The following is a 144,179-nucleotide window of genomic DNA, read 5'->3' on the forward strand; positions in this document are numbered from 1 at the left end:
TCTAACTTTCTCAACTGTGTGCACACCAGCCACTAACCTAGAAATCTCATGCAAGTTGGATAACTTTTGATATATGTATATATATATTTTTTTTTTCTTTTTTACACATGTGTGTCAAGACATCAATAAAAGAGCTCATGGTACTTCCCTTGCAGTTTCTAACCTCAGTTGAAGCAGCAATTCAAAGAGAAAAGCCATCAAAATGTTTTTTTTAGTTTAAGGAAAAAACACTCCTAAACAATCAAATTATCCGTAATGATGATTTATACACTCTAAAATCTTCTTTAAGGTCATTTGAAGGTTGGTCATCTTAGAGAAGTATGTAATCTCCACTTAAGATCAAATCATTCCATTTAAACTAAATCAAAGTGAGGATTGGTGGTGGGGATAATTAGAACTTCCTAATCCTTTGTGGTGCTCTGGCCAGAAATGAAGGCAGCCCTACTCTAATAGTTTACTGCATGTAGCATAAAAGAGTTGACATTCTTTCACTCTATTCCTTCCATCCCACCTAGTCCAAATATCAACACAGCATTTACAACTCCCACAATGATTTCTAATATTTAACCTATTTCATTTTCATTTTCTGTGTGGTCTAAGTGAAGCAGTGTGAGCATGTGAAAGAACACTGAGCTGACAGGGACTTTATTTCACAGACTCAAGGGGTTTTTAAAGCTGAAATATATCTGAAGGATTAGGGTTTTTTCCCCTAGCCTTACTGTGTAGCCTTAGGAAGGTAATTTTACTCCCCTGAGCTTTAATTGCCTCTACCACAATACCAGTATGATTACACAACCACATGATAGCTTTTAAGAGAGGAGAACTCTTTATCATACTTGGTTATAGAATTATAGCCTCTAGCAGAGCACCTTATATGCAGCAGTCCATTAGAAAATATTTTGTTTTTAGAAATACTTCTGACTTCTTCAAAAGATTTTTGTAAGGATTGAGTACTAGATGTGAAAGTGTTTTAAATATTAAGAATTACAGAATTGATATTTTGACTCACAATTAAGAATAACTAATATTAATTTGGCTTTTTAAATACTTTCACATACGTTTTCTCCATTGGTCTGGATAACAACCTTATGAAGTGGATGTTCTTATTTTATTTCATAGATAAATAAATTGGGGGTCAGTGGCTCACTTGCTAGTGAGGAATTGAGCAGAGACACTAATGCAGGATTTCTGGAATTGCCTCAAATTTGCTTTTCAATTGTTAACTACTTAGGTGAATTTTATACTAAAACAAACACGTATGTAATATATGGCCCAAAATATAAAGCCATCTAGTTTTAAAGGTAGTATGCAGTTTCATTGTTCCCCTTGTTTTACCCACACATGATTTTTGAAAGTCACTGTTAAAGACACAGCGTTATTAAACATGTAACTCATGCTTTTGTGGGACCAGAATTCCAAACTGACAGGGAAATCAAAATTGTTCAAGGGTAAATTTTCAACAGTAAAAGGCAAAGAAAATATTTCTTGCTCTACCATGTAAACAACATGATTCATTGTAACTTTCTCAAAACTTATATGCAAGAGATTTTCAAATTGTTTTCAAATTGAGTATACTGATATCTGACACTGAATTTAGAGGGAAGACTACATCGATTTCACATAAACTAAAAATTTACATTTTATTATTATTACTTATTTTAATGGCCAAGGGCTTTTACATAATGGCCTCTGAAGTAGTATCTTTTAATTTCATAGTGTGTGCACTGCCATCCTTTACTTATCATCTTGGGACAAGCAATACTAAGTAACATTTTTCTGAAGTCAAGGACAAAACACACATGCTTGATTGTGAATGATTCTGAAAGACCATTGTTTGATTCAGTGTTGTTTTATTTCTCTTGAGCCTGGTAGGCATATCATGCCTCTTGGAGAAAAAGCATTTCTTCTCTCCAGCAAGGTTATTCTTTACGATGAGCATTAAAAGATAGCTTTAAGCCATCCACAATTATGACCTTGACTAGGAAAATGTAAGTTAATAAGGCTTCAACAAATTATGGTCTTTTTGGTCGATTTGCCTAGTGAACTGTTAATTGTAAAACTGAAAGACATTATGTTCAGCTTTCTCTATCACATCTTTTGTGTTTTAACAGTGACACTTCATTGAGTGCAATTAACAAAGCCTAGGAGATTTATTAACACACTTCTTCATGGCCAATGATCCATTCCACTTAAGACATAACACTGTAAAATGCACATTATCTCCTTTTGGCACTTATAATAATGCTTCATGAACTAGGAAGGCATATGTTAAAGCAGATAAAATAGCATTATTAGCTGACAAATCTTACAATTTATTAGACATTTAATTTATCAGCTTAAAAGACACTTAAAACAGCTGTGCATTTAATGTCTTTTTAATGTATCCAGTAAAACTTGCATAATTGCCTGTAGTGCAATTTATTTTGAGCTATGTTGCAAAATGCCTGCATTTACTGTTTACATCTTCTTTAATTTTTCCTGCAAGGCTCATCACATTTCTGCCTGAGACTTAACAACCAGGGACAATAATCAGACAAAAAGCCTCCTCAAACAAATGGTTCCCCATGAATGAACTATTCAAAAGTGCATGCTGCTTGTGACCCAAGGAGTTTTAGCATTTTATCTCCACCCCAAGAATAAAGGCTGGGTTTCCAAATAAATAAATACAACACAAGAATAAAACCAGGGTGACTCAAATCAGTAGGGTGTAGTTGAAGGTTGATTCAAGCCTTCACTTTACAATCAGAGAGCAGCAGTCTTTCTAAGTATTTGAATTTGGAACCCATTCAGAACTAAATGTCTGTGTGTGAACCAACAAGGCTTTCAGAGTACATTAGCAAAGTTGTTTCATTTTATAATTAAGGTAACAGTCCCCTGCTGATCAACTGGTACATACCCAAGTACTGCACTAGTGGAACAGGGCCACAGGAGAAAAGTGTGAAAGATAGACATATTTCATGGCTCTGACATGTTATTTGGTTCGGTTTGTTTATTGCTCTTTGATTTAATGAAACCTTTGTAAAGCTTGCTTTTTTCTTCTATAGAATCTTTCACAGTAATGATGAGGCTAGTTAATATTAAAGCCAAAGTCAAACAGTGCAAGTTGTCCCTAATGAAACAACTTATGATTTGATCTTTCGTCTTTAGGAGAGTTTTCAGTAGCCTACTAAGAGAGAGAGTTGACTTATTCTAACATTTAAAAGTTTCTCCCTTTTCCTCATGTGATGTGAGCATGCCCACAGCTGTAATGTAAAGGCATGTGCTCAATTGTTTAGATAATGAGCTGTTCCTAATTTCAACTTTTCCCTTCTACTGACTTAAAGATTTCTTATAATTTGAGAACTTAACTGAAGTCTTTTAAGCTGCTTTCAGAACTTGAAATTACAACCAAAAGAGAGAGAGAGAGAAATATGTGTCAGCAAGCATGCAAACACACACCATTAAAATAACTTGCAGAATTATAAACTTGTATGGATGAAGAAAAGTACTTCTTCCATGGATTGGCCAAATTCTTAGGTAGTAGGTTTAATGAGATCTGTACTTTGTATCTAGTTCTTATTTATTCAATATTGAGGCCAATATAAATTAAGCAGGTAGACAGAAAAGATAAATTTCATACATTTTGCCTTTTATTTTTTAATTTGTTTTCCACTGATGTGTGTTTTTCTCTAGGAACTTGTGTCTGCATGCTGTAAAGAAATATTTATATTCTCAAAGCTTGTTGAAAGAGGAAGGTAGTGATGGCTAAGAGAAGGGGTTACACTAGGATCCACAAGTCAATGTTGTTTTCAAGATAGACTTTCTGTGGACTTACAAGTATGAAATAATTTGCTCTGTTAAATTTCTTACCTAATTGAGATATAACTTCATTTGAGGCTCAGAAAGTTAGTTGTATGGACACTAACTTTATAATTTAGCCAGACAGAATAATCAAAGTGGTTGTTTAACTTTATTTACACTTGCATTTTTTTTAAACTGGACTGATTGTTATAGAAATTGCAGCCTTTGATGTGTATACACTTAAGTTTTGAATCTTACTTCACATCCTCACAATAGCCCTATGGGATAGATATTATAATTGCCAATGTATAAATGAGAAGAAATTCCGAATCAAAGGATGACTTGTCATATAAATCTCAAAGCTGAGGTAAAAGCTCACAACTGCCCCCTAATCCAGTTTCTTCTTATATCATTGTTGCCTTAGACTGGCCCCATAGAACCCATAGAAATAAAACTACCTAGACTGAAGTTCAGGCTGAAGGTAAAACCAAAAGAAAAGTACAGAATAATTACCTCTACAAAAGATCTCTAGTCCCATTACTTAAGAAAACTGGGTTGTACATTCAGCTATATATCTTCTAAAATATGTATTTACTTAGTCATTTTGAGAAAAATTAAATACTCCGTTGCATTCCTGAAGCTGCTCTCTAAGAACATTTTGAAATATTTGAGCAGGTTTTGGCCAAGAAAAAAAAAATCTGCATCATCCTTAGGATAGAATCATTTATGACTTTAGTGAATATTTTCCCAACATTAATAGGAATTGAACAAAATACCCCACTCACAGCAAAATGTTCTCTCATTTGTAATTTCTAACAGGGAATTGTACTTATCTACTTGTCAGATTAAAGTTTTCAAAAAGCATTGAACTACTGAGTTCCGAGTAGTCTCACACTGTTGCCTGCATTGTAGGTGTGTGAATGTACTTGTTCTATAACGTATGTATCTTAGTGACAGCATGAGCATGTGTGTGCATGTGTGTGCACATTCAAATGAGTGCATGCTCAAAATCAGGAAATAAAGAATAATGCATTGTCATTAACAACAATATTTATGCCCCTTACCTACCTGCACAGAAATAAGCCACTTATCTGCTTCATTTTTAATTAATTATAAACATTTAATAGCACATCCTTCACATGAGCAATAGTCTATTAATGATAGTTGCTTTATCATCTGATTAGTCCTGTATTGTGGACAATTTTACTGCTATAGTGGAAATGATAGGGCCATCATTATTTTCCCCATTGTGGTCTAATTCCAATTTGGTTTAGATATTTTCCTTTGGGGAAATCAATCTGCTAATTAGTGACTCTAATAAAGATCCTTTAATAAAGGGTCTAAAGTTTTACAGAAATGAACTAGTTCACATCATATTGGTACTAAAAACCTTTCATTTACTGAGTTTAAAAACTAATGTTTTTCAAAGTGTTTCAATTATATACTAATAATTTCTATGTCTTGAACATGGAAACCAAACACAGTTATGAACCGAGATCATGGATGGGCCTAGAGAATATTATACTTAGTGAAGTAAGTCAGACAGAGGAAGACAAATACTATATGATATCACTTATATGTGGAATCCAAAAAAATAATATGAATTTATATATAAAACAAATAGACTCACATATAAAAACAAACTTATGGTTATCAAAGGGGTGAAGGAGTTGGGGGAGGGGCAAATTAGGAGTATGGGGTTAATGGATACAAACTACTATATATAAAATAGGTAAGCAACAGTATTTACTGTATAACACAAGGATTTATATTCACCATCTTGTAACCTATAATGGAATATAATCAGAAAAAAATAATTGAGTCACTATGCTGTACACCTGAAACTAACACAATATTGTGAATCAACTATACTTCAATTAAAAAAAAAGATCTCACATGAAATCAAAGTAATATATTATTGCTTCCTTGTATTTTGAGTAAAATAATTTATTTTTCCTCCATAAAAATGATAAGCTCCACAAATACATTTGAGTTCCTTTAGGTGCCATGTGTCCAGGGGAAAATCATATTCCTCCCCTGTTTTATGTTGCATGAATTTAAAAGGAGAACATCTGCTAAGAGTTAAAGTTCTTGGGAATCAGGTTTTCTCATAATAGTGAAATCATCATTGAGCCTTGAAAGAAGATAGGGCTGACTTGTCAAGGGACCTGGATTCTAGCCCGTTTGGCCTTGAAATAGGAATATTACCTTAGGAAAAAATGACTTAACTTTTCTATAAACTTATTTAGCAATCAAAAATGTGAGAACCAAAAGAAAGGATTTGAAAAATTTAAAAATAAAAAGAATAAAGATGTTTACATGAATAACTTAAATTGCCTAAATTACTTCAGTGCAATTTTAACTTTAAAATTATTTTAACACATATAATTTTATCAACTCATCATGCCCAAATTATTATTGCCTCTTTTTATTAACAAGGCTATCTCTGTTTATTTATGGTCAAATTACATAAATATAAAATATTGTTTTCTCCAAATTTTAGGCAATGATTTTAGACCCTAGACCCACATATATTATAGATGCATTCTGAGCATGGTGTTTGGGATTTCATAGATGATTTTTATATTTCAACATTTCTTTATAAAAAATAAGATAATAAACCATGAAGAATGTGACTGTTTTAATTCTTTTCTATGGCTGAGTAATATTCCATTGTGTGTGTGTGTGTGTGTGTGTGTGTGTGTGTGTATTCCATTGTATATATTCACATATTCTTTATCTATTCATCTGCTGGTGGACAATTTAGGTGAACAATGTAGGTTTCTTCTACATCTTGGCTATTGTAAATAATGCTGCTATGAAAATTGGGGTGCATATATATTTTCAAATTAATGTTTTATTTTTCTTCAGATATATACCCAGGAGTGGAATTGCTGGGTCATATGATAGTTTTACTTTTAATTTTTGGAAGAACTCTCATAACGTTTTCCATAGTGGCTGCACCATTTTACATTCCCACCAACAGTATACTATGCTTCTGTTTTTTTCACATCCTCACCAAAACTTGTTATTTGTCTTTTTGTTAGTAGCCATTCTGACAGTTATGAGGTGTTATCTCATTATGGGTTTGATTTGCATTTCTCTGATTATTAGCAATGTGGAATATCTTTTCATGTACCTGTTGGCTTTCTGTATATCTTTATTTGAAAAATGGCTATTGTGGTCTTCTGTTTATTTTCTAAAAAAATTTTATTGGAGTATACTTGATTTACAATGTTGTGTTACTTTCAGTTGTACATATACATATATCCACTCTTTTTAGATTATGTTCCCATATAGGTAATTACAGAGTATTGAGTAGATTTCCCTGTGCTTATATAGTAGGCCATTATTAGTTATCTATTTTATGTATAGTAGTGTGTATATGTCAATCCCAATCTCCCAATTTATCACCCCAACTTTTCCCACTGATAGCCATAAGTTTGTTTTCTACATCTGTGACTGTATTACTATTTTGTAAATAAGTTCATTTTACCATTCTCTAGATTCCGCATATAAGTGATATCATATGATATTTGTCTTTCTCTGTCTGACTTACTTCACTCAGTATGACAATCTCTAGGTCCATCTATGTTGCTGCAAATGGCATTTAATTGGGTTGTCTTTTTTTGTGATATTGAGTTGTATGAGTTATCTATATATTTTGGATATTACCCCCTTATCAGTCATATATTTGAAAATACTTTCTCCCATTCAGTAGGGTGCCTTTTTGTTTTGGTGATCGTTACTTTTGCTATTCATAAGCTTTTAAATTTAATTAGGTCCCATTTGTTTACTTTTGTTTCTTTTGTCTTAGTAGACATATCAAAAAAATATTGCTACAATTTATGTCAAAGTGTGTCCTGCTTATGTTTTCTTCTAGGAGTTTTATGGTTTCCAGCCTTATATTTAAGTCTCTAACCCATTTTGAGTTTATTTTTTTATACAGCAGGAAAATGTCCTAATTTTATTCTTTTACAATATATGTAGCTCTTCAGCTTTCCCAGGAGCACTTGTTGAGGAGACTTCTTTTCTCTATTGTATACTTTTGCCTCCGTAATCAAACATAACTGTGTGGGTTTATTTCTGGGCTCTGTTTCATTGATTTATGTGTCTGTTTTTGCTCCAGTACAAAAAAAATAACATCTTTATTGGAGTATAATTGCTTTAAAACAGTGTGTTAGTTTCTGCTTTATAACAAAGTGAATCAGCTATACATATACATATATCCCCATATCCCCTCCCTCTTGGGTCTCCCTCCCATCCTCCCTATTCTGTTGCTTTCTACTACACTCTGAAGTCAGGGAGTATGATAACTCAAGCTGTGTTTTTCTTTTTCTCAAGATTGCTTTGGAAATTCTTGGTCCTTTGTGGTTTCATATAAATTTTATGATTATTTTTTCCAGTTCTGTGAAAAGTGGCATGGATATTTTGATAGGGATTGCATTAAATCTGTAGGTTATTTGAGTAGTATTGATATTTTAACAATATTCATTCTTGCAATTTATGAACATGAGATATGTCTCCATTTCTTTGTATCATCTTTAATTTCTTTCATCAATGTTTTATAGTTTAGAATATAGGTCCTTGACCTCCTTGGTTGAGTTAATTCCTCAGTATTTTATTTTATATTTTTTATACAATTTTAAGCAAGATTGTTTTCTTGCTTTCTCTTTTTGATAGTTCATTATTAGTGTATAGCAAAGCAACACATATCTATATATTAGCCTTTTATCCTGAAACTTTATTGAATTCATTTATTAGTTCCAATAGTTTTTGATGGCAACTTTAGGGTTTTCTATATATAGTATCACATCATTTGTAAATAGTTACAGGTATAATTATTCCTTTCCAATTTGGACATCTTTTATTTCTTCTTGTCTGATTGCTATGGCTAGAACTGCCAATATTATTTTGAATAAAAGTGGCAAGAATGGTTATCCTTGTCTTGTTCCCAATCTTAGAGAAAATGTTTTCAGCTTTCCACTGTTGAGTATGCTGGCTGTGGGTTTGTCATATATGACCTTTATCATGTTGAGCTATGTTCCCTCTATATCTATGTTGTTGAGAGATTTTATCATGAAAGGCTATTAATTTTGTCAAAAGATTTTCCTGCATCTAATGAGGTGGTCAGGTGATTTTTATCCTTCTTTTCATTAATGTGCTATATCACATTGATTGATTTGCAGATACTGAATCATCCTTGGATTTGTGGAATAAATCACACTTGATCAGAGTGCATGATATTTTTTTATATATTGTCAAATTCAGTTTGTTAATATTTTGTTGAGGATATTTATATCTGTATACATCAAATACATTAGCCTGTACTTTTTTATTTTTTGTAGTGTCTTGTTTTGGTTTCATGGTAATGGTGGCCTCATAGAATAAATTTGGGAGTGTTCCCTCCTCTTCAAATTTTTGATAGAATTTCCCTGTGAAGTTACCCAGTACTGGATTGTTTGTTTGCTGGGAGTTTTTTTTTTTTTTTTTTTTGCATTACGCAGGCCTCTCACTGTTGTGGCCTCTCCCATTGCGGAGCACAGGCTCCGGACGCGCAGGCTCAGCAGCCATGGCTCACGGGCCCAGCTGCTCCATGGCATGCAGGATCCTTCCAGACCGGGGCATGAACTCATGTCCCCTGAATCGGCAGGTGGACTCTCAACCACTGTGCCACCAAGGAAGACCTGTTATTTTTTTTTTATTTTTTACTTTTTTACAAATTCAATTTCACTACAGGTGATTATTCTGTTTATATTTTTAATTTTTTCTTGATTAAATATTGGAAGGTTGTGTGTTTCTAGAAATTTATTCATTTCTTCTAGGCTTCCAATTCATTGGAATATAACTGTTTGTAGTATTATGACTTTTTGCATCTCTGGGATATCAGTTGTAATTTCTCCTCTTTCATTTGTTATTTTGCTTATTTGGGTCCTCTCTCTTTTTCTCTTAATGAACCTGGTTAAAGGTTATCAATTTTATTTTTCTTTTTAAAAAAAAACCAGTTCTTCTTATCATGGATCTTTTCTATCATTTTTACTATTTACTTTATTATCTCTTCTCTGTTGTATATAATTCCTTTCCTTCTGGCGACTTTAGACTTTGTTCTTCCTTTTCCAAATCCTTTAGATGGTAAGTTAAGTTGTTTACTTGAGATTTTTCTTGTTTCTTGAGGTAAGCATATATTGCTCTATACTTCCCTCTTAGAACTGATTTTTCTGTGTCCCTCAGATTTGGAAATTTTGTTTTTATTTACATTTTTCTAGAGGTATTTTCTGATTTCCTCTTTGATTTCTTCATTGACCCACTGATTTTTCAGTAACATCTTGTCTTGCCTCCACATGTTTGTGTTTTTCCCATTTTTCTTCCTGTAATTGATTTTTAGTTTCATATGGTTGTGGTCAGAAAAAATTGCTTGATATAATTTATATCCTGTTAAACTTGTTGAAACTTCTTTTATGGCCTACTATGTGACCTATCCTGGAAAACGTCTTATGTGCACTTGAAAAGAATATATATTCTTCTGGTTTTGGATGGAATGTCCTCTAGTTAGTTACATACAACTGGTCTAATGTGTCATTTAAGACTACTGTTTTTGCTCATTCATTTTCTCTCTGAATGATCTGGCAGTTGATGTGAGTGGGGTGTTAGGGTCCCTGACTATTTTTTATTAATTTCATTTTCTTTCTTTTATGTCTGTGAGTATTTGATTTATATATTTATGTGATATATTAGGTGCGTATATGTTTATGAGTGTTATATCCTCTTTTTGTATTGATCCCTTTATCATTATAAAATGAGTTTGTTTGCCTTTTATTACATACTTTGCTTTAAATTCTACTTTTTCTGATATGATTATTGCTACTGCAGCTTTTTTTGTCATTTCTGTTTGCATGAAGTGTCATTTTCCATAACTTCACCTCTAGTCTATGTGTGTCTTTGTCTCTAAAGTGAATGTTTTGTAAGCAGCATATCAATGGGTCTTTTTTTTTTCCAATCAGGCAGCTTATGTCATTTGATTGGAGCATTTAGTCCATTGACATTTTAAGTTATTATTTATAGATCTGTACTTATTGCCATTCTGTTATTTCTTTTCTGATTGTTTTTGTGGTTCTTCTTTGCTCTTCATCTTTTACTTTGATCTATAACTATATCTATTTTTTTAAAAAAGAAAACTGATATTCATTTAAGTTAAAACATTCTAAAAGATGTACATTTTTACTCCTCTTGTTCACATTTTGTGCTTTAGATGTCACATTTAATATCTTCATGTTTATATCTTAACTATTTATTGTAACAACAGTTGATTTTACAATTTTTGTCTTTTAATCTGGGTACTAGCTTATTTAAGTGTTTTATCCATAGGCTTTACTACTATATATATATATATATATATATATATATATATATATGACTTTACTAGTGAGATTTTTCTTTTCCTATAAGTTCTTAGTTTTTGTGGTAGCCTTTTGTTTTCCGCTTAGTGAAGACTGTTAAGCATTTCTTTTTGAGTTGTTTTAGTATTAATGAACTCTTTTAGATTTTGCTTGTCTGAAAAGTTTTCTTTATCTCTCCTTCAATTCTGGATAATAATCTTGCCATGTAGAGTATGCTAAGTTCTAGGTTTTTCCTCTTTCAGCACTTTTAATATACCATGCCACTGCCTTCTGCACAGTTTCTGCAGGAAAATCAGTTGATAGCCTTAAGGCAGTTCCTTTATATGTGACTCTTTGTTATTCTCTTTTTGATTTTAGAATTATCTCTTTTACTTTTGTCATTTTAATTATGATATGTCTTGGTGTCAGTCTCTTTGGGTTGGGACTCTCTGTGCTTCCTGTACCTGGATATCTGTTTCCTTCTTCAGGTTTGGAAAACTTTCAGCCATAACTTCATCAAATAAATTTTTGACCTTTTTCTCTTTCTCTTTTCCTCCTGGTACCCATATAATGTGATTGTTAGTAAGCTTGATGTTGTCCTATAAGTCCCATAAACTGTCCTTATTTTTTAATAATTTCTCTTTCTTTTTGCTGTTCTGATTAAGTGATTTCCATTATTCTATCTTTCAGATCACTTATGAATTCTTCTCTATTACCTAGTCTGCTGTTAATTCCTTCTAATGTGTTCATCATTTCAGTTATTGTATTCTTCAGGCTGTTTTTTTTTTTATTTTTTAAGTGTATTATCTTGTTCCTTGTTAAAGTTTTCACTGTGTTCATCTAATATTTTCCCTAATTCATTTAAGATTCTTATTACTAATGCTGTGGACTCTTTATCTAGTAAACTATTTACCTTTGTTTCATTAGTTGTTTTCTCCAGGTTTTTTATTGCTCTTTCATTTGAAACAAATGTATTTGTCTTCTCATTTTGCTTAACTTTCTCTGTATTTATTAAATTTAGTGAAACAGTTACTTATCCCCATCTTGAAGGCATGTCCTTGTTCTGGAGCATCCCTATACAGTCTGCATGTGACCAGTGGCTTTTGTGGGAAAGCTGGTTCTGAAGTAAGCAGGAGTCACATTTTCCCCTATGGTGTGCTGGCAAGTATTGCCTTTGTGGGAGGTGTGACTAAAGATGGAAGGGCTAGAGCCAGAGCCAGATGTGAGCTGGGGCTTCTCCACTGCTCAGTGGCCAACACCATCCTATTTGGGGTTTGATCAGGTATCCAGTTGCTAGGTCTAAGCTGTTTCTGTTCCCTCTAATTTTGTTCTCCCCACTCCCAGTATTGGCTCTTTTGCCTAAGAGGGAAGCTGTGCTGGAGCAATGGGGGCTGGAGCAGGCTCTTGGCATGAGCTGCGGCTGGGGCACATGCTGGGGCTATACTGGTTCCAGTCAGATGTCCAGACCACTCGCCACATGCCACTGCTGTGTAATGGCTGTCTTCTCTTCATTCAGATTCTGTACTGGGTCAGTCACCCACAACTGTACACTCTCCCCAGCAACATCAGCCTTTCTGCTAGTGTGGAACTTTGCCACAGAGTAAGAGTGGCAAGAAGTGGCACTAGGTGTGGGCTAGGGCACATACTGTGGTGGTCACGAGAAGCAGACCAGAGTCCCAGGCAGTTTCAATCTGCTTCCTCTGCCTTGTTTTGGTAGTAAGAAAGTATGTGCACGTTCTTCATGAGCAGAGTCTAGGTTTTTTACAACCCTGCTATTAGACCCAACCATTTTCACACCAGCTAAGGGAACTAGCATTCCTGGTATCAGTCCCCATGGCTGGTGTGCTCAACATGTTTGAACTGCTCATTACCCAGGGAGGATCTCCAAGATCATGTAATCCCCCTCCTCTTTTGTATCCCCTCCAAGGGGTGCAGGTCCCAGTCTGCTTGCTTCTCTTCCCTTCCTACACGACTCTTATTGAATCTGTCTTCTTATAGCCTTGGTTGTATAGAGTCTTTCTGCAAAAAAAAACAAAGTCTTCCTACCAGTCTCCAGTTTGTTTTCAGTGAGAATTGTTCCATATGAGATGTATGCTTTATGTGTTTCTGGGGGCAGGTGAGTGCCACATTCTCCTAAGCTGCCATCTTGATCTACTACTAAAGTGTTTTCAGTTAAGGTATGTGCATTGTTTTTTTTAGACATAATAGTATCGCATACTTAATAGCCTACAGTATAGTGTAAACATAATTTCTGTATGCACTGAGAAATAAAATAAAAAATAATGTGACTCATATCTTTGCAATATTTGCTTTATTGCAGTGGTCTGGAACTAAACCCACAATATCTCTGAGGTATACCTGTACTTGGCTACTTCAAATGCTTAAAGAAAGCCCTTAAGACTAACTGAACACTGCTATCCTTCCTTTGTTCTTAGAAACTCAAGCAGTTAGCAGAGCCTTTCAGAGAGCAGCAATCACTGAATTCTCAAAGTTCCTCAGTATTTGGTCTCCTGTTCACTTCAGGATTATAATTATTGAGTATTTGGAATATCCTTATAAACTAGTTATTATGAGACAGGCACACTCAATGAAAATAAAACAACAGTTATTGTGCACTGGTCTAACCAATTTACATGGATGATCTAATTTATTCTAAGAAAATCCAATGAACTAAATATAATGGGGTAAGGTGGGAGGGAGCTCAAAGAGGGAGGAGGTATATGTATACATATAGCTGATTCACTTGTTTGTACAACAGAAACTAACAAACACAACATTGTAAAGCAGCTATACCCTAATAAAAATAATAAATAAATAAATATAATCATCAACTCCATTTATAATTGATGGTGAATCTTAGAGAGTTTAAGTGATTTTACTAAGGTTATGTAACTACTATAACAAAGCCAGAGTATGAAACAGAATCTGTCAGATATAGAAACCTATGTTCTTAAACACTATGATATACTGCAACACAGTTTTCCTTTCTATTCTTGCCAGATTTAGCAAATAAAAATAAAGAATGTCCTGTATTTTATCTGTCAACCTAACTTAGCTAATAGGTTAATGTTACAATACTTGTTTTTTGGGCCCACATGAAAGAGAACTTTTTGAAAATTAGGTCATTTTTGAGTTTGAGAATTGGGAATTAACATCTCATCCAGAATCCTTGATGGACAGTGGAAGAATAATGAAGCTCATGCAAAGTAGTTTGAGAATAGATAATGCTTGAAACTTTTGTTCCATCATTTTAATTTTCCACATTCTTCAAACAGTCAACTTCAGCCAGAAAAGGCATTTTCCTTTCTTTTTTGCAGATTATTGAGTAAAATCTAGAGACTATGAAGGTATCACATGATAAACAACGTTTCATTTTCTACTAAGTGCATATGGCTACTGTACCACATAGTATCTGGGTTATTATGTTTTCTCTTTCCAATAGCATAGGGTATTGAATCAGACCATTATGAGTGTAACATTCATTTTCATCATAGGTAACAAACATAAACTGAATGTCAACAATATACTAGGTATGAATTAGAATAGATAAAATATTAAGAGACTCCCAGTGCCTAGCAGGACATAATGGATATGGCCACTGGTCATAGTGTGATTTAACATACTTACTCATCTCAGGAAACCAAGAAGTCATGGCAATCCACAGATTCTTAACTTCTAGGAAGGAGAAAGGGGGAACATTTGAAAGACCAGAAACCAGGTTCTCATCTTGGTGAACAGTTATTTTTCAGAGGACTAAGTGACCAAATATCAATAAACTAAAGCAAGGTACAAGGCATACTATTTTTACTGAACTTGGCTAGAGATAGATATATGTCCTCCCACTGTAAGGTCTAGCAGATAACAGAGGTTAAATTCAACAAGAAAAACAATCTCTCCCTTCCAGTGCTATAATATCTTTGGTGTCAATCTCTTACAATTGAGAACTAATATGGGACACAGGGGCTTCCCTGGTGTGCAGTGGTTGAGAGTCCGCCTGCCGATGCAGGGGACACGGGTTCATGCCCCGGTACAGGAAGATCCCACATGGCATGGAGTGGCTGGGCCCGTGAGCCATGGCTACTGAGCCTGCGTGTCCGGAGCCTGTGCTCCACAATGGGAGAGGCCACAACAGTGAGAGGCCCACATATCACACACACACAAATACACACACACACACACACACACACACACACACACACATATATATATATATATATATATATATATATATATTTATATAGGACACAGAAGTATTTAGTGACCTTAGAGAGCTATCATACCCAATGACAAGTTAGTCCCCAGCGAGGTTCATTAAATAGACCTGAAATTAGTTGTGCATATCCCCTTATATTATAGGTAGATTACCATTATTTTGTTATAAAGAATACTATTCATTAACATCACATATTCAGTGAACACTTAGGTAAGAGTAAGAGCAGATAGGATGAATAATGAGAGTGGAATACTCTAAAAAATGGGAATTTAAGATTTGACCTACAGTCTTAATACCATAGGCAAAATTATAATTTAGAGTAGAGCTTTTCCATTTCTGATACTTCCTATAATTTGCCTTCTAGGTGCCTAGAACACTCATATTTTAAGGATATCCTGGTCAGAGCTCTGCCTCTATCTTCCATGTTCCATAATTACCCTGTAGTCCTTCAACCTTGTCCTCAGATTTTTAAAACTTTAATGAAAATAAAAATTACAATGAGGTATCACCTCACAATGGTCAGCATGGCCATCATAAACGTCTACAAATAATAAATGCTGGAGAGTATGTGATGAAAATGGAACCCTCCTACACTGTTGGTGGGAATGTAAATTGGTACAGTCACTGTGGAGAACAGTATAGAGGTTCCTTAAAAAGCTAATAAGGGAGCCACCATATGATCCTGCAATCCCACTCTTGGGTGTATATTCAGAGAAAACCGTAATTTGAAAAGATACATGCACCCTAATGTTCATTGCAGCACTATTTACAATTGTCAAGACATGGAAGCACCCTGGATGTCCATTGACAGATGAATGGATAAAGAAGATGTAATATATATATATATATATATATAATGGAATACTACTCAGCCATAAAAGGAATGAAATAACACCATTTGCAGCAATATGGATGGAGCTAGAGATTATCATGGTAAGTGAAGTAAGCTGGACAGAGAGACAAATATCATGATATTGTTTATTTGTTAAATCTAAAAATAATGATAGAAATGAACTTATATACAAAACAGAAATAAACCCGCAGACACAGAAAACAAACTTTTGCTTACCAAAGGGGAAATGGGGGAGAGGGATAAATTAACAGTTTAGGATTCAAATATACACACCACTATATATAAAATAGATAACCATCAAGGGCCTACTGTATAGTAGAGAGAACTTTACTCAATGTTTTATAATAGGGCTTCCATGGTGGTGCAGTGGTTGAGAGTCTGCCTGACAATGCAGGGGACACGGGTTCATGCCCCGGTCCGGGAAGATCCCACATGTTGTGGAGCGGCTGGGTCCGTGATCCATGGCTGCTGAGTCTGCACATCTGGAGCCTGTGCTCCGCAACGAGAGAGGCCACGACAGTGAGAGGCCCACATACTGCAGGGAGAAAAAAATTATAATAGCCTATAAGGGATAATAATGTGAAATATATATAAACTTTAGAATATTATATATATATAAATATATACATATTTCAGATTATATATATATATATATATATATATATATATATATATATATATATCTGAATCACTTTGCTGTACACCTGAAAGTAAACAACATTGTAAATCAACTATAATTCAATTAAAAAATAAAAAGAACTTTCATTTGTTCAATGCTTGTAGCAGAGCTAATTTTTAGGAAGAAAGCATTTGACATGAAAGTACAAGCAACTGATAACATTTTACAGTATAAGATTAACTTTCTAGAGGTATCTGAATTTTTAATTAATGGTTGTTTTTAACACCAAGAATTGAATCCTTAATGGAAACATTTAAATAAGGACACTGTGTAATCAGGAACAGAGATTTTTTTCACAGTCCTCCTCATATCACAAAAACACACAAGTCTATGAGGATCCATGATCATAATTACTCTTTTTTTTTGCAGTTAAACAAACTTCAATTGAGCACCTCATATATATATATATATATATATATATATATATATATATATATATATACTCTTGTTTATCATAATTACATGTTTTAAGTCCTTTTAAGTTCAGCAGCCAATAAAACATTTTTAAGCAAATAGTGGATGTAAAAATCAAGGGCATAGATTTCATGACTTATGTTTATCTGCTCACTGATAGACCAGGTAATGTCTATACCAGTGGTTCCCAAATGCCAGTTCTCATCTAAATACTAGAAAACGTGTCATAGTGAAATAAGAAAAAAAATATGAAAAAGGCGCAAATAACATAGTGTTTCTAAATGGATATTTTGTCCATCTTACACTTATTTGCTGTTAAAATAAACATCCTTATGTCAACTCACAGTACAAGTAGATAGCATTAAATATGTAATTTTAGGCAGAATGAAAATTTAGCAGTCTTGAAGGCTTGTGTTGGTCAAATAATCTTTTATTGAGTCTGAGCAGTCTGTGAAATCTCTAAATCTGAGAACTACCCTTCTCAACAACTCTAAAGCAATTCATCCACTCTGAAAATTTCATAAGTGGTGGCAGGGGGTGGAAATAGGATGTTGAGTGTTAGACAGTGGAAGGAGAAATTTGTCTAGCTACCAAAATGGCCAACTGACTGAACTTTTGCCACAGAAAATGACTGGCTGTTACAATCACTGACATTTCCCTAACGTGTCTGTCTTTGGACTTTAGCACTGAAAAACAGATGCAGTTCTCATCCATACCTTGCATCATGCATCATAAAAGTACATTTTCTCCTTGAGAAGAAAAAAGTCTATCAAAACATAAGGTATAGGGGAGAAGGAAAAGAACTGTAGGGAGAAGGGGAAAACAGAAATCCCCTTTATCTCTGTTCAAAGAGGATTGAAAGAAAAGTCCATTTGGCTTTGACTAAACTGAAATACCTTTTCCTATGTGCTCAGAATTCAGACACTTTAAAATAACCAGTAATTTCTATTGGGACTTCTTTACTAGTCTAGTAAATTGCACTTGTCATTGACTCACAGCTTCCTCTGAATTAGGAGTTGAGGGATGTGCTGGTGAGACTGATCACTGCAGCATCACTCACCCTTCTTAGCAAATTCACCTTTGGGCAGCTTTCCAGCAGGCATAGAATGGGATGGAGGAGTGGTAGGAAGAAACATGTTGAAGATATAGCCAGCAGAGATGGTACAAGCCAGATGTCTGTTGTGAATGTCTTGCTAAGCCCACCCACACAACTGTTTATTTTTGGCAGCAAATCTGGCATTTGACTTCTTATAGATTGGTGCCAAACACCTGCCTGCAGCCAATTCAGACAGTTAGGCACAGAGGCAGAATAACCAGCCACCCAATGAAAGTGTGTTTTCAGGGATGACAGGAAGTAATCAATGACAGAAGAATATACACATACGTGTGTGCACATGCATACTCATCCTTTTACAGCCAAGTTCCTTTGCCAGAGTACTTTCACTTCCCACTGATATATTAGCCTTTAACTGCAAATCCCTTATTGGAGAGAGAACACATTTATACTAAGATGTAAAAGACTAATAGCAGAACCCTTCCCCAGGATTATTTTTTGCTAGTCAAAAGCTGCTGAGACACTAAAAAGGGAGAGGTTTAAGTCTCAGAAGGAAAAAAGGTAAAGAAGGTGTACTAAAGTTGTAGTAGGCACCCTTCAGCTATTTTGCCAAGGGTCAAGCTTAATGATTAAAATACAATTTAGTAGTATCTGGAAGGAGAAAGAATCTGGCCAATAAACATGGAATATTATGAGACATAAAAATGAGATATATTCAATCTATTGTTAGCAATCTTATAATCTAAAATAATAATGATATTCACTTTATCTTTTTACCATCTGGTAGAAAAATAATTCAAGGCAGGAAAAGCAATTATAATCCAAACTCATGTTTTATCATACTTCATATTTGGGAAAGTTTTTTAATATATATTTTCTAATTTAAAATGATTGGTAATGTCTCACTCTCAAAAAGTGAGTGGAATTTTATTTTAAAATGACAAAATCAAATTAATCTTTTGTCTGAGAATGTTTCTAAACCAAGCAGCTTATACAGTGTCCTTTCTTTTAAAATTCTTGCATACATTCTGAACTCTTGTCTATAGTTTTAACCTACAATCATAGATGATGAACCTCTTACTAAACTCGCTTGAAGCTAATATCAGTTTATCCCCAAGCATCAGACGCCAGATGTTTTTGGTAAGAAGAAAATTAATGGCCTAAATAATGAATCAATTGAGGATCAGTGGCCATAATCCATCTGCTCTTTAAGCCAAGGCCCTGAGTCAGGCTGGCTTCTGGCTACACAGAATATTAATCAGTTGAAGAGTTAAACAGAGCACTCAAAGCCATTGTTTTGAGATGCCTCCGGGCACCCCCAAACCACTCCTTCTATAGGCTAGTCTTTGTACAGGAAATGAATAGGCAAACAAAAAGCAGGAGACTGAGAGAGAGCTGTATAGGATGAGTAATTTGGATTGACTTCCCCTTGTGTGCCCAAGGAGAGAATGACTAAATACGGACAGTGAGAGTCCATGCCAAGCCTCCTCTATTTGGATGAAATAATATTCCCTAAACACATAATCTGTTTTGATGACAGTGCAATTATCTATTTATTGAGTTTCACCCATTTGCCATTGCTGTCTTTACTCCTTTAACATTCCCTCCCAGTCTACACACTGATATTGTGGTTTAATGTAAGGAATCAGTTTATATCAAACAAAGTTTTTGCATATATATAAATTTTCTGAGGGCTTGAGGCTTCAGCCTATGACTTCTTGTTTTTTATTTCCATTTTTTTCTGGATACCTGAAAAGCAAATTATAAGGGAGGCAATGAATGGCCTAATCAGGCACTGCCTCAAATGATGGTACATGACTTGATTCATTCCTTTTTAAAGCCCTAAATTAACTTATATCATAGGCTTTAAAGGGAAAACAAAAAGTGTCTTTGATACTTCTTTTTAATCTTTTGGAAAGATATATGATTGAAAGAAGATAGCTGATAGATACATAGATAGATGGATAGATAGATACATAGATGATAGATATTAGTATAGAACAGAATCCAAATAAATTTATCTTAACCTCTGTCTCCTCAGTTCTTTCAAAATTTCTCAGAAACATTTGGAATGGTGGTGTGGAGCATACTAGAAAAAAATATTTGGCAACTAGCGCATACTTTTACCTATTCCTGTTTTTGCCCTTCAACTATATAGGTAGCAAATATAGAGGAAAATTTAAAAATTCCAACCAAGATTGCTAGAGAAGGCCAAAATTCCAGATAATAAAAATTAATATAAACAATTTTGTTTTTGTAAAGCCATTGGCCAGAGGCATGGATAAAAAATTAGTGATTGGGTGCACTGCCTAGTCACCATGACAAAAACATGCCAAACAGTAAGCTGGGTCTCCTGACTATGAGGATAGCTATATAGATTAATTTGTGTATATTGCATCATGTCCTAAAGTGGAAATGGTGCCCCTAGACACATGAGTAGAAGTCACTGGTAACATGAGTTCCACTTTGTAAATTACAACTAATCATAAGGAGGCTCATGCTTTGTCAGGTCTGTGGTCAACTTACCTCAAGTCAGCAAGAGTTTATTGAGCTTCCTTTTTATCCACAACATGTAGCACTCTGCACTGGTTGAAAGGGATTATTTTAAATAGGACCAGCCTTGCATAGGGATCAAACAGTAGCCATTTATGCCTATGAGATGTGATTTTTGAGGGGTCTCAAAAAACAACTGCATAACTCATTGCCTCATCATTTTAGACCTTAATTGCCTACACATTCCTATTTTCCACTGGGAAGGATCCTACCCAGTAAACAATAACTCCTCATTATCAAATAGTCCTTTGATAAGAATTAATTGAGAGGCAGCAGGAAGTAAGAGGAACATGGATTAGGGAAAAGGAAGGAAAGCTCTGTAGGAAATGAAGAGATGTTTATTTATTTTTTAACATCTTTATTGCAGTACAATTGCTTTACAAAGCTGTGTTAGTTTCTGCTTTATAACAAAGTGAATCAGCTATACATATACATATATCCCCATATCTTCTCCATTTAACACCTCCCTCCTATCTCCCTATCAAACCCATTTAGGTGGTCACAAAGCACCGAGGTGATCTCCCTGTGCTATGCGGCTGCTGCCCACTAGCTATCTATTTTACATTTGGTAGTATATGTAAGCCCATGCCACTCTCTCACTTCGTCCCAGCTTACACTTCCCACTACCTGTGTCCTCAAGTCCATTCTCCACGTCAGCGTATTCAACCCTGTCAAGCCCCTAGTTTCTTAAGAACTTTTTTTTTTAGATTCCATATATATGTGTTAGCATATGGTGTTTGCTTTTCTCTTTCTGACTTACTTCACTCTGTATGACAGACTCTAGGTCCATCCACCTCACTACAAATAACTTAATTTTGTTTCATCTATTGAGTGGATCATATGGTTATTCTCATTCCATTTGTTATTATGGTGTATCATGTTGATTGATTTGCGTATATTGAAGAATCCTTGCATTCCTGGAATAAACCCCACTTGATCATGGTGTATGAGCCTTTTAATGTGCTGTTGGATTTTGTTCGCTAGTATTTTGTTGAGGAGTTTTGCATCTATGTTCATCAGTGATATTGGCCTGTAGTTTTCTTTCCTTGTGACATGTTTGTCTGGTTTTGGTATCAGGTGATGGTGGCCTTGTAGAATGAGTTTGGGAGTGTTCCTCCCTCTGATATATTTTGGAAGAGTTTGAGAAGGACAGGTGTTATCTCTTCTCTAAATGTTTGATAGAATTCGCCTGTGAAACCATCTGGTCCTGGGCTTTTGTTTGTTGGAAGATTTTTAATCACAGTTTCAATTTCAGTGCTTGTGATTGGTCTGTTCATATTTTCTATTTCTTTTTGGTTCAGCCTCAGCAGGCTGTGCATTTCCAAGAATGTGTCCATTTGTTCCAGGTGGTCCATTTTATTGGCATATAGTTGCTTGTAGTAAAATCTCATGATCATTTGTATTTCTTCAGTGTCTTTTGTTACATCTCCTATTTCATTTCTAATCCTATTGATTTGTGTATTCTCCCTTTTTTTCTTGATGAGTCTGGCTAATGGTTTATCAATTTTGTTTATCTTCTCAAAGAACCAGCTTTTAGTTTTATTGATCTTTGCTATCATTTCCTTCATTTCTTTGCATTTATTTCTGATATGATCCTTATGATTTCTTTCCTTCTGCTAACTTTGGGGTTATTTTGTTCTTTCTCTAATTGCTTTAGGTGCAAGATTACTTTGTTTATTTGAGATGTTTCCTGTTTCTTAAGGTCAGATTGTATTGCTATAAACTTCCCTCTTAGAACTGCTTTTGTTGCATCTCATAGGTTTTGGGTCATCCTGTCTCCATTGTCATTTGTTTCTAGGTATTTTTTTAATTTGCTCTTTGATTTCTTCAGTGATCACTTCATTATTAAGTAGTGTATTGTTTAACCTCCATGTTTTTTGTATGTTTTACATATCTTTTCCTGTAATTGATATCTAGTCTCATAGCATTTTGGTCGGAAAAGATACTTGATACAATTTCAATTTTCTTAAATTTACCAAGGTTTGATTTGTGACCCAAGATATGATCTATCCTGGAGAATATCCCATGAGCACTTGAGAAGAATGCATATTCTGTTGTTTTTGGATGGAATGTCCTAAAATTATCAGTGAAGTCCATCTTGTTTAATGTATCATTTAAAGCTTGTGTTTCCTTATTTATATTCATTTTGGATTATCTGTCCATTGGTGAAAGTGGGGTGTTAAAATCCCCTACGATGATTTTGTTACTGTCCATTTCCCCTTTTTATGGATGTTAGTATTTCCCTTTTGTATTGAGTGTTCCTGTGTTGGGTGCATAAATATTTACAGTTGTTATATCTTCTTCTTGGATTCATCCCTTGATCATTATGTAGTGTCCTTCTTTGTGTCTTCTAATAGTCTTTATTTTAAAGTCTATTTTGTCTGATATGAGAATTGTTACTCCAGCTTTCTTCTGATTTCGATTTTCATTGAATATCTTTTTCCATCTCTTCACTGTCAGTCTGTATGTGTCCCTACGTCTGAAGTGGGTCTCTTGTAGACAGCATATATATGGGTCTTCTTTCTGTGTCCATTCAGGCAGTCTGTGTGTTTTGGTGGGAGCATTTAATCCATTTGCATTTAAAGCAATTATGGATATGTATGTTCCTATTCCCATTTTCTTTATAGTTTTGGGTTTGTTTTTGTAGGTCTTTTCCTTCTCTTCTGTTTCTTCCCTAAATAACTTCCTTTAGCATTTGTTTTAAAGCTGTTTGGGTGGTGCTGAACTCTCTCAGCTTTTGCTTGTCTGTAAAGGTTTTAATTTCTCCATCAAATCTGAATGAGATGCTTGCTGGGCAGAGTAATCTTTGTTTTAGGTTTTTCTCCATCATCATTTTAAATATGTTCTACCTTCCCTTCTGGCTTGCAGAGTTTCTGCTGAAAGATCAGCTCTCAACATTATGGGGATTCCCTTGTGTGTTATTTTTTTGTTTTTTCCATTGCTGCTTTTAATATGTTTTCTTAGTATTTAATTTGTGATAGTTTGATTAATATGTGTCTTGGCATTTTTCCACTTGGATTTATCTTGAATGAGATTCTCTTTGCTTATTGGACTTACTGACTATTTCCTTTCCCATATTAGTGAAGTTTTCAAATATAATCTCTTCAAATAGTTTCTCAGTTCCTTTATTTTTCTCTTCTTCTTCTGATACCCCTATGATTCAAATGTTGATACGTTTATTGTTGTCCCAGAGGTCTTTGAAACTGTTCTCAATTCTTTTCATTCTTTTTTCTTTATTCTGCCCTTGTGTAGTTATTTCCACTATTTTATCTTCCAGGTCTCTTATCCATTCTTTTGCCTCAGTTATCCTTCTACTAGTCCCTTCTAGAGAAGACTCCATACAATCCAGCTTCTCTCATTGTAGATTTGATCTGCATTTGTCTAATGATTAATAATGCTGAGCATTCTTTCATGTGTTTGTTGGCAATCTGTATATCTTCTTTTGAGAAATGTCTATTTATTTCTTTGGTCATTTTTGGATTAGGTTGTTTGTTTTTCTGAAAATGAGCTGCATGTGTTGCTTGTATATTTTCTAGATTAATCCTTTGTCAGTTGCTTCATTGGCAAATATGTTCTCCCATTCTGAGGGATGTCTTTTTGTCTTGTTTATGGTTTCCTTTGCTGTGCAAAAGGTTTTAAGTATCAGTTGGTCCCATTTGTTTATTTTTGTTTATATTTCCTTTTCGGTAGAAGGTGGGCCAAATGGATGTTGCTGTTATTTATGTCATAGAGTGTTCTGCCTATGTTTTCCTCTAAGATTTTGATGGTGTCTGGCCTTACATTTAGGTCTTTAATCCATTTTGAGTTCATTTTTGTGTATGGTGTTAGGGAGTGTTCTAATTTGATTCTTTTACCTGTAGCTGTCTAGTTTTCGCAGCACCACTTATTGAACAGGCTGTCTTTTCACCACCATATATTCCTGCCTCCTTTATCAAAGATAAAGTGACCATATGTGCATGGGATTATCTCTGGGGTTTCTATCCAGTTTCATTGCTCTATATTTCTGTTTTTGTGCCAGGATCTTACTGTCTTGATTACTGTATCTTTGTAGTATAGTCTGAACTCAGGGATCCTGATTCCTCCAGCTCCATTTTTCTTTCTCAAGATTGCTTTGGCTATTCGGGTCTTTTATGTTTCCATACAAATTGTGAAATTTTTTGTTCTAGTTTGGTGGAAAATGCCAGTGGTTAATTGATAGGGATTGCATTGAGTCAGTACGTTGCTTTGGGTAGAACAGTGATTTTCACAATGTTGATACTTCCAATCGAAGAACATGGTGTATCTCTCCATCTATTTTTATCCTTTCCAGTTTCTTTCATTAGTGTCTTACAAATTTCTGCATACAGGCCTTTTGTATCTTTAGGTAGGTTTCTTCCTAGATATTTTATTTTTTTATTGCAATGTTAAATGGGAGTATTTTCTTAATTTCACTTTCAGATTTTTCATCTTTAATGTATAGTAATGCAAAAGATTTTTGTGCATTAATTTTGTATCCTGCTACTTTACCAAATTCATTGATCAGCTCTAGTATTTTTCTGGTAGCATCTTTAGGATTATCTATGTGTAGTATCATGTCATCTGCAAACAGTGACAGCTTTACTTCTTCTTTTCCAATTTGGATTCCTTTTATTTCCTTTTCTTCTCTGATTGCTGTGGTTAAAACTTCCAAAACTATGTTGAATAATAGTGGTGACAGTGGGCAACCTTGTCTTGTCCTTGATCTTACTGGAAATGGTTTCATTTTTTCACCATTGACAATGATGTTGGCTGTGGGCTTGTCATATATGGCCTTTATTATGCTGTGGAAAGTTCTCTCTATGCCTATTCTCTGGAGTGTTTTTATCATAAATTCATGTTGAATTTTTTTGAAACCTTTCTCTGGATCCATTGAGATGAGCATATGGTTTTTCTCCTTCAGTTTTTTTATATGGTGTATCACTTTGATTGGTTTACGTACATTGAAGAACCCCTCCATTCCTGGGATAAACCTAACTTGATCATGGTGTACGATCCTTTAAATGTGCTGTTGGATTCCATTTGTTAGTATTTTGTTGAGGAATTTTGCATCTATGTTCATCAGTTATATTGGCTTGTAGTTTTCTTTGTGGCAACTTTGTCTGGTTTTGGTATCAGGGTGATAGTGGCCTCATAGAATGAATTTGGGAGTTTTCCTCCCTCTGCTCTTTTTCGAAGAGTTTGAGAAGGATAGGTGTTACCTCTTCTCTAAATGTTTGATAGTTTTCACCTACGAAGCCATCTGTTTCTGGGCTTTTGTTTATTGGAGGATTTTTAATCAGAGTTTCAATTTCAGTGCTTGTCTTTGGTCTGCTTATATTTTCTATTTCTTCCTGGTTCAGTTTCAGAAGGTTGTGCATTTCTAAGTATTTGTCTCTTTCTTCCAGGTTTTCCATTTTATTGGCATATAGTTGCTTGTAGTAATCTCTCAGGATCCTTTGCATTTCTGCCATGTCATTTGTTACTTCTTCTTCATTTCTAATTCTATTGATTTCAGTCTTCTCCCTTTTTTTCTTGATGAGTCTGGCTAATGGTTTATCAATTTTTTTTGTCTTCTCAAGGAACCAGCTTTTTGTTTTATTGATCTTTGTTATCATTTTCTTAATTTCTTTTTCATTTATTACTGATCTAATCGTTATGATTTGTTTCCTTCTGCCAACTTTCGGGTATTTTTGCTTTTCTTTCTCTAATTGCTTTAGGTGTATGGTTAGGTTTTACGTATGAGTTGTTTCATGTTCCTTATCGTAGGATTGTATTGCTATAAACTTCCCTCTTAAAACTGCTTTTGCTGCATCCCATATGTTTTTGTGGTTGTGTTTTTTTTTTTATTTCAAGGTATATTTTGTTTTCTTGTTTGATTTCTTCAGTGACCTCTTTGTTACTAACTAGTGTGTTGTTTAGCCTCCTTGAGTTTTATTACTTACAGATTTTTTCCTGTAATTTATATCTTGTTTCATAGTGTTGTGGTCAGAAAAGATACTTGATACAATTTCAATTTTCTTAAATTTACCAAGGCTTGATTTCTAATCCAAGATATGATCTATCCTGGAGAATGTTCCATGAGCACTTCAGAAGAATGAGTATTCTGTTCTTTTAGGAGGGAATGTCCTATAAATATCAATTAAGTCCATGTTGTTTAATGTATCATTTAAACCTTGTGTTTCCTTATTTATATTCATTTTGGATTATCTGTCCATTGGTGAAAGTGGGGTATTAAAGTCCCCTACTATGATTTTGTTACTGTCCATTTCCCCTTTTATGGCTGTTAATATTTGCCTTTTGTATTTAGATCCTCCTATGTTGGTGCATAACTATTTTCAGTTGTTATATCTTCTTCTTGGATTGACCCTTGATCACTATGTAGTGTCGTTATTTGTGTCTTCTAATAGTCTTTGTTGTAAAGTCTATTTTTTCTGATATGAGAACTGCTACTCCAGCTTTCTTTTGATTTCCTTTTGCACGGAATATCTTTTTCCATCCCCACACTTTCAGTCTGTTTCTTTTCCTAGGAATGAAGTGAGTCTGTTGTAGACAGCATATATACGGGTCTTGTTTTTGTATCCATTCAGCCAGTCTGTGTCTTTTGGTTGGAACATTTAATCCATTTTCATTTAAGGTAATTATCAATATGTATGTTCCTATTATCATTTTCTGTATTGTTTTGGGTTTATTATTGTAGGTCTTTTGTTTCTCTTGTGTTTCCTGCCTAGGGTAGTTCCTTTAGCATTTGTGGTAAAGCTGGCTTGGTTGTTCTGGATTCTCTTAGCTTTTGCTTGTCTCTAAAGCTTTTAATTTCTCCATCAAATCTGAATGAGATCCTTGCTATGTGGATTACTCTATATTGTAGGTTTTTCTCCTTCATCATTTTAAATATGTCCTACCACTCCCTTCTGTCTTTCAGAGTTTCTGCTGAAGGCTCAGCTGTTAACCTTATGGGGATTCCCTTTTGTGTTATTTGTTGTTTTTCCCTTGATGCTTTTAATATTTGTTTTTTGTATTTAATTTTTGATAGTTTGATTAATATATGTCTTACCGGGTTTCTCCTTGAATTTATCTTGTATGGGACTCTCTATGCTTCCTGGACTCGATTACTTATTTCATTTCCCATATTAAGGATGTTTTCATCTATAATCTCTTCAGATATTTTCTCCTTCCTTTTCCTTTTCTCTTCTTCTTTTGGGACCCCTATTATTTGAATGTTGGTGCATTTAATGTTGTCCCAGAGCTCTCTGAGAGTGTCCTCAATTCTTTTCATTCCTTTTTCTTTATTCTGCTCTGCAGTAGTTATTTCCACTATTTTATCTTCCAGTTCACTTATCCGTTCTTCTGCCTCAGTTATTCTGCTATTGATCCCTTCTAGAGAATATTAAATTCCATTGATTGTGTTGTTTATCACTCTTTGTTTTTCACTTTAATTTTTCTAAGTCCTTGTTAAACGTTTCTTTTTTTTTTCTCCATTTCATTTCCAAGATTTTCTGTAATGTTTTCTTTCATAATTTTGAATTCTTTTCCAGGTAGGCTGTCTATTTCCTCTTCATTTGTAAGGCCTGGTAGGTTTTTGCCTTGCTCCTTCATCTTCTGTGCGTTTCCTCTCTCTTCTCATTTTGCTTAACTTACTGTGTTTGGGGTCTCCTCTTTGCAGGCTGCAAGTTTGTAGCTTCTGTTGTTTTTGGTGTTTGTTCTCAGTGGTTAAGGTTGGATAAGTGGGTTGTGTATGCTTCTTTGTGGAGGTGACTAGTGCCTGTGTTCTGGTGGATGAGGCTGTATCTTGTCTTTCTGGTGGGAAGTTCCATGTCTGGTGGTGTGTTTTGGGGTGTCTGCGGCCTTATTATGATTTTAGGCAGCCTCTGTGCTAATGGATGTTGTTGTGTTCCTGACTTGCTAGTTGTTTGCAAAGCATGTCCTGCACTGTAGCTTTCTTCTCGTTGAGTGGAGCTGGGTCTTGGCATTGAGCTGATTTCTGGGAGTTTTTCACCATTTGATATTACATCGAGCTGGAAGTCTCTTGTGGACCAGTGTCCTGAACTTTGCTCTCCCACCTCCGTGGCAGAGCCCTGACACCTGGCTTGAGAACCAAGAGCCTGTCCTCCAAACGGCTCAGGATAAAAGGGAGAAAAAATAAAGAAGGAATGAAAGAAGAAGATAAAATAATATAAAATAAAGTAAAATAAAATAAAAAATGTTCTTAAAATAAAAAGTAATTATTAAGACAAAAAATATTTAAGTAATTTAAAAAAAAACAGACAGACAGAACCTTAAGACAAATGGTAAAAGGAAGGCTATACAGACAAAGTCACATACAGAAGCATACACATACACACTCACAAAAAGAGAAAAAGGGAAAAAAAATATATATATATATCTTTGCTCCCAAAGTCCACCTCCTCAATTTTGGATGATTTGTTGTCTATTCAGGTATTCCACAGATGCAGGGTACCTCAGGTTTATTGTGGCAATTTAATCCACTCTTCCTGAGGCTGCTGAGAGACATTTCCCTTTCTCTTCTTTGTTCACACATGTCCCAGGGTTCAGGATTGGATTTGGACCCACTTCTGTGTGTAGGTTGTCTGAGGGCACCTGTTCTTTGCTCAGACAGGACGTGGTTAAAGGAGCAGCTGATTCAGGTTCTCTGGCTCACTCAGGCCAGGGAAAGGGGTGGGGTATGGATGTGTGGCAAGCCTGCAGCAGCAGAGGCCAGTGTGACGTTGCAACAGCCTGAGGCACTCTGTGTGTTCTCCTGGGTTAGTTGTCCCTTAATCATGGGACCCTGGCAGTGGAGGGCTGCACAGGCTCCCGTGACGGGAGCTGTGGATAGTGACCTGTGCTTTCACACAGGCTTTTTGGTGGCTTCAGCAGCACCCTTAGCGTCTTATGCCCATCTCTGCAGTCTGTGCTGATAGCCGTGGCTCACGCCCATCTCTGGAGCTCCTTTAAGTGGTGCTCTTAATCCCCTCTCCTCGTGCACCAGGAAACAAAGGGGTAATAAAAAGTCTCTTGTCTCTCTGCCAGCACCACTTTCTGAAGAACCTGTCTTTTCTCCATTGTATATTCTTCCTTCGTATTTCTTTCTCAATATTGCTTTGACTATTCGGTGTCTTTTGTGTTTCCATACAAATTGTGAATTTTTTTGTCTACTTCTGTGAACAATGCCATTGGTAGTTTGATAGGGATTGCAGTGAATTTGTATATTGCTTTGGGTAGTATAGTCATTTTCACAATGTTGATTCTTCTAATCCAAGAATATGGTATATGTCTCCATATTTTTTTATCACCTTTAATTACTTTCATCAGTGTCTTATAGTTTTCTGCATACAGGTCTTTTTTCTCCTTAGGTAGGTTTATTCCTAGGTATTTTGTTCTTTTTGTGGCAACCATAAATGAGAGTGTTTCCTTAATTTCTCTTTCAGATTTTTCATCATTAGTGTATAGGAATGCAAGAGATTTCTGTGCATTAATGTTTTATCCTGCTACTTTACCAGATTCATTGTTTACCACTAGTAGATTCCTGGTATCATCTTTAGGATTCTCTGTGTATAGTATATTGTCATCTGTAAACAATGACTGCTTTAATTCTTCTTTTCCAATTTGAATTCATATTATTTTTCTTCTCTGACTGTTGTGTCTAAAACTTCCAAAACTATGTTGAATAATAGTGGTGAGAGTGGGCAACCTTGTCTTGTTCCTGATCTTAGTGGAAGTGCTTTCACTTTTTCATCATTGAGAACGATGTTACCTGTGGATTTGTCATATATGGCTTTTAATAAGTTGCCATATGTTCACTCTATGCATATTTTCTGGAGAGTTTTTATCATAAATATGTGTTGAATTTTCTCAAAAGCTTTTTCTGTATCTATTGAGATGATCATATGGTTTTTCACCTTCTTTTTAATATGGTATATCACATTGATTTGCATATACTAAACAATCCTTGCATTCCTGGGATAAACCCCTCTTGATCATGGTGTATGATCTTTTAAGTGTGCTGTTGGATTGTGTTTGCTAGTATTTCTTTGAGTATTTTTACATGTATGTTCATCTGTGTTATTCGCTTGTAGTTTTCCTTCTTTGTGACATCTTTGTGTGGTTTCAGTATCAGGGTGATGGTGGCTTCATATAATGTGTTTACAAGTGTTCCTCCATCTGCTATATTTTGGAAGAGTTTCTGAAGGATAGACGTTAGCTCTTTTCAAAATGTTTGATAGATTTCACCTGTGAATCCATCTGGTACTGGGCTTTTGCCTGTTGGAGGATTTTTAATCACAGTCTCAATTTCAGTGCTTGTGATTGCTCTGTTTATATTTTATATTTCTTCCTGGTTCAGTAATAGAAGGTTGTGTTTTTCTAAGCATTTGTCCATTTCTTCCAGGTAGTCCATTTTACTGGCATATATTTGCTTGTAGTAATCTCTCATCATAGTTTGTATTTCTGTAGGGTCAGTTTCTATCTCTTTTTTTCATTTCTAATTCTATTGATTTAAGTCTTCTCCCTTATTTTCTTGATGAGTCTGGCAAATGGATTATCAATTTTGTTTCTCTTCTCAGAAAGCCAGCTTTTACTTTTATTGATCTTTGCTATCGTTTCCTTCATTTCTCTTTCATTTTTTTTCTGCTCTGATCTTTATGATTTCTTTCCTTCTGCTAACTTTGGGGGTTTTTGTTCTTCTTTCTCTAATTGCTCTAGTTGTAAGGTTAGATTGTTTATTTGAGTTGTTTCTTGTTCCTTGAGGTAGGATTGTATTGCTATAAACTTCCCTCTTAGAACTGATTTGATGCATCCCATAGGTTTCTCGATTGTCATGTTCCATTGTCATTTGTTTCTTGGTATTTTTTGATTTCCTCTTTGATTTTTTCAGTGATCTCTTGGTTATTCAGTAGTGTATTCTTTAGCTTCCATGTGTTTGTATTTTTTATAGATATTTTCCTATAATTGATATCTGGTCTCATAGTGCTGTGGTCAGAAATGATACTTGATGTGATTTCAATTTTTGTAAATTTACCAAGACTTCATTTGTGAACCAAGATATGATCTATCCTGCAGTATGTTCCATGAGCACTTGAGAAGAAAGTGTATTCTGTTGGTTTTGGATGGAATGTACTACAAATATCAGTTAAGTCCATCTTGTTTAATGTATCATTTAAAGATTGTGCTTCCTTACTTATTTTCATTTAGGATGATCTGTCCTTTGTTGCAAGTGGGGTGTTAAAGTTCCCTACTATGATTGTGTTATTGTTAATTTCCCTTTTATGGCTGTTAACATTTGCCTTATGTATTGAGGTGCTCCTAAGTTGAGTGCATAAATAATTACAATTGTAATATCTTCTTCTTGGATTGATCCCTTGATCATTATGTAGTACCCTTCTTTGTCTCTTGTAATAGTTTTTTTTTAAAGTATTTTGTTTGATATGAGAATTGCTACTCCAGCTTTGATTTGATTTCCATTTGCATGGAATATTTTTTCCATTCCCTGCTTTCAATCTGTATGTGTCCCTAGGTCTGAAATGGGTTTCCTGTAGGAAGCATATATATGGGTCTTGTTTTTGTATCCATTCAGCCATTCTGTGTCTCTTGGTTGGAGCATTTAATCCATTTACATGTAAGGTAATTATCAATATGTATGTTCCTATTACCATTTTCTTCATTGTTTTGGTTTATTATTGTAGGTCATTTCCTTCTCTTGTGTTTCCTGCCTATGGAAGTTCCTTGAGCATTTGTTGTAAAGCTGGTTGGTGGTGTTGAACTCTCTTAGCTTTTGCTTGTCTGTAATGGTTATAATTTCTCTGTTGAATTGGAATGAGATCCTTGCTGGATACAGTAATCTTGGTTGTAGCTTTTTCCCTTTCATCAGTTTAAATATGTCCTGCAACTCCCTTCTGGCTTGCAGAGTTTCAGCTGAAAAATCAGCTGTTAACCTTATGGGGATTCCCTTGTATGTTATTTTTTGCTTTTCCCTTGTTGCTTTTAATATGTTTTCTTTGTATTTAATTTTTGATAGTTTTAGTAATATGTGTCTTGGTGTGTTTCTCCTTGGATTTATCCTGTATGGGACTCTCTGCTCTTCCTGGGCTTGACTGACTACTTCCCTTTCCTTATTAGGGAAGGTTTCAACTATAATCTCTTCAAATATTTTCTCAGCCCATTTCTTTTTCTCTTCTTCTTCTAGGACCTGTATAATTCAAATGTTGGTGCATTTCACATTGTCCCAGAATTCTCTTTGTCTGTCCTCAATTCTTTTAATTATTTTTCTTTTTTCTGCTCTGCAGTAGTTATTTCCATTACTTTATCTTCCAGGTCACTTTACAGTTCTTCTGCCTCTGTTATTCTGCTATTGATTCCTTCTAGAGAATATTTAATTTCACTTATTCTGTTGTTTAACATTGTTTGTTTTCACTTTAGTTATTCTAGGTCATTGTTAAATGTTTCTTGTATTTTCTCCATTCTATTTCCAAGATTTTGGATCATCTTTATTCTCATTACACTGAAGGCTTTTTCAGGCAAACTGCCTCTTTCCCCTTCATTTGTTTGGTGTTGTGGGTTTTTACTTCCCTCCTTCATCTGCTTTATGTTTCTGTCTTTTCATTTTGCTTAATTTACTGTGTTTGTGGTCTCCTTTTCACGGTCTGCAAGTTTGTACTTCCCATTGTTTTTGGTGTCTGCTCCAGCGCCTGAGGTTGGTTCAGTGGGTTGTGTATGCTTCCTGCTCGAGGGAAGTAGTGCCTGTGGTCTGGTGGATAAGGCTAGATCTTGTCTTTCTGTTGAGCAGGACCACGTCCAGTGTTGTTTTTGGGGTATGTGACCTTGTTTTAGTTTTAAGTAGCCTCTCTGCTAATGGGTGGTGTTGTGTTCCTGTCTTGCTTGTTGCTTGGCATAGTGTGTCCAACACTGTAGCTTGCTGGTAATTGTGTGGAGTTTGGTCTTACCTTTAAGATGGAGATCTTTGGGAGAGCTCTTGCCCTTTGATATTACATGGGGCCAGGAGGTCTCTGGTGGACCAAAGTCCTGAACTCAGCTCTCCCACCTCAAAGGCAAAGGCCTGACACTCGGCTGGAACACCAAGACCCTGTCACCCACACGGCTCAGAAGAAAAGGGAAAAACAAAGGAAAGAAATAAAGAAAGAAAAGTTAAATAAAATAAAATAAACTTTTTAAAATAAAAAATAATTATTAAAAATTAAAAAGTAACAAAAAAAGAAGAGAACAACAAAATCAAAAACAAATCCATCAATGATAACAAGTGCTGAAAACTGTACAAAAAAAAGGACAGACAGAGCCTTATGACAAATGGTAAAAATAAAGCTATACAGACAAAATCACAGAAAGAAGTGTACACATACACACTAACAAAATGAGAAAAAGAAATATATATATATATATATATAGCAAACAAAAGGAGTTAGAGAGCAACCAAATAAATAAACAAATATTCTAATAATATTAAACTCCAAATACTAAACTAAGATAACATTAAACCAGGAACAAATTAGATACATGAAGCAAACTCCAAGTCTACAGTTGCTCCCACAGTCCAACCACCTCAATTTTGGGGTGATTCATTGTTTCTTCAGGTATTCCACAGATGCAGGGTACATCAGGTTTATTTTGGAGATTTAATCTGCTGCTCCTGAGGCTGCTGGGAGAGATTTCCCTTTCTCTTCTTTGTTCTCACAGCTCCTGGGGTTTAGCTTTGAATTTGGCTCCACCTCTGCATGTTGGTCACCTAAGGGTGTTTGTTCTTCGCTCAGACAGAACGTGGTTAAAATAGAAGCTGATCAGGAGGCTCTGGCTTCCTCAAGCCCAGTGAAAGGAGAGGTATGGAATGCAGGGCCAGCCTGTGGCAGCAGAGGCCAGCGTGATGTTGCATCAGCCTGGGGCAGGTCGTGTGTTCTCCTGGGAAGTTGTCCCTGGATCTTGGGACCCTGGCAGTGGCGGGCTGCACAGGCTCCCAGGAGGGGAGATGTGGATAGTGAGCTGTGCTTGCACACAGGCTCCTTGGTGACTGCAGCAGCACCCTTTGCATTTCATGCCCATCTCTGGTGTCCATGCTTATATCCATGGATGGTGCCCATCTCTGGAGCTCATTTAGGTAGCGCCCTGAGTCTCTTCTCCTCATGCACCCCAAAACTATGGCCTCTTACCTCTTTTTGGCAGGTCTGGACATTTTCCTGGATTCCCTCCCACCTAGCTGTGGCACACTAGCCCCCTTCAGGCTGTTTTCATGCAACCAACCCCAGTCGTCTCCCTGGGATCAGAATTCTGAAGCCAGTGCCTCAGCTCTGAGCCCCCACCTATCCCAGTGGATGAGCAGAGAAACATCTCTGGCTGGTGAGCATTTGTTGGCACTGACCCTCTGTGTGAGAATCTCTCCCCTTTCCTCTCTGCACCCCTATTGCTGCTCTCTCCTCTGTGGCTTTGAAGCTTTCCCCCCACCCACCCCCTATCTCTGCCAGTGAAGGGGTTTCCTAATGTGTGGAAAATTTTCCTCCTTCACAGCTCCATCCCAGAGTTGCAGGTCCAGCCATATTCTTTTGTCTTTGTTTTTTCTTGTTTATTTTCCCCTACTAAATTATGTGGGGAGTTTCTTGCCTTTTGTGAAGTCTGACGTCTTCTTCCAGACTTCAGTAGTTGGACTGTGGGAGTTGCTCTACATATAGACGTATTTCTGATGTATTTGTGGGGAGAAAGGTGATCTCCACGGCTTACTCCTCTGCCATCTTGAAGTTCTCTTCCATGAAGAGATATTTAAATCAAAGGCTATAAACCTCAAAATAACAAAAGCAAATTTTACTTCTTCATCTAGCACTGCTCTAAGAAACCACTGTATCTCTCACCTGTACATCCTATCTTCTGCTAAACTCACAGAAATAGGGTCATAGTGAGAATACCCAGTCTGACCCTTGGTTGGAGCACTGTTGATAAATCAGCAGTCTCCAGGCATAGAAGAAATGAGTGTCCCTTGATACCACCTGGGTTCTAGCCATTGCCTAAAGATTGCCTGGCTCCCAGGTGAAAGTGGCCAGTTTTCCTCAACACAACATACTGCATGCTTGTGTACACAAACATGGCCATACACACACAAAAAAAACACATCTCATACATAAAAGTCATCAAAAATTTCTGGTTCTTGATCAGGATTTTTTTTTGATTGCCACAGTAAGTTTAATGAACATCCATCATCTTATACAGATACAAAATAAAAGAAAAAAAGCTATTTTTTCCTTGGGATGAGAACTCTTATGACTTTCTCTCTTAACTTTCTTTTTTTTAAGTAAAATTTTATTGAAGGGTAACATATATGTAGAATACCATACCAATCACAAGTATATAACACAATGAATTTTTGCAAAGTGAGTAACTGTATATAACCATGACACAGATAAAAACTAAAGCATTACCAGCACCTCAGGGACACCAGAGGTCCCCCCAACCATGGTAACTAGAGAATACCTTTGCCTGTTCTGAACTTTATATAAAAGGAGTGGGTATGGGGCATAAAAGGAAATCTACAATTGAATAAAATAAGAGCAATTACTTGAAGAAGAAGATGATGGTAATGTGCCATGAATTAAGGGGTATGATTAACTCAACTCTCTCTACCTGAGGTTTCCAAAAACCTACAAAACAAGCTTCCAGAAAATTAAGACTCTGGTGAGCCTAATTTACCAAGTCCAGACATGTGCGAATTCCAGCGGTAGATACAATTCAGGGTAAAACTGCTTCCAGCCCCACAAGCTCCAAAGAGAACCAAGTCCCAGTTAGAACTAAAAATACCTCTGGCTAGGTGTTAGACTCCCAGTTCTTATAAGCTGGATTTTCTCCTCACCCCTCAAGTTTCTTCACCTGCTAAATAGGTTTACTTGTCCCATATAACACACAAGGATTTGAGGAGGAAGCTCAAAATATGGTGAGGTATATGAAAACAACTTGTAAGTTATTATTAAAATACAAGCCATCATAATGATTATTTTATGTTTTTATGTTTTTTTAATTAGTTTCTGCTTTATAACAAAGAGAAGCAGTTATACATATATATTTGTTCCCATATCCCTTCCTTCTTGCCTCTCCCACCATCCAACCCTCCCTATCCCACTTCTCCAGGCAGTCACAAAGCACTGAGCTGATCTCCCTGTGCTACACGGCTGCTTCCCACTATCTATCTACGTACGTTTGGTAGTGTATATATCTCCATGCCTCTCTCTCGCTTTGTCAGAGCTTACCCTTCCTCCTTCACATATCCTCAAGTCCATTCTCAAGTAGGTCTGTGTCTTTATTCCTGTTTTACCCCTAGGATCTTCATGAGTTTTTGTTTGTTTTTTTGTTTGTTTGTTTCTTAAATTCCTTATATATGTGTTAGCATACAATATTTGTCTTCCTCTTTGTGACTTACTTCAGTCTGTATAACAGACTCTAGGTCTATCCACCTCATTACAAATAGCTCAATTTCGTTTCTTTTTTATGGATGAGTAATATTCCATTGTATATATGTGCCACATCTTCTTTATCCATTCATCCGATGATGGACACTTAGGTTGTTTCCATCCCTGTGCTATTGAGAATAGAGCTGCAATGAACATTTTGGTACATGTCTCTTTTTGAATTATGGTTTTCTCAGGGTATATGCCTAGTAGTGGGATTGCTGGGTCATATGGTAGTTCTATTTTTAGTTTTTTAAGGAACCTCCATACTGTTCTCCCTAGTGGCTGTACAAATTTACATTCCCACCAGCAGTGCAAGAGTGTTCCCTTTTCTCCACAGGCTCTCCAGCATTTATTTTTTCTAGATTTTTGATGATGGCCATTCTGACTGGTGTGAGATGATATCTCATTGTAGTTTTGATTTGCATGTCTCTAATGATTAATGATGTTGAGCATTCTTTCATGTGTTTGTTGGCAGTCTGTATATCTTCTTTGGAGAAATGTCTATGTAGGTCTTCTGCTCATTTTTGGATTGGGTTGTTTGTTTTTTTTCTATTGAGTTGCATGTGCTGCTTATAAATTTTGGAGATTAATCCTTTGTCACTTGCTTCATTTGCAAATATTTTCTCCCATTCTGAGGGTTGTCTTTTGGTCTTCTTTATGGTTTCCTTTGCTGTGCAAAAGCTTTTAAGTTTCATTAGGTCCCAATTGTTTATTTTTCTTTTTATTTCCATTTCTCTAGGAGGTGGGTCCAAAAGGATCTTGCTGTAATTTATGTCATAGAGTGTTCTGCCTATGTTTTCCTCTAAGAGTTTCATAGTTTCTGGCTTTACATTTAGGTCTTTAATCCATTTTTGAGCTTATTTTTATGTATGGTGTTAGAGAGTGATCTAATCTCATTATTTTACATGTCCCTATCCAGTTTTCCCAGCACCACTTATTGAAGAGGCTGTCCTTTCTCCACTGTACATTCCTGCCTCCTTTATCAAAGATAAGGTGACCATATGAGCTTCGGTTTATATCTGGGCTTTCTGTCCTGTTCCATTGATCTATCTTTCTGTTTTTGTGCCAGTACCACACTGTCTTGGTTACTGTAGCTTTGTTGTATAGTCTGAAGTCAGGGAGCTTGATTCCTCCAGCTCTGGTTTTCGTTCTCAAAGTTGTTTTGGCTATTCAGCGTCTTTTGTTTTTCCAAAGAAATTTTGAAATTTTTTTTCTAGTTCTGTGAAAATTGCCAGTGGTAGTTTGATAGGGATTGCATTGAATCTGTAGATCACTTTGGGTAGTAGAATCATTTTCACAATATTAATTCTTCCAATCCAGGAACATGATATATCTCTCCATCTATTTGTCTCATCTTTAATTTCTTTCATCAGTGTCATATAATTGTCTGCATACAGGTCTTTTGTCTCCTTAGGTAGGTTTATTCCTAGACATTTTATTATTTTTGCTGCAATGGTAAATGGGAGTGTTTCCTTAATTTCACTTTCAGATTATTCATCATTAGTGTATAGGAATGCCAGAGGTTTCTGTGCATTAATTTTGTATCCTGCTACTTTACCAAATTCATTGATTAGCTCTAGTAGTTTTCCATTAGCATCTTTAGGATTCTCTATGTATAGTATCATGTTATCTGAAAACAGTGACAACTTTACTTCTTCTTTTCCCATTTGGATTCCTTTTATTTCCTTTTCTTCTCTGATTGCTGTAGCTAAAACTTCCAAAACTATGTTGAATAAGAGTGGTGAGAGTGGGCATCCTTGTCTTGTTGCAGATCTTAGTGGAAATGGTTTCAATTTTTCACCATTGAGGACGATGTTGGCTGTGGATTTGTCATACATGGCCTTTATTATGTTGAGGAAAGTTCACTCTATGCCTGCTTTCTGCAGGGTTTTTATCATAAATTGGTGTTGAATTTTGTCAGAAGTTTTCTTTGCATCTATTGAGATGATCCTATGTTTTATCTACTTCAATTTCTTAATATGGTGTATGATGTTGATTGATTTCATACATTGAAGAATCCTTGCATTCCTGGAATAAACCCCACTTGATCATGATGTATGATCCTTTTAATGTGCAGTTGGATTTTGTTAGCTAGTATTTTGTTGAGAATTTTTGCATCTATGTTCATCAGTGCTATTGGCCTGTAGTTTTCTTTCTTTGTGACATGTTTTTCTGGTTTTGGTGTCAGGTGATGGGGGCCTCGTAGAATTAGCTTGGGAGTGTTCCTCTGTCTGCTATATTTTGGAAGAGTTTGAGAAGGATAGGTGTTAGCTCTTCTCTAAATATTTGATAGAATTCGCCTGTGAAGTCACCTGGTCCTGGGCTTTTGTTTGATGGGAGATTTTTAATCACAGTTTCAATTTCAGTGCTTGTGTTTGGTCTGTTCATATTTTCTGTTTCTTCGTGATTCAGTCTTGGCACGTTGTGCATTTCTGAGAATTTGTCCATTTCTTCTAGGATTTCTATTTTATTGGCATAGAGTTTCTTGTAGTAATCTCTCATGATCTTTTGTATTTCTGCAGTGTCAGTTGTTACTTCTCCTTTTTCATTACTAATTCTATAGATTTGAGTCTCCTCCCTTTTTTCTTGATGAGTCTGGCTAATGGTTTATCAATTTTGTGTATCTTCTCAAAGAACCAGGTTTTAGTTTTCTTGATATTTGCTATCGTTTCTTCTTTTCCTTTTCTTTTATTTCTGATCTGATCTTTATGATTTATTTCATTCTGCTAACTTTGGGGTGTTCTTGTTCTTCTTTCTCTAATTGCTTTAGGTGCAAGGTTAGGTTGTTTATTCGAGATGTTTCCTGTTTCTTATAGTGGGATTGTATTGCTATAAACTTCCCTCTTAGAACTGCTTTTGCTGCAGCCCATAGATTTTGGGTCGTCGTGTCTCCATTGTCATTTGTTTCTAGGTATTTTTAATTTCCTCTTTGATTTCTTCAGTGATCACTTCATTATTAAGTAGTGTATTGTTTAGCTTCCATGTGTTTGCATTTTGTAGAGATCTTTCCCTGTAATTGATATCTAGTCTCATAGCATTGTGGTTGGAAAAGATACTTGATACAATTTTAATTTTCTTAAATTTACCAGTGTTTCGTTTGTGACCCAAGATATGATCTATCCTGGAGAATGTTCCATGAGCACTTGAGAAAAATGTGTATTCTGTTGTTTTGGATGGAATGTCCTATAAATATCAATTAATTCCATCTTGTTTAATGTATCATTTAAAGCTTGTGTTTCCTTATTTATTGTCCTTTTGGATAAGCCATCCATTAGTGGAGGTGGGGTGTTGAAATCCCCTACTATGAGTGTGTTACTGTCGCTTTCCCCTTTCATGGCTGTTAGTATTTGCCTTATGCATTGAGGTGCTCCTATGTTGGGTGCACAAATATTTACAATTGTTATGTATCCTTCTTGGATTGATCCCTTGATCATTATGTAGTGTCCTTCTTTGTCTCTTCTAATCATCTGTATTTTAAAGTCTATTGTGTCTGATATGAGAATTGCTACTCCAGCTTTCTTTTGATTTCCATTTGCATGGAATATCTATTTCCTTCCCCTTACTTTCAATATATATGTGTCAGTAGGTCTGAAGTGGGTCTCTTGTTGACAGCATATATATGGGTCTTGTTTCTGTATCCATTCAGCCAATCTGTGTCTTTTGGTGGGAGCATTTAGTCCATTTACATGTATGGTAATTATTGATATGTATGTTCCTATTCCCATTTTCTTAATTATTTTGGGTTCGTTATTGTAGGTCTTTTCCTTCTGTTGTGGTTCTTGCCTAGAGAAGTTCCTTTAGCATTTGTTTTAAAGTTGGCTTGGTGCTGGTGAACTCTCTCAGCTCTTGCTTCTCTTTTAAGGTTTTAATTTCTCTGTCAAATGTGAATGAGATCCTTGCTGGGTAGAGTAAACCTGGTTGCAGGTTTTTCTCCTTCATCACTTTAAATATGTCCTGCCACTCCCTTCTGGCTTGTAGAATATCTGCTGAAGGATCAGCTGTTAACCTGATGGGGATTCCCTTGTGTGTTATTTGTTGTTTTTCCCTTGCTGCTTTTAAAATGTTTTCTTTGTGTTTATTTTTTGACAGTTTGATTAATATGTGTCCTGGCGTATTTCTCCTTAGATTTATTTTGTATGGGACTCTCTGTGCCTCCTGGACTTGATTAATTATTTCCTTTCCCATATTAGGGAAATGTTCAACTATAATCTCTTCAAATATTTTCTCAGTCCCTTTCTTTTTCTCTTCTTCTTCTGGAACCCCTATAATTCGAATGGTGGTGTGTTTAATGTTGTCCCAGAGGTCTCTGAGACTGTCCTCAGTTCTTTCCATTCTTTTTTCTTTATTCTGATTTGAAGCATTTATTTCCACTATTTTATCTCCCAGGTCACTTATCCGTTCCTCTGCCTCAGTTATTCTGCTATTGATCCCATCTAGAGTATTTCTAATTTCATTTATTGTGTTTTTAATCGATGCTTGATTCATCTTTTTTTCTTCTAGGTCCTTGTTAAGTGTTTCTTGCATTTTGTCTAGTCTATTTCCAAGATGTGGATCATGTTTACTATCATTATTCTGAATTATTCTTCAGGTAGACTGCCTATTTCCTCTTCATTTGTTAGGTCTGGTGGGTTTTTATCTTGCACCTTCACCTGCTGTGTGTTTTTCTGTCTTCTCATTTTGCTTACCTTACTGTTTTGGGGGCGTCCTTTTTGTAGTCTTCAGGTTCATTGTTCCCATTGTTTTTTGTGTCTGTCCCTAGTGGCTAAGGTTGTTTCAGTGGGTTGTGTAGGCTTCCTGTTGGAGGGGACTGGTGCCTGTGTTCTGGTGGATGAGTTTCGATCTTGTCTTTCTGGTGGACAGGTCCACGTCTGGTGGTGCGTTTTGGGGTGTCTGTGGCAATATTATGTTTTTAGGCAGCCTCTCTGTTAATGGGTGGGGTTGTGTTTCTGTCTTGCTAGTTGCTTGGCATAGGGTGTCCAGCAGTGTAGCTTGCTGGTCGTTGAGTGAAACTGGGTGCTGGTATTGAGATGGAGATCTCTGGGAGATTTTCCCCATTTGATATTATGTGGTGCTGGGAGGTGTCTTGTGGACCAGTGTCCTCAAATTTGCTCTCCCACCTGAGAGGTACAGCACTGACTCCTGGCTGCAGCCCCTAGAGCCCTTCATCCACCCAGCTCAGAATAAAAGGGAGAAAAATTAGTGAGAAATAATTAGTAGAGGTAGCAAGAAAGAAAGAAAGAAAGTAAGAAAGAATGAAAGAAGGAAAGAAAGAAAAAAAGGAGGGAGGAAGGAAGGAGGGAAGGTAGGAAAAAGAGAGAGAAGGTAAAGTAAAATAGAATAAAGTAAGATAAAATAAAGTTATTAAAATAAAAAAAATAATTATTAAAAAAAAGGGACGGATAGAACCCTGGGACAAATGGTGGAAACAAAGCTGTACAGACAAAAATCTCACACAGAAGCATACACATACACACTCACAAAAAGAGGAAAAGGGGGAAAATTCGTAAATCTTGCTCTCCAAGTCCACCTCCTCAATTTGGGATGATTCTTTGTCTATTCATGTATTCCACAGATGCAGGGTAAATCAATTTGACTGTGGAGCTTTAATCCGCTGCTTCTGAGGCTGCTGGGATAGATTTCCCTTTCTCTTCTTTGTTCTCAGAGCTCCCGTGTCTCAGCTTTGGATTTGTCCCTGCCTTTGCGTGTAGGTCGCCAGAGGGCGTCTGTTCTTTGCTCAGACAGGACGGAGTTAAAAGAGCTGCTGCTTAGGGCACTCTGGCTCACTCAGGCCATGGGATGGGAGGGGTACAGAGTGCAGGGTGAGCCTGCGGCAGCAGAGACTGGCATGACATTGCTCCAGCCTGAGGCACGCCGTGTGTTCTCCCAGGGAAACCGTCACTGGATCCCCGGAACCCAGCAGTGGCTGGCTGCACAGGCTTCCTGTAAGGGGGGCGTGGACAGTGACCTGCGCTTGCACGCAGGCCTCTTGTCGGTGGCAGCAGCAGCCCCAGTTTCCCACGCACATCTCTGGGGTCCGTGTTTTTATCCGTGGCTCGCGCCCGTCTCTGGAGCTCCTTTAAGCAGCACTCTTAATCCCCTCCCCTCATGCACCAGGAAACAAAGAGGGAAGAAGAAGTCTCTTGCCTCTTTGGCAGGTCCAGACATTTCCCAGGACTCCCTCCTGGCTAGCTGTGGCACACTAACCCCCTGCAGGCTGTGTTCACACCGCCAACCCCAGTCCTCTCCCTGCGCTCCGAGCAAAGCCCAAGCCTCAGCTCCCAGCCCCGCCCACCCCAGCGGGTGAGCATACAAGCCTCTCGGGCTGGTGCGTACTGGTCGGCACTGATCCTCTGTGCGGGAATCTCTCCGCTTTGCCCTACCCAGGTACGTGGGGAGTTTCTTGCCTTTTGGGAAATCTGAGCTCTTCTGCCAGCGTTCAGTAGGTGTTCTGTAGGAGTTGTTCCACGTGTAGATGTATTTCTGGTGTATCTGTGGGGAGGAAGGTGATCTCCGTGTCTTAATCTTCTGCCATCTTCCCCAGAAGTCTCTGTGGATTTATTTTTGCGTTGTAAATTGGTTTGTGATCCGGTAAATCAGTCATGAAATTGTAAGTTGTCATCCTCTGGTTTCCTCCTCATCACCATGAGAAACAAGCTGCTGAAAGCAGATCTCATCTGATTTTCTCAATCACTTTGACTTGACAGCTCTTATTTGGAAATCACATTTTCTTTTAGGAGTTGTCTGTATTTTGGTAAACCTTAACAATGTTGAGTGATCTGGTTATTAAAATACAGAATGTGAGTTTAACCAGGGATCCATTTTAAAATTAAACAATTCAGTTAAAATGGCATCTTTTGGGTCAAATTTGTGATTTGTTCCTACTTTTGATTGGGTGTATACTTTTATCAACCTATTTTTGCTTTATACAAATAAACAACTGAGTATAAATGTATGATAAAAGAATGTGGGGCCTCCCTGGTGGCGCAGTGGTTGAGAGTCCGCCTGCCGATGCAGGGGACACGAGTTCGTGCCCCGATCCCGGAGGATCCCACATGCCGCGGAGCGGCTGGGCCCGCGAGCCATGGCCGCGGAGCCTGTGTGTCCGGAGCCTGTGCTCCGCAACGGGAGAGGCCACAGCAGTGAGAGGCCCGCATACAGAAAAAAAAAAAAAAAAAAAAAAAAAAAAAAAAAAAAAAAAGAATGTGAAAAAATTTCCAATACTAGTGACTCGTTTTGATATTCGTACAAAAAAATTATTTCCCACTCAATTTTACTTATTTGAAATTTAATGGAAGCTCAAAATAATATTCCAGAAGATAAAGTACTATTTTTTTCTTTCTACCAATTAAAAAACTGAAATGATACTATCAATAGAGAAAAAGATAGGCTCAATTGCATTAGGGATAAAAATTCAAACAGTTCTTACAGAAGTCCATTTTCAAGGATTATGTAATTAGATTATCCCCCTTTCATTCACACCCCCTACTCCAGGCACCTCTGAATATCAGTTCACCTTCTGTAATATTTCTATGGGTCTAACCAGCCTAGGGAATGAAAAGGAAACAAAAAGTTGCTTATAGACATGAATTAACTATTTCAGACCTTGAGACCACCAAGAGGGCACTTAGAGTCCTTTGTATTTTACTCTTCTCTCCTCTTCAAAAGACCAGTTTTTTATCACAAAATAATCTTGTTCTTTTTCTCAGATATTTCAACCATTACCATTGTTTCCTTGTGAGTTGTTTATTATTAAGCAGAACGTAATGAAGTGAGGATTTCTATATTTACTTCCTTCTGAGGAGTCCTAATCACTTGCCCCTCCTTTCAGTGAATATCCCTGTGAGAGATGTATGGTTACACTCAGTCCACTGACAGAGGAAGGGAGGCACAGAGAAGTGTCTAGTGATAGGCCTAAGAATACAGCCCTAAGCTCCTAATCCCTTAGCCTGGGTTTTTTTGTTAAACTACATTGGCCAGTGACAGAATTTCTGGAATTTGTTTTCCTTTTCTTTAATTGTAAACTTTCTTGCTAAGAATGAAACTCATCAGCAGCCCTATGCATCTATGGATACATTGAATTTTATTTGTCATCAAGTGACAATACTTCCCTAGTCTTTCAAGGTTAACTACTTCAGCAATGATTTTGTTTCAATCTTCTCTGTGTCCAGCCAGCAGCCCCCTCCTTCCCTGCTCCAGTTGCACCCTACAACAGGACTAAACACTGAAACTGGTTGATTTTTTTTTCTCAGTGTTTGCACACTGACAGCAGTATTGTAATTCTGCTTCTTCACATTGCAATAGACTCCTAAGTAGCCTCTTTGGTCTAGACTTCCACCTATTTTAATGCAGCACTACAAACATGGCCAGAAATTTTATCTTGCTAAGGCATCGTTTTGATCATATCCTTTAGTTAAAGACAGTAAATCTCTCCTCTTTACTTAAAAGATAAAATCTGAATTTCTCATCTGGTATTTATGGCGTACTTTTAGAACACAGAGCCTCCACCACAATCACTCACCACATATAACTATTACAGATATTTGTAAAATCATTTAACATTTTTGGTTCCTAAAGATCAGAGACTATGCTGTTTTCAACTTTAGACTTCACATAGCACCTAATATAGTGATGTGTACATCAGAAATGTACAAGAAATATTTTAGAATGAATATATGAAAAAATACCTAAAGTTTTTCACTTCAACTTATTACCTGTCTCACTATTCTCAAAACTGTAAATCAGAATGGTAAATTTTAAAAGTTTCAAGTGGTGCCTATATAAAACAAGAAAATAAGTATATGGTAATACCAGACACACAATTTTTAAAAATGACTTGTGCTCATTCTACTAATGTATTGTAGAAAATGTAGGAAATTCAGATAAGTACCAAGTACAAAGAAAGTACATAAAGTTACTCAATGTTAAGATTTTGGTGTCTAACCTTCTAACCTTTTTTTTTTTTTCTTCTACTGGTAGGCAGAAGCTCTGAGATGAAAAAGATCATAAATCTCTCTTCTGTTCTAAGTGGAATTAATTATCTCTTTCTATGGATTTTCTGTTTGGTTACGATTTTTAGTAGAGTGAAGTGTTTTTGAGTTTGCAACTAGAAATATAATGAATATATTCTTGTATTCTTACATATAAATCAGTCTACTACTTTTCCTGTCACTGAAATAAATTAGATCTTCAGAGGAGAAAGGAAAGAAAGTTGTATTTCCCCATACTATTTCTGGTACAGAAAATATTTAAATATTTCAATCCCCCACAGGAAAGCAGAAAACAATCTCAAATTTCATGCAAAGATTGATATTGGCAAGTTTCTCAGGGATGCTTCAAATGGACACTATCATTTGTATTTTCTTGTTATTCCGTTTTAAAAAGAAGGAAGTTAAATTTTCCATGTGGGTAAAGAATGACAACTCTTACTGAAGTAAAAGAAACAGAATTTATTGTTTCAAATATTTCTTTAGTGCTACTTTATCTGAGCATTCCTCTGTTACTTGGTCTCCTTAAGTTAAAAAAAAAAGTCAATGCAACATTGTATTTTCCCAAGCAAGAAAGAATGCTTTCCCTCCTCAGTCACTCTCCCTGCATACTTGTCAGACAACTGCAGTACATGGAAAAGACAATGGGCTTGGAAATAAGTTGTCCCTCTGCCTCTGGCTATATGTAGAAATTCCATTTCTTCCTTTTTCCTGTTTCAGATGTATAATAAGCTTTCTTCTCCTTAATAAAAAAGTTAGCATCAAATTACCTCATTTAATAAATATACTCATATTTGTCTCAGACTGAACTTCACATAGTATTAAGTTCCCTTGAACCTATAAATAATAATTTTCTTGGCTAAATGAGCAGCAGTTCAGATCAATGACACAGCTGTAATTAAAAGGTTTTTGCTGCCACAGGTAAATGAAAGGAACACTATAGTTTATAATATTAAAATATCTCCTACTACTAAATTATAGGTTTGTCTTAAGTAAGGAGGTACTCATTGTCCATATTGACAACTGTTAAAATACACTTTTTGTCAAAGAATTTGAATCACATGTATGACATAAAAAGCAAGCATTTATTCACTGCAGTGGTATGAAGGCTCTTTGTAAATAGTGTGTGTATTGGGTAGGTCTCTCCTTTCAGATTTCAAAGCTGTTATTTTCCAGTTGACTAACAAGGAAAGCAATATTACTGTAAAAAGATAAATGGAGAGAAAAGTTCTATGTTACAGTTCAACTACAAGAGGCTAATTCTTTTCATGCACAAGAAAATTGTTGCATTGAATATTATTTTTATATAGTCTTTCCCCTTTTAACATGACCTGGGACTTGGACAATGTCTCGTTGTATTGAGATATAAGTAAGTTTTTAATACAATTTCTTTTAAATACCCCCATGCTCTATGAAGCCTTCCTATAAAATCTCACATTATATCAACAATTAAGAAATAAATTTACCTCTCCTCAACTACCACCCCTCCCTGAATTTTTTGGTAAAACATTACAAATTTAAACCTATGGTTAAGTCAAGATTTGTATTTAAATCAAACCAAGAAGAACTGAGAAAATTTTCTCACAATCTGAACACTTCCCGGACCACAGTGTGTAAGGGATTGGGAAAAAAAACACATACAGTATAATGCATGTTACATAAGCATAATCATGCTTGATGAGCACATATATAGCTGACTGAATTAAATCCTTCCTCCCTGTGGTCTAACTCCAAAATTCTTTTTAAAACTGACCCTACAATGCAATAATGATTCTTATTCCTGCACATTGGATGAACATGTTGTCCTATAAATATAATAGATGATGGTGTGTGGGGTCAATTTTCTTGAAAGCCTTTGAAACAGAGACCAAATGGTAAGCTTCTGTTTGTTGACATTTTGATATAAAGGGTATAGGTTTCAAAGTTCTATTTTCATGGAAACTAGCATGGATGCTGGGTGAAAGGAGTTTTGAAAAATCAGAATTTTTTTTTCTTTAATCTAAATGATCTGGAGAAAAGTAGAACTGTCCATTTGTATTACCCAGGGTACTTAGCTGCTCCGTTGTCCTTGTGTAAATAACTTTATCCAGAAGAAACTGTTTGGATGTGCCCCACATCTGTCAGTGAAACATTTGGATCCAATCTAAACAAAAGACTGAAACAGGGTAGCAGCAGCACATATGAAACTTACCAAATTCCCCTATTTTGGAAGATCAGTTTTTGTTTTGAAATACACAACTGAAGGGAAAATGCAGACATTTGACATTTCAGTCTCTGTGTTATTTTTCTTTTCTTTGATCTCTCAAGCCACCAGAAAAACTCTGGTGTTACTTGTCCTCATAGTTGAAAATCAAGTCATTGTAGAGTCAACTGCATGGAAGGATACACTCTCTCTGTATCTCTCTCACACCCACACATACACTTGAAATGTAGAATATTCTTATAAATGACATGCATTTTTGTGACAATTTTTTTAGGAGGGAGGATTGGGGATTTAATTAAATAATTTTCAGAACCTGAAAGTCTGACTGCTAATTCTTTTCACTTTATTGTTTTTGTTAATAATAAAGTTATCTATATGTTACTTTCAGAATCTTGCACCTTTCTTCTCTGGTTCCCTGTGCTCAGTGATGTAGGGAAATGTGTTGATTTGAAATAATACTGCAGAAGTATCTACAAATCTACTGTGCATTTAAAAACTACAACTCAAAAACCATATCTGATGCCAAAAATGCCCCACTTGAGGGAGAATCAAAAAATTTAATATTAAACTATGTTGTTTGATGAGAAAGAGACAAACAAGTATATAAAAATTGATATTCAGGATGCATATTTCCCTACCACCACCAAGTAGCTACAAAAATAATGTTTCAGAATTGAGAAAATCATCTCCATCTTAAAAGTCCATTGCCCTTTAAAGTGAGAATTGATGCTTAGAGTGATGGACCTAAGTTTTGCACTGGCTCAAAAATGGTTATTTTATTTTATTTTTTTAAACATTTTTCTTGGAGTATAATTGCTTTACAATGGTGTGTTAGTTTATGCTTTAAAACAAACTGAATCAGTTACACATATACATATATTCCCATATCTCTTCCCTTTTGTGTCTTCCTCCCTCAAACTCTCCCAGTCTCACCCTTCTAGCTGGTCACAAAGCACTGAGCTGACCTCCCTGTGCTATGCAACTGCTTCCCACTATACATCTATTTTAAACTTGGTAATGCATGTATCTCCAAATATACACTACTATTCTCTCAATTTGTTCCAGCTCACACATTCCCCTGCCCGTGTCTTCAGGTTCATTCTCTAGTAGGTCTGTGTGTTTATTCCTGTATTAGCCCTATGTTATTCATGACCTTTTTTTTTTAAGATTGCATATGTATGTCTTAGCATATGGCATTTGTTAATCTCTTTCTGATGTACTTCACTCTGTATGACACACTCTAGGTCCATCAACCTCATTATAAATAACTCAATTCCGTTTCTTTCTTATGGTGGAGTAATATTCCATTGTATATATGTGCCACAGCTTCTTTATCCATTCATCTGTTGATGGACGCTTAGGTTGCTTCCATGTTCTGGCTATTGTAAATAGAGCTGCAATGAATATTACGGTACATGACTCTTTTTGAATTATGGCTTACCCAGGGTATATGCCCAGTAGTGGGAGTGCTGGTTTCTTTGGAAGTTCTATTTTTAACTTTTTAAGGAACCTCCACACCGTTCTCCATAGTGGCTGTATCAATTTACATTCCCACCAACAGTGTATGAGGGTTCCCTTTTCTCCACACCCTCTCCAGCATTTATTGTTTTTAGATGTTTTGATGATGGCCATTCTGACGGGTGTGGGATGATATTGCATTGTAGTTTTGATTTGCATTTCTCTAATAATTAATGATGTTGAGCAGCTTTTCAGGTACCTCTTGGCCATCTGTATGTCTTCTTTGCAGAAATGTCTATTTAGCTCTTCTGCCCATTTTTGGATTGGGTGGTTTGTTTTTTTGATATTGAGCTGCATGACCTGCTTGTAAATTTTCAACATTAATACTTTGGCAGTTGCTTCATTTGCAATTATTTTCTGCCATTCTGAGGGTTGTCATTTCCTCTTGTTTATGGTTTCCTTTGCTATGCAAAATCTTTTAAGTTTCATTAGGTCCCATTTGTTTGTTTTTGTTTCTATATCCATTTCACTAGGAGGTGGGGCAAAAAGGATCTTGGTGTGATTTATGTCATCGAGTGTTATGCCTATGTTTTCCTCTAAGAGTTTGATCGGCTTCACCTTACATTTAAGTCTTTAATCCATTTTGAGTTTATTTTTGTGTATGGTGTTAGGGAGTGTTCTAATTTCATTATTTTACATGTACCTGTCCAATTTTCCCAGCACCACTTATTGAAGAAGCTGTCTTTTCTCAATTTTATATTCTTGCTTGCTTTATCAAAGATACGGTGACCATATGTGCATGGGTTTTTCTCTGGGCTTTCTATCCTGTGCAATTTATCTATATTTCTGTTTGGGGGCAAGTACCATACTGTCTTGATTACTGTAGCTTTGTAGTATAGTCTGAAGTCAGGGAGCCTGATTCCTCCAGCTCCGTTTTTCTTTCTCAAGATTGCTTTGGCTATTTGGGATCTTTTGTATTTCCATACAAATTGTGAAATATTTTGTTCTAGTTCTGTGAAAAATGCCAGTGGCCGTTTGATAGGGATTGCACTGAATCTGTAGATTGCTTTGGGTAGTATTGTCATTTTCACAATGTTGATTCTTACAATTCAATAACATGGGTTATCTCTCCATCTATTCGTTTCATCTTTAGTTTCTTTCATCAGTGTCTTCTAATTATCTGCATACACATCTTTTGCCTACTTAGGTAGGTTTATTCCTAGGTATTCTATTCTGTTTGTTGCAATAGTAAATGGGAGTGTTTTATTAATTTCACTTACAGATTCTTCATCATTCATGTATAGGAATGCCAGAGATTTCTGTGCATTAATTTTGTATCCTGCTACTTTACCAAATTAATTGATTAGCTCTAGTAGTTTTCTGGTAGCATCTTTAGGGTTCTCTATGTACAGTATCATGTCATCTGCAAACAGTGACAGCTTTACTTCTCCTTTTCTGATTTGGATCATTTTTCTTTCTTTTCCTTCTCTGATTGCTGTGCCTAAAACTACCAAAACTATGTTGAATAATAGTGGTGAGAGTGTGCAACCTTGTTTTGTTCCCGATCTTAGGGCAAATGGTTTCACTTTTTCACTACTGAGGATGATGTTGGCTGAGGGTTTGTCATATATGGCCTTTATTATGTTAGAGGTATGTTCCCTCTATGCCTATGCTCTGGAGGTTTTTATCATCAATTGGTGTTGAATATTGTCAAAAGCTTTATCTGCATCTATTGAGATGATCATATGGTGTTTCTCCTTCAGTCTGTTAATATGGTGTATAACATTGATTGATGTGCATATATTGAAGAATCCTTGTATTTCTGGGATAAACCGAATTGATCTAACTGTACAATCCTTTTAATGTGCATTTGGATTCTGTTTGCTAGTATTTTTTTGAGGATTTTTGCATCTATGTTCATCAGTGATATTGCCCTGTAGTTTTCTTTCTTTGTGACAACTTTGTCTGGTTTTGGTATCAGGTAAAGGTGGCCTTGTAGAATGAGTCCCCCCTCTGCTATATTTTGGAAGAGTTTGAGAAGGATAGGTGTTAGCTCTTCTCTAAATGTTTGCTAGAATTCACCTCTGAATCCATCCAGTCTGGGAGTTTTGTTTGTTGGAAGATTTTAATCACAGTTTTAATTTCAGTGCTTGTGATTGGGCTGGTCATATTTTCTATTTTGTCCTTGTTCAGTCTTGGCAGGTTGTGCATTTCTAAAAATGTGTCCATTTGATCCAGGTTGTCCATTTTATTGACATAGAGTTGCTTGTAGTAATATCTCATGATCCTTTGTATTTCTGCAGTGTCAGATGTTACTTCTTTTTCATTTCTAATTCTATTGATTTGTGTCTTCTCCCTTTTTTTCTTGATGAGTCTGGCTAATGGTTTATCTGTTTTGTTTACTTCTCAAAGAACCAGCTTTTAGTTTTATTGATCTTTGCTATTGTTTCCTTCATTTTTTTTCATTTATTTCTAATCTGATCTTTATGGTTTTTTCCTTCTGCTAACTTTGTTTTTTTTTCTTTTTTTTTTTGTTCTTCTTCTTCTTCTTTCTCTAATTGCTTTAGGTGTAAGGTTAGGTAGTTTATTTGAGGTGTTACTTGTTTCTTAAGGTATGATAGTAGTGATGTAAACTTCCCTCTTAGAACTGCTTTTGCTACAACCCATAGGTTTTGGGTCATCGTGTTTTCATTGTCTTTTGTTTCTAGGAATTTTTTGATTTTCTCATTGATATCTTCACTGATCTCTTGGTTATTAAGTAGTTTATTGTTTAACCTCCATGCATTTGTTTTTTTTTTTACAAAATTTTTCCTGTAATAGATATCTCTTCTCATAGACTTGTGATCAGAAAAAGATACTTGTTATGATTTCAATTTTCTTAAAAATACCAAGGCTTGATTTGTGACCCAAGATATGATCTGTCCTGGAGAATGTTCCATGAGCACTTGAGAAGAATGTGTATTCTGTTCTTTTTGGATGGAATGTCCTATAAATATCAAGTAAGTCCATCTTATTTAATGTATAATTTAAAGCTTGTGTTTCCTTATTCATTTACATTTTGGATGATCTGTCCATTGGTGCAAGTGGGGTGCTAAATTCCCCTACTATGCTTGTTTTACTCTTGATTTCCCCTTTTTTGGCTGTTAGAATTTGCCTTATGTATTGAGGTTCTGCTATGTTGGTTGCATAAACTTTTACAATTGTTATATCTTCTTCTTGGATTGATCTCTTGATCATTATGTAGTGTCCTTCTTTGTCTCTTGTAATAGTCTTTGTTTTAAAGTATTTTGTCTGATATGAGAATTGCTACTCCAGCTTTCTTCTAATTTACATTTGCATGAAATATCTTATTCCATCCACTTACTTTCAGTCTGTATGTTTCCCTATGTCTGAAGTGCATCTCTTGTAGACAGCATATATATAGGTCTTGTTTTTGTATCCATTCAGCCAGTCTATGACTTTTTGTTGGAGCATTAATCCATTTACATTTAAGGTAATTATCGATATGTATGTTCCTATTACCGTTTTCTTAATTTTTCTTGGTTTGTTAGTGTAGGTCATTTCCTTCTCTTGTGTTTCCTGCCTAGAGAAGTTCCTTTAGCTCTTGTTGTAAATCTGGTTTAATGGTGCTGAATTATCTTAACTTTTGCTTGTCTGTAAAGGTTTTAATATCTCTGTCAAATCTGAATTAGGTCCTTGCTGGATAGAGTAATCTTGGTTGTAGGATTTTCCCTTTCATCACTTTCAATATGTCCTGCTACTCCCTTCTTGCTTGCAGAGTTTCTGCTGAAAATTCAGCTGTTAACCTTATGGGCATTCCCTTTTATGTTATTTGTTGTTTTTCCCTTGCTGGTTTTAATATTTTGTCTTTGTATTTAATTTTTGATAGTTTGATTAATATGTATGTTGGTGTGTTTCTCCTTGGATTTATCCTGTATAGGACTCACTGTGCTTCCTGGACTTGAATAACTATTTCCTTTCCCATATTAGGGAAGTTTTCAACTATAATCCCTTCAAATGTTTTCTCAGTCTCTTTCTTTTTCTCTTCTTCTTCTGAGACCCCTATAATTTGAATCTTGCTTTGTTTAATATTGTCCCAGAGGTCTCTGAGACTGTCCTCAATTGTTTTAATTCTTTTTTCTTTATTCTGCTCTGCCATAGTTATTTCCCCTTTTTTATCTTCCAGGTCACTTATCCATTTTTTCTGCCTCAGTTATACTGCTCTTGATCCCTTCTAGAGAATTTATAATTTCATTTATTGTGTTGTTCATGATTATTTGCTTACTCCTCTATTCTTCTTGGTCCTTGTTAAACGTTTCTTGTATTTTCTCCATTCTATTTCCAAGATTTTGTATCATCTTTACTCTCATTATTCTGAAATATTTTTTCAAGTAGACTGCCTATTTCCTTTTCATTTGTTAGGTCTGGTGGGTTTTTACCTTGCTTCTTCATCTGCTGTGTGTTTCTTTGTCTTCTCATTTTGCTTAACTTACTGTTCTTGGGATCTCCTTTTCACAGGCTGCAGGTTCGTAGTTCCCATTGTTTTTGGTATCTGCCCCCAGTAGCTAAGGTTAGTTCAGTGAGTTGTGTAGGCTTCCTGGTGGAGTGGACTAGTGTCTGTATTCTAGTGGATGAAGCTGGTTCTTTTCTTTCTGCTGGGCCTATCCACATCTGGTAGTGTGTTTGGGGGTGTCTGTGACCATATTATGATTTTAAGCAGCCTCTCTGCTAACGTGTGGTGTTGTGTTCCTATATTGCTAGTTGTTTGGCATAGGGTGTCCAGCCCTGTAGCTTGCTGGTCATTGAGTGTAGCAGGGTCTTGGGGTTCAGATGGAGATCATTGTGAGGTTTTCACCATTTGATATTACTTGGAGCTGGGCGGTCTGTGGTTGACTAATGTCCTGAACTTGACTCTCCCACCTCAGAGGCACAGCCCTGACACCTGGTTGGAGCACCATTGCCCTGTCATCCACATGTCTCAGAATAAAAGGGAGAAAAAAAAGAAGGAAGAAAGAAAAAGATAAAATAAATAAAATAAAAATTTATTAAATAAAAAAATAATTATTAAAGCAAGTTTTTTAAAGTAATTAAAAAAAGAAAGAAAGAAAGAAGAGAACAACAAAACCAAAAAACAAATTCACCAGTGATAACAAGCGCTGAGAACTCTACTAAAGAAAAAAAAAATAACTGACAGATAGAACCATAGGACAAATGGTAAAAGCAAATCTATAGAGACAAAATTAGAAACAGATGCACACGCATACACACTCACAAAAAGAGAAAAAGGGGAAATATATATATATATATATATATATATATATATATATATATATATATATCACTATATATCATATATGTCATTACTCTCAACGTCTACCTCCTCAATTTGGGATGAATTTTTGTTTATTCAGGTATTCCACAGATGCAGGATACATCAAGTTGACTGTGGAGATTTGATCCTTTGCTCCTGAGCCTGCTGGGAGAGATTTCCCTTTCTTTTCTTCCTTTGCACAGCTCTTGTGATTCAGCTTTGGACTTGTCCCTGCCTCTGCGTGTAGGTCGCCTGAGGGCATCTGTTCTTTGCTCAGACAGGACGGGGTGAAAGGAGCAGCTGATACAGGGGTTCTGGCTCACTCAGGCTGGGGGAGGGATGGGTACAGAGTGCAGGGCAAGCCTGCAGCGGCAGAGCCCGGTGTGACATTGCACCAGCCTGAGGCATGCTGTGTGTTCTCCTGGGGCAATTGTCCCTGGGTCATGGGACCCTGGCAGTGGTGGGCTGCTCAGGCTTCCGGGAGGGGAGGTGTGGATAGTGACCTGTGCTTGCACACAGGCTTCTTTGTGACTTCAACAGCAGCCTTAGCATCTCACGCTCGTCTCTGGTGTTTGCACTGATAGCCGTGGCTCCCGCCCTTCCCTGGAACTCCTTTAAACAGTGCTCTTTATCTCCTCTCCTCATGCACCAGGAACCAAAGAGGCAAGAAAAAGTCTCTTGCCTCTTCAGCAGTTCGAGACATTTTCCCGGACTCCCTCCCGGCTAGCTGTGATGCACTAGCCCCCTTCAGGCTGTGTTGACACAGCTCACCCCAGTCCTCTCCCTGTGATCTGAACTCCAAAGCTGGAGCCTCAGCTCCCAACCCCCAGTCATTCCACTGGGTGAGTAGAAAATCCTCTCAGGCTGGTGAGTGCTGGTCAGCACTGATCCTCTGTGTGGGAATCTCTCTGCTTTGCCCTCTGCACCCCTGTTGCTGTGCTCTCCTCCATGGCTCTGAAGCTTCCCCCCTCCACCACCCACAGTCTCCACCCGAGAAGGAGCTTCCTAGTGTGTGGAAACCTTTCTTCCTTCCCACTGGTGCAGGTCCCGTCCCTATTCTTTTGTCTGTGTTTTATCTTTTTTTCTTTTGCCCTACCCAGGTACGTGGGGAGTTTTTTGCCTTTTGGGTGGTCTGAGGTCTTCTGCCAGTGTTCTGTAGGTGTTCTATAGGAGTTGTTCCACCTGTAGTTGTATTTCTGATGTATTTGTGGGGAGCAAGTTGATCTCCACGTCTTACTCTTCTGCCATCTTAAAGCTCCTCCAAAAATTGTTATTTTAATTAGCAGCTACTACTTTTTAAACCCACAAAATGTTTTATTAACCTGCCAATCTCTTTATATACATTACATAATTTAATATACCAGTAAATATGTGTTAATTACTTGATCAAATAAACAACAGAGCCAGGATTTGTTCTTAGGAATGTCTGACTTAAAATGCTAACTCTTAAGCGCCATTCTTTAGTGTTATAGTATCTAATACTTCCTATGATATAGCAAGTATAAGAACTTTATTCACCAGACTAAGCATTTTAATATGAAGATGAGATAATTCATGGAAAACCCCCAGCAAAGTATCTGGCACAGAGTATGCATTCCTTAAATGTTAAAATGTCACTAGTAAAATTCATAAGTAAATAATAGACCTATTTACCAAAAAAATAATTAATTAATTAATTAAAAATAAAGAAAACAAAAGGAATTTACAGCTTAATGGGGACCGAGACCAACTAGTAAAATTTTACATAACACAGAATTTGCATCAGTAGTTCAAGATAGCAATAGAGATGTGATAAGGTAGTACATAACTCATTATATAGAAAATATTTCTTTAAAAGAGAGAGTATTTTAAAGTGAAAAGCCATAAATATTCAAAGGATAAATAGAATTTGAGATTTTCTTGAACGATGGGTAGAATTTGCATAGGGAAGGTAGATAAAAAGAGATTTTAGATGGTTTAAGTTACCTGTGAAAAGGGAGGGAGGTGGAGTTGTTAAAAATATTACTATGATCATTACATTTTTATAATTCTGTATTCTCTCTTAAAATTTGTGATTCATTTATAGCAGACATAGTAACTATTGAATGAATACACTTTTCAGTTCATTTATGAGATCTGATGTTATAATAAAAGTAATATCAGTGTTGAGGTCAGAAGACATTTCCCTAGGTGTTTTGCAAAAGCAAGATAGTATTCTACTTAGAATCCAAGAAAATTGAACTTATATTTATCTGGAGGTGGAAGCTTTTCTCCAACAAATTCAGAATATAAACAGTTACATTGTGCTTATACATCTTGAAAAACATAGTCTACTGGGCTATGAGTATGCATGTTTTATGTGTTTATGACACACATATTTACCTTAAGAGAAAAGGAGGGGTATAGCAGATAAATTGAAATATTGGGTCACCTCTCTTTTATTTCTAATAAAAATTATGGAAGCTACTGCAAAAGTAGGAAGGATCAGAGAACATGAAGCAGAGAAGCAGCCATTTAGCCTTATCCCCATTCACAAGCATGGCATATCAGTTAATAAGTATGATTCTCTTTAGAGTTAATGCCCTCAGAAACAAAGCTTTCTTGTATGTCAGTTGCTCTTGTAAAATATTGCTGTGCTGTTAGGTCCTTCTGGTGAATTACTATAAGGATTCTAGGTCTTAAAGAAAATTATAATCAATAGAGTATTATAAATCTCCTGCTTTACACCTGGAACTCAAATGTAGCGATTCTTTTATCCTCCATCTCAGGGTATGTTGTACACTTGTGGCTAAGAATATCAACATAAAGGGATCTTAAATATTCTAGCACATTTTCATCATTACTACCAGGTGTGAGTCTCACCTAAATGAATATCCCTGTAAGCAGTGAAGCAGCTTTGAGGTCACAAAGCTACCCAGGTGAATTCTCAGCTCTCTTTATTATAGAGTAACTTCAGTTTATATCCTAAAGTAGTGATTGGACTGTATTTTGCAATCCAAAGGGGATTGATCAGGCTTCCTCTCTTAAAAAGAATCAATTATTTTTTTTAATTAGTTAATATTGAAACAAATCAAAATAATGAATACATTTATTTATTCTTTTGGCATAGTATTTTCTATTTATTTACCGTTTTTACTTATAATACAATTTGTAATACAATTGCTACAGTTAAGAATGTGATGGTAACAGAATTATGGTATCATCATGATTAACACAACATGGCTAGGGAAACATTTGCCTGGTTCCCTGACTTCTTCTGAAATGTACTGCACTCATTTAAAAAAACAACTACACTGTTCAGCTGTGAGAGGAACTAAAACATAAAGTAGTTACTATATAGTTAATCTAAAGAGAGCCACGTAAACCAAACACAATTCTTACCTTCTAATGGTGGTGTTCTCCCAATTCATTAGACCAAATAATTGTATATACAATTAAGACAAATGGAAAAAAATAAATTAAATAACTGCAAATATCCAGGTATGTTAAATACTTTTATTTTTACTTATCTATTTACTTTTTATTTGCTATTTTTGGTAGGTTGTAGTGACTTTAGATGGAATAGAGCCATAAAAGTCCCTCTGAGTAGTTGTGGTGAGACAAACAATAATACCTTGCCAGTACACAAATGACTCTTTTCTGACTTGTTTCCCAAGGAATCCAGCTTGGCTATGTTTACCCTCAGTTGGTATTTCTGACTATACACCCTATAATTTTGAACATGTTGGATGTTTTTAATATGAATTTGAATGAAGTCCTCTCATTTGACAATAATTTAATTTTATGAATATAAATGATGTCAAACAGTTTACACAATGGCCAAAAGAAGATAGACTTCTATGCTTGGCCCTCAAGACAAATGTTAGTAAATTTGACCATACCTTGTATGAAAATAACAAAATTTTCAGATGTTAGCAGAGAGAAAAATCCATTTAAGAGTAACAGAGGCTTTTATTAGGACAACCCATTACTTTTCTTAAAAACATTGTCAGTATGGATCAATAGGTTAGAAAAATATATTATCCTAAATCCTAAACATGTTTCAATCAATTGTATTTACTTCTAAGAATATAATTATTTACTCCTAAATTTATTTATTTTAAACTATTTAAATTGCTCCTAGCAGCAGACTAAAACAAAGTGAAATAAAAAAATAAATCTAGCTTGTGTAAAATTGTAAAGTTGCTGATTTAAAACATAAACAGAAGATAACATCATCACAATACAGAATTTAAACATACCTGAAATCTCACTAATCAAGCCCATATCAATTTAATAAAGAACATGTGCTACGGCCATCCTATGTTTTGAACTAGTATTTATTTCAGAGGCTACTTATTTCCAACTGCTCATGTTGAAACTTCTTGGCAGGATGTTTCTTTGTTTTCTCAAAATTCTGTCACACTAAACAGTGTTACATGATTTAAATATATGAGCACATCAAATTCATTTTCCTAGAATGTCCATAAAAGCACCCCCTCCCTCTGCCCCCCTCCCAAAGGATGTAAAATATGGTTACTCCAAATACATGAAATATATATATATATATGTTTATAATGCATACATATATATATAATTTACATATATGAATATATAAGTATACATTGTGCATATATATATAAATGTATATATTTTTAAAGAGTAAGAAATATAACCCACAATGCAGAAGACCCTCTCCTTATATTTTTGCATATGTTTTTTAATTTAAACCTGCTGAATTGGAGATTGAATATGTAAGCCATTTACACAGGCAAGAAAGCATTCTGTACCCAATTAGCACAAGAAATTCAGGAGTGAAAGGTTTTGGTATTCTACAATTTGGTTAACGTTGTGGGGAGGCTAAATTGGGGAAGGGTAAGAAATAGCTATGGAAAGAATATTCCTTTTTATTTAACTCTTGAAAATCTGCTTCAAATTCCAGACACAAGTACAAAGTGAATGTAGATTCCTTATAGTACTAGGCTAATAATTCCTTATAGTACTAGGCTAATAATGTAGATTCCTTATAGAACTAGGCTAATAATTCAAAGCAGCAGTCCCCAACCATTTTGGCACCAAGGACGAGTTTCGTGGAAGACAATTTTTCCACTGTGGGGTGTGTGTGTGTTGGGGGGGGATAGTTCAGGCGGTAATGAGAGTGATGGGGAGCACTTACCTGCCACTCACCTCCTGCTGTGCAGCCTAGTTCCTAACAGGCCACGAAGAGGTACCGGTCCACAGGCTGGGGGTTGGGGACCCCTGCTTTAAAGACATCTTAAAGAATCTTGACAAAGTGAAGTAACATTTCATTTACTTCATGTTGATTTCTCCATTTGTATGCCATGCTACTTTGAGCAGGCCATATTTAGAAAAACAACTAAAACTACAAAAATGAGTGATATATGAAATTTCAATTAGATGCTGACTATTCACATTACAAAAAGATTGTTCCATTTTCTAAAAAGTTCCTCACATCTCAGTACACACACATCACCACACACAGAGCATTAGCGCTTATCTGGAGCCTGAGAAACATAGAACAAACACTTTAGGAGCAACTGTCTGTTGAAGACCTGTCAGCTATAATGATAAAGCAGCTCTGAAATTTTAATGTGAGTTGATGAGAAAATGGGATTTGATTTAATAAAATAACACCCTGACTTTGTATCATACTTTTCTCCTTTTTAAAGGTACTTGCACAGAATCCTCATAACAGATCTATGAGATTCGTTGTAATTACGAATTCATAAAATGTCAGACCTGAAAGAGTTCCGTGTTTTTATCTTGTCATTTCTTCATATTACAGGTAAAGAAAACAAGGTTCAGAAGTTGGATAGAAAACCTTAGGCCACATGTGCATAGTGGAAGAAAAACTGATCATGGCCAGAATGTGGTGAATCTGAGATTCAGCTCTGCCACTCTTGAACTATATAAACATCCTTGAGCAAATAATTTAAGTTCATTGAGTCTCATTTTTGTCACCTGTAAAATATGAAACACTGTACCTAATTTTCTGACGTTGTATAGATTAAGTGAAATTATGTTTCAAAAACACCTAGCACAGTATCTTCTACATATTAGGTGCTCAATTAAAGACAGTTATATTCCTGCAGGACAGTCTACAATGCATACACACACATATATCATCAGGAATGTACTTATTACTAGAGGCAAGGTGTACCAGTACACAAGGAAGGGAGAATCTTGGCAAATCTTAAAAAAAATAGTTTACAGTCTTTGATAATAAAACTGGGTTTAGGTTCTGCTAGTTGTGTATACATTTTAGTGTAAGCCACTTAGAGCAGACTCACAATTGAAACAGAAGTAGTCTTGTCTCTATACATTTGTCTAGGTGATATGACTTTGGAGGGGAGAGGATGCCCCTTTCTGTACCATGTACTCTTTTACCCTACTTTTATTGAAATCTCTTTATTTATTTTTCAGGTTTAACATGCCTAGTACAATATAATCATGACTTTTTCTGATTAAAACAACAATATATTTTATTGCAGACCTGTTAAAAATACACAGAAGAATATAAGTAAAGTTAGCTAACTTACCACCTACAATAAATGAATGAAAATATTTTGGTATATTTCCTTAGTCTTTTAGTTTCCATGAGTGTGCCCATGTATTGGGATTGTAATATATATATATATATATATATATATATATATATATATATATATATATATAGAGAGAGAGAGAGAGAGAGAGAGAGAGAGAGAGAGAGAGAGAGAGAGAGAGAGTTTTATCAGAACATTTTCAATCTTTATCTTGTAAGAATTTCACATGTCATTAAATATTATTTGGAAACATAATTTTAGCTACATACTATTTTCATGATATATTTCACATTCTATTGCAAATACATGTATTTCTTACAAACAGTTTAATTGGGCTTAGTGCAGATATCAACAGTGTTACTTGTCTGCATAGGCAACTCTGTCCATAATGTTTATAGCCTATTTTCTTCCAGGGAGGTAGAATCCTGATAGCTTAGGCAGGTGACAAACAATATATTGGTAGAGAGGGTATATTAAAATAATTGTAAATGTTAAGCTTTCAGGTAGGACAAGTTCATTTATGTTTTATCACAATTCCCACAACTCCATATCATTCTATTACTAGTTAGCTTACTTTACCTACCTGGCCCTGGAGGGTATTTGTATATGACTTTTTATAAAACTATCAGATTGATTAAGTTGTACTTATTTAAATAACTTTCTGCTCTGCCAGCCTGTGAAAGAGAGAGAACACAGCTAAATTCATCTTTGGATGTTAATTAATGCCTTTAACCAAGACTAAATCCCAGGAATAATAGAAAATTTTCTGATGTTCAACATCAGCCCAGAGACACAGCTAGAAACTAATTGGCATTTTGCCTGACTTTGGGCAACAGACCTTTTTACCCTGATCTGTAATGTTCACACTTGCATTCCATTGAGCTACATTAGTCAAACAACATGGATTCACTGCACTCCTACCATTACTAAACTGTCCTGAGTTTAGTAATGGGAAAAACTTAAACACAGGAGGGTCAAAATATTACAAAAAGAATAGAGAGGAAGGACTTGCTAGTCTTAACCTTTCAAGCATTTAGGGATGAAAAGTGTCTTCTTGTTCTCTCTCCAATCAGGCCAAATAGGTAACCATCAAATGAACTTGTGTGCAAAGCTGAATCCTATCAATAGTAAAGTGACCCTTCTAAATCTAGTAGGCAAAACTCAATTTCTTTCTGAAGTGTGTGAACCTTCATCCCTTTTATAGTTTTATTTTAGCCAGTGCTTACACAGGGAAAATATAGCCCTAAAACTAATAATCACCTATTGACACATTTTTGTAATAGGTTCATCAGTTGGGAGTGTGGGAATGCAGTTATCATATAGATATTCTTGAGTCCATCCCTTTCTGTATAGATTGCCAGCTAGGCCAGCTGTACTCAGGCCTGGTGGAAAAGCACACTGTTGACCGGATTTTACATCAAACATTACCAGCACTGACTTTGTCACACTAGCTCTCTTTTGAGTTTTCTATAATACAGCAAATTCTTTGAAGAGATCTGGAATCACCACTGTAACAGATTCCTCTATAGCATTCATCTATAACATGCATCACTAAATTAGTACATGTCCCACCCTAGGGTCTCTGGAAAATCTAGTAAAACGATGTATAAGTAGAAGCATTGTCAAATGTAGAACTCCATTGGAGTAGGAGTAAAAATTACCTTTCCATATGCATTGCTCTTTTCTCCATCCCTAGATATGACCTTCACAATAGTGACAATTTTATCTTTTCTTTCTGGTGTTCTCTCTACCACTAAACTCAGGACAGGGTATGCCATAGGAATGAAGTGAATTCATGTTGATTGACAGAGGTAGTTTGGTAAGATGGAAACAAGATCCTTACAAAACAGTTTAGAGAGTTCTGTGGCCCCAAGTCAGACAAAATGCCAATTTGTTACTAGCTGTGCCTCCAGGCTGATAATGATCATCAGGACTTTTCTATCATTCCTGGAATTTGGTCCTTGTTAGAGGCATTAAATGACATAGAGAATCCCAGTTCCATTTCTTGATTCCTCCTTGAATTTTAATTGTCCTGCTATCTTTAGCCCTGTTTTTAAAGACTCAGGCATCATTAGAAGTGTGCATTTCTGCATGATAGAAGACAATGACTCTGACTGCTGTCTTACCAAAAGCAAAATTAAAGTAAGTACTTAATCCTTAATATCCTCTTTTGTCTACTCCTACACATCCACACAGGAAGGTTAATCGGGGCTCAGAGAGGTCAAGGGGTAGTTCATCTAAGCATCAGTGAGAAACAAGTCCCTGACAGTTCATTCAAATTAGAGCTCCAAAGGACATGGTTCTGAAAGGAGTAGCTGGAGGCCCAGCTGATGTCAGTCACCTCCCTGAAGAATATCACATTACAGCTCTGCAATCCAGATGAATAATTGCAATCTATTTGGGGGGGAGTGGTGGGAACCAGCAGTGAATTTGGAAGTGGCAAGAAAGGTGTATTTAGGAAGTCCCTTAGAAAAATGTATTTAGGCATGATCTAACTAAGATGATCTCCAAGACAATCATCGGAATATGATTTCCAGGGTTATTGGTAAAATCTTGAGGAGTCTTTGAAGGGATTCCAACTGGTCCTTTAGTCCCAAGTTATCCTAACACTACTTGTCAGAGGCTCTAGGATTGCAGTATTAAAGATACTTTCATTTGGGCTTTGTGAGACCATAAGTCAAGGACAAGAAAGTGGAATCTAAACTTTAGAAGCATTTTACTTGGTCTTACAGTGTTTTTAGACAAATGAATTGAATGCTATTTGGCAAGATATACATTATCCAGTTATCTACACCACTCGTCTTGTGTCACACTCCACCACCTTCCTGCAGTTATGATACCTCGAGCCCCCTGAAGAAAATCTCTCAGGTCCCTTCCATCTCTGATAGACCCATGATCTACACTTTTGAGCAGTTAGGTCTCAGCAAAGATTCCTAGTAGAATGCTAGTATTTACACTGGAAATCTGTGTTTATTTAAATCTTTTTAAGGAATTGCTTCCAGTATGCTGAAGGCAAGATAAAGTGGAAATGTTGCAGGAGTAAGAGATGTTATCTATAGACAGAATAGTTGATATGAGAGAAAAAAGGGGAAATAAAATGTGTCTTGGTAAAGACACATTTCTGCTTAACATATTTTGCTATATCACTTTTCCTTATGCAGAGCTGAGGGTGAGTGGAGACCAGAAATCTCATTGTAATTTTTCTAGTTAAAAAAAAACAAAAACAGGGCCTCCCTGGTGGCGCAGTGGTTGAGAGTCCGCCTGCCGATGCAGGGGATACGGGTTCGTGCCCCGGTCTGGGAGGATCCCATATGCCGCAGAGCGGCTGGGCCCGTGAGCCATGGCCGCTGGGCCTGTGCATCCGGAGCCTGTGCTCCGCAACGGGAGAGGCCACAGCAGTGAGAGGCCCGCATACCGCAAAAAAAAAAAAAAAAAAAAAATCAATGTCAGTCTATTGCACATAGAACCTAGGAAAGTGCTTCAGGTGACTTGTCAGCCTGTGATCACTTGTCCTCAAGTGCTCTAGGTTCTAAAGATACAAGAGTAGTCACTACTGACCAAAATTATCACATGACTTCTATGTAACCTAGGTAAACATAAGCTGAGAATCCCTGTCTCACAATCAATGAGAAAAACATACCCACCTCTCATGAAGCTAAGAGAGATTTCCATGGGAATCTTTCCGGACTACTATTTCCATGGAAACTTTCCAGCTTACTATGGCAGCCACTTTTCATACCAGTTTCATTCTCATAAGAGACATGATAAACTCGAAGGTATTCAAGGGAACCTGATGCACAATCAAGTTCACAAAGGCATGTAGATACATTTTACACCAAATTGTAAAATAGATGCTCCAATGGTTCTCACATTTTCTTGATCTTCCTCAATACTCAGGTTACAATGATAATCAAAATACATATAATAGTAGCATTTGTAGCTAATATTTGCTGAGCTTTTATTATTTGTTGAGAATAATGCTTTATCCATTTAATAATACTTTGTCCTAAGTGCCATTTCTATCATCTCCATTTTATAGATGTAACAACTGATTTCTTAAATAAATTGTCTAAGTTATTTTTTAAGTAAGACAGCCAGAAATTGAGCCCAGATTTGTCTCTACGCCAAAGCTTCTTGGGCTTCATCCTGCTGCGTTGGACTGCTTCTCATAATACTGCAGCCAGCAAGGCAAAAATGTCTTCCACACATTTTCATTCAAACACCAGGTACTAACTATGGTATTCCTAACAGAGGACTGGTATTTTCAGTACCATTAAGTGGGAAGGATCCTTTGAAGTTGAACCTTCAGTCCAATGAAGACATTCCACAGAAGCTCTAATGGATGATCTCTTAGCTTCTGCTTGATAGACTTAAGTAGTGAGGAGCTTACTACTTATTAACTCCTTGCTACCAAGAGCTGACATGAGTTTTCCTGTGGAAATCTGGAAAATATTTTCAGGAAGTTATCACACTCTTCGCAAGTCTTCTATCTTTCATTCTGAGCATTACTAATCTCTTCTGCCACTTCTGTTTTCAGATACTTGTTATGGCATCTATTTACTCATTCACACATTCAAAGATATATTGAGCATCTATTATGTGCCAAGTACTATAGAGATCCAGTAGTGTACAAAGTGGATTCAATTTTTTTCCATGGAACTAATTATAATGGATCATGCAGGCAAGTAAATAAACTTCAGTTTATAATTCTGATCATTTTTAAGTGACTCACAAAGAGTAATAAAGACAAAATTTAATTTAAGTGTCCATGTCTGGCACCAATGGAGGAGAGAAATGGGAATACAACAATCCCCTCAGTGGTTGTATACTTCCACTGTATCAGTTAGCTATTACTGCATAACAAGCCATCCCAAAACTTAATGGTTTAAAGCAACAAGAATGTAATAAATGTTTAATTTATCAATAGTAATAATTTTACTTTTATTAAACAGTAATAATTATTAAGAAGTAATTTTCATTAGTCTACAGATTGGCTAGGCAGCTCTACTGATCAGGGAAATATTTGGGTGATCTTAGTTGGCTCTGATCATGTGTCTTCAGTCATCTTGCAGGTCACTTTGGTCCTTGTCTAAGACTCCTTCACATGGCCTATCAATGTCTCTCAGACTACCCTGGGTATGTTCTCATGAAAAGTCAGGGTTTCAAGATAGAGAACAGAAGTGTACAAAGAGCCTAGGAGCTGAATTGACACATTGTTGTATCTGTTTCATTCTGTTGACCAAAGCAAGTCAGAAGGCCAGTTCAGATTAAATGAATGGAGAGCTAGATTCCATCACTTGAGGGAGGATAACTAGGGCAAAATCAACTGCCAACAGCATGAATATAGGGAAGGCTGGAGAAGTGAACATTTTTCTTTTTTGCACTCAACCTACCATAATATCAGATTAAGGTGTTCTTAAAAGCAAAAACTAGAGATTGCATTTTCCTTGATTCCAACCAATGAGTAAAAACAAACAAAACAAAAATAAACCTTGTTTAGAAAGCAACAGTTGTGACTTTGCATTCCTCATCATTCAGGATCTAGTGGCAGAGCTAATCTATGCCACAGCCCTGGACCAATGCTGCCCAAATACCATATAGAGTCCAATTAGAATGCTTCAGCTGCCCCCAGAGAGAACAACTGAGAGGCAGGGAATCACCTTCTCTCCATCAGGGAAACCCAGTGAGGCTTGATATCTTTTTGTCTTATAGTCTGAATTCTTACACATGGACAGAGAAGACAGTGATTCATCAAGATAACAAGATTTAAGGAGCACCAGGAAAGCCACATAGTTCCAAAAGTCTAGTGTGCTGTGCATCAGGGCTATGCCAAGATAGACCTCAAACACTGATCTTATAGTGCTAGAAAGTTCACTGAAATTCATTCCTAAGCTTCTTCATTCTGAATTAATCGAGTTGATTCTTTATGAGTTGACCTGAAAAAACTGAAAAAGAAGAACACTGGGGACCTAGGTGAAGAGGCAACTTTGAAAACTTTGAAGAATTATTTAAGTGCATTGTCTCTCAATCCTGGTTGCATATAAGATTTGACCAAGGAGACTTAAACAAAATATTGGTGCTCAGGGCACCAGTTGCCAGGGATTCTAATTCAATTGTTCTGGATTGGGCCATAATGAACATTTTGTAGAAGCACCTCCAAATGATTTTAATATCAACTTGGGTTGAGAACTACTAGAAAATCTAGCTGACTTAGAACTATTTCATTTAAACATTAATTATATTGAGATCTACTATTGTTTCTTGTCAATTCTGACATCTATATTGGCACAACCTAGAATGATGACACTTTCTGGTCCCAGCTAGATATACTAAGTGCTTACTTCAGTGGCATAGATACCCAGCGTTTATAGTCTACTTGCCGAGCTCTCACAATTTCTTCCATGTAACTCCTCAGATTGAGCAAGAGTCTATGAAGCAAGAAGCAATACCTAATCTAATTTAATCTTCACAATAACTCTGTATGAGATAGACATCATCCTCATATTACTTCCGTGAAAAAAACTGGGGTTAAAGGAGGTAAAGAGATTTGCAGAGTAACAAAAAAAGTAAATGAGAGATGTATAATTTAAACCTAGGAAAGAAGAGCCATCAGTATGTAGATCATAAAATATATACTTGTATTCATTTATTCCCAATTGGTCACAAAAAAATTCATTCAAGCATCAATTAAGGGGTGCCAGTGTAGAATGCTTTCGAATACACCAGAACAACTCCTTATTCCCACATATTTTCATCTGTTCTAGAACTTGACATTTTTACCACTAGAGATTAATAGAATTTTAGAATCACACACCTTAAGGAGCAGCAACGTTTTTGTTTTTGTTTTTAGTATTCACTGGTTTGTCTCACTGATTTGTGAGAAATGTGATAAGCATTTTGTTACTGATAATGAATATTTATTGTTAATTTTTATTGTTAATAAATTGAATAAATAGTTAACATACACATTGAAAAACTTGATTTTTATATATCAAAGCAGACTCAATACTTTCCCTACAGAAACATCACTCTTATATGTATTTCTACATTTTTCTTGAGTCATAAATCAGCATTTGAGTGAGATACAAAAATATGAGTCTTAGTATACATTATTCATCCTGTATTTAGTGGCAAAAATGCCTTCAAGATCTTCAAGTCTAGTGATTCTCATCTGGGAATGTATACATGTAGAGGGAAGAAAATCCCAGGGGTGGAGATGTTTCAGATTAACTGTATAAACTTTTTTTGGCTTTTTAAACAAATTATTGAAATATAGTTGATTTAAAATGTTGTGTTAACTTCAGGTGTACAGCAAAGTGGTTCATATATATATATATATATATATATATATATATACACACATATACACACACATATATACATTATATATATATATATATATATATATATATATATATATTCTTTCTTTATTCTTTTCCATTATGGTTTATTACAAGATTCCCTGTGCTATACAATAAATCTTTATTGTTTATCTATTTTATATATGGTAGTGTGTATCTGTTAATGACATACTCCCAGCTAAATAGACATTTCTCCAAAGAAGACATACAGATGGCCAAAAGACACATGAGAAGATGCTCAACATCACTACGTATTAGAGAAATGTAAAGCAAAACTATGCATTATCACCTCACACAGGCCACAATGGCCATCATTAAAACTTCTACTGGACTGGAGAGGGTGTGGAGAAAATGGAGCCCTCCTAGACTGTTGGTGGGAATGTAAATTGGTGCAGCCACTAGGGAGAACAGTATGGAAGTTCCTTAAAAAACTAAAAATAAGGTTCCCTGTATGATTTTTGAAAGCTACCTCCACTCACATTGTTATATACACCTCCCATCATTGAGGCATGACAACCTCCATTGAAAATAACTGATCTGGTTCAAAAATAAATAGATAGGTGGGGCCTTATCCAGATCCATAAAGCAATTTAGTGACAACGACAGAACATAATTAACATTCCCTCCAAGATTCTCTGTGCAATTCCAACTGTTCTACTAAACAACAAATTACCCTGAAAGGAAAACATTCTATCTCATACATCAGAGTCAGGATCAACTTGAATGAATTATTTTAGATACAGACAGAAGGCAGTAGAAAACTTTCTCATGTAAAGGTATGTTTAGGAAGAATAGTAATAAGGTATGGACAGAAGAAAAGAGCAAAGAAAGCTAAGAAGACAAGCTTCAAATATTTTTCCATCTTGCCTAGATTCTTGTCTGATTCAGATGAGGATTTTGTTCTGGTACTTAACAATGCCTGGAGGTACCCCCTTCTCCACTCTCATATACTCTTAAAATAACCAAGGAAGAACAGAAAACGTGTATAATTTTTCAATCTATCTCTACAGTGGAATTATAGATATTCATTGGGATCTATAATACAAGGGCCTTGGAACTTTAAAAGAAAAGTGATTCACTTGGTGTTTGAATGATTTTTGTTGTTCTTGTTGTTGTTGTTGTTTTCTCAAAATGACTGTGGATCTCAGAGTTAATCACTGTTTTAACCTAAGGAGATGGTGACAGTTGTAATACTAAGTACTTTTGTTTTTAATGTGTAAATGAGTTAAATGAATAAATAGTCTCATAAAAATGCATGTTTATTGTAGTGCTTATTTCACTGCTGCCCTGAGCTATAGAACTTCCTTTGTAAATGTCTTTATGGTTATGACTTCATTATATTGAAATGAATGGTGTGCTCTTCCCTATTTATGCACTGGACTTGGTAAGCCCCTTTGGGCTGCATATGCCTAGAATGCAGTGAGGTGAGTTGTTTGCATTGCATATGGAGGGGACATGTCAATACTCATAGATAACTGAAATAGAAATAGTCCTGAAAATTGTTTCAGTGTATTCAAGTTGCCAAATCGCCTGAAGAGTGGCATTCCATGTATTCAGTATTCAATAAGTGCAGAGACTTCTGGAAAGGTTAAAAAAAGAAAAGGAAAGGAAAATCACTTTCAAAATAAGTAAGCTAAGTGTATAATACTTACTGTGTCCAAAATAGACTTTTAAATTACTTCCTATATTTGAGGATGATACCATCTTCCTGTAGTGGTAACCTGAGATTCTGATTTTCTGATGTAGAAATGGAGAGTGAGTGGTTTTTTCAATGATTATTTCTTTCTCTCAAATAGTTTTTGATATCCTTTAATTTGGCATTTTCCATTGATCTCCCTTTGTTTCTTTTGTGTCTCCCATATGCCCCATCCCCATTTGCATCTAGCACATTGTAGAGTATTTTGTAGATGCTCAGTAAATGTTTACTGGCTGCAGACAGGAAGGACACAAAGAAGGAAAGAAGGAAAAAATGTAGAAAAGAAGGAGAGGCAGGACAAAAAAAGGAGAGAGGAATGAAGAGAAAAAAGGAAGAAAAAGAGGGAGGAGAAAAGAGCAAAAAATACTTTCCCTATTATAAACTAATAAAATCATTATCAGCTGTTTGTATAAAATAACAATGTAGGAATTTGGGAAAAGTTTTATTATACTGAATTAACATTTAAAAAGAAACAAAAAAATGGAAGTTGCAATATGACTGCTACCATTTTATTGTTGTATCATATGTTGTTAAATAATAAGCTTCACTGACATCATTCTTTAGTGAATTTGTGTTTACTTTAAGGAGTTATAATAAAAAGAATTTGAAAAATTATAGCTACATGTTTATGTATAACTGAATCACTTTACTGTAACATGAAACTAACACACTGCTAATCAAATATGCTCCATATAAAATTTTTTAAAAATGATGTATTATAAAATTTAATATATATATATATATATAAATCAATAGTTGCTCATTATTATATTTAAATTTTTCAACATTTTATTTTTTTATTTTTATTGAAATATAGTTGATTTACAATGTTGTGTTAGTTTCAGGTGCACAGCAAAGTGATTCAGTTTAATATATATATATATATATATATATATATATATATATGGATTTCTTTTTCTCCACACCCTCTCCAGAATTTATTATTTATAGATTTTTTTATTTTGGCCATTCTGACTGGTGTGAGGTGATGCCATATTGTACAGTATGTTACTGGCACAAAAACAGAAATACAGATTAATGGAGCAGGATAGAAAGCCCAGAAATAAACCCACACCCATATGGTCAATTAATCTATGACATATGAGGCAAGAATATACAATGGAGAAAAGACAGCCTGTTCAAAAAGTGGTGCTGGAAAAACTGGACAGCTAAATTTAAAATAATGAAATTAGAATGTTCTCAAACACTATACACAAAAATAAACTCAAAATGTATTAAAGACCTAAATGTAAGACTGGATACTGTAAAACTCCTAGAGGAAAACATAGAATAATTTTTGACATAAATTGGAGCAATATCTTTTTAGATTTGTCTCCTAGAGTAATGGAAAATAAACAAATAAATAAATAAATAAAGGGACCTAAATAAACTTAAACACTTTTGCACAGCAAATGAAGCCATAAACAAAACAAAAAGGCAACCTACAGAATGGGAGAAAATATTTGCAAATGATGCAACTGACAAGGCATTAACCTCCAAAATATACAAACAGCTCATGTAGGTCAATATCAGAAAAACAAACACCCAAACAAAAAATGGGCAGAAGATCTAAAAAGACATTTTTCCAAAGAAGACATACAGATGGTCAAAAGGCACTTGAAAAGATGCTCTACATAACTAATTATTAAAGAAATGCAAATCAAAACTACAATGAGGTATCACCTCAACTTTTTATTTTAAAATAAATTCAAAATTACAGAAATGTTGCAAAATACTACAAAGATATCTGTATATTTTCCACCTCAATTCCCCAAATGTTGTTAACATTTTCCTGTTTGCTTTATCATTCTCTCTCTCTCTCTCTCTATATATATATATATATATATATATGTGTGTGTGTGTGTGTGTGTGTGTGTGTGTGTACATATACATATATATGTCTATATTTATGTGTGTATGCAAAAATATACATATATATACTTTTTTCTGAACCACTTGAGAGTAAATTGCAGGCATGATGCTCTTTTAGCTTTATATTTCACAGAGCTAAAGTCATATTCAAATGTAAAAACCTGAAACCCATTACTCTAAAATGATGAACAAGACAAGGGTGTCCACACTCACCACTTGTATGCAATATAGCTTAAAGGAAGTAGGCAAGAAAAAGAAATAAAAGGCTCCCAAATGGGAAAGCGGAAGTAAAATTTTATCTATTTGCAGATTAAATTATATTGTATACAGAAAACTCTAAAGACAAAAATAAAATCTCTTAGAACTAATAAATAAATTCAGTCAAGATGTAGGGTACAACATAATGTACAAAAATCAGTTACATTTCTATGCTCTAACAATGAGCTATCAGGAAAAGAAAAAAAATTCATATACAATAATAACAAAACAATAAATTACTTAGAAATAAATTTAACCAAATACATGAAAGACACATACACTGAAAACTATAATACATTGATGAAATATATTGAACAAGACATATAAGTGGAAAGATATCCCATATTCATGGATTGGATAAATTAATATTGTTAAAATTTTTATATTACCCAAAGCTATCTACAGATTCAGTGCAATCGCTATCACAATTCCTATCGCAAATCCCTATTTCAATGCTTTAAAAACAGCATTTCTAAAAGAAATAGAAAAAGTAATCCTAAAATTTGTATAAAACCTCAAAAAACTCTGAACACCCAAATAAATCTTGAGAAAAAGAAAGGCAAACCTGAAAGCATCATACTTCCTGATTTCAAACTAAACTACAAATCTATAGTAATCAAAATAGTATGGTGTTGGCATGAAAACAAATAAACTAATAGAACAGAATCACAATCCAATAAAGAAGACAAGTAACTAATATTTGAGAAGACAGCCATGAATATTCAATAGGGGGAAGAATAGTCTCTACAACCAATGGTACAGGAAGTCCCCTACATATGGATGAGTTCGATTGCAAGAGCACATTCCTAAGTCCAATTTGTTTGCAAGTCCAAAGAAGTTAGCTTCGGTACCCAAGTAACACAATCGGCTACATAGCACTGTACTGTAATAGGTTTATAATACTTTCCATACAAGTAATTTTTTAAAAAACAAACACAAAAAATAAAGAAAAAAATTTAATCTTACAGTACCTAGAAAATACAGTACAACAGCTGGCATACAAGGGCTGGCATTGAGTAAACAGGCAAGAAGATTTAATCACTGGAAGAGGGAAAGGAGGTGAGAGATTGTAGAGCTGAAAGATTGTCAGCTATAAGAGATGGAGGGCAAGCTGCAATTTCACTCGCACCTGACGTTGATGGAACAGGTTCTGGTTCCTTGCTCAATTAAATTCTATGTACCCTCTTGAATAAAGGATCCAGTGATGTCTGGGTAGTAGCTCTTTTTTTCTCATCTTACATGACATGGTAGCACTGGATTGCATTCTGAACAGCTGTTGCAACCTTCGTGTACCGTTTGGGTCCTGTGCCTCAAAAACTTATAGTTCCTCCTCAAATAAAGAAAATCCCCTTGCCATTTCCTGCATCCTGAATATCTTCAGTTTTTCAGTTACTTCTTCCTCTTGTCTCTCTTCATCCTTTCTCTGGGCTTTCAATTCCATCAGATCTTCATTAGTTAGCTCCTCGAGTTGCACAGCAAGTTTCATTATTATCACTTGTATCAGTACCAGTTACATCACTACTGCTTTTACCCTTGCTTCTGGACATCCTGGGCTTGAAATAAAGATACTGTACTACTGTACTCGATACAGAATTGTACAGTAAAGTACAAAAAAGCACAACCACTTGTAGATGATGTATGCACATGACCATGTACACCAGACACATGAACTCACTTACATGATTGGACATGCAAATGCACATTCGCATCTTTGAAAGTTCACAACTTGAAGGTTCATATGTAGGGGACTTACTGTATTCAGAAAACTGGATATTCACATGCAAAAAAATAAAATTGGACTCTCATTTTGCACTACTCACAAAGATTAACTCAAAATGAGTTTAAAACTTTAAAATGTAAGACCTGAAACTGTAAATCTCCTAGAAGAAAACATAGCAGAAAAGCTCTTTGACATTGGTCTTGATGATGCTATCTTGAGTATGATGCCAAAAGCACATAATTACAAAAAAAAGCAAAAATTAACAAGCAGGACTATATCAAACTAAATATCTTCTGCACAATAATCATCAAAATAAAGATACAACTTACAGAATGGGAGAAAATATTTACAAACCATATATTAGATATATGGGGTTAATATCCACAAAATATAAAGAACTCATAAAATTCAATAGCCAAAAGACTAATAATCCTTTTCTTTTTAAATGGACAAATAACTGACATTTTTCCAAAGAAGACATCCAAATGGCCAACACGTTCATGAAAAGATGTTTAATATCACCAGGGAAATGCAAATCAAAATCACAATGAGATATCACCCCACACCTGTTAGAATGGCCATCATCAAAAAGACAAGAGGTAACAAGTGCTGGTGAAGATGTGGAGGAAAAGGAACACTTGTGTACTGTTGGTGGGAAGGAAAATTGATTCAGTCATTATGAAAAACAGTATGATGGTTCTTCAAAAAGTTTAAAAATAGGACTACCATAGGATCTGGTAATCCCACCTCTGGATATATATCTGAAGAAAATGAAATCACTATCTCAATGAGATATCTGAGTCCCAATGCTAATTGCAGTATAATAGACAAGAAAGAAATAGAAACTAAGTTTCCATGGATGGATGAATAGATACATAAAATGTGGTATGTATAATGGAATATTGTTCAGCCATAAGAAAACAGGAAATCTTGTCATTTGTGAAAACTTGGATGGACTTCAAAGGTACTATGTGAAATAATTCAAACAACGACAAATATTTTTATGTTGAATCTTAAAACAAAAAAAAACTAAACTCTTAGAAAGAGTCAAATTGTTTTCCTAAAATGAAAAGAATTCCCTTTCATAAGAATAATACAATTATCAAAATCAGAAAATTAATATTGATGTATTCTATAGTGATATAAGTAAACAAAAAATAAACAAGTAAATGGGTAGAGGAGAAATTTTCTCCTTATAGTAGAATTACAACTAATAAATGTAGAAGGAATAAGAGAATTATAAAATCACCATTTGACTATCACCATAGTAATATTTGCTTGAGGCAAGAATCATCAATGTATGTTAAAACTATTGAGTGAAAGTATGATGAGAAACAGGATATTTACATGCTGTCAAAGTCTCTCTCCATATAACACTTACTAACAAAAAAGGTAAAAATAGTAGTTATAGTGGAGAACCCCTGCAGAAATCAGTTTAACCAAGGGATGAAAGTTATGATTATCAGTAATAGGACAGGAAGATATCATGTGTCCCCTATATGATTCAATTAGAAGGACACACTGTCACTTCTGTGATATTCCTGTCAAAACTACAGAAGCTGAATGTCATCATGGAGAATCTTTAAATAAGTCCAAATTGAAGGACTTTCTACAATAACTGTCCTGAACTCTTTAAATGTCAATGTCATGAAAGTCAAAGAAAGGCTAATGCTCTAGATCAATGTACATTAGAGATAATAACAACTAAAAGCAACAGAAAATCCAGATTTTCTGTTGGTAAGAAGAATATTATTCAGGTAATGTTATCCTGATGTTTTCTTTTGAATTTATTGCTCTTACTATATATATATAAAAATATATATATACATATATATATATATATATTTTTTTCTTTTCTGCGGTACACGGGCCTCTCACAGCCGTGTCCTCTCCCGTTGTGGAGCACAGGCTCCAGACGCGCAGGCCCAGTGTCCATGGCTCACGGGCCCAGCTGCTCCACGGCATGTGGGATCCTCCTGGACTGGGACATGAACCCACGTCCCCTGCACTGGCAGGCTGACTCTCAACCACTGCGATAACAGGGAAGCCCTACAATATTATTTTAATGCCTACAAATTGGAACATTTCCCCTGCAAAAGTCATTCCTCCCTTTTCTATTTCTCTCCCTCATGTCAAAACAGTACAAGTGGTAATTAAAACCTTAGGATCTAAAAAATACGAATTGGTTTTGTGAAATTGAGTTACCCTGGAATAGGATGCTGTTTTTTCAGAATGCTAATCACCTAAAGATTTCAAAGACAGCTTTGTTTTGAAGAAATCCCTCACATTGCAGTGGAAAAGTATCCAAAGACATGATTAGTGTTATTTGAAGGGCAAAAATGTCTACCAATACCCAACTTCTTACTACTTTTATTGACTAATAGCTGAAATGCTACAGGAAATATTTTACCTTTTAGTTTAAGAGAATTCCCATTTAAATGTTATTTACTTAGTTTGCATTTCCTTGTAATCTTAGTATAAATGAAGTTGCTGAACACGAATGTGGCTTGGAGAGATGGGAAAAAATATTAATGACTCTGATAACTTGAATTAAAATGTGTAGTGGAGATAATGGAGGGGAAGATACAGAACCAAAAGCGGGAGCAAAGGCTCAGCCATCAAATTGTATAAATTTATCATTTATCCTAAGAAGGATCCTATCTTTGCAGCAGTTCGGAGACACAGTTTATTAGTATGTTTTAAGATTTCAACTATTCTGAAAGTCCCTAGTGAAATAAAAACTGTAAGGAAGCTACAAATAACTAAGTTGTAGTATTTACACTTTATAATTTTGAAATAGAGTATGATATTTGCTTGGTGACTAGAATACCATAGATTGGATTAGCTTAGGTCACAAACTTAGTGTTGCTTTTTAAATTAATTCTAATTCTTAATACAGCCAGTTTCTCCATGTAGGATGCTCATGACAACCAGATTTCTATACTTAATGTTCTTATTAAGGTCTCTTAATGGTCTAATGCAAACAATAGATATTTAATTAACATATGATAATTGACTAAATTTTAATTAAATGCTCATTTAAAACACCTCTAATGTTATCTATTCCAGTTAATGTAGATTTGCTTCTTTACAAACCTATTTAAAATTTATCCTCTCCGGTCTGACAATGAAATACAGATTCACTAAGACTGAGCATAGCAATATATTCTATAATAGATTGTAAGGCATTGAGTAATCATTGATAACAATAATAATAATGATATAGCATCATTTTTTATTTATATATCAGGTGAAATTTTGCTATAAGACACATTTCCTTAGATATATAAGAAATACAATCAAGGAAGCTATCTTAAATTGTATTTCAGATTTTATTGTTGTATGATCCAACTTCACTAGCTACCACACAGTTCTCTCTTCTTACAGTTTCTTGCTTCTCCAATCCACAATATTCACATTAATTCATTTCTTCTTTCACCCACTCATTTTTACCAGTTTTTATTAAGTATTTATTTAAGCACAAGGTACCATGCTCACTGTTTTTCAGGATACAGAAATGAGCAGTGCACATCTCAGACGCTTATGAGTATATTATTTAGTAGAGGAAATAAGATGAGAATATGAAGGATTATAAGTGACTCAAGAAAGTAAAAAATATTTAATGAGGAGAAAGAAGAATTTGACCTCTATTTTCCACACTAAACTTTTGATTCCACAAGTACTTAGCTGAGGTACTTAGGGGAGGCACTTGCATCAGGGAGCTTTGGAACTGCTCCTGGAAACTCATTTCAACAATTAGTCTTGGAGTGGAAAGTAGTCCAAGCACTGGATTCAGTTGTTTGGGGGTAGAGAAAGTTGTCAAGTTTGCCTATAGTAGACAATTGTAGAGCAGCAGTAGATTAGAAGACCAGATTTGCCTAAAAATGTGGCAAACCTAATTGAGAGTGAAACACATCTCTTATATTATTTGTACCATTCCTTGAAATGCACATACTTTGGGTCAATTCATTCTGCTTAAACCCTTGTAAAAACTTGATATTTTACCTAGGATGTAGCACAGGAAGATAATTTACAGTTTCAGTTTTCTGTTTCCTTGTTAATTTTGTACCTAGTTGTACTATACATTACAGAAAGTGGAGTATTGAAGTTTCCTACTATTACTGTTGATTTGTCTATTTTTCCTATTAATTCAGACAGGTTTTGTCTCCTGTATTTTGGTGCATATGTGTTTATAATTGTATGTCATCCTGATGGATTGACTCTTTTGTCATTATAAAATGTCCTTTATCTAGGAATATTTCTTTTCCTTAAAGTCTATTTTGTTTGATATTATTATGGTGACTCCAGCTGTTTTTGTCCTCGTTTTTATAGTATAACATTTTTTCATCCTTTTACTTTCAACCTATTTGTGTCTTTAAATCTAAAATAAGATCAAGTGTAAAATGCCTTTTGTAGAAAGCATAGCGTTAGGTATATTTTTAATCCATTCTACCAATCACTGCCTTTTGATCAGAGTGTTTGATCTATTTACACAATGTGATTATGAATAAGATAGAGACTACCTCTGTCATTTTGCTATTTGTTTTCCATATGTCTTATGTCCTTTTTTGTTCTATTGCTGTATTACTGCATACTGCATTTCTGTGTTGACTGATGGTTGTCTTCTTTTTGCCCTCATTTGAAGGATAGTTTTACTGGTTGATCGTCTTTGTCTTTCAGAACTTTAAATGTGTTAACCCACTGCCTTCTGGCCTACATGGTTTCTGATGAGAAATTGAGAGTGAATGTTTTGAGAATATCTTGTCTGTGATGAGTCACTCTTCTATTGCTGATTCAAGACTCTCTATTTGTCTTTGTCTTTTGAAATTTTGATTATGATATGTCAATGTATGAAATTCCTTTGAGTTCACTCTACTTAAAGTTGTTAAACTTTTTGAATGTGTAGATTAAAGTTTTTCATTAAATTTGAAAGTTTTCAACCATGTTTTCTTTAAACAGTCTTTCTGCCCCTTTTTTTCCCCCTCCTTCTGGGATTCCCATTATGCATATATTGGTAAGCTTATAGGATCTCACAAGTTACTGATGATCTTTAATTTTTCTTCTTTCATTGTTCTGTCTGTTCCTCAGATTAGATAATCTCAATTGCCCTATTTCTAGTTTCACTGATTCTTTCTTCATAAACAGCACAAACCTTCTGATTATCCCCTTTAGGGAATTTAATTTTATTTCAGTAATTGCATTTTTCAACTCTAGAACTTCCTATTTAGTTCTTTTTTCAGTACATAATTCCTACCTCTTTAGTGTTATTTTTTTATTTGGGAAAGCATTGCTTTACACTTTTCTTTAATTCTTTTGACATGGTTTGTTCTAGTTTTTTGAACATATATATGATAGTTGATTGAAAATTTGTATCAAGTAAATCCAACAAATGATGCTCATCAAGGAGTTTCTATTGACAGTTTTTCCCTTTTTCTTTGAGTGTTTTGCAGTTTATTTTGAAAAGTGGACATTTAAAATAATATAATTTAGCCATTTTGAAAATAATATTTTTCTACCCAGAGTCTGCTACAATTGGTGTTTTGTTGATGTCATTGTTGTCAGTTTTTGCTTTTTGGTGATTGAAAGCAAATGCCTGGTTAGTTTAGTGCTCAGGTAATGACTGTTCAGAAATTTCTGTCAGAAATTTTAGGAATGCCTAAAACCAATAAATTTGTTATCCTTTGCCAAATGACTTTGTGTGTTTTGGGCACAACTTGAATAATCAGGGAGTAGATGACACTTTTAGCTTTTACTTCCTGTTTTCACAAGGCATCAAAGTCAATCAGGTGTGAGAGATCAAGTGTTAGAGGATGTTCTAACTTTATTATTTTACAAGTAGCTGTGCAGTTTTCCCAGCACCACGTTTTGAAGGGATCTTATAGATTAATTGACCATAACAGTGTGGGTTTATTTCTGGGCTATCATGTTCCATTGATCTTTTTGTCTGTTTTTGTGCTAGTACCATACTGTTTTGATTACAGTAACTTTGTCAGAGAACATGATCTTTCAGCTCTGAATTGGGAGATTAGGATTGACATTTGTGCCCTAGCATGTGTAAAATAGATAGCTAGTGGGAACCTGATGTATAGCACAGAGAACTCAGCTTGGTGCTCTGTTATGACATAGACTGGTGGGATTGGGGGTGGGAGAGATGTCCCAGAGGGAAGGGATATAGGTATATATATAGCTGATTCTCTTTATTGTACTGCAGAAACTAACACAATATTGTAAGGCAACTATACTCCAGTTAAGAAAAAAAAAAGATGTTTTGGCTACTTAGTGCCTTTTGTGTTTCCATACAAAATTTTAAATTATTTGCTCTAGTTCTGTGAAAAATGGTAAATGGGTTTGTTGCCTTAATTTCATATTCTGATAGTTCATTATTAAGGTATAGACCTCTATACAAGAGATTTCTGTATGTTAATTTTATATCCTGCAATTTTACAAAATTCATTGATGAGCTCTACTAGTTTTCTGGTAGTGTCTTTAGGGTTTTCTATGTATAGTATCATGTCTCTGCAAAGAGTGGCAGCTTTAAATTTTTCTTTCCAACTTGGATTCCTTTTATTTCTTTTTCTTCTCTGATTGCTGTGGCTAGGACTTCCAAAACTGTGATGAATAGAAGTGGCAAGTGTAGGCATCCTTGTCTTATTCCTGATTGTAGAGGGAAAGCTTTCAGATTTTCACCACTGAGTATGATTTTAGCTGTGGGCTTGTTACATATGCACTTTATTATGTTGAGGCATGGGAATTTTTGAGGAAATCTAATTTTGGTCTGCCCCAGTTTCATGGTTGCTAGGCCACTTTATGGTTTGGCTAACTAGTTACCATGTTTAGGAGGCTGCTGGTTTTTGAGACTGTCATGAAACTGGAGGCAGTTTGCTGTTTTTCTTGTTGTTGGACATTTTCTCTTGAATAAATGCTTCTTGGATTGTTTCAAGACTTTAGTTAATTTACCAAGTTATGAAACATTTGATTTGACATTTTTTAGTGTTATCATTGCTTTATTGAACGAGTGGGTTTCACAGGTCTTTATACTGCCATTGAGGAAGTTTGACCTATCCAATTTACTAAATAGGTTTTCATCACTGATTGAGTATACATATGAATAAAATATTGAAGACAAATTTCAATTCAGGAGGTGGGATATCAGTAAAATAAAACCCAACAGCTATACTGTTATACTTATTGTAAGGACTGCAGTTCAAAAAAAAAAAAAAAACATGATAGAAGAGGGACAGTATTACTCATGGCAAATATTCAGGGAGAAACATTCCTTGAAATATAATTCGATGTGGAGGACTGATCAGTAACAGGAACAAAAGTAAATAGGGACAAATGAGAAAATGCCAGAGTTGAGAAGGTAGTACTGGATGATATCAATAAGAAACACAAAAGCCTGATCAAAGGAAGGAAATGTTGAACAAAGGGGGAGACAAAACTGAGCTGGTCCTTTAAATCAACAGAAAAGGGACTGCTTACAAGATACAGTTTGTGGTTTGTTGGGCATAGCACACCTTCCCTGTTCAAAATGATCTCCTCCAAACAATCTGACATGGCTACCACTTCGAAGACTTGGCTGCATTAGGCTTTCCGAATTATCTAGATTCCTTTAATAAGATATTAAAAGACCCATGGGCAGGATCAAGACAGTAGAGAAGGAAGACCTTGAACACACCTCTGCACATGGGCACACCAAAATTACAACTACTTACAAAAAAACTATCAGTGAGAATGATTTGAAGACTAACTGAAAAGATTTTGTGCAAATAAAGATGTAAAGAAAGAGCCACAAAGCAATGGGTAGTAGAGGTGGAGATGTGGTCTAGTCAGGACTCACACCCCCAGGTCAACAACATACATATGGGAGGGCTTTCACAACTGCAGTTTTCTTCCTGGGAATTTAGTTGTCCAAGCCCCACAATGGGCTCCCTATTCCAGAGGTCCTGTGCAGGAAGACAAGCCCTCAGAACATCTGGCTTTGAAAACCAGTAGAACTTATGTTTGGGAGAGCTAGAAGGCTATAGGGAATAGAGACTCCAGTCTTAAAGGGCACACACAAAATCTCACATGCTCTGAGTTCCTGTACATAGGCAGTAGTTTGAAAGGTGTCTGGTTCAGACACACTTACTGATCTTAGAGAGCCTCTCAGAGAGGCAAGAGGCAGCTGGGTCTCCATGGGGACTGAAATACGAGCAGCAGCTATTTTGGGTATCTGGCTCTACAGTGCTGATAGCTGCACTAGGAATTGCCATTTTAGAACCCTTCCTCTAGGCTATTAACTTTGGGTTCTTGCTCTACCCACCAGTAGGGTCACAGCAGTAACATGCTGACAGGCTGCATGGCCAGCTGAGTAGGGAGCCTACCCAGGCCACCAGTGGGGCCACAGCAGTCAAATGATGCCAAGTAACATGGCCATTGGAGTGGGGACCCTGGCCCACACACTTGAAGGCCCACCGCCATTGTGCACAAACAGGTATCACCATCAACATTTGTGGGTTCTGCCTCACCCTCTAGCACACCTGCAGCAACCTCACAAGGAAAGGCCTCAGAAACTACCAGGTCTGGAGCTAAAACCATCTATCAGTTTTCCTAAAGTAGCCCCATCACAACAAAAGGGTGTATGCAGCCCAAATAGTGGACACCCCTGAAGCATACAAATATGTTAGCCAAAGAACAGCATGATGCTGGGAGTCACAGGTCACCCCCTACATAAGGCCACTTCTCAAAGATTGAGAGATATAATGGACTTACCTAATCATATAACTAAACATAAAGAATTAGATAAAATGAGAAGAGAAAGGAGTATGTTTCAAATGAAAAAACAAGTCACACCCTCAGTAAAAAAAAAAAAAAAAAAAAAAAAAAAAAACTAAAGGAAATGGAGTTAAGAAATCAATCCAATAAGAGTTCCAGTTAATGATCATAAAGATGCTCACTGAACTCAGAAGAAGAATGTATACATACAGTGAAAATTTAAAGAAAGAATTAGAAACCATGAAAAAGAACCAATAAGAACTGAAGTTCAGTGCTTTGTGACCACCTAGAGGGGTGGGATAGGGAGAGTGGGAGGGAGGGAGATGCAAGAGGGAAGAGATATCAGAACATGTGTATATGTATAACCGATTCACTTTGTTATAAAGCAGAAACTAACACACCATTGTAAAGCAATTATACTCCAATAAAGATGTTTAAAAAAAAAGAACTGAAGAATACAAAAACTAAAATCAAAAATACAGAAGAAGGAATCAACAGTAGATTAGATAACACAGAAAAAATCATCAGTGACCTGGAAGGCAGGACAGTAGAGATCATCCAAATAGAACAGAAAATAGGAAAAAAAGAATTTTTAGAAAATAAAGATCGTTTTAGACCTCTAGGACAGCATCAACCATGCTAATTTGCATTATAGGTGTCTTAGAAGGAGAAGAGAGAGAGAAAGGTTCAGAGAACCTATGTGATGAAATATTGGATGAAAAATTTACTAGCCCGTGGAAAGAAACAAATATCCAGGTCCAATAAGCTCAAAGAGTCCCAAGCAGGATGAACCCTAAGTGGTCCACACTAAGAAATATTATAATTAAAATGGCAAAAATTAAAGATAAAGAAATAATCTTAAAAACAGCAAGAGAAAAGCAACAATTTATTACAAGAGAACATTCATAAAACTATCAAATGGCTTTTAAGCAGAAACTTTGTAGGCCAGATGGGAGTGTCATGACATATGCAAAGTCATGAAAAAAAATACAACTAAAAATACTCTACCCAGAAAAATTATCACCCAGAATTGAAGGATAAATAGTTTTACAGGCAAGCTAAAGCTGAAAGAGCTCATCAGTACTAAACAGGTCTTAAAGGAAATGTTAAAGAAACGTCTCAAGGTGGAAAAGAAAATGCCATACTATAAATAAGAAAATTATGAAAAAAAATATTGATAAAGGCAAGATACAGTAAAGATAGTGGATCAACCACTTAGAAAGCTAATAGAAAAGTTAAAAGACAAAAGTGGTAAAATCCTCTAAACCTACAATAAGTAGTTAAGAAATACACAAAATAAAAAGATATAAAGTATGACATCAAAAACACAAAATGTGAGAGAGTAAAAATTAGAATGAATTTGAACTTAATAAATCATCAACTTAATTATATATATATATATGTATGTATATATATATATATATATATATATATACATATATATATGATGTTATATATAGATATTATGGTAGCTACAAACTAAAAACCTGTAGTAGATACATAAACAAAGAAGGGAAAGGAATTCATACATAACACTAAAGATGATCATCAAATCACAAGGGAAGAGAGTAAATGATAAAGAATGAAACAAGAAATAACTACAAAAAAAGCATACAGAATATAATTAACATAATGGAAATTAGAATCTACTTATCAAAAATTTATTTAAATTTAAATGGACCAAATCCTCCAACAAACAGAGTGGCTGAATGGGGAAAAAAAAAACTATATATGTTGTCTAGAGGAGACCCACATAAGCTCTAAAGACACACACATAGACTGAAAGTGAGGGGGTGGATAATGTATTCTATTCAAATGGAAAATAAAAAGCTGGTGTAGCAATACTTATACCAAACAAAATAAACTTTAACGCAATGATGGTAATGAGACAAAGAAGGACATTACACAATTATAAAGGGATCAATGTAACAAGAAGATACAACAATTGTAAATATATATGCACCCAAAATAGGGGCAACTAAATACATAAAGCGAATATCAGCAAATGTAAGGGAAAAATTGACAGTAACATGAAAATAATAGGGAAACTTAACACCTCACTTACATCAATGCACAAATCGTCCAGAAATAAAATCAATAAGAAAACAATGGACATAAATGACACATTAGAATTAAGAGATATATAGAGAATATTCCATCCAAAAACTGTAGAATGCACATCTTTTCAAGTGCACATGGAATATTCTCCAAGATAGATCAGATGATAGTCCGTAAAACAAATCTCAATAAATTTAATAATACTGATATCATATTAAGCATCTTTTCTGAACACAATGGTATGAGATGACAAGACATTAACTATAAGGGAATAAAAAAGGAACAAACACATGGCGTTAAAAAACTAGGCCAATAAAAATCAATTGTAATTGAAATCAAAGAGGAAAACAAACAAAAGAACTGAGACATATGAAAATGCAAATACAATGTTCCAAAATCTATGGGACATCATGAAAGCAGTTCTAAGAGGAAGTTTTATACAGGTCTACATAGGAAATTTAAAAAAAAAAACCTCAAATGATATAACACACTTAAAAGAGGTGGAAAAATAACCAATAACCCCTCAAAGTTAATAGAAGAAGAAGAAGAAGAAATATCAAAGCATAAGTAAAAAAAGAGACAAAAACAATAGAAAAGATCAATGAAACTGAGAGCTGGTTGTTTGAAAAGATAAACAGAATTGAAAAATCTTTATCTAGAATCATAAAGAAAAAGAGACAGGACCAAAATAAATAATATCAGAATGCTGTGCTAGTTTCTGTTGTACAACAAAGTGAATAAGCCATATGCATACATATATCCCCATATCCCCTCCCTCTTGAGCCTCCCTCCATTGAGACCCCATATTTTACTGTGCCAAATATATTAATAAATTCCTAAACATCAAAAATGAAGAAGAAGTTACAACTGACACTAAAGAAATAGAAATGACCATAAGGGATTGCTATGAACAATTATATGCCAATAAATTGGACAACATAGAATAAATGGACAAATTCCTAGAAAGGTACAATCTCCCGAGACTAAAACAGGAAAAAATAGAAAATATGAACAGGCCAATTTCCAGTAACAAAATTGAATTAGTAATAAAAAAAATACAGGACCAAATGGCTTCACATATGAATTCTACTAAACATTTATAAAAGAGTTAACACCTATTCTTTCTAAGATAGTCCAAAAAATTAAAGAGAAAGGAACACTTCTTAACTCATTCTATAAGGCCAGCATTGTCCTGACACAAAATACAGACAAACACACCACAAAAGAAGAAAGTTACAGGCCAATATCACTGATGAACATAGATGCAAAAATCCTCAAAAAAATTAGCAAACCGAATTCAACAATACATTAAAAGGAGTCCCCAACTTTTACGGAATTGGATTTGTTCCATGGATGCAAGGATGGTTCAGTATCTGAAAATCAATCAATGTGATACATGATATTAAAAAAAGGAAGGATAATAATCATATGATCATCTCAATAGATGCAGAAAAGGTTTTTAATAAAATTCAACATCTATCCATGATAAAACCTCTCAAGAAAATAGGTATAGAGGGAACATATCTTAACATAATAAAGACCATAAATGACAAGTCTACAGCCAACATAATACTAAACAGTGAAAAGCTGAAAGTGTTTTCTCTAAGACCAGGATGCCCACTCTTGTCATTTTTATTTAACATAATATTGGAAGCCCTAGCCACAGCAATCAGACAAGTAAAATAAATAAAAGGAATCCAAATCAGAAAAGAAGAAGTTAAACTGTCATTGTTTGCAGATGGCACACTGTATATATATAAAAAAAAAACTTTAAGGATTCCACCAAAATACTACTAGGTCTAATAAATGAATTAATTAAAGTTGCAGGACATAAAACTAATACACAGAACTGTGTTGCACTTATATACACTTATAACAAGTTATCAGGAAGAAAAATTAAGAAAACAATCCCATTTGCAATTGCTTCAAAAATAATAAAATATCTAGGAATAAATCTAACCAAGAGGTGAGAGACCTGTACTCTGAAAACCATAAGACATTAGCAAAAGTGACTGAAGATAATATAAATGATAAGATATATAGTGCTCATGTATTAGACAAAAATATTGTCAAAATGTCTATACTATCCAAGGCAATTTACAGACTTACTATAATCCCTATCACACTACCAAAGACATTTTCCACAGAACTAGAATAAAGAATCCTAAAATCTGTGTAGAACCAGAAAAGACTCCCAGTAGCCAAAACAATCTTGAGAAAGAAGAATAAAGCTGAGATGTCATACTCCTTCCTTGATTTCAATCTATGCTACAAAGCTACAGTAATCAAAACAGTATGCTACTGGAATAGCACATAGATCAATGGAAGAGAATAAAGAGTCCAGAAATAAAGCCACACTTATATGATCAATTAATCTATGACAAAGGATTCAAGAATATGCAATGTGAAAATACAGCCCCTTCAATAAATGGTGTTGGGAAAACTGGTCAGCTACACAAAATAATGAAAGTGAAACAACTGATCATGTCATATCAAAATATAAACTCTAAATGAATTATAGACTTAAGTGTAAGACTTGAAACCCTGGACTTCTAGAAGAAAATGGTCAATACGCTCTTGACATTTGTCCCAGACATATATATATATATATATATATATATATATATATATATAGATAGATAGATAGATAGATATAGATAGATATATAGATAGATAGATATATAGATATATATATAGATATGTCTCCTCAGGCAAGGGAAACAAAAGCAAAAATAAACAAATGAGACTATATCAAGCTAAAAATCTTCTGCATAGCAAAGAAAACCATCAACAAAATGAAAATTTAGCCTACTGAATAGGAGAAGATATTTGCAAAATATATATATGATAAAGGGTTAACATTCAAAATATATAAAGAACCCATATAACTCCACATCAAAAAAAAATGAACAACCCATTTAAAAGTGAGCAGAGGAAGTGAAAAAATATTTTTCCAAAGAAGATATACAAAAATCCAACAGACATGTGCAAAGATGCTCACCATCACTCATCAGGAATACGCAAATAAAAAAAAACAATTAGATATCCCCTCACACCTGTCAGAATGGTTGTAATCAAAAAGACAACAAATAACAAGTGTTGCTGAAAATGTGGAGAATCTCATGGCTATTAGGAGTGTAAATTGGTGCAGACACTATGGACAACAAAATGGAGGTCTCTCGAAAAATTTTAAATAGAAGCATTATATGACCCAGGAATTTCACTTCTGGGTATTTTCCTGAAGGATATAAAAAACACTATTTCAAAAACATGTATACACACATTTGTTCATTGCAGCTTTATTTATAATAGCCAAGATATGGAAGAAATCTAAGTTTCCACTGATAAATGGATGGGTAAAAAAGATGTGATATGAATATATGAATATTCCTCAACCATAAAGAATGAAATATGGCCATTTGTGACAACAAGCATGGATCTAGAGGGTGTCATGCTACACGAAATTAGTCAGACATAGAAAGACAAATACTGCATTATCTCACTTTTCTGTGGAATCTAAAAAACAAAACAAACAAAATAAAATGAAAACAGACTCATAGACAGAAGTTACAGGTGTTTGTCAGAGGGGATGAGGTTAGACGTAAGGTGAAATTGTTGAAGTAGATTAAGAGGTATAAACTTCCAGTTATAAAATAAATAAGTCATGGGGATGTAAGATATAGAATACTAAATATGGTCAATATTATTTTAATAACTTTGTATGGGGACAGATTGTCACTAGACTTATAATGGTGATCATCTTCTAATGTATTTAAATGTCAAATCACTATGTTGTGCTCTGTATTTAAATGTCAACTCACTACGTTGTGCACCTGAAGTTAACATAATATTGTACATCACTTATATTTCAATAAAATGATACAAAGTCCCCTACAATAAACAGGGAAGTGCTCATATAAAGGATTATATAAATAAAACAGACGATTTCAACTGAAAACTAGAGCTAACATCTTAGCAGGATTAGTTATTAGGTACTAAAAAAAAATAGTAAAACTCTGAGAAGACTAAGGAGCCTATTTTGGGCTGGGGTAAAGATTGGCAATAGCAAAGACAGTGCATAAAAGACTAAAATTTCCCAAGACAATCTTGGTTAGATACATAATATAGAGTTGGTCAAAACATTCAATAATATTTTTCCATAAAATGTTATGGAAAAACCTGAAATAATTTTTAACCAACGCAATACTAAGACACACTAATCTTGTAATGACTGTTTAAGTATATGGGGCGGTTAATTGAGACTCAAGAAGATCTAGGAGTTTGCACACTGTACAGTGATTAAACAGATACTGTCAAAAATGTTTAAAATAAAAAAAAAAGAGTAATAGGGTGAAATTATCCACTTGGTAAAGGAAGCAGTGATGTAAACTATCTCAACTAGAGTTTTTCCTTTTCTAATCCTTCACATTATGAGGGGTGAAGCTTCGGAGACCACAGAGGAGAGTGCAGCAACAGGGGTGAGGAGGGCAAAGCTGAGAGATTCCCACAGAGGGGATCGGTGCCGACCAGTACTCACCAGATGAGAGGATTATATGCTCACCACTGGGGCGGGTGGGGGCTAGAAGCTGAGACTCAGGCTTCGGAGGTCAGATCTCAGGAAGAGGACTGTGTTTGGCTGCATGAACACAGGCTGAAAGGAGGTAGTGCACAACAGCTAGCTGGGAGAGAGTCCGGTAAAAACTCTGGAGCTGCCAAAGTGGCAAGAGACTTTTTCTTGCCTTTTTATTTCCTAGTGCATGAGGAGAGGGGATTAAGAGCACGACATAAGGGGCTGCAGAGACGGGCATGAGCCGTGGCTATCAGCGTGGACCACAGAGATGGGCGTGAGATGCTAAGGCTGCTGCTGCAGCCACCAAGAAACCTCTGTGCAAGCCCATATCACTATATACACCTCTCCTCCTGGGAGCCTGTGCATCCTGCCACTGCCAGGGTCCCGTGATTCAGGGACAACATCCCTGGGAGAACACATGGCATGCCTCAGGTTGGTGCAACGTCACACTGGCCTATGGAACCACAGGCTAGCCCCACAATCCATACACTTCCTCCACATGGCCTCAGTGAGCCAGAGGCCCCAAATTAGCTGCTCCTTTAATCCCATCTTGTTTGAGCGAGGAACAGAAGCACTCAGGTGACCTAGATGCAGAGGAGGGTCCAAATCCAAAGTTGAAAATCAGGAGCTATGTGAACAAGGAAGAGAAAGGAAAACTTATCCCAGCAGCCTCAGGGGCAGTGGATTAAATATCCACAATCAACTTGATGTACCCTGTATCTGTGGAATAAAGGAAGAGACAGCGAATCATCCCAAATTGAGGAGGTGGACATTGGGAGCAATCATATATTTTTTTCCTTTTTTCTCTTTTTCCGTGTGGATGACAGTCTCTTAGTGCTCCAGCCAGGCATCAGGGCTGTGCCTCTGAGGTGGGAAAGCCATGTTCAGGACACGGGTCCACAAGAGAACTCCCAGTTCCACATAATATCAAATGGCAAAAATCTCCCAGAGACCTCCAACTCAAAGCCAAGACCCAGCTCCACTCAATGACCAGCAAGCTACAGTGCTGGACACCATATGCCAAACAACTAGCAAGACAGGAACACAATCACATCCACTAGCAGAGAGGTTGCCTAAAACCATAATAAGGTCACAGACGCCCAAAAACACACCACCAGATGTGGACCTGCCCACCAGAAAGACAAGATCCAGCCTCATCCACCAGAAAACAGGCACTAGTCCCCTCCACCAGGAAGCTTACACAGCCCACTGAACCAGCCTTAGGCACTGGAGAGAGACAACAAAAACAATGGGAACTATGAGTATGCAGCCTTCGAAAAGGGGACCCCAAACACAGTAAGTTAAGCAAAATGAGAAGGCAGAGAAACACACAGCAAATGAAGGAGCAAGGCAAAAACCCACCAAACAAAACAAATGAAGAGGAAATAGGCAGTCTACCTGAAAATTAATTCAGAATATTGATGTAAAGATGATCCAAATCTCGGAAATAGAATGGAGAAAATAAAAGAAACGTTTACCAAGGACCTAGAAGAACTAAAGAGCAAACAAACAGTGATGAACAACACAATAAAATAAATTAAAAATTGTCAACAAGGGATCAAAAGCAAAATAACTGAGGCAGAAAAACGGATAAGTGACCTGGAAGATAAAATGGTGGAAATAACTACTACAGAGCAGAATAAAGAAAAAAAAAAGAAAGAAAAGAACTGAGGACAGTCTCACAGACCTCTGAGACAACTCTAAATGCACTAACATTCGAATTATAGGGGTGCCAGAAGAAGAAGAGAAAGAGAAAGGAACTGAGAAAATTTTTGAAGAGGTTATAGATGAAAACTTCCCTAATATGGGAAAGAGAATAGTTAATCAAGTCCACGGAGCAGAAAGAGTCCCACACAGGATAAATCCAAGGATAAACATTCCAAAACACATATTAATCAAACTATCAAAAATTAAATACAAAGAAAAAATATTAAAAGCAGCAAGGAAAAAACAACAAATAACACACAGGGGAATCCCCATAAGGTTAACAGCTGGCCTTTCAGCAGAAACTCTGCAAGCCAGAAGGGAGTGGCAGGACATATTTCAACTGATGAAGGATAAAAACCTACAACCAAGATCACTCTACCCACCAAGGATCTCATTCATATTTGATGGAGAAATTAAAATCTTTACAGACAAGCAAAAGCTAAGAGAATTCAGCACCACCAAACCAGCATTACAACAAATGCTAAAGGAACTTCTCTAGGCAGGAAACACAAGAGAAGTAAAAAACCTATACTTACAAACCAAGAAAAATTAAGAAAATGGTAATAGGAACATACATATCTATAATTACCTTAAACTTAAATGGATTAAATGCTCCAAAGAAAAACATACACTGGCTGAATGGATACAAAACAAGACCCATATATATGCTGTCTACAAGAGACCCACTTCTGACTAAGGGACACACACAGACTGAAAGCGAGAAGATGGAAAAAGATATTCCATGCAAATGGAAATCAAAAGAAAGCTGGAGTAGCAATTCTCATATCAGACAAAATACACTTTAAAACGAAGACTCTTACAAGACACAAAGAAGGACACTACATAATGATCAAGGGATCAATCGAAGAATAAGATATAATGACTGTAAATATTTATGCACCCAACATAGGAGCACCTCAATACATAAGGCAAACACTAGCAGCCATAAAAGTGTTAATCAACAGTAACACCATCATATTAGGAGACTTTAAAATCCCACTTTCACCAATGGACAGATCATCCAAAATGAAAATAAATAAAGAAACTCAAGCTTTAAATGACACATTACACAACATGGACTTTATTGATATTTATAGGACATTCCATACCAAAACAAATAAACAAAACAAACAAACAGACAAAAAACAGAATAAACTTTCTTCTCAACTGCTCATAGAACATTCTCCAGGATAGATCATATCTTGGGTCACAAATCAAGTCTTGGTAAATTTAAGAAAATTAAAATCATATAAAGTATGTTTTCCGACCTCAGCACTATGAGACTAGATATCAATAGCAGGAAAAAATCTGTAAAAAAATACAAACACATTGAGGTTAAACAATACACTATTTAATAACCAAGAGATCATTGAAGAAGTCAAAGAGGAAATAAAAAAAATACCTAGAAACAAATGACAATGAAAACATGATGACCCAAATCCTATGGGATGCAACAGAACGAGTTCTAAGAGGGAAGCTTATACCAATACACACCTATATTAAGAAATAAGAAACATCTCAAATAAACAACCTAAACTTACACCTAAAGCAAATAGGGAAAGAAGAACAAAAAATCCCAAAGTTAGCAGACAAAATAAATCATAAAGATCATATCAGAAATAAATGAAAAAGAAATGAAAGAAATGATAGCAAAGATCAATAAACCTAAAATCTGTTTCCTTGAGAAGATGAACAAAATTGATAAACCGTTAGCCAGACTCATCAAGAAAAAAAGGGAGAACACTCAAATCAATAGAATTAGAAATGAACAAAGGAGAAGTAACAACTGACACTGCAGAAATACAAAGGATGATGAGAGATTACTACAAGCCACTCTATGCCAATAAAATGGATAACCTGGAAGAAATGGACAAATTCTTAGAAATGTACAACTGAACCAGGGCTAAATATAAAATATAAATGGAACAATCACAAGCACTGAAATTGAGAGTGTGATTAAAAATCTTCCAACAAACAGAAACCAGGACAGATGGCTTTGCAGGTGAATTCATTCAAACATTTAGAGAAGAGCTAACACCTATCCTTCACAAACTCTTCCAAAACATAGCTGAGGGAGGAACTCTCCCAAACACATACTACGAGGCCATCATCACCCTGATACCAAAACAAGAGAAATAAGTCACAAAGAAAGAAAACTAGAAGCCAATATCACTAATGAAAATAGATGTAAAAATCCTCAACAAAATACTAGGAAACGGAATCCAACTGCACATTAAAATGATCATACACCATGATCAGGTGGGGTTTATCCCAGGAATGCAAGAATTCTTCAATATATGCAAATCAATCAACGTGATACACCATATTAACAAATTGAAGGAGAAAATCCATATGATCAGGTCAATACATGCAGAGAAAAGTTTCGACAAAATTCGATACCCATTTATGATAAAAACCTTCCAAAATGTAGGCAAAGAGGGAAACTTCCTCAACATGAGAAAGGACATATATGACAAACCCACAGCCAACATTGTCCTCAATAGTGAAAAACTGAAAGCATTTCCACTAAGATCAGGAACAAGACAAGGTTGCCCCCTCTCACCACTATTATTCAACATAGTTTTGGAAGTTTTAGCCACAGCAAACAGAGAAGAAAAATAAATAAAAGGAATCTAAATCAGAAAAGAAGAAGTAAAATTGTCACTGTTTGCAGATGACATGATATTATACATAGGGAATCCTAAAGATGCTACCAGAAAACTACTAGAGCTAATCAATGAATGTGGTAAATTAGCAAGATACAAAATCAATGCAGAGAAATCTCTTACAATCCTATGCACTAATGATGAAAAATCTGAAGGTGAAATTAAGAAAACATTCCCATTTATCTTTGCAACAAAAAGAATTAAATATCTAGGAATAAGCCTACCTAAGGACACAAAACACCTGTATGCAGAAAGTTATAAGACACTGATGAAAGAAATTAAAGATGATACATATAGATGGAGATATATACTATGTTCTTGGATTGGAAGAGTCAACATTGTGAAAATGACTCTACTACCCAAAGCAATCTACAGACTGAATGCAATCCCTATCAAACTACTACTGGCACTTTTCACAGAACTAGAACAAAAAAATTCACAATTTGTATGGAAACACAAAAGACTCCGCATAGCCAAAGCAATCTTGAGAAACAAAAATGGAGCTGGAGGAATCAGCCTCCCTGAGTTCAGACTATACTACAAAGCTACAGTAATCAAGAGAGTATGGTACTGGCACAAAAACAGAAATATAGATCAGTGGAACAGGATAGAAAGCCCAGAGATAAACCCATGCACATATGGTCACCTTAACTTTGATAAAGGAGGCAAGAATATACAGTAGAGAAAAGACAGCCTCTTCAACAAGTGGTGCTGGGAAAACTGGGCAGCTACATGTAACAGAATGAAATTAGAACACTCCCTAACACCATACACAAAAAAACCCTCAAAATGTATTAAAGACCTAAATGTAAGGCCAGAAACTATCAAACTCTTAGAAGAAAACATAGGCAGAACAGTCTATGACATAAATCACAGCAAGATCATTTTTGACACACCTCCTAGTGAAATGGAAGTAAAAACAAAAATTTAACAAATGAGACCTAATGAAAATTAAAAGCTTTTGCACAGCAAAGGAAACCATAAGCAAGATGAAAAGACAACCCTCAGAATGGGAGAAAATATTTGCAGTTGAAGCAACTGACAAAGGATTAATCACCAAAATTTACAGGGAGCTCATGCAACTCAATATCAAAAAAACCCCCAACAGCCCAATCCATAAATGGGCAGAAGACATAAATAGACGTTTGTCCAAATAAGATATACAGATTGCCAACAAACACATGAAAGAATGCTCAACATCATTAATCATTAGAGAAATGCAAATCAAAACTATACTGTGATGTCACCTCACACCAGTCAGAATGGCCATCATCAAAAATGTCTACAAACAATAAATGCTGGAGAGGGCTTGAAAAAAGAGAACGTTCTTGCACTGTTGGTGGGAATGTAAATTGATACAGCCACTATGGAGAACAGTATGGAGGTTCCTTAAAAACCTAAAAATAGAGCTACCATATGACCCAGCAATCCCAGTACTGGGCATATACCCTGAGAATACCATAATTCAAAAAGTCATGTACCATAATGTTCATTGAAGCTCTGTCTTCAATAACCAGGACATGGAAGGAACCTCAGTGTCCATCAACAGATGAATGGATAAAGAAGATGTGGCATATATATACAATGGAATATTACTCAGCTATAAAATGAAATGAAATTGAGTTTTTTCTAGTGAAGTGGGTGGACCTAGAGTCTGTCATACAGAGTGAAGTAAGTCAGAAAAATAAAACAAATACTGTATGCTAACACATACATATAGTAGCTAAAAAAAAAATGGTCATGAAGAACCTAGCGGCAAGATGGGAATAAAACGCAGATCATCTAGAGAATGGACTTGAGGATACGGGGAGAGGGAAGTGTAAGCTGGGACAAAGTGAGAGTGTGGCATGGACATATGTACACTACCAAATGTAAAATAGATAGCTAGTGCAAAGCAGTCGCATTGCACAGGGAGATCAACTCAATGGTTTGTGACCACCTAGAGGGGCAAGATAAGGAGAGTCAGAGGGAGGGAGATTCAAGAGGGAAGAGATATGGGGACATATGTATATGTATAACTGATTCACTTTGTTATAAAGCAGAACCTAACACACCATTTTAAAACAATTATACTCCAGTAAAGATGTTAAAAAAAAGAGAGAAAAAAAAAAGATTTGGATATAACTTTTCTATGTCAGTTTCTTCTTAAAACTAGACTCTGTCTTATAGGGTAATTTTGAGGATTAAATGTGGAAACATACTTTAAAAAGCTTAGCAACTTGTTTGGTACATACTAAGCTATCAATAATTAATAATAAAATATTTATCTATTTGTTTAATATTTTAAGGTAGCCATATATTAAAATTTTACCTAAGTATATGTACGTATACATTTCAACTTCCCACATGTGTGTGAATTCTTGCTGGGTAGACATTGTGAAGTTTTCCTCCATCACTCCTAATACAAATATTTGCACGTAATATTTGTTTAATAACTGTGTTGAATTTCAGGTTGAAGCAAATTTGAATAATTATGAAAGTGTGGAAAGGATAAAATCCTACAGCATTCAAGTGCTCTGAAAAATACAATTAAGTATTATTCCAATATAAAAACATATATACCAATGTACAATCATTTCTATTAAAAGAAATGAGGAATATTTCTATGTATCAATAATCACATTTTCTGCCAAAACATACTGTCAAGGAGAAAAAACAGGTTCACCCATGTTTAGTCATATTGTTGGATTCATATAAGCAATACACTTTCCTTTTTTCTTCGTAAGTACTTTATTTTTTTCCTCATAATCTGTTCCTCCAGAGGCCTTAACAACCTCGTTAAACATGTTCTATAAATGAGCCATGGTCCCATAAAGTATTCTGAAACCTGGACCCTTGAAAAATTGATTTTCAGGCTTTCATCATTATCATTTCTATCATTCATTTGTAGGTTGATCACTGAGCAGCCAGACATAACTGGGACTGAATAGAACTGACTCTTCAGTAGACAAGTTATTGCTTGCTAATTGGCCTTTTGACAAGCAGGAAGGAAAAATACATACATGTAAATTAATTTTGGTCACTTTAGTATGTTCTACAGAAATAGCCTTTGTCCCAATTTTAAATTATTCTTACAAGTAAACAAAGGTTATCACTCATAGCTTCCTTTTAGTTTACTGATTTTCTTCTTAGAATTAAATTTATTTAATTTATAAAATATTAACTAGGAATATTAACATATATTGCAATGGAGATCAAGGACTCAAACTTGAGCTTCAATGTTAAACTTTTTTGAGGCTGGAAAAATGACTGTGATAAGTATCTAGGGGAGTAATTATGATGCTTAAACATTTTTACCTGATTTGAACTTTAAATATATTTTGAGCATGAAATTTATAGAAATGATTGTAAGTGAAGTTAACAAAGACGTGTTATAATTTTACCATTCACATTCAGTAAAATGCTTTATATAGTAGAGATTATATATCAAGTAATGCTAGATTATGATATTTAATTGCCTACAGAATACAGCTAGCACCCAAGAGGCTAATTTGTTTGCATTAGCTGGTCAGGTCAACTGCCTAAAAACCTCAGATTGTAGAACTACTGGTAGATTGCATTACACCATTAAAATAAATAGTGGCAATTTGTCAATGTCATCTTTGCTTCAAAATTTCCTTTGAAACACCAGGAAACAGTAATTCCAACTAAACTGGTTATTTCTTTTTTAGAATGTGATGACCTGAATCTCTTTGTGCTCATCAGATAAATGTTTGTATGTTCTTTATAAATTCTTACTTAGCATTTTTTGGAAAGTAAACTTTGAAAACAATGAGGAATTTATTGATAAATTCCAAACTATATTAAATACTGAAAATGTTGGATTTCAGAAGTCTGGCCTATGAATTGGATTAAAAAGCAAATTTTAAAGTTATTTTGATAACTGACATAGCATCACTCTGAAAAGAACTCTAACCAAGGCTACAAATCAACATGCATTTTGTAGTCAAAGTGGATTCTTTGGTTTTGTTTTGTCATGTTTTTCACTATTTAGAATTCTACTGTTGTCAACATTTATTGTAATGTCATTTTAATCATTCAGTTCATTTATTAAGATGATCCAAAATAAAATACCACTCTAAAATGATCTGAGGAACAGAGAAGCTGAGGAGTGACCTTAAGCAGGACAAATTTAAATAGTCTGAATTCTTCCATCTGGAAAGATGAGTGTTGATAAGGGAAATGATCAAAGTCCACAAACCCAGAAAGGATTCAGAGAGAAAAAAATAGAATTATTTCCCCAACCAAATCCTGCTAAAGTAGAATAAAAGGGCTTCCTTTGCTGCTTGAAAATAGGGTAACTCAGGAAAATGAAAATAAATATTATTCTAGCTAAAAGAATAAATTGTATGAGACCCATTTTCCTGGGAGGTAATCATAGGCTGAGAAGATAATTTACAGAGAGGTTTTAATTAACTAGTGATTGGGAGTATATGTTCAGTGATCAAGAATTATAGTTTAATGCCTGGTTTTATTTATATCACTCAACATTATTTTCTGACTGTCTTTTATGTGCCAGACACTCGATATAGGGTAATAATTAAAACTTCTGGTATGCACCTCCATGGAACTTACTATCCTATAGAGGACATAAACATTTAACAAACAGCCATCTAATTAATGTAAATTAATAATTTTCAAGTTTTTAAGTCTCATCAAGAAAAAGTATAAATGTTTATGTTTATGAGAGAGGAAAATAGTTGTGATGAGCTAGACCAGAGTGTTTGGGTTGAATCAAGGACTGGCCTCTCTGAGAAGATACTGTTTAAGTTATGGCTTGAAAAATGAGTAGAGATAATGTAAATATAGTAGGCAGGATAAACAATGCAGACATAAAAAAGTCTGTGTAAAGTCCTAAGGTGAAAAAAAAGTGGACTTGATAGAAGGCCAACTTAGCTTGAGGTTAGTGAAAGAGGAGGAGTGAAATGAGATGAGGATGCAGAAGTGATCTGGGAGAATTTGGATAAGTGATTTAATCACTTTAAAACTCACTTTACTAATGTTTTTAATTAGTAAATACTGGGGATAATAACAGTACCTCTCATAGTTTTTTGTTTGTTTGTTTGTTTGTTATTTTATGTGAGAAGTAAACGAAAGCAGATATGTGAAGCACTTTTTAGAGTGCCTGGAAAATGAGTGCTCAGAATATGTTAGGTTTAGCTCTTATTATTTGAGAAGGAATGGAGCTTATATTTACATCTTAGAGCCATGCTCAAATGGAAATAAATCTGGCTGTACCCTTAGGTAATGTTGGGCAAATTATTTAACCTCTTAAACACAGTTTTCTCATCTGTAAAATAAAGATAGTAATAGTAATTACCTCATGGGGTTGTTTTGAGGCTGAATTCAGATAAAGATAACTGGGAACATAGTGAGCACCCAATAAACATCAGCTGCTATAAGAAATCAGTAGCCAATTGAAGAAGTTTGGGAAACATTCCTAACTTTGAGGTCTATATCAAGGAGGAAAACTTAACCTTCGAACATAATAACCCTTCACTGTGAGCTTGAGAAAAATCGTAGGGCTGATTTATTTGGCATTTATCAAAGATAAGTAGGGAAATATGTTGGAAGCCGTCAGACTGATGTCATTGATAATTGTAGGAGAAGCTCCCTCCCCGTTCATCTATTCATTCATTCACTCACTATTACTCAGCACCTACTATGTGGCAAGGACTGAGCTAACTTCTGGGGACAGTAAAACAAATAACACGTAGTCTCTGCCCTCAAGGAGCTCATATTGCAGAAGTCTTACTGTATGGTGCAGCAAGTGAGGGAGTGTGCAATTATAGCTTGGGCCTTGGCAGGAAAGTTTTTATTAAACTAGTGGGAATTTTCATTCCAGCAAAAATGTACACAGAAGAGGGATTAGTGAGAGGTTAGTTAGGTGTATGGTATGGCTTGATTTGACTAAAATTATGGCCTTTATACTAAACTCCAGAGAAGTATTAGCTGTCACTCAGGGAACTCCAGGTGTAACCCAGGAGTACGGCAGGTCAAATCCACTATTCCAATACAATGCGGATATCAGAAGGTGGAGAGACCATGTGGAAAAAAATAACTGGCTATCTAATTATCTTATCTAACTGTGTGACACAGAGTATGTTATTTAGGCTCTTTTAATCTCAGTTTTCTTTTATGAAAATAAAGTCATTGATAATAGCAATGCCTCATAAGTTTGCTGCAATGATTGCATGATATAATGCAACAGTTCTTCATCCATGAAACATATAAAGATCACCTAAGGGCCTTTTACAAAAATGTAAATGAATGACTGATACACACTGGCAGTTATTATTATTTAATTAGTCTAGATGGCGTCTGAACATTACTTTATAAAAGCTCTCTATGTGATTCTAATGGGTAGTCAGTGTTGAGAAACCTTGAGATAATGGATGCAAATTTGTAGTATAGAACGTAGCATATATTAGATACTTAGTGTGTTAGGGGACATTAACTAACATTGCAGGTGCTATTGTTGATACTATTATGGTTGTTGTTATTCTTATTTATATTTTACTTGATCAGTTTTGCTAGGTGCTTGTCAGCTCTAAATGTTATATTGAAGCAATAGGTTCATTTACAGTGATATGGATATTTTCTAATTACTATTTAAAATTATTAATTTCTAGCTTAATTATTCTTCAGAAATAGAATATATTTTGTATAGATTCTATACTTTGAAATTGGCTAAAATTTTCTTTAATATCCAGAATATGGTCAGTTTTTGCAGCTTTTGGGTATTTAACTTTTTATATACAACTCAATTTTTTATTATGTAATTCAAATCTTTAATATGCCTTATTGAATTTTAATATTTTCGATCTATCAGTTACTGAGAAAAGGGGATTAAATGTATTTGTCTATTTATCTTTTACTCTATTTGTCTAATTCTTACAACTTTTGTTTTAGAGAATTTGAAGCTGTGCTATTAGAATCATTCTAATTTAGAATTATTTTACCTTCCTGGTGGATTAACCTATTTATTTTTATAAGGTATTTCTCTTTGTTTCTAATAATACTTCTTGAATTAAAGGTTATTTTCTTTTCTTGTGTGGAGTAAAACTAGTCCAGCTTTCTTCTAGCTAGTGTGTAAAAGGTATATAATTTTTCATACATTGTTTTCAAACTTTCTGTGCCCATTACTTAAGATGTACCTCAGGAAGCAGCATATATTTTGGTGGGTTTATATGGATTTATATGCAGTCTGATTTCTCTGCTTTTTATTTTTTTTTAATTTTACTTTATTTTTTAACAACTTTATTGGAGTATAATTGCTTTACAATGGTGTGTTAGTTTCTGCTTTAAAACAAAGTGAATCAGCTATACATATACATATACATATACATATATCCCCATATCTCTGCCCTCTTATGTCTCCCTCCCACCTTCCCTATCCCACCCCTTTAGGTGGTCACAAAGCACCTAGCTGATCTACCTGTGCTATGTGTCTGTTTTCCACTAGCTATCTATTTTACATTTGGTAGTGTATATATGTCCACGCCACTCTCTCACTTCATCCCAGCTTACCATTCCCACTCCCATGTCCTCAAGTCCATTCTCTATGTCTGCATCTTTATTCCTGTCCTACTGCTAGGTTCTTCAGAACCTTTTTTTTTTCTTTTTTAGGTTCCATATATATGTGTTAACATATGGTATAAGTTTTTTCCCTTTCTGACTTACTTCACTCTGAATGACAGACTCTAGGTCCATCCACCTCACTACAAATAACTCAATTTCATTTATTTTTATGGCTGAGTAATATTCTATTGTATATATGTGCCACATCTTCTTTATCTATTTATCTGTCGATGAACACTTAGGTTGCTTCCATGTCCTGGCTATTGTAAATAGGGCTGCAATGAACATTGTGGTACATGACTCTTTTTGAATTATGGTTTTCTCAGGGTATATGCTCAGTAGTGGGATTTCTGGCTCGTATGGAAGCTCTATTTTTAGATTTTTTTAAGGAACCTCCATACTGTTCTCCATAGTGTCTCTATCGATTTACATCCCCACCAGTGGTGCAAAAGTGTTCCCTTTTCTCCACACCCTCTATAGCATTTATTTTTTGTAGATTTTTTGATGATGGCTATTCTGACCTGTGTGAGGGGATACTTCATTGTAGTTTTAATTTGCATTTCTCTAATGATTAGTGATGCTGATCATTCTTTCATGTGTTTGTTGGCAATCTGTATATCTTCTTGGGAGAAATGTTTATTCAGGTTTTCTGCCTTTTTTAGATTGGGTTGTTTGTTTTCTTGAAATTGAGTTACATGAACTGCTTGTAAATTTTGTAGATTAATGCTTTGCCAGTTGCTTCATTTGCAAATATTTTCTCCTATTCTGAGGGTTGTATTTTCGTTGTTTATGGTTTCCTTTGCTGTGCAAAAAGCTTTTAAGTTTCATTAAGTCCCATTTGTTTATTTTTGTTTTTATTTCCACTTCTGTAGGAGGTGGGTCTCTGTCTTTTAAATGGAGTTTTTAGCTTATTATATTTAATATAATTTATGATATTTAGGTTTTTATCTACCATGCACTATTTATTATCTATTTGTCCTATTTGTTATTTGTTCCTTGCTTTCACCCTTTTTTGCCTTCATTTGAATTAATCAAATTTATTATCATCATCATCAATTTTCCCCATTTATTCTCTATTATATTATTAGTTATATATTTTTTGGATTATATTTTTAGAGATTACACCAGAGATTACAATATGCATCCTTGACATAAAAATTAGTATTTTTACCATTTTCAAATAATGCAAGGACTATGGAGAATATTAATTCAATTTACCTTTGCTATATTTTGTGCTATCATTATCATACATTTTAATTATATATATGTAGGTGTGTGTGTATATATATGCACATATATACACATATATATTTGAAATACAGAAGACATCTTTATTTCTACTTTTCAAAATTAATATTCATTTATTATTCATGTATAATTATATTTATTGAGATGAAATTTACATATAACATTCTATAAATTTAAATTATACTTATAATATTTGTCTTTCCTTGTCTGGATTAACTCACTAAGCATAATGCCCTCAAGGTCCAAATGGTTGTCACAAATCGTAGGATTTCCTTCTTTTTCATATCTGAATAATATTCCATTGTGTGTATATATATATATATATATACATATATATATATCATAACTTCTTTATCCATTCATGTATTCACAGACACTTAAGTTGTTTCCATATGTCTTTTATTGTGAATAATACTGAAATAAACATGGGGTGCAGATATATTTTTGATATCTTCTTTTCAGTTACTCTGGATATATACCCAGGAATGGGATTAATGGATCATATATTAGGTCTATTTTTTTTTTTAGGATCCACCATACTGTTTTCCATAGTGGCTACATCAATGTTTACATTACCACCAACAGTGCATAAGGGTTTCTTTTTCTTCACATCCTCACAAACACGTTTTATCTTCCTGATTTTAGCCATTCTAATAGGTGTGAGGTGATATCTTGTTTTTTTGAGGGGGAGGCATTATTTTTTTATTGAAGTATAGATGATTTATAATATTATATTAGTTTTGGGTGAAAAACATAGTGATTGAATATTTTATAGAGTATTCTCCATTTAAAGTTATTAGAAAATAATGGCTATACTTCCCTGTGCTGTACAATACATCCTTGTTGCTTATTTATTTTACACATATAGTTTGTATCTCTCTTTTTAAAATTTTTTTATTGGAGTATAGTTGATTTACAATGTCGGGCTACTTTCTGCTGTACAGCAAAGTGAATCAGTTATAATATACATATATCAATTCTTTTTTAGTTTCTTTTCTCATATAGGTCATTGCAGAGTACTGAGTAGAGTTCCCTGTGCTATACAGTAGGTCCTTATTAGTTATTTTTTTATATATAGTAGTGTGTATATGTCAATTCCAATCTCCCAATTTATCCCTCCCCCTTTTCCCCCTGGTAACCATAAGATTGTTTTCTACATCTGTAGCTCTATTTCTGTTTTGTAGATAAGTTAAATTGTACCATTTTTTAGATTCCACATATTTGGAAATATTTTCTCCCATTCTGTATAGGTTACTAAGGATCTTAGGACCAATTTCCAATGTGGAGTTGGAGACATTTTCTGCACCTCCAAACAATTCTGCATCACCAACTGTGTGTCCTACAATTCAACTCAGTTCTGAAACTAACTACCTACAGTTTAGCTTCAGATTTCACAGGTTGAGGGTTCAGTCCTTCAAGACTTCCTCTCCTAACTTCAGAAGCCAAGCACAAGACCGTGTTGTCACCTGTGCTTTTGAATCACCAGCTATAGATCAGAGGTTCTAAGAACCTCATCCTTAGGATTAATTAATCTGTAGGAGAAGTTCTCAGAACTCAGGTGAACATTTTATTTACTGGATCTTTTTTTTTTTTTGTAAAAGGACATAATTCAAGAACAGCTAGATGGAAGAAATGCAAAGGGCAAGGTATGTGTGAAGGGACATTGAGTTTCAATTCCCTCTCCATGTGAGCCATTCTCCATGTCTCCATGTGTTCACCAACTCAGAAGCTCTCCAAACCATTCCTTTTAGGTTTTAATGAAAATATGATTTCATAGGCATGACTGATTAGATTATTGAACATTGTTGATCAATCAAAGCTCCAACCTGTCTTCCCTCTCTGGAGGTCAGGAGGGTGTTACAGAAAGCCCCAACCCTCTAATCACATGTTTGGTTCCTCTGGTGACTAGCTCCTGTCCTGATATACTTTCCAAAATTTACCTCATTAACACAACAAAAGACACCTTTTTTCTCTTATCACGTAGTAAATTTGAAGGTTTTAGGAGCTCTGTGTCAGAAAGAGGGACAAAGAGCAAGTATATATTTATTATTATAAATCACAATATCACAGTTGACTTTTCATTTTGTTTATGGTTTCTTTGGCTGTGTAGAAGGTTTTTAGTTTGAAGTGGTTCCACTTGTCAATTTTTTGTTTTCGTTGATTATGCTTTTGGTGTCATATCCAAATAATCATTGCCAACATCAATGTCAAGAAGCTTCTTTCCTGTTTTCTTCTAGGAGTTTTGCAATATCAAGTCTTTTGTGTAAGTTTTTAATCAATTTCAAGTTAATTATTGTGAGTGGTGTAAGAAAGAGGTCTAATTTCTGTCTCTCTTTTCTTTTTTTTTTCTGCATGTGGTTATCCAGTTTTCCCAACACCATTTGATCAAGAGATGATCCATTTCCCATTGAGTATTATTGGCAACCTTGTCAAAATATTAGCTGACCATAAATAAGTGGAAGGTTATTTCCAGGCTCTGCATTCTGTTCTATTGGTGTATGTTTCCATCTTCATGCCAGTACCATACTCTTTTAATTATTATAGCATTTTTGTATAGTTTGAAATCAGGAAATGAGATGTCTCTAGCTTTATTCTTCTTTCTCATGATTGGTTTGGCTATTTGGCATCTTTTGTGGTTCCACACAAATTTCAGGATTTTTTTTCTATTTCTGTGAGAAATCATTGGAATTTTTATAGAGACTGCACTGAATCTATTGTTGGCTTTGGATAGTGTGGACATTTTAACAATAGTAAGTATTTCAATCCATAAAATCAAATAAATTTCCATTTGTTTGTGTCTTCAATTTCTTTAATTAAAGTCTTGTAGTTTTTATTTCATAGCTTTTTAACTTCTTTGGTTGAATTTGTTTCTCAGTATTTTTGTTTGTTTTTGATGATATTGCAAATGGGATACTTAATTTCTTTTCAAGATATTTTATTTTTGGTGTATAGAAACACAAATGATTTTCTCTATGTTTATTTTATATTCTGCAACTTTCCTGGCTTCATTGATTAATTCCTATAGCTTATTGGTTGAGTTTTTAGCATTTTCTATATATAAAGTCACATCTCCTGCCAATAGCTGTTTTACTTTTTCCTCTCCAATTTGGAGGACTTCTATTTTTTTGTCTTGATGCTTGCTTGAGGTAGAACTACCAGTACTATGTTGCATAAGAATAGTGAGTGTGGACACCCTTGTCTTATTCCTCATATTATAGGAAAAGCTTTTATTTTTCATTATTGACTATGATGTCAGCTCTGGGTTTGTCATATATCACCTTTATTATGCTGAGGTTGTTCCTTTTACCACAAGTTTGTCAAGAGCTTTTATCATGAAAAGACATTGGTTTTGTCTAATGCTTTTTCTGCATCTATTGGAGTGATCATATATTCATCTTTTAATCTATTAATTTGGTGTATAACATTTATTGATTTGTATATGGTGAACCACCATGCATTCCAGGGATAAATCCCACTTGGTTATGGTGTATGATGCTTTTCATATATTGTTGAATTGACTTTGCCAACATTTTGCTGAAAACTTTTCATCTATATTCATTAGGCATATTGGTCTATAGTTTTTGTTTTGTTTTTTTCTCAGTGTCCTTATCTGGTTTGGTATCAGGGTAATACTGGCCTTGTAACATGAGTTTACAAGTGTTCGCTCCTCTTCAAATTTTTGGAAGAATTTGAAAAGGATTGGTATTAATTCACCTTTAAATGTTTGGCAGCTGGTGAAGACATCTGGTCCCAGGCTTTTCTGTTTTAATAGTTTTTGATTAATGATTAACTCTCCAACTTCTTATTGGTCTGTTCAGATTTATATTTTCCTCTTGGTAGGTTGTCTATTTCTAGGAATTTATCCATTTCTTCTAGTTTATCCAATTTGTTGACATATAAGTCAGATAATTGTTCATAGTACTCTCTTATGGTCCTATTTATTTCTGTAGTATCAGTATTAATATCCCCTTTCATTTCTGATTTTATTGGAGTCTTCTCTCTTTTTTTCTTTGTATAAAGTTTTGTCAGTTTTGTTTATCTTTTTGAAATACCACCTCTTATTTTGGGAGACCTTTTCTATTGTATTTTCTCATCATTATTTTATTTTCTTCTGTTCTGATTTTTGTTATTTCATTCACTCTATTTCTAGTTCCTGCGGGTGTGGGCTATTTATTTAAGATCTTTTTTCTTAGTGTAGGTGTTTAGTGCTGCAATCTTCCATTTCAGAACTGCTTTTGCAGCATCCTATAGGTTTTAGTGTGTTGTGTTTCAATATTCATCTTTTTTGAGATATGTTTTCATTCCCCTTTTTATTTCTTCTGACACTTAGTTTCCACGTACTACTAAATTTTCTAGATTTTATCTTGTTGATTTCTAGCTTTTTACCATTGTGATCAGAAAAGATACATGGTATGATTTTAATTTTCTTATTTTGCTAAGATTTGTTTCATGGCCTATCATATGTTCAATCCTGGAGATTGTTCCATGTACACTATAGAGGAATGTGTATTCTACTGCTGTTGGATGGAATATTCTCTAAATGTCTGTTAGGTCTAATTTGTCTAAGGTATGGCCCAGGTACAACATTTCCTTTATGATTTCTGCCTGGATTAGCTATAATTGCTGAAAGTGCTATATTGAAGTCCCCTACCATTAATGTATTATTGTCTATTTCTCCTTTCAGACCTATTAGTATTTGCTTAATATTTTGAGGTACTCCATATTGAGTGTAAATATAAACTTTTTTTATATTCTTGATGAATTGACCTCCTTATCATTATGCAATGACCATTTTTGTCTCTTCTTATCATTTTTTGCATAAGGTATATTTTGTAAGACATAAGAATAGCTATGCCCACTTTCTTTACATTTCCACTTCAATGGAATATATTTTCCATCCCTTTGAAACTATGAGTGCACTTAAGTCTGAAGTGGGTCTCTTATAGGCAGCATATTGTTGAGTCTTTATTGTTTGTTTCTTTGTTTGTTAAATCCATCTAACCACTCTGTGTCTTTTGAATGTTGAATTCAATACATTTATATATAGAGTAATTATTGATACATAAGGACTTACTAATGCCACCTTATTAATTACTTTCTCATTGTTATGTAGTTCTATTGTTCATTTTTTTCCCATTACTGACTATCTTTGTATATTTGTGATTTTTTTATGATGATATACTCTGATTCCCCTTTCCTTATCTTTTAGAATCTACTCTAGGTTTTTGCTTTGTGGTTATCATTAGGCTTACATAAAAAGAAATCTTATAGATAAAACAGTTCATTTTAAGCTGACAGTGTGACAGTAACCATATCCTTTTAATTCCCTTTGATATTCTTATCTGCCACTTTCCCAATCTCCTTCTTTTCCCTAGTCATGAAAGTACCATTTCAGTACGCTGGGTGCTACTGGAGTGAAATGGGTTTCTTCAGCAGCATCCCACTCAACTGGGATAGCTTGGCACTCAACCATCACTCACATTTTCCCTGGTGGACTGGTTGCTACTGGCTATTATAACCCTGCATTTTGTCACCCTAGGAAATGGCCAGTGTTGGCAAAGTTTCTCTTCCTCTCTCCAATGTTTTCACACAGGATATTTTTCTCTCCAATATCATGCTGAAATATCCTCTCAGTAAGGCTAGATTTTTACAGTTTTTCTTCTTTGTGGGTGTCTGCCCAAGTGAGCACTCTGTCTGTGGCTGAGAGGGGTTGAGGCAGGTTTTATTTCCCCTGCAGGTTCTGCAGCACTTATTGAGGTTTATCTGCATTTTGCTGGGTGCACAGCTATGCAAGATTCCTCATGGATCTTTTAGTGTATTGAGCTCGATGTTACAAATCCCAAAGAGATACATTGTAGGTGAGTGCGCAAGTATTTCTTTGAGAAGTTTGACAAAAAGGAAGGTGGTCTTATGCCACCAAGATATTTAATTAATGATTTATGCTTTCAGTGTTCTTTACTCTTTCATGTTTTTCATGTTTCAAACCAAGATCTATTTTTTGTTGTGTTTTGTTTTTCTTCTTCTTCTTTTTTTTTGGTTTGAGGGACTTTGTTTAGCTTTCTATGTGGTGTAAATCTGTGGGCAATAGATTATGTCAGTTTTTGTTTAACTTAAAATATCTTTGCTTAATCTTTATGTTTATTTATTTATTTATTTATTTATTTTTGCTGGATATAGAATTCTTGATTGGCTTTTTTCTTTCTTTAAAGATATCATTCTATTCTGTCCTCCACTGTTTTCTTTGAAATATCTTATTGCTTTTGTTCCTTTGAAAGTAATGAGTTAATTATTCTGATTATTTTAATCAATTTGTTATTTTACTTGCTTTTCATCAGTTTCACTAAGATGTTTTTAAGAGTGTTTTTTTTCATATTTTTCTTGATTGGTGTTTGAAGTGTTTCTTGATTGTGTGTTTTAAAAATCAAATTAGTTTTGAAAATTTCCCATATACATAAGTATTTAGAAATGTACTTCTGGTATTACTTCAACAACACTGTTGCTCTCTTGCCTGCACTCTAATTACATACGTGTTACTTTTTTTAGGTACCATGCCCATATGACTCTAATGTTCTTTAGGTCTTTTGAATGATCTTTTTTTCTCTTTGTGTGTTAATATATACAGCAAAACCTAGTGTACTGACCTATCTTCCAGGACACTAATCCTGTTTTATGCTTTGCTTAACCTGCTGTTAAACCATCTAATGCAATCTTAATATCTTAAAATTATACTGCTTCAAGTTTTGGCTGCCTGGGTTGTCCTAAATATTTTCTGTCTCTCAAGACCTATTAAATTGTCAAAAGTTTTGAGATGTATGGGTCTATTCAACATTTAGTTCATGCTTATCTAGAAATCAATAAATTCCATGAAGAGAAAAGTGATAGAGAAAGTCAGACTCTCTTCATTGTTTTCCCCGTGTCTCTGGGATCTTGGTCTTTCATGTTTTGGCTGCCTTGTTTGCTTTCTGATGATTTTGAAAAAGTGGCTTTACGTGTTTGATTTTTTTTTCCAAAGAGTTTAGTTATTCTAATTAAAAGGGTCATTCTAATATAGGTTCTTCAATCATAATGAAAAATGGAAGTCTCTGGCCTCTGTTATTCTCAGTATTACATTAGCATATTTAAAGAATAGGACTTCGGGGGACCTTCAAGATGGTGCAGTGTAAGATGTGGAGATTACCTTTCTCCCCACAAATACATGAAAACTACATCTACATGTGGAACGACTCCTACAGAGCACCTACTGAATGCTGACAGAAGACTTCAGACTTCCTAAAAGGCAAGAAACTCCCAATGTACCCAGGTAGGTCAAAAGAAAAAGACGAAATAATAGGGATGTGACCTGAACCTCTGGGAGGGAGCTGTGAAGCAGGAAAAGTTTCCACACATTAGGAAACCCCAACAGGGGAGCAGAAGGCAAAGCAGAAAGATTCCCACACAAAGGATTGGTGCCCACCATCCCTCAACAGCCTGAGAGGCTTCTCAGCTCACATGCTGGGATAGATGGGGGCTGGGAGCTGAGGTTCTGGCTTCAGAGGTCAGATCCCAGGGAGAAGACTGGGGTTGGCTGAGTGGACAGAGTCTGAAGGTGCCTAGCACACCAGAGCTACACAGGAGGGAGTCTGGAAAAACGTCTGGAACTGCCTAAGAGGCAAGAGACCATTGTTTTGGGGTGTGCTAGGTGAGGGGATTCAGAGCACCACCTAAATGAGATGCAGAGAAGGGCACGAGCCATGGCAATAAGTACAGATATCAGAGATGGGCATGAGGTGCTAAGTCTTCTGCTGCAGCCACCAAGAAACCTGTATTCAAGCACAGGCCATTACCCACACATCCCCTATAGGGAAACTGTACAGCATGTCACTGCCAGGGTCCTGTGATCCCAGAACAACTTCCCAAGGAGAACACATGGCATGGCTAAGGCTGTTGCAACACCACACCAGTTTCTGCTGCCACAGTCTCACCCCACATTCCATACCGCTCCCTCCTCCCAGCCTTAGTGAGCCAGAGCCCATGAATCAGCTGGTATTTTAACCCTGTCCAGTCTGGGTGGGGAAGAGAAACACTCAGGTGACCTACACACAGAAGCAGGGCTAAATCCAAACCTGAACACCAGGAGATGTGCAAAGAAAGAAGAGAAAGGGAAATTTCTCCCAGCAGTCTCAAGAGCAGCAGATTAAATATCCACAATCAACTTGATCTACCCTGCATCTGTGGAATAACTGAGCATACAAAGAATCAACCCAAAATTGAGCCGGTGGATTCGGGAGCAACTGTAGACTTGGGGTTTGCTTTCTGAATCTAATTTGTTTTAGGTTTTATGTTTATCTTAGTTTTCTATTTAGAGCTTATTATCATTGGGAGATTTGTTTATTGATTTGGTTGTTCTCTTCAATTTATATATATATATATATATATATATATATATATATATATATATATATATATATATATATTTCCTTTTTTTCTTTCTGTGACTGTGTAGGTTTATGCTTTTTTTGTGATATGTTTATATAGCTTTGCTTTTACCAATTGTCCTAGGGTTCTGTATGTCCTTCGTTTATATACTTATTTTATTACTATAGTTTTAGCACGTGTTATCACTGGTTGATTTGTTTATTATTTGGTTGCTCTCTTCTTTCTTTCTTTTTTTATTACTTTTTAATTCTTTTATTTTTATTATTTTTTTTATTTTTTTACTTTAAAAACTTTATTGATTTTATGTTTTTCATCTTTCTTTCTCTCTTTTTTTCTCTTCTTTTTCTTCTGAGACATGAGGCTCACAGTGTCTTGCTGCTCTGGCCTGGTGTCAGGACTGGGTCTCTGATGTGGGAGAGCCAAGTTCAGGACATTGGTCCATGACAGACCTCCTGGTTCTATGTAATAGCAACTGGCGAAAGCTCTGCCAGAGATCTGCATCTCAATGCTAAATAAGACCCAGCTCCACTCAACAACAAGCAAGTTAGAGTGCTGGGCACCCTATGCCAAACAATTAGCAGGACAGTAACACAACCCTACCCATTAGCAGAGAGGCTTCCTAAAATCATAAAAAGTTCACAGACACACAAAACACACGACCAGACGTGGTCTTGCCCTAAAGAAAGAAAAGAACCAGCCTCATCCACCAGAACATCAGCACCACTCCCCTCCACCAGGAAGCCTAAAGAACCCACTGAATCAAACTTACCCACTGAAGGCAGACACCAAAATCAATGGGGAATATGAACATGAAGTCTGCAAAAAGGAGACACCAAACACAGAGAGTTAAGCAAAATGAAAAGACAGAGAAATATACAGCAGATGAAGGAGCGAGATAATAACCGACCAGACAAAAGAAACGAAGAGGAAATAGACCGTTGAGCTGAAAAATAATTCAGAGTAATGAGAAGAAGATGATCCAAAATCGTGGAAACAGAAGAAATAAAGTAAACGTTTAACAAGAACCTAGAAGAACTAAAGAACAAACAAACAATGATGAAAAACAAAATAAATGAAATTAAAAATTATCTAGAAGGAATCAATAACAGAATAACTGAAGCAGAAGAACAAACAAGTGACCTGGAAGGTAAAATAGTGGAAATAAATATGGCAGAGCAGAATAAAGAAAAAAGAGTGAAAATAATTGACCACGGTCTCAGAGACCTCTGGTACAACATGAAACACACCAATATTTGAATTATAGGGGTGCCAGAAGAAGAGAAAAAGAAAGAGATTGAAAAAATATTTGAGGAGGTTATAGTTGAAAATTTCCTTAATATGAGAAAAGAAATAGTCAATCAAGTCCTGGAAGAACAGACAGTCCCATACAGGAAAAATCCAAGGAGAAACATACCAAGACCCATGGTACTCAAACTATCAAAAATTAAATACAAAGAAAAAATATTAAAAGCAGAAAGGGAAAAGCAACAAATAATATACAAGGAAATCCTCATAAGGTTAACAGCTGATCTTTCAACAGAAACACTGCAAGGCAGAAGGTGGTGTCAGGACTTATTTAAAGTGATGAAAGGGAAAAAAACTACAACAAAGATTACTCTACACAACAAGGATCTCATTCAGATTTGACAGAGAAATTAAAACCTTTACAGACAAGCAAAAGCTAAGATAATTCAACTCCACAAACCCACTTTACAACAAATGTTAAAAGAACTTTTCTAGGCAAGAAACACAAGAAGAGGAAAACATCTACAATAACAACCCCAAAACAATAAGAAAATGGTAATAGGAACATGCATATTGATAATTAACTTAAATTTAAATGGATTAAATGTTCTATCCAAAAGACGTAGACTGGCTGAATGGATACAAAGCAAGATGTGTATATATGCTGTCAAAAACAGACACACTGGGCTTCCCTGGTGGCGCAGTGGTTGAGAGTCCGCCTGCCGATGCAGGGGACACGGGTTCGTGCCCCGATCCCGGAGGATCCCATGTGCCGCGGAGCGGCTGGGCCCGCGAGCCATGGCTGCGGAGCCTGTGTGTCCGGAGCCTGTGCTCCGCGGCGGGAGAGGCCACAGCAGTGAGAGGCCCGCATACAGCAAAAAAAAAAAAAAAAAAAAAAAGAAAAAAAAAAAGAAAACAGACACACTTCAGACCTAGGGACACATACAGACTGCAAGTGAGGAGATGGAAAATTATATTTCATGCAAATGGAAGTCAAAATAAAGCTGGAGTAGCAATTCTCATATCAGACAAAATAGGCTTTAAAATAAAGGCTATTACAACAGAAAAAGAAAGACACTACATAATGATCAAGGAATCAGCCCAAGAATAAGATATAACAATTGTAAATATTTATGCTTCCAACAAAGGAACACCTCAATACATGAGACAAATGGTAACAGCCATAAAAGGGGAAATTGACAGTAACACAATAATAGTAGGAGACTTAACACCCCACATTCACCAACAGAAAGTTCATCCAAAATGAAAATAAAGGAGGAAAACAAGCTTTAAATGATAAACTAACCAAAAGGACTTAACTGATATTTATAGGACATTCTATCCAAAAACAACAAAATGCACTTTCTTCACAAGTGCTTATGGAACATTCTCCAGGATAGATCATATCTTGTGTGACAAAACAAGCCTTGGTAAATTTAAGAAAATTGAAATTGTATCAAGGACTTGTTCCAACAACAATGTTACGAAACTAGATATCAATTACAGGAAAAGATCTGTAAAAAATAAAAGCACATGGAGGCTAAACAATACACTACTTAATAACCAAGTGATCACTGAAGAAATCAAAGAGGAAATCAAAAAATACCTAGAAACAAATGACAATGGAGACACAACGAACCAAAGCCAATGGGATGCAGCAAAAGCAGTTCTAAGAGGGAAGTTTATAGCAATACAATCCTACCTTAAGAAACCAGAAACATCTCAAGTAAACAACATAAACTTGCACATAAAGCAATTAGAGAAAGAAGAACAAAAAAACTCAAAGCTAGCAAAAGAAATGAAATCATAAAGATCAGATCAGAAATAAAAGAAAAAGAAATGAGGGAAGCAATAGCATATATCAATAAACCTAAAAGCTGATTGTTTCAGAAGATAAACAAAATTGATAAAGCATTAGCCAGACTCAACAAGAAACAAAGGGAGAAGACTGAAATCAATAGAATTAGAAATGAAAAAGGAGAAATGACAACTGACACTGCAGAAATACAAAGGATCATGAGAGAATACTACAAGCAACTCTATGCCAATTAAATGGAAATCCTGGAAGAAATGGACAAATTCGTAGAAATGAACAACCTGCCGAGACTGAAACAGGAAGAAATAGAATATGTGAAGAGACCAATCATAAGCACTGAAATTGAAACTGTAATTAAATATCTTCCAACAAACAAAAGGCCAGGACCAGACGGCTTCACAGGTGAATTCTATCAAATATTTAGAGAAGAGCTAACACCTAATCTTCTCAAACTCTTCCAAAATATCACTTATGGAGGAACACTGCCAAACTCATTCTATGAGGCCACCATCACCCTGATAGCAAACCCAGACAAAGATGTCAGAAAGAAAGAAAACTACAGGCCAATATCACTGATGAATATAGATGCAAAAATCCTCAACAAAATACTAGCAAAGAGAATCCAAGAGCACATTAAAAGGATCGTACACCACGATCAAGTGGGGTTTCTTCCAGGAATGCAAGGATTCTTCAATAAATTGAAATCAGTCAATGTGATACACCATATTACAAATTGAAGGAGAAAAAATATATGATGATCTCAAGAGATGCAGAGAAAGCTTATGACAAAATTCAACACCCATTTATGATAAAAAACCTGCAGAAAGTAGGCATAGAGTGAACTTTGCTCAACATAATAAAGGCCATATATGACAAACCCACAGCCAACATCATACTCAATGGTGTAAAACTGAAACCATTACCTCTAAGATAAAGAACGAGAAAAGGTTGCCAACTCTTACCACTGTTATTCAACATAGTTTTGGAAGTGTTATCCAAAGCAATCAGAGAAGAAAAAAAAAAAGGAATCCAAATCGGAAAAGATGATATAAAACTGTCACTGTTTGCAGATGACATGATATTAAATATAGTGAATCCTAAAAATACTACCAGAAAACTACTAGAGCTAATCAAAGAATTTGGTAAAGTAGAAGGATACAAAATTAATGCAGAGAAATCTAGGAATTCCTATAAACGATGAAAAATCTGAAAGTGAAACTAAGAAAACATTCCCATTTACCATTACAAGAAAAAGAATAAAATATCTAGGAATAAACCTACCTAAGGAGACAAAAGACCTGTATGCAGAAAATTATAAGACACTGTTCAATGAAATTAAAGATGATAAAAATAGATGGAGAGATATACCATGCTCTTGGATTGGAAGAATGAACATTGTGATAATGATTCCAGTACCCAAAGCAATCTACAGATTCAATGCAATCTTTATCAAACAACCACTTGACTTTTTCACAGAACTAGAACAACACATTTCACAATTTGTACGCAAACACAAAATACCATGAATAGCCAAAGCAATCTTGAGAACGAAATATGGAGCCAGAGGAATCAGGTTCCCGGACCTCAGACTACACTACAAAGCTGCAGTAATCAAGACAGTATGGTACTGGCACAAAAACAGAAAGATAGATTACTGGAACAGGATAGAAAGCCCAGATATAAACCCATGCACACATGGTCACCTTAACTTTGATAAAGGAGGCAAGAATAAACAGTGGAGAAAAGACAGCCACTTCAATAAGTGGCAATGGGAAAACTGGACAGGTACATGTAAAAGTTTGAAATTAGAACACTCCCTAACACCATACAGAAAAATAAACTCAAAATGGATTAAAGACCTAAATGTAAGGCCAGAAACTATCAAACTCTTAGAGGAAAACATAGGCAGAACACTCTATGACATAAATCACAGCAAGATCCTTTTTTAGCCACCTCCTAGAGAATGGAAAAATAAAATAAAATAAACAACTGGACCTAATGAAACTTAAAAGATTTTGCACAGCAAATTAAACCATAAATGAGACGAAAAGACAGCCCTCAGAAAGGGAGAAAATATTTGCCAATGAAGCAACTGACAAAGGATTAAACTCCAAAATTTACAAGCAGCTCATGTAGCTCAATAACAAAAAAACAAACAACCCAATCAAAAAATAGTCCGAAGACCTAAGTAAACATTTCTCCAAAGAAGATATACAGATTGCCAACAAACACATGAAATAATACTCAATATCATTAATCATTAGAGAAATGCAAATCAAAACTACAATGATATATCATCTCACACTGGTCAGAATGTCCATCAACAAAAAATCTAGAAACAATAAATGCTGGAGAGGGTGTGGAGAAAAGGGAACCCTTTTGAACTCTTGGTGGTAATGCAAATTGATACAGCCACTATGGGGAACAGTATGGATGTTCCTTAAAAAACTACTCATAGTACTACCATACTACCCAGCAATCCAACTATTGGGCATATACCCTGAGAAAACCGTAATTCAAAAAGTGTCACATACCAAAATATTCATTGCAGGTCTATTTACAATAACCAGGATATGGAAGCAACATCAGTGTCCTTCAACAGATGAATAGATAAAGAAGTTGTGGCATATATATACAATGGAATATTACTCAACCATGAAAAGAAACGAAATTGAGTTATTTGTAGTGAGGTGCATGGACCTAAGGTCTGTCATACAGTGTGAAGTAAGTCAGAAAGAAAAACAAATACCAGTTGCTAACACATATATATGGAATCTAAGGTATAAAGAAAAAAAAAAGTCATGAAGAACGTATGGGTAAGCCGGGAATAAAGACAGAGACCTACTAAAGAATGGACTTGAGGATATGGGGAGGGGGAATGGTAAATTGTGACAAAATGAGAGGGTAGCATGGACATATATACACTACTAAACGTAAAATAGATAGCTAGTGGGAAGCAGCCACATAGCACAGGGAGATCAGCTCCGTGGTTTGTGACCACCTAGATGGGTGGATAGGGAGGGTGGGAGGGAGGGAGATACAAGAAGGAAGAGATACGAGAGCATATGTATATGTATAACTGATTCACTTTGTTATAAAGCAGAAGCAAACACACCATTGTAAAGCAATTATACTCCAATAAAGATGTTAAAAATAAATAAAGATTCTATACCATGATCAGGTGGGGTTTATCGCAGGAAAACAAGGATATTTCAATATATGCAAATCAATCAATATTATACAGCATATTAACAAACAGAAGGAAAAAAACATATTATCAGCTCAGTAGATGCACAAAGATATTTTAACAAAATTCTACAGCCATTTATGATTAAAACCCTACAGGAGGGCATCCCTGGTGGTGCAGTGGTTGAGAGTCTGCCCGCCTATGCAGGGGATATGGGGTTGTGCCCTGGTCTGGGAAGATCCCACATGCCACGCATTGGCTGGGCCCGTGAGCCATGGCTGCTGAGCCTGCGCATCCAGAGCCTGTGCTCCACAACGGGAGAGGCCAGAACTGTGAGAGGCCCGTGTACCAAAAAAAAAAAAAAAAAAAAAAAAAACTCCAGGAAATGGGCATAGAGGAAACTTACATCAACATAATATAGGGCATATATGAAAATCTAACAGGCAACATTGTTCTCAATGTTGAAAAACTGAAACAGTTTCCAGTAAGATCAAGAGCAAGACAAGTTTGTCCACTCTCACTGTTATTATTTTCATTATTTTGGAAATTAGAGCCACAGTAATCAGACAATAAATAGAAATAAGAGGAATAAAAATTTGAAAAGAAGTAAAACTGTCACTCTTTGCAGATGACATGATACTATACATAAAGAATCCTAAAGATGCTACCAAGAAAACTACTAGAGAAAATCCAGGAATTGGGTAAAGTAGCAGGATACAAAATTAATTCACAGAAATCTCTTGCATTCCTATATACTAATGATGAAAAATCTGAAAGAGAATTTAAGAAAACACTACCATTTACCACTGCAACAAATAGAATAAAATAAATTGGAATAAACCTACCTAACAAGACAAAAGACCTGTATGCAGAAAACTATAAGACATGGATGAAAGAAATTAAAGCTGATACAAATAGATGGAGAGATATACCGTGTTCCTGGATTGGAAGAATCAACATTGTGAAAATGACTCTACTACCCAAAACAATCAACAGATTCAATGCAATCCCTAACAAACTACCACTGGCATTTTTCACAGAAGTACAACAACAAATTTTCACAATTTGTATGGAAACACAAAAGACCCCGAATAGCCAAAGTGATCTTGAGAACAAAAAAAGGAGCTGGAGGAATCAGGTTCCTTGACTTCAGACCATACTACCAAGTTACAGTAATCAAGAGAGTATGGTACTGGCACAAAAACAGAAATATAGATTGATGGAACAAGATAGAAAGCCCAGAGATAAACCCACGCACATATGGTCACCTTATTTCGATAAAGGAGACAGGAATGTACAGTGCAGAAAGGACAGCCTATTCAATAAGTGGGGCTGGGAAAACTGGAGAGGTACATACAAAAGTATGAGAGAAGATCACTTCCTAACACCATACACAAAAATAAGCTCAAAATGGATTAAAGACATAAATGTAAGGCCGGAAACTATCAAACTCTTAGAGGAAAACATAGGCAGAACATTCTATGACATAAATCACAGCAAGATCCTTTTTGACCCACCTGCCAGAGAAATGGAAATAAAAACAAAAATAAACAAATGGGACCTAATGAAACTTCAAAGCTTTTGCACAGCAAGGGAAACCTTAAACAAGATGAAAAGACAACCCTCAGAATGGGGAAAACATTTGCAAATGAAGCAACTGACAAAGGATTAACCTCCAAAATCTACAAGCAGCACATACAGCTCAATAACAAAAAAACAAACTACCCAACCTAAGAATGGGCAGAAGACCTAAGTAGACATTTCTCCAAAGAAGATACACAGACTGCCAACAAATACATGAAAGAATGCTCAACATCATTAATCATTAGAGAAATGCAAATCATATCTACAATGAGATGTCATCTCACACTGATCAGAAAGGCCATCATCAAAAAATCTAGAAACAATAAATGCTGGAGAGGGTGTTGAGAAAAGAGAAAACTCTTGCACTGCTGGTGGGAATGTGAATTGGTACAGCCACTATGGAGAACAGTATGGAGGGTCCTTCAAAAACTACAAATAGAACTACCGTATGACCCAGCAATCCCACTATCCTGAAAAAAATAAATAATTCAAAAAGAGACATGTACCAAAATGTTCATTGCAGCTCTATTTACAACAGCCAGGAGATGGAAACAACCTAAGTGTTCATCATTGGATGAATGGATAAAGAAGATGTGGCATATATATACAATGGAATATTACTCAGCCATAAAAAGAAACGAAATTCAGCTATCTGTAATGAGGTGGATGGACCTAGAGTCTGTCATACTGAGTGAAGTAAGTCAGAAAGAGAAAGACAAATACAATATGCTAACATATATATATATGGAATTTAAGGAAAAAAAAGAAGCAAACAATGTCATGAAGAACCTAGTGTTAAGACATGAATAAAAACACAAACCTACTAGAGAATGGGCTTGATGATATGGAGGGGGAATGGTAAGCTGTGATAAAGTGAGAGAGTGGCATGGACATATATACATTACCAAATGTAAAAGTGATAGCTACTGGGAAGCAGCTGCATAGCACAGGGAGATCAGCTCAGTGGTTTGTGACCACCTAGAGGGGTGGGATAGGGAGGGTGGGAGGGAGGGAGACACAAGTGGGAAGATATATGGGAACATATGTGTATGTATAACTGATTCACTTTGTTATAAAGCAGAAAATAACACACCACTTTAAGCAATTATACTCCTCTAAAGTTGTAAAGAAAAAAAAAAACTACCTAAAGAGACAAAAGACCTGTATGCAGAAAACTATAAGACATAGATGAACGAAATTAAGGATGATACAAACAGATGGCAAGATATACCTTGCTCTTTGATTGGAAGAAACAACATTGTGAAAATGATTATACTACCCATAGCAATCTACAGATTCAATGCAAACCCTTTCAAACTACCACTGTCATTTTTCACAGAACTGGAACAAAAAAATTCACACTTTGCTTGGTAACACAAAAGACCCCAAATAGCCAAAGTAATATTGAGAAAGAAGTACGGAGCTAGAGAAATCAGGCTCCCTGACTACAGACTATACTACAAAGTTACGGTAATCAAGAAAGTATGGTACTGCCACAAAAACAGAAATATCGATCAATGGAAGCAGATAGAAAGCCAAGAGATAAACCCATGCATATATGGTCAGCTTATCTTTGATAAAGGAGGCAAGAATATACACTGGAGAAAGACAGCCTCTTCAATAAATGATGCTGGGAAAACTGGACAGCTACATGTAACAGAATGAAATTAGAACACTCCCTGATACCATACACAGAAATAAACCCAAAATGGATTAAAAGCCTATATATAAGGCCAGACTCCATCAAACTCTTAGAGGAAAACATAAGCACAACACTCTATGACATAAATCACAGCAAGATCCTTTTTCACCCACCTCCTAGAGAATTGGAAATGAAAACAAAAATAAACAAATGGGACCTAATGAAAGTTAAAAGCTTTTGCAATGAAAAGGAAACCATAAACAAGATGAAAAGACAACCCTCAGAATGGGAGATCATATTTGCAAATGAAGCACCTGACAGAGGATTAGTCTCCAAAATTTACCAGCAGCTTTTGCAGCTCAATATCAAAAAAAAACAAAGAACCCAATCCAAAAATGGACCCCAGACCTAAATAGACATTTCTCCCCAGAATATATTGACAACAAACACATGAAAAGATGATTAATATCACTAATCATTAGAGAAATGCAAATCAAAACTACAATGTGATATCTCCTCACACCCGTCAGAATGTCCATCATCAAAATTTCTACAAACAATAAATGCTGCAGAGGGTGTGGAGAAAATAGAACCCTCTTGCACCATTGGTTGGTATGTAAATTTATACAGCCACTATGGAGAACATTTTGGAGGTTCCTTAATAAACTAAAAATAGAACTGTTATACGACCCAACAATCGCACTCCTGGGCATATACCCTGAGAAAACCATAATTCAAAAAGAGTCATGTACCACAGTGTTCATTGTAGCTCTATTTACAATAGTCAGGACATGGAAGCAACCTAAGTGCCCTTCGACAGTTGAATGGATAAAGAAGATGTAGTACATATATACAATGGAATATTACTCAACCATAAAAAGAAACGAAGTTGAGTTATTTGTGGTGAGGTGGATGGATTTAGAGACTGTAATACATAGTGAAGTATGTCAGAAGGAGAAAAACAAATACTGCATGTGGACACATATATATGGAATATAAAAAAAAATTAAATGGATCTGATGAACCTAGGGGCAGGACAGGTATAAAGATGCAGACGAAGAGAATGAACTTGTGGAAACAGCGTGGAGGAATCATATTCTGGGTCAATGTGAGAGAGTGGCATAGACATATACACACTACCAAATGTAAAATAGATAGCTAGTGGGAAGCAGCTGCATTGCACAGGGAGATCAGGTTGGTGCTTTGTGTCCATCTAGAGTGGTGGGATAGGGAGTTTGGGAGGGAGATGCAAGAGGGAGGCGATTTGGGGATATGTGCATATGTATAGCTGATTCACTTTGGTATACAGCAGAAACTATCACACTTTTGTAAAGCAATTATACTTCAATAAAGATGTTAAAAAATAAAGACTAGAATTTAAGAAAACAAAATTATATTGAATCATAATATTAAGCATGCCATCAAAATTAATTTCAAACCATTCACAGACCGCATTTTATACAGTCTAATTTGAGTCAATTTCTCTATAACCCAACATATGAACTAAAATCAACAGATTACCATAGGTAGTAGTAGGAATAAAATGATCCAAATCTGTTCTCCTGGAGTGTTGGAGTCCAGTAGTAGACTAAGAATGTTTTAACCCCTAATACTGAATGTGTGGAATTATCTTTTTTTTTTTTTTTTTGCTGTACACGTGCCTGTCACTGTTGTGGCCTCTCCCATTGTGGAGCACAGACTCCGGTCACGCAGGCTCAGTGACCATGGCTCACGGGCCTAGCCACACTGCGGCATGTGGGATCTTCCCAGACCCGGACATGAACCTGTGTCCCCTGCATCAGTAGGCGGACTCTCAACCACAGCACCACCAGGGAAGCCCAAATTATCTATTTTTAACAAAGTATTGGTTTAACAATTTAAACGGTTTCCAGAAAGTCATATATTCTCAATGTGACAATGAAATTTCTCTAAACAAACACGTTTGAAAGAGGAAGATTGGGAAGATTTAGAACTTTATTATGTGACACAGTCACCTGGTAACAAAAACTACAAAAGCATCATAATCATCACCATTATTGAAATTTATTGTGCCAGGCATTGTACTCCATCATTTACATTTAATTAGCTTTCCTAATTTATATGTGCTGTTACTGTCCTCATTTTGTGGATGAGAAAATAAATATGTAAAGAGGTAAAATTATTTTCATAAAGTACCTTTAAGTGGTCAATGCAGAATTAAACTAGAGTGTTTCTGACTTCAAAGTCCATGCTATTAACCACTATATAGTGTCTTATATAACCTAGGAAGTTCTGATAGATTTAAAAAGTAAACGCAATCACATCTAATTAACGAACATTTTTTTTATTAGTTTCTGCTTTATATCAAAGTGAATCAGTCATACATATACATCTGTTCCCACATCCCTTCCCTCATGCATCTCCCTCCCTCCCAGCCTCCCCATCCCACCTTTCCAGTTGGTCACAAAGCACCGAGCTGACTTCCCTGTGCTCTGCGGCTGCCTCCCACTATATATCTACCTTACGTTTGGTAGTGTATATATGTCCATGCCTCTCTTTCACTTTGTCACAGCTTACCCTTCCCCCTCCCCATATCCTCAAGTCCATTCTCAAGTAGGTGTGTGTTTTATTCCTGTTTTATGCCTAGGTTATTCATGACAATTTTTTTTAATTCCATATATATGTGTTAGCATACGGTATGTCTCTCTCTTTCTGACTTACTTCACTCTGTATGACAGACTCTAGGTCTATCCACCTCATTACAAATAGCTCAGTTTCGTTTCATTTTATGGCTGAGTAATATTCCATTGTATATATGTGCCACATCTTCTTTATCCATTCATCCGATGAAGGACACTTAGGTTGTTTCCATCTCTGGGCTATTGTGAATAGAGCTGCAATGAACATTTTGGTACATGTCTCTTTTTGAATTATGGTTTTCTCAGGGTATATGCCTAGTAGTGGGATTGCTGGGTCATATGGTAGTTCTATTTTTAGTTTTTTAAGGAACCTCCATACTGTTCTCCATAGTGGCTGTACCAATTCACATTCCTACCAGCAGTGCAAGAGTGTTCCCTTTTCTCCACACCCTCTCCAGCATTTATTGTTTCTAGATTTCTTGATGATGGCCATTCTGACTGGTGTGAGATGATATCTCATTGTAGCTTTGATTTGCATTTCTCTAATGATTAATGATGTTGAGCATTGTTTCATGTGTTTGTTGGCAGTCTGTATATCTTCTTTGGAGAAATGCCTATTTAAGTCTTCTACCCATTTTTGGATTGGGTTGTTTGTTTTTTTGCTATTAAGCTGCATGAGCTGTTTATAAATTTTGGAAATTAAGCCTTTGTCAGTTGCTTCATTTGCAAATATATTCTCCCATTCTGAGGGTTGTCTTTTAGTCTTGTTTATCGTTTCCTTTGCTGTGCAAAACCTTTGAAGTTTCATTAGGTCCCATTTGTTTATCTTTGTTTTTATTTCCATTTCTCTAGGAGGTGGGTCCAAAAGGATCTTGCTGTGATTTATGTCATAGAGTGTTCTGCCTATGTTTTCCTCTAAGAGTTTGATAGTTTCTGGCCTTACATTTAGGTCTTTAATCCATTTTGAGCTTATTTTTGTGTATGGTGCTAGGGAATGATCTAATCTCATACTTTTACATGTCCCTGTCCAGTTTTCCCAGCACCACTTATTGAAGAGGCTGTCCTTTCTCCACTGTATATTCCTGCCTCCTTTATCAAAGATAAGTTGACCATATGTGCCTGGGTTTATCTTTGGGCTTTCTATCCTGTTCCATTGATCTATCTTTCTGTTTTTGTGCTAGTACCACACTGTCTTGATTACTGTAGCTTTGTAGTATAGTCTGAAGTCAGGGAGCCTGATTCCTCCAGATCCGTTTTTTGTTCTCAAGATTGCTTTGGCTATTCGGGGTCTTTTGTTTTTCCAAACAAATTTTGAAATTTTTTGTTCTAGTTCTGTGAAAAATGCCAGTGGTAGTTTGATAGGGATTGCATTCAATCTGTAGATTGCTTTGGGTAGTAGAGTCATTTTCACAATATTGATTCTTCCAATCCAGGAGCATGGTATATCTCTCCATCTATTGGTATCATCTTTAATTTCTTTCATCAGTGTCTTATAATTTTCTGCATACAGGTCTTTTGTCTCCTTGGGTAGGTTTATTCCTAGATATTTTATTCTTTTTGTTCCAATGGTAAATGGGAGTGTTTTCTTGATTTCATTTTCAGATTTTTTATCATTAGTGTACAGGAATGTCAGAGATTTCTGTGCATTAATTTTGTATCCTGCTACTTTACCAAATTCATTGATTAGCTCTAGCAGTTTTCCATTAGCATCTTTAGGATTCTCTATGTATAGTATCATGTCATCTGCAAACAGTGACAGCTTTACTTCTTCTTTTCCAATTTGGATTCCTTTTATTTCCTTTTCTTCTCTGATTGCTGTGGATAAAACTTCCAAAACTAAGTTGAAAAAGAGTGGTGAGAGTGGGCAGACTTGTCTTGTTCCTGATCTTAGTGGAAAGGGTTTCAGTTTTTCACCATTGAGGACAATGTTGGCTGTGGGTTTGTCATATATGGCCTTTATTATGTTGAGGAAAATTCCCTCTATGCCTACTTTCTTCAGGGTTTTATCATAAATGCGTGTTGAATTTTATCGAAAGATTTTTCTGCATCTATTGAGATGATCATATGGTTTTTCTCATTCAATTTGTTAATATGGTGTGTCACATCGATTGATTTGCATATATTGAAGAATCCTTGCATTCCTGGAATAAACCCCACTTGATCATGGTGTATGATCCTATTAATGTGCTGTTGGATTCTGTTTGCTAGTATTTTGTTGAGGACTTTTGCATCTATGTTCATCAGTGATATTGGCCTGTAGATTTCTTTCTTTGTCACATCCTTGCCTGGTTTTGGTATCAGGGTGATGGTGGTCTCGTATAATGATGTTGGGAGTGTTCCTTCCTCTGAAATTGTTTGGAAGAGTTTGAGAAGGATGGGTGTTAGCTCTTCTCTAAATGTTTGATAGAATTCGCCTGTGAAGCCATCTGGTCCTGGGCTTTTGTTTGTTGGAAGAATTTTTATCACAGTTTCAATTTCAGTGCTTGTGATTGGTGTCTTCATATTTTCTATTTCTTCCTGATTCAGTCTTGGCAGGTTGTGCATTTCTAAGAATTTGTCCATTTCTTCCTGGTTGTCCATTTTATCGGCTTAGAGTTTCTTGTAGTAGTCTCTCATGATCCTTTGTATTTCTGCAGTGTCAGTTGTTACTTCTCCTTTTTCATTTCTAATTCTATTGATTTGAGTCTTCTCCCTTTTTTTCTTGATGAGTCTGGCTAATGGTTTGTCAATTTTGTTTATCTTCTCAAAGAACCAGCTTTTAGTTTTATTGATCTTTGCTATCGTTTTCTTCATTTCTTTTTCATTTTTTTCTGCTCTGATCTTTATGATTTCTTTCCTTTTGCTAAATTTGGGGTTTTTTTGTTCTTCTTTCTCTAATTGCTTTAGGTGCAGGGTCAGGTTGTTTACTCGAGATGTTTCCTATTTCTTAAGGTGGGATTGTATTGCTATAAAATTCCCCCTTAATACTGCTTTTGCTGCGTCTTATAGGTTTTGGGTCGTCGTGTCTCCACTGTGATTTGTTTCTAGGTATCTTTTTATTTCCTCTTTGATTTCTTCAGTGATTACTTCGTTACTGAGTAGTGTATTGTTTAGCCTCCATGTGTTTGTATTTTTTACAGCTCTTTTCCTGTAATTGATATCTAGTCTCATAGCACAGTGGTTGGAAAAGATACTTGATACAATTTCAATTTTCTTAAATTTACCAAGGCTTGATTTGTGACCCAAGATATGATCTATCCTGGAGAATGTTCCATGAGCACTTGAGAAAAATGTGTATTCTATTGTTTTTGGATGGAATGTCCTATAAATAACAATTAAGTCCATCTTTATTGTATCATTTAAAGTTTGTGTTTCTTTATTTATTTTCATTTTGGATGATCTGTCCATTGGTGAAAGTGTGGTGTTAAAGTCCCCTACTATGAGTGTGTTACTATCGATTTCCCCTTTTATGGCTGTTAGTATTTGCCTTATGTATTGAGGTGCTCCCATGTTGGGTGCATAAATATTTACAATTGTTATATCTTCTTCTTGGATTGATCCCTTGATCATTCTGCAGTGTCCTTCTTTGTCTCTTCTAATAGTCTTTATTTTAAAGTCTATTTTGTCTGATATAAGAATTGCTACTCCAGCTTTCTTTTGATTTCCATTTGCATGGAATATCTTTTTCAATCCCCTTACTTTCAATCTGTATGTGTCTCTAGGTCTGAAGTGGGTCTCTTGTAGACAGCATATATATGGGTCTTGTTTTTGTATCCATTCAGCCACTCTGTGTCTTTTGGTGGGAGCATTTAGTCCATTTACATTTAAGGTAATTATTGATATGTATGTTCCTATTCCCATTTCCTTAGTTGCTTTGGCTTCATTATTGTAGGTATATTCCTTCTGTTGTGATTCTTGCCTAGAGAAGTTCCTTTAGCATTTGTTGTAAAGCTGGTTTGGTGGTGATGAACTCTCTCAGCTTTTTCTTATTTGTAAAGGTTTTAATTTCCCCATCAAATCTGAATGAGATCCTTGCTGGGTAGAGTCATCTTGGTTGCAGGTTTCTCTCCTTCATCACTTTAATTATGTCCTGCCACTCCCTTCTGGCTTGTAGAGTTTCTGCTGAGAGATCAGCTGTTAACCTGCCTGGGATTCCCTTGTGTGTTATTTTTTTTCCCTTGCTGCTTTTAATATGCTTTCTTTGTGTTTAATTTTAGACAGTTTGATTAATATGTGTCTTGGCGTATTTCTCCTTGGATTTATTCTTTATGGGACTCTCTGTGCCTCCTGGACTTGATTAACTATTTCCTTTCCCATATTAGGGAAGTTTTCAACTATAATCTCTTCAAATATTTTCTCAGTCCCTTTCTTTTTCTCTTCTTCTTCTGGAACCCTTATAATTCAAATGTTGGTGCATTTAATGTTGTCCCAGAGGTCTCTGAGACTGTCCTCTCTTCTTTTCATTCTTTTTTCTTTATTTTGCTCTGCAGCAGTTATTTCCACTATTTTATCTTCCACCTCACTTATCCGTTCTTCTGCCTCAGTTATTCTGCTATTGATCCCATCTAGAGTATTTTTCATTTCATATATTGTGTTTTTAATTGATGATTGATTCATCTTTAGTTCTTCTACGTCCTTGTTAACTGTTTCTTGCATTTTGTCTATTCTATTTCCAAGATTTTGGATCTTGGAAATAGAATCTTGGATCATCTTTACTATCATTATTCTGAATATTTTTTCAGGCAGACTGCCTATTACCTCTTCATTTGTTAAGTCTGGTATGTTTTTGTCTTGCTCCTTCACCTGCTGTGTGTTTTTCTGTCTTCTCATTTTGCTTATGTTACTGTGTTTGGGGTCTCCTTTTTGCAGGCTGCAGATTCGTAGTTCCCGTTGTTTTTGGTGTCTGTCCCCAGTGGCTAAGGTTGTTTTAGTAGGTTGTGTAGGCTTCCTGGTTGGGGGGACTAGTGCCTGTGTTCTGGTGGTTGAGGCTCGATCTTGTCTTTCTGGTGGACAGGTCCATGTCTTGTGGTGTGTTTTAGGGTACCTGTGGCCTTAGTATGTTTTTAGGCAGCCTCTCTGCTAATGGGTGGATTTGTGTTCCTGCCTTGCTAGTTGCTTGACTTAGTGTGACCAGCACTGTAGCTTGCTGGTCGTTGGCTGAAGCTGGGTGCTGGTGTTGAAATGGAGATCTCTGGGAGATTTTCGCTGCTTGATATTATGTGGAGCTGGGAGGTCTCTTGTGGACCCGTGTCCTGAAGTTGGCTCTCCCACTTCAGAGGCACAACACTGACTCCTCACTTCAGCACCAAGAGTCTTTCATCTACCCGGCTCAGAATAAAAGGGAGAAAAAGTAGAAAGATAGAATTAGTAGAGGAAAGAAAGAGAGAGAGAAAGAAAGGAAGAAGGAAAGGAAGGAAGGAAGAAAGAAAGAAAAGAGGGTGGGAGGGAGGAAGGTCACATAGAAAGAAAGAAAGAAAGGAGGGAGGGAGGGAGGAAGGAAAGAAAAAGAATGAGTGAATGGAAGAAGGGAGGGAGGAAGGAAAGGAAGAAAGAAAGACAGGAGGGAGAGAGGGAGGAAGGAAAGAAAAAGAAAGAGTGAAAGGAAGAAGGGTGGGAGGGAGGAAGGTAGGAAAGAGAGACAGACAGGAGGGAGGGAGGGAGGGAGGAAGGAAAGAAAAAGAAAGAGTGAAAGGAAGCTGGGAGGGAGGGAGGGAGGAAGGAAAGAAAGAGTGAAAGATGGAAAGGGGGGCGGAGGGAGGGAGGAAGGGAAGGTAGGAAAAAAAGAAAGAGCAGGTAAAGTAAAATAGAATAAAGTATGAAATATAGTAGCATTATTAAAATTAAAAAGTAATTATTGAAGAAAAAACGGACAGATAGAACCCTGGGACATATGGTGGAAGCAAAGCTATACAGAGGAAATCTCACACAGAAGCATACACATACACCTTCACAAAAAGAGAGCATGGGGAAAGATCGAAAATCTTGCTCTCAAAGTCCACCTCCTCAATTTGGGATAATTCGTTGTAAAAAGAGGAAAAGGGGGAAGAGTCTGAAATCTTGCTCTCAAAGTCCACCTCCTTAATTTGGGAAAATTCGTTGTAAAAAGAGGAAAAGGGGGAAAAGTCTTAAATCTTGTCCTCAAAGTCCACCTCCTCAATTTTGGATGATTCGCTGTCCATTCATGCACTCCACAGACGCAGGGCACATCAAGTGGACCATGGAGCTCTAATCCACTGCCTCCGAGGCTGCAGAGAGGGATTTCCCTGTCTCTGCTCTCACAGCTCCGGGGTCGCAGTCTTGGACCTGGCCCCGCCTCTGTGCGTAGGTCGCCAGAGGGCGTCCGTTTTTCGCTCAGACAGGATGGGTTTAAAGGAGCCGCTGATTCGGGGGCTCTGGCTCACTCAGGCAGAGGGGAGGGAGGGGCGCGCAGTTTGGGGTGGGCCTGCGGCGACAGAGGCCTGCGTGACGTTGCACCAGCCTGAGGTGCTCTGTGCGCTTTCTCGGGAAAGCCGTCCCTGGGTCCCGGGACCCCGGCAGTGGCGGGGTTCACAGGCTCCCCGGAAGGTGGGCTGGACAGTTACCTGCGCTTACACACAGGTCTTGTGGCGGCGGCAGCAGCAGCCCCAGCGTCCCATGCCCATCTCCGGGGTCCGCACCTTTAGCCACGGTTCGTGCCCGTCTCTGGTGCTTCTTTAAGCAGCTCTCTTAATGCCCTCTCCTCACATACCAGGAAACAAAAGGGAAGAAAAAGTCTCTTGCCTCTTTGGCAGCTCCAGACCCTTTCTCCGGACTCCCTCCAGGCTAGCCGTGGTGCACTAACCCCTTCAGGCTCTCTTCCTGCCGCCAGCCCCAGTCCTCTCCCTGCGCTCCAACTGAAACCCATTACCCGAGCCTCAGCTCCCAGCCCCTCCCGCCCCGGCGGCCAAGCAGACAAGCCTCTCGGGCTGGTGTGTGCCTGAGGGCACCGATCCTCTGTGCCGGAATCTCTCTGCTTTGCCCTCCACACCCCTGTTGCTGTGCTCTCCTCCGCTACTCCGAAGCTTTCCCCCTCCACCACCTGCAGTATCCGCCCATGAAGGGGCTTGTAGTGTGTGGAAACCTTTCCTCCTTCATGGCTCCCTCCCACTGGTGCAGGTCCCATCCCTATCCTTTTGTCTCTGTTTATTCTTTTTTCTTTCGTCCTACCCAGTTATGTGGGGAGCTTCTTGCCTTTTGGGGGGTCTGAGGTCTTCTGTCAGCATTCAGTAGGTGTTCTGTAGGAATTGTTCCACGTGTAGATGAATTTCTGATGTATCTGTGGGGAGGAAGGTGATCTCCGCGTCTTACTCTTCCGCCATCTTCCTCCGGCAAGGAGCATTTTTTTATTTCAAAAGATAATCCTTAGATCCAAAACAAATTTGACTTTTTTGACACCTGGGCTATATTTTCCCCTTTTCTCTATTTAGCTAATATTTATCTGGGTCTCATAGCTCAGATCAGTTTTTTATTTCTTCCATTGGTCTTCTTCAGCTCCAGTTCAGACAAGGTATTTAGGAATAAACTTGGTTGATAATGTGGAGGAAGCCTAGAACAGTGGGTATGGAAGCAAAATATTTGGGATTGATTTCTGTCTCCAACGTTTCTAACTTAAAATATTTGGCAAATTACCCCTGTCTACATTTCCTTATCTTTAAAATGGTCATGAAAATTAAACAATATATATATATATTGTTGGTATGATTAAATTAACTAATACATATAATTAAAAGAAACAGTTTCTAGCAGAAAAGGTGTCTAACAATTATTACTTTTTTATTATTATTATACTAGCTTCATCTTTATCTAGACTGTGAGTTCTTTAAGATCTGAGTGTGGATTTAATTTATATATACATATTTAGCATTCAGTTTATTTCTTGGCACTGAATAATCATTCTGTGATTATGCTATATAGCTGGGAGACACAGACCTTAAATAAAACAATGCGATTTAGTAACAGAAAATGCCCATAAGTGTTATATGACCTTTAATTGAATAATCATTTATGATATACCTACCAAATGTCAGGTACTCTAGTAAAAATTACTTTATAAAATTTTAATCTTTATTACTTTCTAAGGACTTTCACATCCATTAACTGATTCAATCCTGAAAAAAATTCCTCTGTGGCAAGTGGGTAAGTTATTATTACCCCACTTTACATATGAAGAGAATTAAGGAACATAGAGATTACATGATGTTTTTTCTAAGGATACATAGTAGCAAAGAAAGACTTAAACTCAGATTTTGGTTCCTATCCACTCTTCACAGCTACCATATTATCAGATGTTCACAAAGCCAAAAAATACTTGAGGATAATTCACCTCTGAAAGTCTACATTCTGCAGTCCTTTATTTTTCATTTTTTTAAAATGAGTTATATATTACATGGACAGAATTAATCCTTCTTGATATACAGTTCTATGAATTCCTACAAATAAATCCAAATGTCTAGTGAACTATCTACATCAAGATGTAGAACATTTCTATAACCATAAATAATTCCAAATACTTCCTCTTTGTAGTCATCCCTCTCTGCTCCTAGCCTGGGCAAGCACTCATCTGTTCTTCATCGCTAGAATTTTGCCTTTGCCATTCATACAAATTGAATCAGACTGTATAGCCTTTTGAGTATGGCTTCTCTTACTTTGTATATTACATTTGAGATTCATTCCTGTTTGTGTGTGCATTAATAGTTTGTATTTTATTGTTGAATAGTATTCCAGTATATAGATAAACTACATATTTTTTCTATTCACCAGTTGAAGAACATTTTTGTTTTTCACATTTTCTGGTAATTATGAATAAAGCTGCTACCATAATTAGTGTATAGATATTCATGTGAACATAAGTATTTACTTTATGTGAGTATATATCTAGGCATACAATTGCAGATTCATATGGAAAGTGTGTCTTTAAGGTTATAAGAAATGCTCAAATTGCTTTCCAAAGTGGCTTACTAGTTTGCATTCTCTTCAGCACTGTATAAGAGTTCTAGTTTTTCTGCATCCTTGTCAGGACTTGGTATTATGAAGTTTTCTTTTTTTTAATTGTAGCCATTTCAATAGGTATATAGAGATATTTCATTGTGGTTTGAACTTGAATATCTTTAGTGGCTAATGCTGTCAGACATATTTTAATGTGATTATTTGTGATCCTATTTCCTTTTTGGAGAACTCTTTTGTCATGAATTCTTTCCCACTTTTAAAAAAACTGAGCTCTTTATTCCCTTATTATTGGGCTTTGAGTGTTCTTTATATGTTCTGGATACATGTATTTTGTCAAATATAAGTTTGCTTATATTTTCTCCAAGTCTGAGGCTTGTCTTTTCATTCTTTTAGTATATTTCACAGAGGAAGATTTTGTTTTGATTAAGTCCTATTGATTTTTTTCTTTTATGTATCCTGCTTTTGATCTTTTGTCTAATCTTTGCTTAATCCAAGGTCATAAAGATTTTATCTTACACATCTTTTTTAAAATAATAAATTATCCCAGGTCACCAAGAATATATGTAACACCTCCATTTATTTAACATATACTCTACCTATGCTCCTTAACATTAAAGAAATCAAATCCCTTTAGAAATGTTGACAAAAATTAATGTCACTCATATGAGTTGAATTATTGGTAACTCTCACATGTATATATCACAGAGGTCTGGTCAATTTACAATATATGCCTTCAAAAAGCTGGGTTAATTTTATCCATAGAGTCAAACAACTAGTCAGGTAATTGAAAAACATTAGCATGTTTATTGAATTGTTTGAATTATTTGATGGTTTTATTCAATCTGTGTCTCCATAGACTCATTAGCTTGATTTCTGGCTGAATTAATATATTAGTGGCCAAACTAATCTGGCATTTAGATGAACACTTGACCAAATATTTAACCTGATAATTCCAAGTTAATACAGCATATATCTACAATAAAACCTGATTTCATTTCAAAAGTAGCATAGTTTAATGTGATATTTATTTATATATCTAATTCATTATCAAAAGATATAGACAAGGCCCAATAAATGTATTTTCCCATATTTCTTCAAAGCCCTATTTTCTTCTTCCTTCCGTTTACCATTTAACAGTCTCAGGCTACAGAGGGAATGAATGATTGAATGTAGAGTCAATAACAGTCATGGGTAATTGAACTCGAGAGCTTGTGTAGAAGTTGAAGAAGCAAAATAAACATCTAACTATATACCCCTGTTCCTCTACCCGTGACCAGACAATGACCCTCCCTCTATCAGAGTTGTCCATCCCCTTCCAACAATGGAAGCTTTGAGAGCTTATACACATAGGACAGTAAAGAGGGAGAGGCAACATGCTTCACCAGTCTGATCATTCAAATCACCTCTGGGGATCAATGTGGTGATAGATGTCTCAGCCAGATCGACTGCACATTCAGCCATAATTGGTGGAATGATAAAACTGTCTCCTGTGATATGAGGTAGCATTGGGCTAGGGTTAACTATGTTATTATGGCTGGACTTAGCAAGTAACATGTAAAGGACATGAGAAAAGGAGAAAGTAAAATAAAAAATGTGCTATATGGTACCCAGTGGAACTTACCATACTGTCAAAGGGACTTTTGTTGTTATAGTTGCTCCACTGGTAAATTCTGTAAATTTCTGCAAATTATCTGTCTTGCAACCATGAACATGGGGAATTCTAATTCTCTTAGCTAGAATCCTTAAAAAACTGGGATTTAAAGCCTAAACCTACACCTCAAATTTACTTATCACGTACCTAAATTGAGGCATTGAGAGAGGAATTGCCTTATACAAGTTCATAGTTAGTGAATAACAAAGCTAGGTCTAAATCCTAAATCTCCCTCATACCCAATATAGATATCTCTAACTTTATCATTCTGCCTTCTTCCTGTCATGAGATATTATAATTTCTTGAACTTAAACAGAGTTGGCTGAGTAATTAAAACTTTTGACTATGCAGCTTCAGTTTCTTGAGCTAAAAAAAAATGGAAGTTTAAGATGAATTCTATCCATCACATATTTTTTTTACAACTGCATTGATGAACATAGCAACATACTTAGAAACTGAGGTGAAGTTGTATTTCTTCTTCTCTGGAATACACGTGTGCTTGGCATTGTGCATGAGCCATTGAAATTTAATTTATGGCAAAGATTTAAATTGTCAAAACCAACTTTCAAATTATTGTTGAATTCTGCTGCTTCATACATGTTCTGTTAAATTATACAGTAACCAAATAGTAGAAACTCAGATTATAAGAGCCAATTCAACAAAGTAATGTATCATATATTTCTAATTCTAATACAGCATAAGTGTCTAGTTTTCCAACTTTCACAAGACAATAGTTCTGTAGTATGTTACTAAGTACACTGGGGTAGAAAATTTGATTTTTGGCCAAATAAATATCAGATATGCAAAGTTATACAAAGTTAACAGGGCTTCTTATCACAGTATTTTTGAAGAAATGTGCACTAAAGTAGCCATAGTCCAGATGGTTTAAGACCTATTATGGTATGAACTCTTTCTTATTCTAAGTGTGATAGAATATCATGGAGAGTTTTTTTTTTTTTTTTTTTTTTTTTTTTTTGCGGTATGCGGGCCTCTCACTGTTGTGGCCTCTCCCGTTGCGGAGCACAGGCTCCGGATGCGCAGGCCCAGCGGCCATGGCTCACGCGCCCAGCCGCTCCACGGCATATGGGATCCTCCCAGACCAGGGCACGAACCCGTATCCCCTGCATCGGCAGGCGGACTCTCAACCACTGCGCCACCAGGGAGGCCCTATCATGGAGAGTTTTAAGCATGGAAGTAAAATAATTTTCAAGAAGGCTAATTAAGAGAATATTACAATAGTCTAGGCAAGAGATGATGGCAGTTTGGAGCAGGTAGTAACAATATAAGTATTTAAGAAGTCAAATTTTAACATATTTTGAAGTAAGAGGCAACAAAATTTCCTAACAAATTAGATACAGGGTATGAGAGACAAAGAGAAGTCAAAAAGGCTTATTAGGTTTTGGACCTAAGCCATTGGTGAATTGTGATATTACTGAAACAGGGAAGACTAGAACACATATGGGAGATATTATTAGGAGATGAAGTTGGAATCAAGAGTTTATTTTTGAACATGTTAAATTTAAGAGGCCTATTAGGTACCCAGGTGGAAATGTCAAATAGGCAGTTTGAAATATGAGTCTGAAGATCAGGGGAAAATTGAACCTGAAGATACAAATGGTGGACTCATTAATGTCAAAGTGGAGTTTAAAAGTCATGGAACTGGATAGAATCACCTAGAAGATGATATAAATAGAGAACAGATTCATGTGCTAATTCTTGAAATATTCCACCATTTAGAAATCAGGGAAGTGAGGAGGAGTCAACAAAAGATACTGCTCAAAGAGTGAATAATAAGGTAAGAATAAAACAAGGAAAGTTTGTTGTCTCAGAATCCTAGTCAAATTGTTTTAAACAGAAGTAATTAATCCCTTGTGCCAAATGTTGCTGAGACATCAAGGAAGATGAGAACTGAAATTTTACTATTTGGTAACATGAAATCCTTGGATTTTTGAGAAAAATTTTGTGATGGGAACAAAATTCTAATTGGATTAAGTTAGAGATGAAAAGGTAAAGAAATGTATGTGTAAATATAAACCACAGTTTGAGGAGTTTCGCTGTAAAAAGAAGGAGAGATATTGGGTTGGAAGGGGCTAAGAGGTTATGATATAGTTTGTGTATTTTTTTTTACAGTGGAAGAATGTAGAACATTATGTTTGCTTATGAGAAGGATTCCTTAACAAGAAACAAATCCATGATGGTGAAGGGACAACAAATCAAGGAGTGACATCCTTGAGCAATACTCAGGTGGAAAATGTTGACTTTAGACAGGAACATATTTTGCCTCTAGCAACCAGGAAGGAACACATGGTGATGTCTACATATGTAAATAAGATGACTTACTCAATGATAGGAAGATCAAGTGGTGCTCTTTAATGCCTTCTTTCTTCTCAATGATATTTTAAAAAATACAAGCCCATTAGCTCAGATAGAGTAAAGGAAGGAGGGGTTAGAGGACTGAAGAGAATAAAAAAATCTGAAATTGTTATCTCTGGGAATGAGAAAGTAAATTGATGGTGTTAAGGGTCAGAAAATTATGATCCATGGGCCAAGTCAGTCCATTGCCTTTTTTTTTTTGTATAATTAAGTTTTATTGGAACACAGCCATGCTCTTTTTATTACATAATATCTGTGGCTGCTTTACAATAGAAGAGTTTAATATTTTCAAAATAGGATACATGGCCCACAGACTCTAAAAATATTTACTATATGGAGCTTAGAGGAAATGTTTTAAAACTCCTGGACAAGAGATATGTATTAGGATCACCTGGCAGTGTAAAGGACCATTTTCAGGTTTTTGACATAAATTTAAAGTGAGACTAGTCAACATGGTTGTATATGTTCCTCCATTATCATTGTGCTGCTAAGGACAGGTTATAGAGTAATGAAAAGTCAAATATAGCCAAGGTTATGTTTTGTCAAGCAATTGTGAGGAGAGAGAGAGGCTAGGAATTTTTAAGTTTTGGCTATCATGGTAGTCCATAGAATCTAATCAAGGTAATAAAAAAGTGAGAATAAAAATAGAGAGGGATTTAAAGAGGGTAATGTCAGTAAGGTGGAAGAATTGGAAGCCCCAGAAGCTCCTCCCCACCGCAGAGACACTGAATCAACAACAGTACAAGAAACAACTCCTTTTGTAAGAAATCTGTAAACCAATTAAAAGGCTCCTACACTTCAGGCAAGCAATAAAGCAGCTGCATCAAAGCTGGTAGAAACTCTAATACCATTATCCCTACCTCTGGTTCAACACAACATGATCAGGAGGAAACTCCCAACTCCCAGATTGTCCCTGGAGGGAGATGGAGAAGAATTAAACATATATCCAGTGCTGGGACGTTTTAGAACACTGGTTTCTGTCATGCCTGAATCTAAGTGCTGACAGGAAAGTATGCCCTGTTGTGGGTCACTGAGAACAAAGGTAATGGCTTGGATAAGCACACACTTATTAACCATAGTCCCTCCCTTCAAGTTAGTGGGAAAAATCCCAATTACAGGCTTCTCCCTGGAGAGGGAAAGAGTTGAAACATGCACACAAAATACCGGCTTTTCAGGGAACTACCTGAGGGACTGGTTTCTGGCTTGCCTGTCTCAGAGTGCTAATGGGATCAAGAATACTCTAGAAACCTAGGAGACACTGAGAATAAAAGCAAGCTAAGTGGCTTGCTGCTGCTCTAGAGGACATACAGTACAGCAGGCGGGGACAATATAGTTTAGGGACATCTTCACAGTGGGGAAAGAGAAAGTCGAGCATGTCTCCAGTATTATGGATGTTCAGAGAGCTGGCTAATGGGCACATTTCTCTCTTTCCTAACTTGAAGCACTTGTAGGAATTGGCATCCTCTAGAAGCCTTGGAGCGGCTGAGAACAAAAAAGATCTGGGAAGCTTTCTGTATCTCCAGAGAACCTGCAGTGACATAGACAGGAAATGAGGGAGAAAGAGACTATGATCTACTTAAAAAAGAAAAGAGCAGCTGGCATAAATGGCAGAGGAAGAAGAACCTGAGCTCACTTTTTCCATCAGAACACCAAAGTTACAAATATTTACCAAGCAACTATCTATGAAAATTACCTGAAGATAAATGGAAAAGATTTTCCACAACTAAAGATAAAAAGACAATACCACAACAAGATGAGTAGGAGGGATGGAAACATAGTATATTCAAGACCTACACTCCTTGGTAGGTGACTAACAAAAAGATAATCACAATTGCCGAGAATCTCCACAAGGAGCAAAGGTTCTGAGTCCTACATAAAGATTCCCAGGTTGGGGATCCTACACCAGGAAGATAAGCCCCCAGAAGGTCTGGTTTTGAAGGTCCTCACATATGGGAGAGCAAGAGGGCTGTGGGGATCAGAGACTTCACTTTTAAAGGGCACATGCAAAAATCTCACAGTCTCTGAGTACCAGAACAGAGGCAGTTTTTGAAAGAATCCTAGGTCCAAACCAATTGCTAGTCTTGGAGAACCTCCTGGAGAGGCAATAGGCAACTAGGATTTGCACTGGAGAAAAAGATGCTGGCAAGTGCCATTTTGGAGTTCTCTCTCTAGCCTGTTGGTGCTCGGTGCTTACTCACTCACCAGCCGGTCTGCACCAGACTCACTTTCCCCCCAGCCTCACAACCAGCCACTCTGACACCCAACACCATGAACCAGTAGGCTGGTAACATCCCAGGCTTCCCTGGGCACCACAGCCAACCACCCAAGACACAACCACACCCATCAAGTGGCCATACCAGCTATGTTAGATGCTTCACAAATGGCAAGCCAAATCAGAAACTGGCCCCACCCATCCATATGGTGACAAAAGCCCCAGGATGCTCCGGGCTGAGTAGCCAACTGTGTCATGTCTGAGACATAGCCACCAGTGGGCCTGCAGCCACAACACAAGGCAGGGCCTGGCAGCCAATAAGGCTGGGGCCAGCCCCACTTACCAGGATGCCCACAGTAGTCAGCCCTACTACAACAGAAGGGCCCACACAACCCACAGAGGGGGCACCTCTGGAACATATGTCTCTGGAGCTGAGAAGAGTATGTGCTGCTGGGTCCTATAGGACACCTTCTACATGAAGCCACTACTCCAAGATTGGGAGAAGTAACCAAATCTACATAATACACAGATATAAACACTGAATTAAGCAAAAGGAGCAGAGGAATGTGTTCCAAACAAAGAAACTGGACAAAACCTTAGATATAGCATACAGCAAAGGGAAAAATAACTATTATTTTGTAATAACTTTAAATGGAGTAAAATCTAAAAAAATATTGAATCACTACGTTGTACACCTAAAACTAACATAATATTGGAAATCAAATATACTTCAATACAAAAGACAAAACCTCAAAAAAAAAAAAAGAACTAAACAGTGGTCATAACCTATCTACCTGGAAAATAGTTTAAGGTAATGATCATAAACATGTTCAATGGACTCAAAGAAGAATGCATGAACAAGTGAAAATACTAACAAATATAACATTACTAACAAATATAAAGATGAGATAAATAGCTGAAGCATACAATAACTTATATAAAAACTACATTAGAAGCAATCAACTGTAGATTAGCTGGTATAGAAGATCAGCAAACCCCAAGTCAAGAAATGTTAGAAGGACTTCAAGCAGAAAAGAAAAAGGCTACAACTGGAAATATGAAAATTAAAAAAAACAAAAATCTCATTGGTAAAGGAAAATTTACAGTAAAGGTAATCAATCAACCACTTAGATAGCTATTAGAAAGAATAAGACAGAAGTAATAAAACTATCTATATCCACAATAAGTAGTTAAGGGATACACAAAACAAAAATATGTAAAATACGATGTCAAAAGCATTAAATGGGTGTGAGGGGAGTAAAAATGTAGGGTTGTTAGAATGAATTTGAACTTAGATCATCAATTTAAATTAGTCATATATATATATATATATATATATATATATATATATGCATGTATATAGTTATACTGTTATACTGTTATATAAGAACCCCATAGTAAAAACAAAACAAGAAATAATAATAGACACATAAAAAAGAGAAAGATCCAAACATAATACTGAAGATAGTCATCAAATCAGAATGGAAGAGAAGAATGTGAAGAAAAGAAAAAAATAATAATAATAACTACAATAACAACCAGAAAGCAATTAATAAAATGGCAATAAGTACACACCTATCCATCATTACTTTAAATGTAAATGGACTAAATGCTCCAATTAAAAGCCATAGTATGGTTGAGTGGGTTAATATATATATATGCTACCTACAGAACACTCACAGCAAAGCTAAAGACATACAGAAACTGAAACTGAAAAGATGGAAAAAGTTATTTCATGCAAATGGAAATGAAGATAAAGCTGGATTAGCAATACTTATATAAGTCAAAATAGACTTTAAAACAAAGACTGTAACAAGAGACAAAGAAGGATACTACATAATGATAAAGGGATCAATTAAACAAGTAGATGTAACAATCATAAATATACATGCAACCAACACAGGAGCACTTAAAAACATAAAGTAATTTATCATCAAACATAAAGGAAGAAATTGACAATAATATAATAATAGTAAGTGATTTACATAAACTGATACATCATACAGACAGAAAACCAATATGGAAACATTGGCCTTAAATGACACATTATATCACATGGACTTCATAGAAATGCACAGAACATTCCACCCAAAAACAGCAGAATACACATTCTTCTCAAGTATACATGGGACATTCTCCAAGATAGATATGTTATGGCATAAAGCATGCCTCAATAAATTTAAGAAGATTTAAATCACATCAAGCATATTTTCTGTCCACAACAATATAAAACTAGAAATCAATTACAAGAAGCAAACTGGAGAAAACACAAACACATAGAGACTAAGCAACGTACTACTTGACAATCAATGGGTCGATAAAGAGATCAGAGAGGAAATTTCAAAGAAATCTTAAGACAAATTAAAATTGAAACATAACTTTCCAAAATCTATGAGATTCATAAAGTCCAAACTCTATGAGTTCTAAGAGACAAGTCCGTAGCAATACAGGCCTACCTCAAGAAACAAGAAAAATTTAAAGTAACAATCTAACTTTACACCTAAAGGAATTATATAAAGAAGAACAAACAGAATACAAAGTTAGTAGGAGGAAGGAAATAATACCATAGAAGGAATAAATAAAGACAAAAGAACAAGAGTATATATCAACCAAACCAAGAGGTGGTTTTTTAAAAAGATAAACAAAATTAATAAAATTTTGCCAGTCATTAAGAAAATAAGGAGAGAATGACATAATAAATAAAATCAGAAATGAAAGAGGAGATATTACTACTGATACCTCAGAAATACAAAGCATGAAAAGAGACTATTAAGAACAGTTATACTCCAACACATTGGACACCCTAGAAGAAATGGATAAAATTCTAGAAACACACAATCTTTTAAGACTGAATCATGAAAAAACAGAAAGACTGATTAGACCAATTACTAGTAATGAAATTGAATCAGTAATTTGCAAACTCCCAAAAAACTAAAGTCCAGGACCAGACAGCTTCACAATGGAATGCTACCAAACATTTAAAGAAGAGTTAATACCTATCCTTATCAAACTATTCCAAAAACTGAGGGGGAAAAACTCTCCCAAACACATTTTACAGGGCCAGTATTACCCTCATACCAAAACCAGAAAAAGACACCACAAAAAAATAAAATCACAGGCCAATATTCTTGATGAAAATATATTTAAAAATTCACAAAAATATACTAGCAAAACAAATTCAATAACACATTAAAAAGATCACTCACTATGCTCAAGTGTGATTTACTCCAGTGACGCAAGGATGGTTCAACATCAAATCAATCAATGTGTTACACCACAAAACAAAACAAAGAAAAAAAAAGATATGATCATCTCAACAGATGCAGAAAAGTTTATCTGACAAAATTCAACACAGTTTAATATTAAAAACATTCAACATTCTAGGAATACGACATTTATTCAACACAATAATAACCAAATATGAAAATACACAACTAATATATACTCAGCTGTAGAAAACTTATAACATTGCTTTTAAGATTGGGAAGAAGACAGGATGCCTACTTGTGTTACTTCAATTTATCATAGTACTAGAAGTCTTAGTAAGAACAACTAGGCCACAAAAATAAATAAAATCCATCTAAATTATAAAGGAACATGTTAAATTATGTCTGATTGCAGGTAGCAAATATTATATGTAGAAAGCCATAAAGAATACACAAAATGACAGTTTGAAGTAATAAACAAATACAATGAATTTGCAGCCTTCAAAATCTGCATACAAAAATCGGTTGCATTTCTATACACTAACAATGAACCATCTGAAAAGGAAATTAAGAAAACAATCACACTTAACATAGTATCAAAAAGAATAAAATAATTCAAAATAAACAACCAAGAAGGTAAAAGACTCATACACTAAAATTATAAAAAAAAATGCTGAAAGAAATTAAAGAAGATACAAATATATGAAAATATATTTCATGTTCATGGTTTGGAAAACTTAAATTGCTAAAATGTTTACACTACTCAAAGTGATCCACAGATTCAATGTAATCCCTATCAATATTCTAATGACATTTTTAAGAAATAAAAAAAATCCTAAAATTAATGTCAGCACAAAGAACCCCAAATATTGAAAACAATCATGAGAAACAAGAACAATGCTGGAGACCTCATATTTCCTGACCTCAAATCTCGCAAATGTACAGTAATTAAATCAGTATAGTACAGGCATAAAGAGAGACATATAGACCAATTTAACAGAATAGAGAACCTGAGAACAAACCCACGCATGTACAGCCAAATGATCTCGGACAAAAATATAAGACTACCTAATGGGAAGAGGATATCTGTTTAACAACTCATGTTGAGAAACTGTATATTCACATACAAAAGAATGAAATTAGACACTTATCTTATGCCACACACAACAGTCTTCGCAATATGGATTAAAGACTAAAATGTACCACCTGAAACTCTAAAACCTCTAGAATAAAACACAGGGAGAAATCTTCATAACATTGGTCTTAACAATGATTTATTGGATATCAAACCAAAAGCAAGATACTAAAAGCAAAAATAGATAAGTGAGACTACAAAAAATGATAAAGCTTCTTTAAATCATCTGAGTAAATTGGCAACCAACATAATAGAAGAATATATTTGGAAACCATATATCTCATGAGAGGCTAATATCTAAATCTGTAAGAAACTGCTACAACTTCGTAGCAATAAGTACATAAAAATACATAGATGATAGGTAGATGATAGATGGATAGTCTATTTTAAAAATTGGCAAAGGAATTGAATGGTCATTTATCCAAAGATGTACAAATAGCCAAGAGGTATATGAAAAGATGATCAACATCACCAAAATTCAGATCAAAGCTACAATGAACTATCACCTAACTCATGTTAAGATGGTCTTTATTTAAAAGAAAAAAAAAAGAAAAAGAAAACAGTTGCTGGTGAGTATGTGGACAATTTTGAACCCTTGTGCACTATTTTTTGTAATGAGAAACGGTGCAGTCATTAAGGAAGGAAGTACGGATATTCTCTAAAAATTAGAAAAAATCATAGGATCCAACTATCTCACTTCTGGCTACTTATATGAAAGTATTTAAAAGAGTCTTGAAGAAATATTTGCATTGCCATGTTTACTGCATCATTATTCACAATATCCAAACGTTGGAAAGAACTTAAATAACCATAGACAAATAAATCAATA

Source organism: Mesoplodon densirostris, chromosome X (assembly GCF_025265405.1).
Source record: "Mesoplodon densirostris isolate mMesDen1 chromosome X, mMesDen1 primary haplotype, whole genome shotgun sequence".
Lineage (NCBI taxonomy): Eukaryota > Metazoa > Chordata > Mammalia > Artiodactyla > Ziphiidae > Mesoplodon > Mesoplodon densirostris.